General features: G+C 37.2%; 5 protein-coding genes across 8 annotated transcripts; 3 read left to right on the forward strand and 2 right to left on the reverse strand.

Moving 5' to 3' along the window:
• Positions 1-3,724: 3,724 nt before the first annotated feature.
• Positions 3,725-14,602, reverse strand: LOC123879680 (zinc finger protein 345-like). Of its 2 annotated transcripts, none has more exons than XM_045927551.1 (13): positions 14,082-14,602; positions 13,782-13,907; positions 13,172-13,340; positions 12,494-12,664; positions 11,956-12,125; positions 11,023-11,153; positions 10,231-10,305; positions 9,271-9,412; positions 7,921-8,057; positions 7,015-7,156; positions 6,212-6,325; positions 5,167-5,364; positions 3,725-3,911 (listed from the first exon to the last, which is right to left on the reverse strand). In XM_045927551.1, the coding sequence occupies exons 1-13, from the start codon at positions 14,217-14,219 to the stop codon at positions 3,747-3,749; spliced, it is 1,878 nt and encodes a 625-aa protein (XP_045783507.1). In that variant the 5' UTR covers positions 14,220-14,602; the 3' UTR covers positions 3,725-3,746. The 2 variants fall into 2 exon arrangements, with proteins under 2 accessions (XP_045783507.1, XP_045783506.1); XM_045927550.1 differs by having other exon boundaries at positions 13,172-13,334; positions 13,776-13,907.
• Positions 14,603-14,800: 198 nt separating this feature from the next.
• LOC123879689 lies at positions 14,801-18,091 on the forward strand. 3 transcript variants are annotated; one of them, XM_045927566.1, is made up of 3 exons: positions 14,801-15,026; positions 15,548-15,665; positions 16,631-18,091. In XM_045927566.1, the coding sequence occupies exons 1-3, from the start codon at positions 14,878-14,880 to the stop codon at positions 17,882-17,884; spliced, it is 1,521 nt and encodes a 506-aa protein (XP_045783522.1). In that variant the 5' UTR covers positions 14,801-14,877; the 3' UTR covers positions 17,885-18,091. The 3 variants fall into 3 exon arrangements, with proteins under 3 accessions (XP_045783522.1, XP_045783521.1, XP_045783523.1); XM_045927565.1 differs by having other exon boundaries at positions 14,801-15,021; positions 15,543-15,665; XM_045927567.1 differs by having other exon boundaries at positions 14,801-15,021; positions 15,543-15,665; positions 16,634-18,091.
• Positions 18,092-19,191: 1,100 nt separating this feature from the next.
• LOC123879675 (monocarboxylate transporter 12) lies at positions 19,192-46,840 on the forward strand. The gene is made up of 18 exons (XM_045927540.1): positions 19,192-19,705; positions 30,689-30,793; positions 30,967-31,089; positions 31,486-31,619; positions 33,541-33,734; positions 34,625-34,768; positions 35,136-35,202; positions 35,683-35,798; positions 36,301-36,426; positions 37,107-37,255; positions 37,714-37,792; positions 38,298-38,424; positions 39,181-39,336; positions 40,256-40,398; positions 41,976-42,081; positions 43,307-43,380; positions 44,299-44,445; positions 46,482-46,840. The coding sequence occupies exons 1-18, from the start codon at positions 19,673-19,675 to the stop codon at positions 46,616-46,618; spliced, it is 2,160 nt and encodes a 719-aa protein (XP_045783496.1). The 5' UTR covers positions 19,192-19,672; the 3' UTR covers positions 46,619-46,840.
• Positions 46,841-58,271: 11,431 nt separating this feature from the next.
• On the reverse strand, positions 58,272-92,592 carry LOC123879298 (titin-like). The gene is made up of 15 exons (XM_045926941.1): positions 92,491-92,592; positions 84,191-90,806; positions 83,117-83,468; positions 77,276-77,338; positions 75,913-76,043; positions 74,247-74,301; positions 73,833-74,101; positions 70,599-70,813; positions 69,788-69,941; positions 65,833-65,925; positions 64,533-64,644; positions 63,754-63,929; positions 61,102-61,257; positions 59,637-59,740; positions 58,272-58,482 (listed from the first exon to the last, which is right to left on the reverse strand). Exons 1-15 carry the CDS (start codon positions 92,517-92,519, stop codon positions 58,302-58,304), a joined length of 8,706 nt encoding a protein of 2,901 aa, XP_045782897.1. The 5' UTR covers positions 92,520-92,592; the 3' UTR covers positions 58,272-58,301.
• Positions 92,593-96,178: 3,586 nt separating this feature from the next.
• LOC123879715 lies at positions 96,179-101,506 on the forward strand. Its single transcript, XM_045927611.1, has 6 exons — positions 96,179-96,345; positions 96,962-97,071; positions 97,964-98,075; positions 99,326-99,470; positions 100,498-100,591; positions 101,331-101,506. The coding sequence occupies exons 1-6, from the start codon at positions 96,207-96,209 to the stop codon at positions 101,421-101,423; spliced, it is 693 nt and encodes a 230-aa protein (XP_045783567.1). The 5' UTR covers positions 96,179-96,206; the 3' UTR covers positions 101,424-101,506.
• The last annotated feature ends 1,834 nt before the right edge of the window (positions 101,507-103,340 follow it).

The following is a 103,340-nucleotide window of genomic DNA, read 5'->3' on the forward strand; positions in this document are numbered from 1 at the left end:
TTTTTTTAGATTATGGGATGTAACAGAGAGAGCGTTATACTAACCTCTTTCCTTGAATACGGTATAGTAGGTTTCGGTTTCAATCTTACGTTGATATGTCATTCAGTAAGTTTCTTTTAAAAGAAGGATTCTTTATATAAATATATAGATTAAGGTAAAACGAGGTTGTTTTTGTATAAAGACTTAATATTTTTCTAAAAAAAGAAGACTAATAATTATGTTTTTTTACTGATTTTTAAGGCTTATTCACAGAATTCTAAATAAATTTAAATTTAAATTGTGATTTTCCGGGACAAAAAATAGTTTGTTTTTCCTTGGGATGCAAGCTATCTCTCTACCTAATTTCATCGAAAGCGGTTGAACAGATGAGCCTTGAAAAGCTAACAGACAGACAGACACACTTTTGCGTTTATAAGTATGGATGTGCATCAAAGATCAACATATACCATTTCTATTAAATTATTTCGAATTCTGTGACCTGCGGACGCCTTCAAGGAATGTTTTTATTTTTTTACTGTGTCTTAAACAAATCATCATGATCAACCCAGTACCGGCCCACTACTGAGTACGGGTCTCCTCTCAGAATGAGAAGGTTTAGGCCATAGTCTGCCACGCTGGCCCAATGCGAATCGGCAGACTTCACACACCTTTGAGAACATGGAGAACTCTCCGGCGTGCAGGTTTCCTCACGATGTTTTCCTTCACGTTAAAAGCAAGTGATATTTAATTGCTTAAAACGCACATAACTGAAAAGTTAGTGGTGCGTGCCCGGGATCGAACCCCTGACCTCCGATTAGGAGGCGGACGTTCTAACCACTAGGCTACCACAGCTTTTTAAGCTTAAACAAATACAAGGAGGTAATAAACTAATACAAAATTTGTATGTATTGTGTAAAAAATAAAAATTATGCTCAAAGTGTATTTCTTATGTATATGAAAATGCACACTATGTGAAAATTTAAACTCTACCTGCTACAGTTCATGAGATACAATCGTCTGACAGACAGACTGACTAAAATCGTACTATTGGATAGAATCAGGCGTTACTTTGCGGAAGTTCATGTTTAGCAAGAAACAGTTAAAATTATTTTGCTATAATCCGCCAAAAAAAAAAAATCTGTATGGTCAAACATGCAGTTACAAGCTAAGCACCGCTTGCCTCCCCAACCAAGCAATAAAGCCAAGTTCCCAAGCAAGCACTGCCACCACCACTCACATGCACCACCACACAAGACTTTTCCACTACTCTCGACGCACGTTTCGCCCCGACACCGGAGCATCCTCAGGAGATTTCGACTTTACAATGCTGTATTGTCAATATAATATATAATATATAATTTGATTTTGATTTTGATTTTGATATATAATATATAATTTGATTTGCGCATTTGATTAGAACGTCACTTGACAATGCTTAGCTTGTAACTGCATGTTTGACCATACAGATTTTTTCTGTTGGCGGATTATAGCAAAATAATTTTAACTGTTTCTTGCTAAAATCGTACTATTGACATGGCATTTGACATATAAGGCTAAAAAGTTATTTTTTACGCATTATACTTAAGAGGGATCTCTCCGTCACTCGCTTCATACAATCGTTGTTCCAATTTCGTTTGAATATTAAGCAACCAAAGTCCATGAAATTTTGCAGACATACTCGTATTCTAGAAACTAATATCTACGTCTGTGGTTTTCCAGATTTCTGTTAAAATATTCGGTTTCAAAGTTACGCGATCTTAAAAATTCACATACAAATCTTTGAGCCCCTGTAATTTTAAAACTACATATTTTTAGAAAAATCTAAAACACCACTGAGAAATATAAGTTTCTAGAATATGTCTGCAAAATTTCATGGACTTTGGTTGCTTAATATTCAAATGAAATTGGAATTACGATTGTACGAAGCGAGTGACGGAGAGAGCCCTGTTAAACATTTTAGAATACATGTTTCAAATCATGGTGTTAAATTATGTAATGGGAGAGAATATACCATGTTTCAAAAATTGTGACTGCCTTTCAGAGAGTAGGAACTAGTACAATAACTATAATATTAGTTATAAAATAATAAGTTGCAAGTTAGAATTTTGTGTAGTTTATTTACTATGTAAATAATAAAAAGTATTTTTGCTATGTACCCTTTTGTTTCATTTTTTAACCCCCGACCCAAAAAGTTATAAGTGTTATAAGTTTGACGTGTGTATCTGTCTGTGGCATCGTAGCTCCTAAACTAATGAACCGATTTTAATTTAGTTTTTTTGTTTGAAAGGTGGCTTGATCGAGAGTGTTCTTAGCTATAATCCGAGAAAATCGGTTCAGCCGTTTGAAAGTTATCAGCTCTTTTCTAGTTACTGTAACCTTCACTTGTCGGGGGTGTTATACATTTTTAATTTACACTTGTATAACTCGCTAACTGATGGCCTTGACTTCATCCGCGTGGACACTGAAATAGCCACAGATCTCATTTGACATTATTTTTTAATCCATTGAAGGTTTTCTAGGAAGAAATATTTTAATATGACTAACTGAAGCAGCAATGTAGAACCAACCAATGTCAAAAATGAGTTATGGCTATTGTTGATTGCCGAGTTGGTAATCACCTCGCTGCTGAAGGTTGATCCGTGCATCGTTTGTGTCCAAAAGGAGCATTCGTATATTTGGGGATAGTTCTGATATTTCTCCTAAATTAAATTGAGAGTATTCGCATCTTTTTCTTTTTAATATCGCCAAAAAAGGACGTAAAATGAATTTTAAATTTAGCTACTCTACAAAAAACTACCACTAAGCAATTAAAGTCACGAGGTTTGACAGTTCTAAATTAGGTTTGTCTGTCCTTTTCTTATTACATTAGTTAGAAAAAGATGCGAATAGTCTAAAACAGAGGTTCTCACTTTTTTTCGCATAGACCACATTCATAGCTGGTGGACCCCTTGCAGTTGCATTTAAACCATAATATTCTCAAAACTCGACAAAACATGTGAAGATTAGATCTAACTATGGAAATTTGCGTTGCGGCTGAGTTCCAACCAGAATTAAGTTTTCAAAAAAAAACCGGCCAAGTGCGAGTCGGACACGCGCTCCGAGGGTTCCGTAGTCGGGTATTTTTTTCAACATTTTTCGAACATTCATCGATTCATCGATTCGAACCGAGATCGATTTTTAACCCCCGACCCAAAAAGAGGGGTGTTATAAGTTTGACGTGTGTATCTGTGTGTCTGTGTATCTGTCTGTGGCATCGTAGCGCCTAAACGAATGAACCGATTTTAATTTACTTTTTTTTGTTTAAAAGGTGGCTTAATCGAGAGTGTTCTTAGCTATAATCCGAAAAAATTGGTTCAGCCGTTTACAAGTTATCAGCTCTTTTCTAGTTTTCTTGTAGAAAAGAAGGTTAGATAACCGTTAGGTTCATAATATTATGTCAATTGACAATTGTCAAGCTGTCAAGATGGACGTTGCCTAGATACATGATTATTTATTTGAAAATCATAGACCTACGATTTTTCGCTATGTTGAAAATGATGTTTTGGAAAACTCAGATACTTTAGACTAGTTACAGATATAATACGATAAATCGAAAGCTTTTTATTTATAACAACAGATATTTATTTATCATGCAAAATGTCGGCAAAAACACCCAAGTACGGAATCCTCCGTCTGAATCGCACTTTGCCGGTTTTTCCTTTTGAGGTACGCAACCCTAAAAAGTAACAAATAAAACACATTTTGAAAATATTAATATTATTACTTTATTATAAAGCTGCTAAATTAGTTTTTTCAATGTGTTGGTCGCCATCTTTCTTCCTATTCGGCGGCTGTCGAAGATGCACCCTCTGTATGTGTTTCTTCATGGACGCGGATTGTGTGAACGTTTTGTTGCACAGGTGGCATTCGTAGGGCTTCGCCCCCGTGTGTACCTGGAATGAGTAAATATATGATAAAAAGCGAAAATGAATTTCCGTAAAGTGAAAATGACGACATGTGAAAATGACATGGTAAAATGAAAAAAAAAAGTGAAAATCATGACGTCATTGAAAATAGTAAATGTCGAATGCAGTGGACCCCCGGTAATCCGACAAACATTTTGCAGGCCAGTGTCGGACTATCGAATTTGTCGAATTATAGAGTACTGCCTAAGACCCCCTATAGTCCGGAAATGTTTACAAAAGAGTACCTTGTAATCCGACAAATTACAGATCCAATGATAAGATTCTATATGTTATATGTATATATTTACTCTGAAGTACTTCATTATGTATATCAAATTTAGTAAATTAAACAATATTAACGTCATTAATACTATAGAACTTACAAAAATAATAACTTTACATTAGGAAATAATTATGTACATACAAATGTACATATTAAAATAAGAAGATTGTCAAAAATATCCAATAATAGTACATGTCGCAATGTAACAGACATGTCGGATTACAGGGGGTGCCGGATTAGACAGGAGCCGGATTACCGGGGGTCCACTGTAGTCGAAATCGCGAAAATAATCACGTGTAAAATAACTACATATTTAAAAATCAAAAGGGGCAATAGAAATGTTAAAAGTAATGCTTGTTAAAATGTTACGAAATTCCAAAACGTCAAAAAGTCAAAATTAATCAACAAGGTGTTTATGATCTGCGAGCGTAGGAGCGCGAATTATTTTGTAAACGCATAAGCAGACAAAATAACAGTAATTAAGAGGGGTCTCTCCGTCACTCGCTCCATACAAACGTAGTTCCAATTTCATTTGAATATTACTCAACTAAAGTCCATGAAATTTTACAGTAAAATTCCACAGTCACTATTAGACTTGCCTTTACAAGTTAAAAGTTTAAAAAATCCATCAAAATTATGCTCCTAAATGATAAAAAAGCATGGATTTGACTCGCTCCAGCAATGCGCGGGTCTTCACTTGCTTGTATAGTACGGAATATTATTGTAAACTGAACAATTGAAAACGCGCAACCGCAGAGTTTCTAGCTGGTTCTTCTCGGTAGGAACGGCATTCCGAACCAGTGGTAAATTATTTTGACGATTCAAAAGCACTTGTAAAAGTTTACTTGAATAAAAATGTATATTCTATTCTATTCAAGACGATGGCGTGTGGGAGTCCTTACAAGACACCTGCGTCCGCCTGTGGAGTGTATGGGTTGATGTCAACGAAGTAGTACGTACTATGTAGTGTCTGTTGAGGGCAGGCTTCTGCGCGAAGCGGTGTCCACAAACGCCGCAGCTGTAGGGGCGCTCCCCGGAGTGGACGCGCTGGTGCAGCCGCCAGTGCTCGCGGCTAGTAAAGCGCGCCACACACAGAGAGCAAGAATAGGGCTTCTCGCCCGTGTGCAAGCGTTGGTGGTAGCGGAGCGTCGCGTTGGACTGGAAACATATTCAAAATCTATACTAATAAATAAAATTGGAGTGTCTGTCTGTAATTTCGAAATAACTACCGCATATTAAGGTCATATGGTTATTTGAACGATACTATAACTGAATCACACGTTTTTAAAATTTTTGTCTGTCTGTCTGTCTGTTTGAAAAGGCTAATCTTGGGAACGGCTGAACTGATTTTGACGGGATTTTCACAGACAAGTAGAGAATTGACCAGGGAGTAACATAGGCTACTTTTTTAACCGACTTTAAAAAAGGGAGTTGTGTTTTTCTACCTATGTACACCCAAATCTCCGAGATTTCTGAACCGATTTGCGTCATTTCTTTTTTAATCGATAGAGGAACTTTGCGACATTGTTTCATAAAAAATTTGGAGTCCAACTCCTCAATGTTGATGCTGCAGGGGATCTGACCAATCCACGCGGGCGAAGCTGCGGGCATCAGCTGGTCTATACTAATATTATAAAGAGGAAACTTTTGTATTTTTATATGTTTGTATTGAATAGGCTCAAAAACTACTGGACCGATTTCAAAATTTCTTTTACCATTACTTAGAGGGATTCTTCCGAATCCGTATGGCTATATTTTTATCCCGGAAAATAGAAAAAATAAATGTCCACCCGTGCGAAGCTGGGGCGGGTCGCTAGTTCAAAATATTTTTATTCAATTAGACTTTTACAAGTTCTGTTGAATCGTCAAAAGCATCTACCACTGGTTCGGAATGCCTTTCCTACCGAGAAGAACCAACAAGAAATTCGGCGGTTGCTCTTTTCAAAGATTTGATATACAATATTATGCCATATATAAAAGCAATTGAAGTGAAAATGACACTTACCGTACAATGCTTTCCGCATACTTCACAGACGACGTTCCTGTTGTACCTCTGTCCTAAATGCATGCGTTTGACATGCATATGCAGTTTGGATCTACTTGTAAAGGTCTTGTTGCACTGAAACAATAAGTAGAAGTTTTTTCTTTAATTTGTTACGTTGTGGTCGCTGGGAGGCTTCGGCCGTGGCTAGTTACCAACCTGCCGACAACGCTGCATCGGTAGCGTTCTGATACGATGGTGTGTAGAAACCAAAGGAGTATGGGTTTAATGAAAACTAACATACCCCTTTCAGTTTAGTCCGCAACCATCTTAAACTGCATCATCACTTACCACCAGGTGAGATTGCAGTCAAGAACTTACTAGTTAGAGCCTCGATAGCTAAACGGTTGAGGAGCGGACTGAATTCCGAAAGGTCGGCGGTTCAAACCTACCCGTTGCACTATTACCGTACCCACTCCTAGCACAAGCTTTACGCTTAATTGGAGGAGAAAGGGGAGTGTTAGTCATGATTAGCAAGGCTAATTTTTTGAAAAAAAAAAAAATCTTTTTTTCTCTCTCGTCTGGCTTTACAAAGATTAGCCAATGTCAAGTTTGTAGTTATTTGTAACAAGTTAGTTAAACTATACAAGTATGGACCCCGTCTGTGCCGGCGCTCGCCGACACACGCACGGCACCCCCTTAGAGCGCTTTCCAGTCAGTTTTAACAAAAAAACACTCCAAAAAGGTAGAGCACGCCCGCCAGCTAACACCAACACAGACGAAGTCCAAAAAAAAAAACTTGTATCTGAATAAAAAAATGATTTTACCTGGGTGCAAGGTATTTGCACGGTGGGCGGTGTGGCTTCAACGTCCTCCGTCACTTTGGACTTTAACTCCTTAAGGTGCATGCGTGCATGCTTCTCATGATCGTATGAACTGATTGAAGTATTGCATATTATACATTTTGACCTGGAAATATCACACTAACATTAGAAAGTCGAAAGTGTGTGTATGTGTGTGTATATTTGTTACACCTTCACGCAAAAACTACTGGACGGATTTAGCTGAAAGAAAAGGAGATAGATAATATCCTGGATTAGCACATAGGCTACTTTTTATCCCGGAAAAGCAAACCCCGTAAGAACTCCTACGGGGTTTTGAAAAATCTAACACCACGCGAACGAAGTCGCGGGCATCAGCTAGTCATAAATAAATACTTGAGAATCCAATGTATCTATCATCATACAAGGAGCAACGAATTTTAATTTTTTAGGGTTCCTTACTTCAAAAGGAAAACTGGAACCCTTTGTTATCTGTCCGTTGTCGTGTCTGTCAAGAAAACCTATAGGGTACTTCCCGTTGACCTAGAATCGTGAAAGGTAGGTAGGTAGGTCTTATAGCACAAGTACAGGAATAAATCCGAAAACCGCGAATTTGTGGTTACATCATTAAAAAAAATTAAAACGTGTTTCAATTTTCAAAGTAAGATAACTATACCAAGTGGGGTATCGTATGAAAGGGCTTTACTTTTACATTCTAAAACAGATTTTTATTTATTTTTATGGATAATAGTTTTTGATTTATAGTGCAAAATGTTGGAAAAAATATCCGAGTACGGAACCCTCGGTGCGCGTCACTTGGCCGGTTTTTTTCACTTACTTGGTAAGTACTTACTTACTTAGTCTGACTCGCACTTGGCCAGTTTTTTTCAATTCAATGTCTATGTCACTTACCCGTTTTCCTTCCAAACTGCGTGTTTATGTTTCTGTGAAGACAGTAGATGTAGATTGTATGCATCCAGTGTTAGAAACTGGATGCCACACTCCTTGCAGTAACTGTTAGATGTAGGATCCAGGACGATTTCTGATTCCTGCATTAAAACAAAAACCTCATCCATACTAATATTATAAACTAGCTGATGCCCGCGACTTCGTTCGCGTGGATGTAGGTTTTTAAAAATCCAGTGGGAACTTTGATTTTCCGGGATAAAAAGTAGCCTATGTGCTAATCCAGGGTATAATCTATCTCCATTCTAAATTTCAGCCCAATCCATCCAGTAGTTCTTGCGTGAAGGAGTAACAAACATACACACACACACACACACACACACACATACAAACTTTCGCCTTTATAATATTATAGTGTGATGCGAAAGTGTGTTTGTCTGTCTGTATGCTACGTTTTCACGGCTGACCCGCTTAACCGATTTTAATGAAAGGTACAGACATGGGATACATCCTGGGGAAGGACATAGGCTACTTTTTATCCCGGAAAATCCCTAAGAAGAGTCCCTATGGGATTTTAAAAACTGAAATCCACGCGGCCGAAGCCGCGGGCATCCTCTAGTTATTATTATAAATGCGATAGTGTGTCTGTCTGTCTGCTACCTTTTCACGGTCTAACAGTTTAACCGATTCTGACGAAATTTGGTACAGAATTAGCTTATATCCCTGGGACGGACATAGGCTACTTTTTATTCCGGAAAATCAAACAGTTCCCATGAGATTTCTAAAGACCCATCCGCTTAACCAATTTGTATAAAATTTAGTACCGAGGTGGCTTGCGTCCATGTAATTGACATAGGCAACTTTTTATCCCGGAAAATCAAACAGTTCCCACGGGACCTTTAAAAACCTAAATCCACGCGAAATCGCGGGCATCCTCTGGTAGTACTATAAATACGAAATGATGTCTGTCACAGTTAATTATCTATACTAATAAACATAAAATTGATATATCTGTCTGTCATTTCGAAATAACTACCTCTTATTATTAAGCTCATATGGTTATTTCAACTGTAGGACAGGTACCATAACTGGTATCGTCTATCGTCGTGTTTGTGTGACTTGCTCATGTGCATAAGTAGACCGTGCCTGCCTGCGAAACTTTCCCACATTTGTGGCACACGTGCTTCCTTGAGTAAGTACGCATTGCGCAAGTGTAATCTGACTCACCGTATATCGTCATGTTTGTGTGACTTGCTCATGTGCATAAGTAGACCGTGCCTGCCCGCGAAACTTTCTCCACATTTGTGGCACACGTGCTCACTTAAGTACGCATTGCGCAAGTGTAAGCAAACTCACCGTATCGTCGTGTTTGTGTGACTTGCTCATGTGCATAAGTAGACCGTGCCTGCCCGCGAAACTTTCCCCGCATTTGTGGCACACGTGCTCACTTAAGTTAGAGTGCGCTTTGCGCATGTGCGAGAGATAACTGGTCGGTTTACTGGAACCAAAGCGAAATAAGTAAATACTAAATAGGTATGTTTGTCAAAAGTTCATAAAACAATAACTCAACATTTTAAAAACCCCCGACACAAAAACTTCTATAAGAAAACTAGAAAAGAGCTGATAACTTTCAACTGATTTTCTTCGAATACTCTCGATCAAGTTACCTTTCAAACAAAACAAACTAAATTAAAATCGGTTCATTAGTTTAGGAGCTACGATGCCACAGACAGATACACGGGGGTTAAAAATATGTGTACTATCACTATCCATATTAAAAATGCGAAATTGTTTTTGTTTTTTGATTTGTCCTTCAATCACACCACAGAGAAGCGACGAATCGACGGAATTTGCTTGGATATAATTGGAAACTTAGAGTTAGATAAACTACTTTTTATTCCGGAAAACCAAAGGCTTGCCACAAGATTTTTAAGACCAAAATCCAGGCGTACGAAAGGTATGGATATACTAATATTATAAATGCGAAAGTGTGTCTGTCTGTCTGTCTGTCTGTCTGTCTGCTACCTTTTCACGGCCCAACAGTGTAACCGATTCTGACGAAATTTGGTACAGGCTTAGCTTATATCCCTTGGACGGACATAGGCTACTTTTTATCCCGAAAATCAAAGAATTCCCGCGGGATTCCTGAAGACCCATCCACTCAACCGATTTGTATAAAATTTGGTACTGAGGTAGCTTACGTCCCTGTTATCGAAATAGACAACTTTTTATCCCGGAAAATCAAACAGTTCCCACGGGATCTATGAAAATCTTAAATCCACGCGGACGAAGTCGCGGGCATTCTCTAGTACATACATGAATCGTTTATCACACAGCTTGCAAGGATATTGATGGCCGTTATGCCATCTCTCGTGGACCACAGCTTGATTCCTGAGACAAAGCAGAAAGATAGATCAGATATTATAAAAGCGTTAAAGATAATAATTCAACTTAACTCTGTTACCTAATCCAATACAAATGACGAAGACAAATATCTTCTTCTTCTTATTATTAGGGTTCCGTACCCCAAAAGGAAAAACGGAACCCTTATAGGATCACTTTGTTGTCTGTCTATCTGCCTGTCCGTCCGTCCGTTGTGTCTGTCAAGAAAACTTATAGGGTACCTGCTTCCCGTTGACCTAGAATCATGAAATTTGGTAGGTAGGTAGGTCTTATAGCACAAGTAAAGGAATAAATCCGCAAACCGTGAATTTGTGGTTACATCATTTAAAAAAAAAAAATTAAAATGTGTTTTCAAATTCAAATTATTTTTATTCAATTACACTTTTACAAGTTCTTTTGAATCGTCAAAAGCATTTACCACTGGTTCGGAATGCCTTCAATTTTTAACCGACTTCCAAAAAAGGAGGAGGTTCTCAATTCGTCGGAATCTTTTTTTTTTCAAAGACCTTACTATACTAAGTAACTAACTATAACAAGTGGGGTGTCATATGAAAGGACTGTATTTGTACATTCTAAAACCTATTTTTATTTATTTTTATGCATAATAGTTTTTGATTTATCGTGCAAAATGTCGGAAAAAATTCCCGAGTACGGAACCCTCGGCGCGCGAGTCTGACTCGCACTTGGCTGGTTTTTTTCACTTACTTGGTAAGGCTGATGTGTGAACACATAGTGCATATGAATCGTCTGGAATGCGCCGCTGCGGTGTGAGAGTTCAATGACTGTTTGGTGTTGTATCGTAGGTGACAGATTTTACATTCGAGCCGACCGCTTTTCTAGAAATCAAAGGGTTTTATTAATAACTAGCTGACGCCCGCGACTTCGTCCGCGTGGATTTAGGTTTTTCGAAATCCCGTGGGAACTCTTTGGTTTTCCGGGATAAAAAGTAGCCTATGTGCTAATCCAGGATATTATCTATCTCCATTCCGAATTTCAGCCAAATCTGTCCTGTAGTTTTTGCGTGAAGGAGTAACAAACATACATACACACACACACATACAAACTTTCGCCTTTATAATATTAGTGTGATGTGAAGTGTGAAGTGTGACTAGCGACCCGTTCCGGCTTTGCACGGGTAGTTTATTACAATTTTCGTAGGGACCTTTAATTTTTTTGAAAATATAATATAGCATAGGTACTAGAGGATAGCCGCGACTTCATCCATGCGGATTTAGGTTTTAAAAGATCCCGTGGGAACTGTTTGATTTTACGGGATAAAAAGTTGCCTATATCAATTACAGGGACGCAAGCTACCTCGGAACCTTTCATACAAATCGCTTAAGTGGATGGGTTTTTGAGAATCCCGTGGGAACTCTTTGATTTTCGTCAAACAGATGTCCGTCCCCGGGACATAAGCTAACCGTGTCCCAAATTTCGTCTGAATCGGTTAAACTGTTGGGCCGTGAAAAGGTAGCAGACAGACAGACAGACAGACATCGCCATCTACGATAAAATAAAGTTGTGCCATGGGCAGATGCGTATACTAACTTTGCTATAATTGTCTTTGTCATGGACATGTAAATTGTTGTTGTCTGTTAAAATTGTCAAAAAAAGCATCACAACTATCTACATACCTACCAAGTCGTGTTTATCCTTGTGTTTGCTGTACGCGCTGGGGTCTCGAAAGCCTCTGTAGCATAGATCACATTTGTACGGAGAGTTGAGGTAGTTGAGTGATTTGGAACGTTCTAGAAGTTCCGCCATTTGCTGTTTCTCATCTAGCAGTAGCTCTTTGGCTTCTAACTTTTCTATAAGATAGAAAAAACTTTTTAAACAAACTGTACATAAGTTATTAAGTTCATTACTTATCCATCACTAGCTATATTATTATAAATGCGAAAGTGTTTGTTTGTTGGTCTGTCCTTCAATCAAACAGCAACGGAGCAACGGATTGACGTGATTTTTTACCCGACAGCAGCAAAGCCAAAAGGAAGGGTTATGATTTTTGCAGTCTATGTATGCATGTGTGTATGTGTGCCGTACAGACAATTTTAACAGATTGTACAGACGGACAGACGGACAGACAGACAGACAGACAGACAAACAATGAAGTGATCCTATTTAATAGGGTTCCTTTTTTCTCTGAAGATATGGGAACCATATAAAAATCCTTTACCAATTGTAGTATTTTTCGTTTTCTTGATTCTGTCCCTGTTTATTTTGATCTTCTTTTTCACTTTCAACCGTATACTTCGAAGTGGTATATCATCTTCGGAATCAGTTTGAGATTCATTGTTTCGAGTTTCCAAATCTGATTTATTTTCCGTATCTGATTCCGAATTGCCATCTAAAATTAAAAAATACTGGTCACTCATTCATTTACCAATTTATGGCAACATTTATTTTGATATGTTTCTTTTACACGACTGCTGCAAAGCCCATAAGGGAAGTTCTGTGTGTGACCTGTATGTATGTATGTCCGTTCCTATGCCCACTCGTAACTACTCAACGGCTCAACCGATTTTGATAAATGATAAGTCGTTAGATTCGTCTTGATGGCGCTAGTGTCCTTGGTAGAATTAAAAAAAAAAAAGAAACAAAATGGCGGATTTAATGCGCTTTAATGCTGAAAAATATGCAGTACAAATTGCAGTTAGATTTCACCTACATAATATTATTGTGATCACACTAATATAATAAAGGAGAAAGTTTGTTTGTGTGTGCGTGTGTGTGTGTGTGTGTGTATGTGTGTGCGTGTTTATCCCGGAAAATCAGAGTTCCCACGGGTATTGTAAAAAACCCACATCCACGCGAACGAAGTCGCGGCCATCAGCTAGTATGATGATAAAAATACCTTGTTCTAGAACATTAAAATCCTGTTCATTCTTAATATCTTCTATTTTGAGATAATCTTCTTTTTCTTCCTGTTTTATTTCTATCGCTACACTCGGGTCTAGGCTTATGCTGATCACAGAGGATGTGGTTAGGCATTTCTGACTTTTAGTTATGCTGTTTAGCTGAATTAAAGAAAATATATTATTGTTTTGAAAAAACTGGCCAAGTCCATTCTCTGGTATTTTTCTGACATTTTGTATGATAAATTAAAGACTTTTATTCATAAAAATTAACAAAAATCTGTTTTAAAATGCACAGATAAAGCCCTTTTATAAAGCCTTACTTGGTAGAGTTATCTTACTATGAAATTTAAACACTTTTTAATTTTTGTGATGTAACCACAAATTCACAGTTTTCAGATTTCTCCCTTTACTACAGGAAGTACCCTATAGGTTTTCTTGACAGACACGAACAGACAGACAGACAGGCAACAAAGTGATCTTATAGGGATTCCATTTTCCTTTTGAGGTACGTACACCAAAAACTAAAAATTCTAGATATCCCAATGCAGATTTTTATTAGTTGCCTTATTTTTGTGAATTCCAATCTTTCTATTAACTTACCAAAATACCATGTACCGCAGCATCTTTCAACAGTTTCTCAGTCAGTACAGCTTGTTGTATCAAGTTGTAACATTGTCTAAGCCTTGCGTGACAGATGTAACAGACTAATTGTAGTTTAGGTATTGAGTTCAGCTGAAACAAGGGTAAATTTAAAATTTATAACAACCCCGACAAGTGAAGGTTACAGTAACTAAAAAAGAGCTGATTATCTTGCTGATGAGCTGATCTTGACAGACAGACAGATAACGAAGTGACCCTATATTATGGGGTAATTTTTTCTGGACATACAGAACCCTAAAAACTTACTTTAACATCAGCAATCTTCTCATAAACATTCTGTAACACTGTGTTTATGATTGACAAAGTACGTGTATCCCTTGCTAAACATAATCTACATATATCTTGACCAATTTCAAATCCTTCTCCGCTTTTATTAACATCCATTTTTTTTTAATTTGGATCTCTTTAAGCCGCAATAGGCAAATCTTTAATTGTTTAGGAAGAAGTATAGCAACTATCAAACACAGTTGATAAGTGTATCACTTTATTAGTCCATATTTATAGTTTTTTTAAGTTTTCTGTGAGAAAACAAAATATTACATTGAAGAATTACTATACAGTATACACTAAAAAAATTGTGCCGGTTGGGCAGGCAATGATAAGTTGCAAAATCCGTTTGAATACTAAATATTTTAATGCTGTTCTTATCTAAACTTATAAAACTCAGTAATTAAGTACTAGTATTTTTAATAAAATTATTCTTTCGTGGATTTTAGATAGTTTTTTTGTTTACATTTACAATGTTTACAAATTTGATCATAGAGAAATAGAACCTTTAGATCACAGATTAATAGAGGATACTTGTCATTAACGATTTTAACCATAGATTTTAACCTTTACTCTGGTTTGCCTTCAGCCCCATCTGTTGTTGGGTAGAACGAACTACCATTACAATGCTGCCAATATTCAGATATAAATCGCCACAGACCATAGTCATAGTTACAGCCACAGACGATTCACAAAAACGTCAATCAAACGTATGTTATGTAAATAAGATGTAAATAAATAATGTGAAGAAAAACAACAGAAGAATTAGTGAAAAATGTCTTCAACATTGAATATAGACGATTTGAGTGCAATAGATCTGTCTCTAATATGTCGCGGATGTTTAGCGACGTCTGGAGAAATGAAAAATATGGTCGAATGGGGCTTATTAGACGAATTTTATAAGCTTACAAATGTCCAGGTAAATATTCAAAGCATTCGTTTGTTCTTTTCAGCTATAAAAAACCAGCCAAGTGAGAGTCGGACCTCACTCTTTTAGGGTCCGTACATAATTTAACTGTATGTGCGAGTCAGACTCGCGCACTGAGGGTTCTGTACTCAGGTATTTTTAAAACATTTTGCACGATAAATCAAAAAGTATTATGCATAAAAATAAATAAAAATCTGTTTTAGAATGTACGATTAAAGTCCTTTCATATGATATCCCATTTGGTATAGTTTTCTTACTTTGAAAATTGAAATGCATTTTCACGGAAACAAATTCACGGTTTTCAGATTTATTCCTTTACTTGTGCTATAAGACACCTACCTGCCAAATTTCATGATTCTAGGTCAACGGGAAGTGCCCTATAGGTTTTCTTGATGTACACGACGGACGGACGGACGAACGGACAGACAGACAACAAAGTGATCCTATAAGGGTTCCGTTTTTCCTTTTGAGGTACAGGACCCTAAGAATTGTAGTATTCTGTGTTGTTCCAGGTCAGCACAGCAGATAATCCGTCTCTACTGCTTTGTGTGCAATGCGAGGATGTCATACACAAGTGTAGGAGCTTCAAAGCCACCTGCCAGAAAGCTGATGAGTTATTGAGGACTGCTTTAGAGGTATGCCACCATATTGAACTGGCTTTTTAACCCCCAACCCAAAAAGAGGGGTGTTATAAGTTTGATGTGTGTATCTGTGTATCTGTGGCATCGTAGCTCCTAAATTAATGAACCAATTTGGATTTAGTTTTTTTTGTTTGAAAGGTGGCTTGTCAAGAGTATTCTTAGCTATAATCCAAGAAAATCGGTTCAGCCGTTTGAAAGTTATCAGTTATTTTATAGTTACTGTAACCTTCACTTGTCAGGGGTGTTATACATTTTTAATTTACACTTGTCCCTCTATTTCTATTAAGGTGCAATACACGGATCTGTCCGCGTAATTCAAATTTAATTTGGTTTTTCGCAATTTGTTAACTAATACAACAAAGTAGGCTAATGGCATTCTAATTCCGACAATGGCAGTATCTTCTTCACAGGTTTATATAAAAATCTTTACTTGAAAGTGTTCAGTTTAAGAAATTAGTCAAAATAATGAGTTACTCACAAATTAGTTGATTCTCTGACTAATTTTTTAAACTCTTAAGTAAAGTATTTTTATATAACCCTGTGGAGATGATAATGCCATTGGCGCTAATAGAATGCCATAAGCCTACTTTGTCGTATTAGTTTACAAATTGCTAAAACCCAAATTAAATTTGAATTCGCGGGCAGACCCGTCCAGTGCACCTTAAGTGAGTAAAACTTACAGGTTTAATTGCGGCTTTAGTAAAATCGTAAGTTAATCATGTAAGCTACTTACACAAGTAAAACTTACAGGTGCTAAGACATAGTGAGCAAACTTACATGCCTGAAAGTACTCCAGAATGTTCTTATAAGTGTGTGAATTCTACCGATCCGCCCTTGGCCAGGGTGCAGAAATTTGACTAAACCCTTCTCATTCTAAGAGTAGACCCGTACTCAGTAGTGAACCGACGCGACGATAGGTTGATGAAGTTGATGACTGTAAGCAAAATTGTTTGTTTCAGAAGAAACTATCCAGCGATCTTCATAAACTTGGAGACTCCTCATCAACTTCACAAGAAAACTCAATACACACAGAGTTAACTGAAAATCAACTCATAATAAAAATAATAGCGCCTCACATGGACTCAAAAATAAATCTGCCTTGCCTCTATTGTAACTCTGAATTCCTAAAACGAACAGATTTGATGTACCACTTAGTTAAACAACATAAAGTAATTAAACGTTTTAATGTAGATTTAAAATATTATTGCCATATAAAAAACTGTTCATATCACATAAGCTCAGGCACAGAAAAACATTTCACAGGCAGAAAATACCTAAATCAACACATATTCAAAGTTCACAGAGACAAAATAATTTGTGACGCGTGCAATTTGGCCTTTTTCAATGATGTTGATTTCAAACGGCATTTGAAAACCTGTAATTCCATATTCATGTGTCAGGCTTGCGATAAACCGTTTAAGACGTATGAAAGTTTCTTAGTACATTTGTTAAGGAAGCATCCCGAATTGCATAAGCAATATATGGTTGAGAGGAAAGCTGAAAAACGTGGTTTAGACACTCGATTTGATGCAAAAAAGGTTAAAATTAAAAAAACGTGTTCCAATAAAACTGATTTATATTTAGATAAAGCTGAAAAATCTAATTCAGAAAGTAATGTTGATACAAAAAAGATTAAAACCGATAAAAATAAGACAGAATCGGATAAATTAGATAAATCGGAGTTTTTCTGCGACAGTCCAAAGCGTTCTTTTGCAACTCAGACGTTAGATTTCGAAAAACATATCAAAAATGATGTAACTCTACCATCTTGGCAGGCTGAAAAATCGGATGATACAAAAAAAGATGAAATGTCAACTCAAACCGTATTTGAAGACTTATTATCGTTAAAATCTAATATGAGTGAGGATGATGCAATGTTTTCTGACTCAGTATCGCTATCGGATATTCAGACTCAAACTCTACCGTTAGAGTTCGGTTTGAGTCGATCTAATAAAGAGACTATTACCTCCGAGACTCAGTCACCAGACTTGAGTATCAAAGAGACTCAAACTTGTCTATGTCTCTACGACTCTCCCAAACCCAATTTTAGATGTACAGAAAGCGTTTCCTCAAGCCCTAGTACATTTAATATGTTGACCTCAACTGAGACCCAAACTTTGGACCTTAGGGGTAGCTTTTATAATGATTTTTTGAGTTTTTCGTCAGCGGAGACTCAGACTTGTTTTGACGATGATGGTAATAAAGATTTATGATATTGGTTTTAATTGTTATTGCTTTGCAATTCGGGGGTTTTATGATATGGTTTTTTTATTTAGAGACTTGTAGAAACTAACACGCACAACGAATAATAAAAATAAGAATCACACTATCACATCACACTAATATTTTAAAGGCGAAAGTTTGTGTGTATGTTTGTGTGTGTGTGTATGTTTGTTACTCCTTCACGCAAAAACTACTGGACAGATTTGGCTGGAATTTGGAATGGAGATAGATAATATCCTGGATTAGCACATAGGCTACTTTTCCCGGAAAATCAAAGAGTTCCCACGGGATTTCAATAAACCTAAATCCACGCGGATGAAGTCGCGGGCGTCAGCTAGTATAAAATACCAGCTGATGGCCGCGTCTTCGTTCGCGTGGGAACTCTTTGATTTTTCCGGGATAAAAAGTTTCCATGTGCTAATCCATGGTATAATCTACCTCCATTCTCAGCCAAATCCGTCTAGTTAGTAGACTAAACTTCCGCCTTTATAATATTAGTGTGAAATGTGATATTGTAGTTAATTTATTAATCATTGCATAATATTCTATTTATTAAAAAAAAGTTTGACAACATTGATACTTTTTCCTGTGTATAATATTGGAGTAGTTTTACGCACAAATTTTATTTCTAAAGATTCCGCACGCACCGATAGTTACATCTTTCTTATAAAGAAAATTGTGTAAAATATGTATGTGGTTTTTGAATAAAGTGAATTGTAAAAAAATATGTTTTTTTTTCTTTAGAATTAAGAATATCTTATATCAGCTTATAATTATTATAATAGGGATTGCATTTGTAATGCGGATATCTCATAAGATTTGTTATGGGTTCTTAATTTTTGAAAAGTGCTGAACCAATTTTGATAAATTCGAGAATTGCGTGAATCGCAATAAAATTAAAAATTGGTAGGTTAATTCCCGAGGGCACGAAATAGAACTCGAAGAGAGCATTTCGAAATTTCCCCAATGGAGAATAAAACCTTTTTGTTTGTTTGGGTGAGTGACCTGACACAATTAATGGAAGAGAAATAGATACGTACTTCGTACAATTATGTAGATCTGCATTCTAGATTCTGGAATATAGGTAGCGGTATAAGAATTAATAGAAAAGGATAGCTTAATGCCTTTTCTACGAGAAAGACCGAGATAGATAATACTGTAATGTGTGTCAAGCTTTTTCTACATATGCAAATTTAATCTGTATCTCCGTCTAATATTATGTAGAGCATTGTAGAGCCAATGCAATTGTTTTTTTTATTGTACATATTCAAATTTCGAATTAAGAACATTCTTTTGTTTTTTTTAAATGGTAATTTAGTGGCTTTGGGTGGAAGGATGTTAAAAAAATAAAATAAAGGATAGTACACACATGTAGTATATCACTTTGTGCGAACATTTCCTATTATTGATTTTGTACAAAGCGCAAGCGCGATTCACCTTCCGTCATTAGTGAGTTTGACGTGCCATCACCCGATCGTACGGAAACGAAAGAAAAAAATATCATAATATTCTGATAGAGATAACGGAAGATGTTCTGTCTTTCACCATAAAATAGTCATCCTTTTGATACGTAAAATTGTTGTTTTTCGATTGAAAAGTGTAAGAAAAGACGTTACAACGGCTCCCCAAAGGATATATCCCGTGAAACCAATGCATTTAGCGGCGGATGCCGTTCGCCAAAGGAGGATTATCTTGAGACTTGAGTCCACGGAATCTGAAGACCATTTTAGTCGGTGTATCTGTATCTCCCTACCAGCTCCACCAGACATCGATATACCATGTCGTTGCCAAGAGAGTTTATTTTTAACCAGGTAAGTTTAGTTTAAATTTAAAAAAAACATTAACTAAAAAAACTACCCATGAGTCATGACGCATTTTATAATGTGCAAACATGCAGAATGTGTAAGCTATCCTTAACTAAATAATTACACAAAAAAAACTATAAAAAAAATGTTGACGTAGTTACGTATTTTTAAATTAAGAACGTTTTCAAATTTCGCACGGTGACGCAATTTGTAACCCGGCAGAATGATTAATGATCAAAGCGTTATTAAGGCTAATTAAAAAAAAACAAAATTAGCGATGGTGTCATTTAAATTAGGAATGTTTTAAACCATACACTACTTTTTTAAATGACGTAATTTCTACCTAATAATTACAGCTGTCCTTTTAATTCTTAATTACGTAAGAAAAAACTGTTTGTATCTTTATAATTTAGTTTTTATTTAAATCATAAACATAAGATTATATCTATACATATAATAAAATTGTAGAAAAGTGGTGTCTGTACAATGGAAATATATAAAAAAAAAGTAGCAGGGGTTGTTATTATATCGATGCTGAACCCGAAATTGTAATTAATTTTTTTTTGTCTGTTTGTCTGTGTGTTTGTGCACGCTAATATCAGAAACGGCTTATTCGATTTAGATACGGTTTTCACTAATATATTGTAGTAAGCTTCACTTAACATTTAGTGCTTATTTCATGTCAATCGGTTCATAAATAAAAAAGTTATGTCAATTTAAAGAATCACGGCGAACATTTTTAACGTACATGCTGCCCGAAAAGTCACTATTCCACGCGAACGAAGTCGCGGGCACAGCTAGTACGTATATATGTATGTACGAGGTAAGGTACGAGTATCTAGCTGTTCACATTTCTTTGGGATTTAAAAATAAGTTCTTTGACCTATCGCAAATTCGCTAGAACTAAAAGAAACCTTGACCTAGGTCAAATAACAAGAGAGTACCTAAGCGGTTTTTAAATTCTAAAGGCTTTCAAAATGCAAACGTTCTATTTCTACAGGTAAGATTTAGTATAAATTTTAATTTTTAATTAGGGGTCTCAAACTAGAAACAAAAATGCGTAGTTTATTATTACGTTTTCCAAAAAGAATGAAAAAGAGTAGGTATTAGAGGCTGAGAATGTTTGGGCTCTTCTCAAACCGGGGCGCGTTTGGAACCCTCATATAGCTTTAATTTTAAGTTTGCGTAAATAATTTATCACCATTACATAATTATCTTATAAACTCAACAATTGACAATCAAAAAGTGTACAATGGTAAGGTACCTACCTAATACCTTGAAAATGATTTGACTTTGACTTTGATTTCAGTATTAAGTTTTCAGTATTCAATACTCAGCACTCAGAATTCAGTTTTCAGTATTCAGCACTCAGAATTCAGTATTCAATCTTCAGTAGTAGTGATCCAGATTCTTCGATTAAAATTTTCAAAATCAACTAGAGGATGCCCGCGACTGCGTCCGCGTGGATTTAGATTTTTATAGATCCCGTGGGAACTGTTTGATTTTCTGGGATAAAAAGTTACCTATTTCGATAATAGGGATGCAAGCTACTTCGGTACCTTTCATACAAATCGGTTAAGTGGATGGGTCTTTAGGAATCCCTCGGGAACTCTTTGATTTTCCGGGATAAAAAGTAGCCTATGTCCGTCCCCGGGATATAAGCTAACCCTGTACCAAACGTCAGAATCGGCTACACTGTTGGGCCGTGACAAGGTAGCAGACAGACAAACAGACACAGACAGACACACTTTCGCATTTATAATATTATATGGATATATTCAAATTCAAATTCAAATTCAAATTATTTTTATTCAATTAAACTTTTACAAGTGCTTTTGAATCGTCAAAATAATCTACCACTGGTTCGGAATGCTGTTCCTACCGAGAAGAACCAGCAAGAAACTCGGCGGTTGCTCTTTTCAAATGTACAATTTACAATAATATGCCATACTGTATTGTATTGCAGCGCCGTGTATTGCTGGAGCGCATCAAATCCAAGCTTTTTTGTCATTTACATAATCTTCGATTGTATAATAAGCTTTTTTCAGGAGCATACTTTTAATAGATTTTTTAAACTTGTGTAAAGGCAAGTCTAAAATTGATTGTGGAATTTTATTATAAAATATTACACTCATTCCCACAAACGATTTTCCAACTTTCCTGAGGCGGAGCGTAGGATATGCGAGCCTATCACGGTTTCTAGTTTGCCGGTCGTGGAAATCACCGATTTTTTTGTAACTATGAATGTTTTGTCGTACAAAAATTATATTAGCGTAAATATATTGAGAAGCTACTGTAAGAATACCTATTTCCTTAAATTTCTCTCGTAGGGAATCGCGCGGTTTTAAATTATAGATTGCGCGTATTGCCCTTTTTTGTAATACGAAAATTTTTCCAATATCTGCCGCTTTACCCCATAGTAAGATTCCGTAAGACATAATACTGTGAAAATAGGCAAAATATACAATTTTTGCAGTTTCCACATCAGTTATCTGTCGAATCTTTAATATATGGATATAAGTGCTTATTATGTAATAATATACCTAATAATAATTGCATAAGACCACTCACAGTTTTATTATACTTAAGTGTATACAGTTATCATAGTTGCTTAACTATCCAAGGGATTGGATTAAAACTGTCGCAAATTTTAAAGGTTTGGGCAAACGAACTCGCCGATATCGCTCCTAGTAGTTGTAATACAACACAAGTCATCATCAACAAATGAATGAAAAATGAATATTATTGTAAATTGAACAATTGAAAAGAGCAACCGCCGAGTTTCTTGCTGGTTCTTCTCGATAGGAATCGGCATTCCGAACCAGTGTTAAATTATTTGACGATTAAAAGCACTTGTAAAAGTTTATTTGAATAAAAATCTAAAAAAAAAAGATGGACGTCCCCTGCTAGACATAGGTTTCTTGTTGGAACTTTCACACGCCGCTGTCCAGTTCCATCGCCATCCTGCGGCTCATAGGCTGCTTTTCCACCAGAGATGTGCTATGCTACGTTGCTATGGATGCGTTTGATATCCACCAATCATACTCATTGGTGCACGTAGCTTAGCACTGGTGGAAACGGATTCAACTAATATATGTTTTTTATATGGATGCGTGCTATGGGCCGTTGCTAGTGGTGTAGCTATGTGCAGGCACGGCAGGACGCGTGAGCGCCTCTCTCCTCACCGCGTCGCTCTCACCGCTTCCCTACTATCGATACATCGCATAGCTCGAGCTGCGCATCTTTTTCGCGCAGCTACTTTGCGGCGGCGCATCTTCATAGCGCATCCTCCTCGCACAGCTATAGCTTAGTATTGGTGGAAACGGTCACATATTTTCGTAGCGTAGATTTCACATCTTCGTAGCATAGCTGCATAGCACATCTTTGGTGAAAAGGCACCCTTATACTTCAGCATAGGAACCCATTGATCTATGACGGTTACTCAGGTTCTTCTAGAATCTTCTCATTTCCGATTTGATCACGTAGAGAAACTCCGACTTGTCTCTATCGTCCGCTAAGTGACTCTTATTTCTTGTTTATCTTGTAAGTTTTTTATCATTTTTTATAAAAAAGAACATTAGCCTTGCTAATCATGACTAATACTCCCCCTTTCCCCTCCAATTAAGCGTAAAGCTTGTGTCAGGAGTGGGTACGACAATAGTGCAACGGGTGGGGTATGAACCGCCGACCTATCGGAATTCAGTCCGCTCCTCAACCGTTGAGCTATCGAGGCTCTAATATCATCATGAACCATAGTCGGCTCACTACTAAGTATGGCTCGCCTATCAGAATGAGAAGGGGTTTGACACACCTTTGAGGACATAATGGAGAACTCTCGGGCATGTTAGGGGAGCACTGTACGGAAACTACGCTGCTACGATCGTAGCTTAGATGTACTACGGTGGTTGCTACGCAGGTCTACAAGAAATGCAAATCAGAAACAAAATCATTTATTCAATATACGGACTATTGTACATGTTTTGTTTGTCCGATTTTTTAGATTTGAATTCAATTCAATTTGATTGCAATTCAATGAGCATCTACCACTGGTTCGGAATGCCTTTCCTACCGAGAAGAACCAGCAAGAAACTCGGCGGTTGCTCTTTTCATAGATTTGATATGTCAATATTATGCCATGTATAAAAGTAATAAGTCCCGCGCAATACTTTCTGAATTAGTCCGAAACATTAATATTATTATTATCATTAGTTATATCAAGTATTAACCTCCGGAGCACTATTCAACACAGGTCTCCTATCAGAATAAGACAGGTTTAAGTCATAGTCCACCACGCTGGCCAAGTGAGGATTGGCAGACTTCACACACCTTTGAAAACATTATGGAGAGCTCTCAGGCATGCAGCGCTTCTCACGATGATTTCCTTCGCCGTTGAAGCAAGTGATTCCCAATTAATTAAAACGCTCAAAACCTGGAAAAGTTAAGGTGCGTGTCCGGGATCGAACCCCAGACCTCCTGATTAGGAGGACTACGCCTTGATGATGTGTATTGTTTGCTTTTCATGCTTCTTTAGTAGTGGGAGGGCGGTTGGTACATATCACATACCGCATGTTGTACCATACAGATTTGCCTGTTTTTCCGGATTATAGGGAATTAAACTTGTGGGTTTTGTATAAAATTTCAAGCTAGTAAGTTCTAACCCCAGTGGTTAAGTGGGGTCTCTCCGTCACTCGCTCCATACAAATGTAGTTCCAATTTTATTTGAATATTAAGCAACCAAAATCCACGAAATTTTGCAGACATATTCTAGAAACTAATATCTACGCCTGTGGTTTTACAGATTTGTGTTAAAATATTCGGTATCAAAGTTACGCGGTCTTAAAAATTCACATACAAATTTTTGAGCCCCTGGAATTTTAAAACTACATATTTTTAGAAAAATCTAAAACACCACAGGCACAGATATTAGTTTCTAGAATATGTCTGCAAAATTTCATGGACTTTGGTTGCTTAATATTCAAATGAAATTGGAACTACGATTGTATGAAGCGAGTGACGGAGAGAGCCCGTTGATAGATCAGTCTGTTTTGTGCAGCCACGCGTCATGTTTGTCTAGGCCTTAAACCCTAGGTCAATGTAATCGTGGCCTAGATTCGAAAGCCATTTTAGGTCACATACTCGTAGCAATGCAGTATCTCGAGCATTAAGGCGTTTTATCTACAACAAATATTGCATTTTACTTGAACTAGCTCTTACCTGCGGTTTCACTTTCACTCGCTTGTGTAGTGATGGATTAAATCAAACTAATATTATAAAGGCGAAAGTTTGTGTGTATGTCGTGTGTGTATGTTTGTTAATGTTTCACGCAAAAACTACCGAACGGGTTTGGCTGAAATTTGGAATGGAGATAGATTATACCTGGATTAATCCAGGCTAATTATTTATATGTTAACATATTCATATATGCTACTTTTTATCCCGGAAAATTAAAGAGTTCCCACGGGATTTTAAATCTAATATCAGCTTGTACCTAAATAAATAAATTAAAATATTTGTTATTCAATTAAACTTTTACAAGTACCTACTTTTGAATCGTCAAAACCATCTACCACTGGTTCGGAATGCCTTTCCTACCGAGAAGAACCAGCAAGCAACTCGGCGGTTGCTCTTTTTAAAGATTTGACAGAGAATATTAGGCCATGTATAAAAGTAATTGAAGTCCACGCATTGCTGGAGCGAGCTGCAGGTCAAATCCACGCTCTTTTATCATTTACATAATCTTCAACTGTGTAATATACTTTTTGCTTTTTGATTGATAGTGGTGATGGTGATATTATGTTTCGAATAAATTCATATAACATTGGGTTGCATTTCTTGTAGACCTGCGTAGCTGCCACCGTAGCTCATCTACGCAACGATCGTAGCTTTCGTAGCTCTGCGTATATTTTACCGTAGCACGATAGTAATGTATTTTATTTTACTCATATACATATACAAGTTAGCCCTTGACTGTAATCTCACCTGGTGGTAAGTGATGATGCTAAGGTGAATTAAGGCTAGCGCACTTCCCAAACCAGTGTAGTAGTAGAATCAGTGACGATTTAAAAGCATTTTTTTAAATTGAACATTTGAGGAACCGCCAAAGCGTTGCCGGTCGTTCAGGAATTGGTTGGTCCGCCCCTTGAATAACCCCATGTTGTAATCTAATGGGAACACCGCAGAAGGGAGTTAATTCCACAGTTTGCTTGTGCGTGGAAAAAAGGATCTGGCACAACGGATGGTCGAAATGCATCAGGCACACAGGTGGTGAGGGTAAAATGAAATGACTCTAGAACATTTTAACATGAAGAGAATACTCAGTAAAGGCGTGGATCCAGCCCTCAACAAGATAAAGTTGAAAACTAAAACCCAACTGCGATCGTCTTAATAAACACTGAAATATTATAGTAAACTAGATGATGCCCGCGGCTTCGCCCGCGTGGATTTGGATTTTGTAAAATCCCATAGGAACTCTTTGATTTTCCGGGATGAAAAGTAGCATATGTCCTTCCCCGGGATGTCTCCCATGTCTGTACCAAATGTCATTAAAATCGGTTCAGCGGTTGGGCCGTGAAAACGTAGCAGACAGACAGACAGACACACTTACGCATTTATAATATAAGTATGGATGTGTCTTTGTTTGCACATCACATATAGGCTCCTAAGACGTGCTAAACCGATTTTGATGAACTTTTTACAACTTTAAAGCCGACCGTGGAAGTATGACGTCCCAAGTGTAGGGTTGTGGGCGTGCCCATAGTGCCCACAACTGTGGATCTACGCTTGGCTCTATCAGTGCAGAGGTGAACACAGTGACGATGCAAAAGCATGACTCTAGAACATTTTAACATGAAGAGAATACTCCGTATCGATCACACTAGGTCGTTGCTCTGACTAGACTCGGAATCAATATCTAGTTACGATTGTGTAAGACACTGCACGGCATCTGCACATCCGTATATAGATAGTTTTATTATGTAAATTATATAAAACTAGAGAATGCCCGCGACTTCGTCCGCGTGGATTTAGGTTTTTAAAGATCCCGTGGGAACTGTTTGATTTTCCAGGATAAAAAGTTGCCTATGTCAATTACAGGGACGCAAGCTACCTTGGTACCTTTCATACAAATTGGTTAAGCGGATGGGTCTTAAGGAATCCCGTGGGAACTCTTTGATTTTCCGGGATAAAAAGTAGCCTATGTCCATCCCCGGGATATAAGCGAACCCTGTACCAAATTTCGTCCTGTAATCCCCTGTAATCGGTTAAACTGTTGGGCCGTGAAAAGGTAGCAGACAGACAGACAGACAGACACACTTTCGCATTTATAATATTAGTATGGATACTGGCAACTCGCTCCAGCAATGCGCAGGACAGCAATCAATAAATTTATACATCGCATAATTTTATATATTATGGCATTATATTTGTAAATAGAATCCTTTGAAAAGAGCGACCGCCGAGTTTATGGTGGTTCTTCTATGCATTTGACGATTCAAAATTTCTCAAGTAAAAGTTTATTTAGATAAAAAATATTACTGTTTCTAGTCGTTGATGTCGGCACTTCAAATCATACCCGCACGGAATGGTGCCAAGAATACTGGCTGCATTTCCACGCTGGTAGAACTCTTTTTTTTCGGGATAAAAAGTAGCCTATGTGCATCGATATAATTACGTCCATGTGTTTATCCAGGGTACAATCTATTTTCATTCTAAATTTCAGCCAAATCCGACCAGTAGTTTTTGCGCTAAAGACTAACAAACATACACACACACTCACACACACATACACACAAACTAAATCGCCTGATTATAATATTAAATAATGCGATACACTTATTATTTTTCTAGAGCAGCAAAGTCTTTATATTAATGAAATTTTGTTTAAAGGTTAACTACAGTTAAATTATGAAATCGACCTTCCTTTTATGGAAAATAGATAGCAGACGGCAAACCGAGTTTAAAGTAATCGATATGATGACATTGGACCATTGAATCGATATTGTGTTTTACCATTAGCTTACCATTACCTACAAATTATGGCTTATTACAAGCCACGTGACTAGGACGTCTGCCTCCCAATTGGAGGTCGGGGGTCCGATTCCGGGCACGCACCTCTAACTTTTCGGAGTTTTTAGGGTTCCGTACCTCAAAAGTAAAAACGGAACCCTTATAGGATCAGTTTGTTGTCTGTCTGTCCGTCCGTCCGTCCGTCCGTTCGTCGTGTCTGTCAAGAACACCTATAGGGTACTTCCCGTTGACCTAGAATCATGAAATTTGGCTGGCAGGTAGGTCTTATAGCACAAGTAAAGGAATAAATCCGAAAACCGTGAATTTGTGGTTACATTATTAAAAAAATATTTAAAATGTGTTTCAATTTTCAAAGTAAGATAACTATACCAAGTGGGGTATCATATAAAAGAACTTTACTTGTACATTCTAAAACACATTTTTATTTATTTTTAAGTTTTTGGTTTATCGTGCAAAATGTCGGAAAAATACCCGAGTACGGAACCCTTGGTGCGCGAGTCCGATTCGCACTTGGTCGGTTTTTTTATTCAGATAGAAGTTAGCCCTTGACTCCAATATCACCTGGTGGTAAGTGATAATGCACTCTAAGATGAAAGCGTGCTAAGCTGGAAGGGGTATGGCAGTTTTTATTAAACCCATATCTACCTATATCCTTTTGGTTTCTACATGGCATCGTACCGGAACGCTAAACCGCTTGGCTTTGCAGTACCTTTTTTTTTCTCTCGTCTGGCTTTACAAAGATTAGCCAATGTCAAGTTTGTAGTTATTTGTAACAAGTTAGTTAAACTATACAAGTATGGACCCCGTCTGTGCCGGCGCTCGCCGACACACGCACGGCACCCCCTTAGAGCGCTTTCCAGTCAGTTTTAACAAAAAAAAAAACGCTCCAAAAAGGCAGAGCACGCCCGCCAGCTAACACCAACACAGACGAAGTCCTTTATACCTACACCCTACAAGTGAAAACAATTGCACAACACCGATTCTATTATCTCTGAAGCCATGCAAAGTAATTATGTAATCGTAAAAACTTGAGGTAGAAAGGGGTGAAAAAATATATAGTTACACAATACATAAGTTTATTGACGCAATTCTGGGTAAACATTGCTTTATAGAAGTTGGTTTATCATAATTATCTCATTACTACAATATAATGTCTGCGACTTTGCCGCGTGTATTCAGTTTTTAGGGTTCCGTAGGCGGAGTACGAAATGAGGAGTAGATATTGTATACTGCCCGCCTTTTTTAGGGTTCTACTATACGGATTGGGCTGAAATTTAGAATGGAGATAGATTATACCCTGGATTAGCACATAGGCTACTTTTTATCCCGGAAAATCAAAGAGTTCCCACGGGAATTTTAAAAAACTTACATCCACGCGAACGAAGTCGCGGTTATCAGCTAGTTACTACAATATTATGATGCCTGCGACTTTGCGTCCGCGTGTATTCAGTTTTTAGGGTTCCGTAGGCGGATTCAAGATTCAAGATTTCATTTGCAGAGTACGAAATGTTGAGTAGTGGAAGGGCGGGCGGTACATATTGCATACTGCCTTCCTTTTCTGGGGTTCCGTACCTCAAAAGGATAAAAATAACCCTTATGCATAGTTGAACCGATTTGGCTGAAAGGAATGGAGATTAAACTTATGAATTAACAGATATCCTGGAAAATCAAGGAGTTCCTGCTGGAATTAAAAAAAAAATCGTTTCGTGCAGTTTGTTTTTTAATTCAACGGCTCTGGCAACTTTTTTTTTTTTTTTAAACCACAGCTCTCGTCGAAATATTCGCTCGTTCCCACTAGTTCAACTGATTAGTTCAACCGTTGAACTAGTGGGAATTATTTTATGTTATTCTAGCTAGTAGCTACGCGTGCTTTGAACTTTGGTCATATTGTGTGGTGTAGTGTTACAATAGGATTAGATTAAAATTTTGATATATTGCAATCTGTTTTGGTTGCCAAATAAATAAAATCAGTACACTTCACACTAATATTATAAAACAGAAAGTATGTGTGTAAAATTGTAACTGAAAATCGAAGTCTCGGAAGATCATACAAAGATGTGTTAATGAGACAGCCTGGTATCAACACAGAAAAGCAAGAATCCACAGATGAAGAGAGCCAATAAGAAAAAGATAGAACGAATACGAAGCAGCGTGTAAAACGAAATAAGAAGATTAGGAAACGAAATAAGAATAATACGAAAACAGGAAGCAGTGGTGAAGAGAAGAAAGAAAGTAATACAGATATGTCCATGGATGAGTGTGATGATGAAAACAAAGACAATGGGAAGAAAAAAATCGAGAGAGAAAAAGGTAGCATAAATTATATGAAATTAATTCAAAAATTGAAAGAGATATATTTGTCGGACTGTACTTTCGAAGAAAAGATTAAAGCATTCATTGGTTTTATTATTGAGGAGATTATGAAGTATATTTCGGTTTGGTTTGGGGATAATGACATCTGCACATGGCTGCAGCTTATTACTAAATCAAATTATGGGTAGTGAGAAAGACTTTGAATTTATTGCACTGTATTAAATGTAAATACATAGTTTGTTTATTTTGTTAGGTTAAGAATTTTGTTGTATTGTTATATTTAATTAGATTATAATAGGGCTGACATGTACATATAAAAGGTATAAAAGCCCTTAAATAAATAAAGAAAAAAAAAAAAAAGTATGTGTGTATGTTTGTTACTCTTTCACGCAAAAACTACAAGACGGATTTGGCTGAAATTTAGAACGGAGATACTTTTTACTTTTTACACCAGAAAATTACTGAGTTTCCACGGGATTTTTAAAAACCTATATCCACGTGAATGAAATCGCGGGGCAATCAGCTAGTAAAAAAATAAAATATTAGTTCGTTGCACAGGTTGGTAGAGCATCAGGCCAAGTTCCCAAGTTTAAAGTGCAAATATTTTATTGACAAAAAAAAATTGTTTTATAAAAATGTGAATTGTTTCAGGAGCTGTCGAAGTTGGACGGCCAGGTGCTCGGAACGTCCGCGCCGCCCACTTCCCAGGCGCCCGTCACCTGCTCCATCGAAATGGCGACCGACACCATTGCAGAGGTACGGTCGGCATCAGAATTCGTGTAGCAATTCCACGAAACTATTGCCCCAAAAATCTGTCGCACTTATGACCTTTTTCTATAACCACGTACCTAACGCATATGCATAACCGTGCCCCTCGAATATAATCATTAAGGTGCTAAACGACTTACGGTCTTTGACTGTATATATAGGTACTCTCTCCGGACAACGCGGGATCGCTGCTGTCGATACAGTCGGCACCACCGGAGCCAAGCGAGCGCATGGAGCCGCGAGAGCGTCCAGTCAGCCTGCTACTCGAGCTGCCGTTAGCCACTGTAAGTGAACTGGGGACCTCTTGCCGTAACAAATCTGCAATGAACTCCCTATCTTGCCGTTATCCCCGTTTGGTGAACTGCGGGCTTTATTCCGAAAAAAACTGGGTTTGGAGCGGACTCCCTAACTTAGTTGTAATCCAAATTTTAGGGCCAATTTGAGGGAATAAAATGAGCATATGCAGATGCAAAAGCTTTTAGTGAGCTTGCTATTGGAGCTACCGTTACAGGGAACTCCCTGTTTTGCCAATATGAGTATACTGATGATCTTTAGCTGTTATAGACTTTGAGAAGACTCCCAAACTTGGATGTAATAAAAATTGTTGCAAAATTCAAGGGATTATAACTTTTCTGAACCGTTCAAGGTATTGTTTTGACAATTATGTTTTTCTTCATCAGCAAGTCGGCGCATATTTATCAGCGATGTCGCCGACTGACCAAGAGGAGGACTCCCTGCTGACGCTGTCCTCAGTGACGGCGCGGCCTCTGCTGGCAGCGTCGAGGAAACTGAGGCCTCATGACAGTTCCACTGAGTGAGTGTTTGATTTGCTAGACCATTGGACCTTGAACCTTGAACCTTAAATATTTGGGTCGTACTGAGCAAATACTTTTCAGATGAAGACCTAGGAAGGCTACTTTGAAAAAATACGTTCCCTTTGTCAACAATATAGGTACAGTAGGTATTTGTTCTGAGAGTTTAACTCAATTGGTTTCTTTTTTGACCACAGTATCACTGGCAGTAACAAAATATGCATCCAGATTTTGGGGACAGGGGGCACAAAGTGGGTTATTATAACTAAGAAATAAGGTGGGGCCCAGAAAGCTGCCCTGGGGGCCACCGTATGTAATGTTAGAAAATTCACACATTAATATTAAATGACTCCGTTTTAAATTTAATATTATCACCACATCAAACAGCTCAAGTCTACTTTTGAATTCACTGCTGAGAAGGAAGATTAAGAGTTTTTTTGCTGTTCGTAATGTATTTAAATGATAAAAAAGCATGGATTTGACTCGCTCCAGCAATGCGCGGGTCTGCAATTGCTTGTATAGCAGTGGCGAAAGGTCCATGTAACCCGATTCCCATCGGCTTCCCTTTAAGAATTGGCATATTATGTACGCACTTACTACTTAGTGACAAATGTACGGCAAAAGTTCGATTATCATGCAGGCTACCAAAGTAAATGATACTACCGTACTGTGTACGTTTATTTGACGCCTAAAAATTTATAACAGTGTCAGGGAAAATTATCATCAATAGAAAAAAGCTTCGATAACCCATAAACATACCGGCTTGCTGCTTAGCATTCCATCTCTTTCATTTCCCTAGGAAGCGAGCAAAGTCTGTCTCGCTCTGCGGTGGCCAATATGGAACCACCAATTAAATGTGGCCCCGGAACGAATACGAATTCGCCTCTCTGACAGGTCAGATAAATATGGTTCATAAGCCGATGCAAACCGGCTTATCGTACCTTAAAATTAAATATTTTATTTACACTGCTATTTTAACAGGTACCTGCTACATACTACTTTTCTGTTTTTAAGGGTGATTTAATACAATCGTTTACCTACGTGAAACATACATGCGTGCTTGAATTTAAAGTTTAGTGATTGTTTGATTTTGATAATATAACAAATTGAAGTTAGCGATTTTTAATAACTAATAAGTGTAAGTTAACGGTAATTTAGTTTCAGTTTGTTTAGTGTATGTGTTAAACTAAAGACTAAAATTGTTATAGTTTTCAATTCCATATGGGTTAAGGGTGTATTTAATAAAGCAAGCAAGGATGTATATCACAGCTATATTAAAAGTTTTTTTTTCAAAGCGACCGAGGTTTTCAAAATATCAGTGCTTTTTTTTTTTTTTTTTCTTTAAATCTGGCTTTACTCTGATTAGCCAATGTCAAGTTTGTAGTTATTTTCAAGTTATTGAATCTATACAAGTATGGACTCCGTCTGCGCCGGCGCCCGCCGACATACGCGCGGCGCCCCTTTAGAGCGTTTCTCAGTCAGTTCCACCACCAAAAAACACCAACTAACACAAAAACCATCCACTCTTAACAAAATAAAACACTCCAAACAAGCATAGCACGCGCGCCAGCAAACGCCATCACAGACGAAGTCCCAGTGCTTTTTATATTGTTAATGGTAAAATTGGGTCTTTAATCACCATAGAAACATCAGTGACGGCGGTGCTGATATTCTGTTAGGTTAGAACTTTTTTTGCTCCGGCTTCCCTTTTTCAGATCTGCACCCTTCGCCACTGTTGTATAGTATAGAATATTATTGTAAATTGAACAATTGAAAAGAGCAACCGCCGAGTTTCTTGCTGGTTCTTCTCGGTAGGAACGGCATTCCGAACCAGTGGTAAATTATTTGACGATTCAAAAGCACTTGTAAAAGTTTATTTGAATAAAAATCTATTCTATTCTATTCTATTCTAATTGTTTCCAGCGTATCCTCTCCACCAGACGGTGGTTACGGCTGGGTGGTGGTTTTTGGTGCGTTTATGGTGCAGTTCTGGGTGGCTGGATTGTTCAAGTCGTATGGCGTTCTGTATGTGGAGATCATGGAAACCTTCCCCGATTCCTCGGAGAGCGTCGCTTCCTGGATCCCCGCTGCACTATCCACTCTGTGTTTGGCCCTGGGTAAGTGACGTCAGTTCTGGGTGTCATCAAGACCTGCAGACTATACAACCCTGATAGATTAGTATGCTTCTATCTTGAATGTCGTCATAACTTCATGTGATCAGGAAATCTTGCAGTCATGTACCATGAACAGTGAAGGCTGCTACATCTTTCGGAACTTGGCCTTGCATTATTGACATTGATTCAGGGTGTCACCATAACCTGCTGATTAGATCTGCCAACCCATCCAGATCGGGGTTTGAACAGCACTAAATATCAAGCAAGGAACAGTGTTACTAGTAAATTAAATTTTTCTCTTTCCAGCACTTTTATCAACAGCCCTCTGCGAAAAGTCCTGCTTTCGACTGGATTAATCACTTTCCGTATCTCTTTACCTACGAGATTAGAGGGGTCAGATGTCCAGTACTGGACTAATAGACCTTCTTCTCTTTCCAGTACCCCTAACATCAGCTTTGAGTCATAAATATTCCTGCCGTCTGAATCTAGTATAGCAGTTTCTGGTAACTACTACGCAGATACAGTATTTTTAACACCCAACCCAAAAAGAGGGGTGTTATAAGTTTGACGTGTGTATCTGTGTTTCTGTCTGTGGCACCGTAGCTCCTAAACTAATGAACCAATTTTAATTAAGTTTTTTTTTGTTTGAAAGGTGGCTTGATCGAGAGCGTTCTTAGCTATAATCCAAGAAAATCGGTTCAGCCATTTGAAAGTTATCAGCTCTTTTCTAGTTACTATAACCTTCACTTGTCAGGGGTGTTATAAATTTTTAATTTACATTTGTGTATATCTGCCTGAAGATCATGTCCAGTAGATTCCATCAGTTGAGATCACTCATGGAACCTACTGTTAATTATTTACTGCCAATAATATATCCTCCTTTTTCCTTCCAGCTCCTTTATCATCAGCTCTATGCGAGAAGTACTCTTGCAGACTAGTTGTGTTCATCGGAGGTCTATTCTGCGCTACTGGACTCGCTGTATCATACTTCAGCACGGGGCTGCTACATCTCCTGCTGAGTTTTGGAGTTATGACCGGTAAGAGTATGCAAATAGTACTTACCTAATACCCGACTGAGTTTGTTGTGGGTTCTTCTCAGATTAGGGCGCGTTTTGAACCCTCGCAGCTTTAGTTTTAAGTTTACGTACTTAGTTAATTATCTATCTATGTATCATCTTTCAAATTCAAATTCAAATTATTTTTATTCAATTAATTTTTTACAAGTGCTTTTGAATCGTCAAAAGCATCTACCACTGGTTCGGAATGCCTTTCCTACCGAGAAGAACCAGCAAGAAACTCGGCGGTTGCTCTTTTCAAATGTACAATTTACAATAATATGCCTAATCTAATCTAATTTCAAATCTAACAAATGTAACAAACAAAAATAATTCTTCTTATTTTTAGGCATTGGAGGAGGACTTTCAACAACACCGGGAATCGTCATTGTCTCTCAATATTTTGATAAGCACAGGTAAATTTACAAGTACTATAGGTCTAAGCATAGCTCAACGGATTATCCAGCTGAAGCGGCAGTGGGCAGGCCACGTCTGCCGCAGAACTGATGTCCGCTGGGGCAGACGTGTTCTGGAGTGGAGACCGCGTATCAGCAAGCGCAGTGTGAGACGACCTCCGACCCGCTGGACTGACGACCTTAAGAAGATAGCGGGAAGTGGGTGGATGAGGAAGGCGGAGGATCGAGTGTGGTGGCGCGCTCTTGGGAAGGCCTATGTCCAGCAGTGGACGCAAACAGGCTGATTGATTGATGGATTAAAGAATTTTACTGTTCGACTATGCAGGAACATCCATGAAGCTGAACAAAAACAAGAGTGAATAGGCACCTTCTAGGTAAACGCGTCCCATCTTAGACCACATCATCACTTTCCATCAGGTGTGATTGTGGTCAAGCGCTTACCTATAGTGAATTAAAAAAAAAGCTATTTGTCTCTTTCAGAGCTATGGCCAACGGCATCTGTGTAAGCGGGACGGCTGCTGGCAGCTTCGTATTTCCAATGCTGATCGAGAAATTGGTGGATACGTATGGATTACATGGAACAGTTTTGCTTTTAGGTAAGTTCTTCGTGAGACAAGAATTTCAGTTCAGACTCGCGAGTGACTTTTTCTGGTTTTTTTCAATTTTGTTCTCGTGGAGGTCAAATATTTTATGCTTTTTCTTTTCTGCGATATAAAATGGTTCGCATCTGTCTCCAGAGTACAAGATATCTTTGTAAAAAACAGCTTATCAGAATTGTTTTGTTGTTTAACCGTAAAAATATACAAACATTCGGTCTATTAGTTATATTTTCTGACATATTGTCATTAGAGATCGTTGTTCTTATATTTAAATAAATAAAAATTAACAAAAATAAATAAAATAAAATGGATAAATAAATTAAAATAAAATGTGGATTTAAAGAAAGAAAAACTTTGTAAGGAATTCTGCGTCCCTTGAAATTTGAGGGGCCTGCAACACGCACTGAAGCAGCTTGCTGGGTTTAATATTCTTCATATTCTCTTTCTAAGGGAGTGTTCGTTGTTCAGATTTGGTACAGTGACTTCCAAACTTTTCCAGGTGGTGGTATGCTTCATGTCTGCGTATCAGCTACTCTATACCGTCCGCCACCCACCCCACGCGCTGTCACTCCTGTTACTACCACTACCACAGAAAATACCACGCTACTGAACGATATTACTGAAGGTAGGTTGCGTCGTAAACAAGGAACCAAAGGCTTAATTTGCTATAATCCGCTAAACCCGACAAATCTGTATGGTGCAATATGCAGCATGCGATATGCACCGCCTGTCTCCCACTGCTAAACATGCAGGAAAAGCCAGCCACCAAGCAAGCCATACGCACCACCACCACGCAGCACCACACAAATTCCAAAACCACTCAATTGATTTAATTGAAGATTTGTCTGGTTTACTGGGTTATAGAAATAAAGGTTTTTGGTTCCTTGTATATCATGGACTTCCGCAAAATAACGCCTATACAAAATTTTGAAAACATTGTGACAAAACCTGCATGCCTGAGAGTTCTCACTTCTCAAGGGTTGGATGATGATGATGAAATGAAAATAGACGATTAAGTTAAGCAAGAAAAAAATAGACCCAAATATACCTTCTTGTGTGACACCATACTTTTGTAACATTTAAGCAGTTCGTTTTAAAATTATTCCACCCTCCCCCCTCTTCTTCACATACACAATGCTAAATGCATACACTAACTAAAACTAAAGACTAAACCATGCAGAGTTGTAAGTCACTGATGTAAATGAAGAAATGTAAAGGTCTCAAACGACTACCTTGTGGGACACCATTAAAATCTTGTGGGAAAAAATGATGCAATCAAAACCTTGATATAAACGCTTTTTCCAGGTAAAACAGCTGTGTCGAACAAAGACAACAAACTCCAAAACTTGTTCCAGACGGAAACTGAAATGACGTTGAATCAGAAGAACGCGATGTTGAGTGACGAGAAACGAACTAATTTACTCAGTGAAATCATACATCCCAGTCTGATCGAGGTATGTAATTGAGTAATATATTTTGATTTTAATATACATTGATAATATATTTTGAGTCAAATAGCTCACATGTTAGGGCAGGACCAGATTAATCGATGCAAACCTCAATAGATCAACGGTGTATGAGCGGAATGAATTCCGAAAGGTCAGCGGTTCAAATGCTACCCGTTGCACTATTGTCGTACCCACTCCTGGCACAAGCATAGCTCTTAATTGGAGAGGAAAGGGGAGTATTAGTCATGATTAGCATGGCTAATATTGTTTACAAAAAAAAAAAAACTAGTGGATTAATAAGCAATGCAGACCTTTGGAACCCTGATTTTCTCCGCTTTTCAATTCAAGTATATCATAGAATTAAAAACTACAAGCTTTGTAAACAGTATGTTGTAAGTTACACTTGTAGGTAGTTATTATACATATATATATTTTTTTTAATAAAATTGAAATGGTCTCACTAGGTGGCACGGCCTCCACTACCATCACAGAACATGTCAGACTCGGAAGATTCAGAAGGCATGGACGTTTTAGGAGTAGTAGGTAAGATTATAACATAACTTATCTGCCATGCTCTACCGTACATTTTTAGCACTTATCTGTGCTTTCCCATGCGTCTAGCAAAGAAAAGGTAAACAAACAAACCGACAAGGAAGCGAGTTCACAATAAATAAGATTTTGTAAAAAACTTAAAAACACCTCGCAATTTTTCTTGGCCATACAAAAAATACTTACCTGCTTACTGATACTGAACATTAAATGTTAAATAAACAACTATTTTTATCATTAAATGTTAAGTACTAAAATAATATTTTTTTGTATGGCTAAGAAAAATTGTGATAAGATGTTTTAAGTTTTTTTAAGAAGCAAACAGCTTGAGCATTGACGCAATTGGCTGGCGAATGGCGGGCGCACGCGATTGGTTGATCAGTCAGCGCGGGTGCACGCGATTGGTTGATACGTCAACTTTCGCTTTCCGGATTCGCCAACTTTCTCCCACGATGATGATGGTGCTGATGATGAAATTATTCAATTTAATTATTTTCAGGGTTACCGCGAGACGTGGCGCGTCTTAGACTCCGGCCGACTCGCTCATCTTCCATCCTCCATTCCGTTGAGGATCTGTCAACTGACAGCACCTGCGTTTATAAAGCCAGAGGCCGTCAGTTGAGTCGGTAAGTTCTATGTAAGAAACCGACCAAGTGCGAGTCAGACTCGCGCACTGAGGGTTCCGTACTCGGGTATTTTTTCCAACATTTTGCACGATAAATCAAAAACCATTATGCATAAAAATAAATAAAACTCTGTTTTAGAATGTGCAAGTCCCTTTCATATAATACCCCACTTGGTATAGTTATCTTACTTTGAAAATTGAAACACATTTTAATTTTTTTTAATGATGTAACCACAAATTCGCGGTTTTCCGATTTATTCCTGTACTTGTGCTATAAGACCTACTTACCTGCATTTCATGATTCTAGGTCAACGGGAAGTATCCTATAGGTTTCTTGACAGACAGACAGACAACAAAGTGATCCTTTATGGGTTCCGTTTTTCCTTTTGAGGTACGGAACCCTAAAAATATATTTTAAAGACAGATATGCACTGCCTGTCCGATTCCAAAAAAATCGTTTAGAAGACCGATTGGTCGTCTTAAAAACTAAATATATTTGTTACGCAGTTGTTAATGTGAACGATAAATGGTATGGGACCTAGGAAACTTCCTTGGAGTACACCCTCAATAAATATAACTTTGACTACGTATCCATTTAAGTAACTAGATTCCTATTGATTCTTTACCCTTAGTAATTGGCCTTTTGGCTTTGTTTAATAATAAAAATCGCAATTTTCATGCAATCAGAATCTTGAAATGGTGTCAAAAGCCTGAGAAAGAACCAAATGTTGTTTTTTATATAATGGAATTGTTTTAGATCCCTGTACATCAAGCCTCCATTACCAAGTAGAATTATCCAGAATAAGCTAACAGAGCCCGCCATTAACGCAAAGAAGATAGAAGAAGAAGAAGCTAAAGAAGAGAACCTAGAAGAAAAAGAGGAGAAGAGAGGGTGTATGGCGACTATTTCCAGGTTTGTAATTCTTTGTCATTTACTCTTGGTGATGGTCAAATTGGTAGAAGTATACCTACACACTACACTAGCTGATGCCCGCGACTTCGTCTGCGTGGATTTACTCTTTGATTTTCCGGGATAAAAGTAGTCTTCTTCTTCTCTCTGGGCTGGTTTCCGCACTTAAACGTTTCCGTCTGTTGTGCGTTATGTAAAGTAGTCTATGTCAGTTTCCAGGACGCAAGCTACCTTTGTACCCATATAAATCGGTTAAACGGCTGGACTTTTCCGAGTCCCGCGGGAACTCTTTGATTTTCCGGGATGAATTCTATGTCCTCCCCCGGGATGTAAGCTAATTCTGTAAGAAATTTCAACAAAATCGGTTAAAAGAGCAACCGCCGAGTTTCTTGCTGGTTCTTCTCGGTAGGAACAGCATTCCGAACCAGTGGTAGATTATTTTGACGATTCAAAAGCACCTAGAAAAAGTTTAATTGAATAAAAATAATTTGAATTTGAATTTGAATTTAAACTGTTGGGCGCTTAAAAGGTAGCAGAGAGACGGACAGATAGACAGACACACTTTCGCATTTATAATATTAGTATGGATGGATCGTGAATTTGTTTTTAGTTTTTTTTTTATTTTTTTATTCAGTCCACAAAACTGACTACAATTGGAAAGAAAAAATACAAGATGATACATGGACAAAGATGCATGTGCGCAATTGTGTCTTCTCGATGTGGACTCGGCATGCACCATTAAAGTATGTAGGTACAAAACTGCAGCGCAACACAAAATAAACTTAACAAACAAGGAACAAAAACTTAATCCAGAACATCTACTAACAAAATAGGAAAAACCTTATACAAACTACTTTCTAACAAATAAAAAAAAAAAAAAAAAAATTAAAAGTAGTTTAAATCAAATGTTTCTGCTTCGCAGGTACCTCGACGTATCTCTGCTAAAGTCCTGGCGCTTCGGTCTGCTGTGCGCTTCCGTAGCGCTGATGTCTTGTGGGTCACCTTACGCGCTGTACTATCTACCCGCGTATACTGTTGCTGCCGGACATAGCAAAGCGGCCGCTGGTAAGATGGGCCTGCCCGCGAAATTTAAATTTAATTTGGATTTTCGCAATTTGTAAACTAATACAACAACGTAGGCTTATGGTATTTTAATTGCGACAACATTGGCAGTAGCATCCTCACAGGTCTAAAATACTCTATAAAACTATACTATACAAGTGTAAATTAAAAATTTATAACACCCCCGACAAGTGAAGGTTACAGCAACTAGAAAATATCTGATAACCTTCAAACGGCTGAACCGATTTTCTAGGATTATAGCTAAGAACACTCTCGATCAAGCCACCTTTCAAACAAAAAAAACTAAATTAAAATCGGTTTATTCGTTTAGGCGCACAGATACACAGATACACACGTCAAACTTATAACACCCCTCTTTTTGGGTCGGGGGTTAAAAATAAAAATCTTTACTTGAAAGGGTCCAGTTTAAGAAATTTCAAATTCAAAATCGACTATTCTCACAAATTAGTCGATACTAGAGCTAATTTCGTATTAGTATACAAATTGCGAAAAACCAAATTAAATGTGAATTTCGCGGGTAGGCCCGTCGCTTCCAACTTAAACTGTCTGTGTAACTATACAACTGTGTAACGGTGAGACTGTGTAAAAAGGAAACTTTGTAAAAGCGATACTTTGTAAACTTGAGACTGTATGAAATACCTACCTAGTACATACTCTCGTGACGTCTAGTGTTTGTATAATTTGCATTTGTCACAATGAAGCTCTGTGTAAAAAACCGGCCAAGTGCGAGTCAGACTCGCGCACTGAGGGTTCCGTACTCGGGTATTTTTTTACAACACTTTGCATGATAAATCAAAAACTATTGTACATAAAAATAAATAAATATCTGTATTAGAATGTACAGGTAAAGCCCTTTCATATTATGATACCCCACTCGGTATAGTTATCTTACTTTGAATTTTTCTTTTAAATGATGTTACCACAAAATCGCGGGTACTTGTGCTATGAGATCTACCTACCTACCAAATTTCATGATTCTAGGTCAACGGGAAGTACCCTATAGATTTCTTGACAGACAGACCAGACAGACCGACAGACAGACGCGTTAATAATGCGAATATAAAAATGAAACATTTTAGTTGAAATTGTAACAATGGAACTTTGTCCCATTTAACTCGTATTTCTTGAAATACCTACACACTCCTCCTCCTATTATGCTAAATCTTTTACTGTTACCGCTATACTGCTCTGGAACTCTCTCCCCTTGGATATCAAACAGTCTCAATCTCTGTCTATTTTCAAAACGAAACGTCGTCTATTCCTATCCTTATTCCGTTCTTATTTACTGTAATATTATTATTATTAGGTATATACTTAATTATTTATTTTAAATTTTATATATACATTATGTTTATTTACTTTATTTTATTAGTACACCCCTTCCACTTGCTTTAATTTTTATTATCTCCTCACCCTAAGGTTGCCTGGAAGAGATCGCTATTTTAGCGATAAGGCCGCCTTTTGTACATAAATCTATAATGTTATTTATATATTACTGTCTTGTTGGTGTACAATAAAGAATATTTTACTTTACTTTACTTTACTTTCTTGGTTTCCAGGTCACCTGGTAGCAATCAGCGCTATCCTAGACTTATGCGGTCGCCTAGGCCTTGGATATCTTTGCGATTTACATCTATTTTGCAGAAGAAAGGCGTATATTCTCAGGTGAGTAACCTTACTTACAGTACCCGGCAGAAAATATTGCACATCGATCTTTAGAAAGAGATAACGGTTTCATAGAGCATTGTCTCTATCGTTGAGACCGACCAAACGTAACATAGGTATGAGCGATAGAGACGGCGCTCTACGAGAAGAAATCTCTTTCAAAAGCTCGATGTGCAATATTTACTGCCGGCACCTATACCCACTTACTTATACAAGTTACCCCTTGACTACCATCTCACCTGGTGGTAAGTGATGATGCAGTCTAAGATGGAAGCGGGCTAACCTGAAAGGGATATGACAGTTTTTTATTAAACCCATAGCCCTTTGGTTTCTACACGGTATCGTACCGGATCGCTAAATCGATTAGCGGCACGGCTTTGCCGGTAGGATGGTAACTAGCCACGGCCGAAGCCTCTCACCAGACCAGACCAGAGATTTAGAAATGAAATTCCAAACCCTTACCGGGAATCGAACCCGGAACTTCCCAATAATAAGACCACAGCGCTTACCACTGCGCGAGGGAGGCCGTCATAATCTTTTTTTTTTCTCTCTCGTCTGGCTTTTACAAAGATTAGCCAATGTCAAGTTTGTAGTTATTTGTAACAAGTTAGAAAAACTATACAAGTATGGACCCCGTCTGTGCCGGCGCTCGCCGACATACGCACGGCACCCCCTTAGAGCGCTTTCCAGTCAGTTTTAACAAAAAAAACACTCCAAAAAAGCAGAGCACGCCCGCCAGCTAACACCAACACAGACGAAGTCCCCGTCATAATCTATACATATAATAAAATTGTAGAAATAATCTATAAGTACATATAATAAAATTGTAGAAAAGTGGTGTCTGTACAATGGAAATATAAAAAAAAAAAAAAGTAGCAGGGTTGTTATTATGTCGATGCCGAACCCGAAATTGTAATAGTTTTTTTTTGTCTGTTTGTCTGTTTGTCTGTGTGTTTGTGCACGCTTATATCAGAAACGGCTTATTCGATTTAGATACGGTTTTCACTAATATATTGTAGTAAGCTTCACTTAACATTTAGTGTTTATTTCATGTCAATCGGTTCATAAATAAAAAAGTTATGTCAATTTAAAGAATCACGGCGAAAATTTTTAACGTACAGAGTACGTACTACACGCCTCGCGCCCCGAAAAGTCACTATTCCACGCGAACGAAGTCGCGGGCACAGCTAGTGATTATATAATACTGATATTAGTTATTTTGCAGCATCTTGATTGCTGGAATAGCCGTGCTATCTTTGCCAAGTTTGACGTCCTGGTGGAGTTTAGCCGTCGCTTCAGGTAACTGTGACTCTAGATTTAAGTTTAATGACTCTAGATTTAAGTTTAATCTGAATCTAGAGAATAATTTTTGATTTCTAGTTAGTATTTTTTACCCGACTACGGCAAAGTCAAAAGGAAGGGTTATGATTTTAACAGTCTACGTTATGTATGTATAATAGTGCCTATATAATTATGTAGGTTTGTATTTATTTCTGTTCCACCGTAGCGCCTAAATCACTGAGCCGATTTTGATGAATGTGTCAATTGATTCGTTGTAAAGGTTCGGTTGACATAAGCTATACCTATTTTATACGAAAAATACAACAAGTTAAGAAGGTTACAGTAACTAGAAAAGAGCTGATAACTTTCAAACGGATGAACCGATTTTCTTGGACTATTCCGCGCCTACGATCCAAAGTATCTGAGTTTTCCAAAACATCATTTTCAAATACTTAAATAATTATGTATCTAGGCAACGTCCATCTTGACAGCTTGATATTTGTCAATTGACACTTGAATATTATGAACCTAAGGGTTATCTAACCTTCTTTTCTACAAGAAAACTAGAAAAGAGCTGATAACTTTTAAACGAATGAACCAATTTTTTTGGATTATAGCTAAGAACACTCTTGATCAAGCCACCTTTCAAACAAAAAAAAAGTAAATTAAAATCGGTTCATTCGTTTAGGCGCTACGATGCCACAGACAGATACACAGATACACAGACACACAGATACACACGTCAAACTTATAACACCCCTCTTTTTGGGTCGGGGGTTAAAAGTATGTAATAATAAGTAGTTATAAATAATTTAAGTTAACTTAGCTATCGCATTAGGTTAGCCTGTAATGATAGTTTTAAGTGGACAAATAAATAAATAAATAATAAATATTTATATTGTAGGTATTTAAGCGATATAAATTTTATATTTCTAGGTGCCTACGGTCTGTGCCTTGGTTGTTGGTTCCTGCTCGTCCCAGTGTTACTGGCGGATGCCTTCGGTACTGCTCGCATCGCCTCCTCGTACGGTCTGGTACGAATGTTCCAGAGTCTAGCCGCCGTGTCCGTACCACCAACTGCTGGTACGATATTTTCTATCTATATCATCTTTTTACAATTTTCCTGTCTGTCTGACTGTCCGTCCGTCCGTTGTCTGTCAAGAAAATCTATAGGGTACTTCCCGTTGGCCTGGAATCAAGAAATTTTGTTGTTAGGTGGGTTAGGTGGGTGGCACAAGTAAAAGAATAAATCCGACAATAGAGAATTTGTGGTTACATCACAAAAAAATTTTACTAAATCACATATAGATGGCGCTGTTATCATTAACTTGGAGTTTGCACATAAAAATATGAAAACATCTTGTGTACGGAACCCTTCGTATGCGAGTCCGACTCGCACTTGACCAGTTTTTTTTAAATTCCATTACAAGTTAGCCCTTGACTGCAATCTCACCTAGTGGTAAGTGATGATGCAGTCTAAGATGGAAGCGGGCTAACCTGGAAGTGGTATGACAGACATTAAACCCATACTCCTGTCACACAACATCGTACCTTCCGGTAACTCGCTTGATAGCACGGCTTTGCCGGGTGGTAACTAGCCACGGCCAAAGTCTTCCACCAGACCAGAGATTTAGAAATTATAAAATTCCGAACCCCTGCTTGGCATCGAACCCAGGGCCAAAACCCAGGGAACAAATCACGTCGGGGTCACCAATTTGGTGTTGTTCGTGACTCCAATAAGCACCAAAGTTTACTTTTTTTGACGTGACAACGTCTTATAATTCGATAGAGCCGGCTGCACGCACGAAAAAACATGACTCATGCGGCGTTACCTCGCTCTGAGGCGTTCCATGTAAGGCTTGAAGTGCAAGCGAGAGCGCGGAACGAGCGACAAAGAAGCACAATCGGCCTTTGTTGTCACGTTCAACTATCGTCAGTAAACCGACTTTACAGCCAACCAATTTTTTGTAAGCTATTCAGATAATCATGACCATCTTCAAGCTGATTTAAATAGATTTACTATATATTGTTCACAAAATAAACTTAATCTAAGCTTAAATAAATGTAAGCATATTACTTTTACAAAAAAGAAATCCGCTAGCTACTATACATATTCGCTCTGTGGAGAGGCTCTAGAGAAGGTTAGTGATATTAAAGATCTAGGAATAACATTGGATAGTAAGTTACATTTAGACACGCATGTACAAAATATTGTGAATAAAGCATATAAAATGTATGGATTTATAATGCGGACCGGTACTAATTTCAAGAGAGTTGCTACCTAGCTACATTTGTATAAATCGCTTGTTCGCGCTCAACTGGAATATGCTGTTTGTATTTGGAATCCCTATTACGATAAATATGTTAAGAGATTAGAAACTATACAAAAAAATTTTTTACGGAGGATGCACTATAAATGCACAAGAGGATACCTTCCCTATGACCAACTTCTTTTAAAATATAATATACTAGACTTACAGTCGAGGCGCAAACAACTTGAAGCTATGCTCTTATTTGATCTGTGTCATAACAAATACGATTGTATTCCCTTAACTCGTAAACTCTGCTATAAAGTACCAGTTAGAAGTCATGTACGTAGTAATCAGACGCATAAACTTTTTGCTATTATAAAATGTCGTACAAATTCTGGCAAACGCTCACCACTATGGAGAATGACACAGTCATATAATGCATGCTTTGGTAATATTGATATCTTTTCGACTCGCGTGGGCTCTTTCAAGAAGCTGGTCATAGATTCTCTTAAAAATAATAATACTATATTAAACTAAGGCTGTAGGATAATTAGAATATAGACGATAAATTAACTAATATATTTTTAATTACAACACTAATATTAATTTATAGATGTAACTATGTAGTAAAGTATAATTAATAATATGTGGTTGACGTAGTGGGTAGCACATATAATATTACTATATCTATATTATTACTGTTTTTTACCGCTTGTGTGCTACCGTTTGTTAATCCAAAAATAAATAAATAAAAAAAAAATAAATAAATAAAAGCTATTTCTCGCTTCCAAAAACTCTGTCAGCTCATCTTTGTCCGCTCATTCCGCGGTCGAGCTCTGGTATCACGGCTTTGGTGTATCTTTACAGGTTTACTTCGTGATGTTACTGGCGGTTACTCCTGGTGCTTCTACGGCATGGGCTCCTGCATGGTGCTGGGCACCATACCCGTCATCGCCTTCCACCTCAGCACTAAGAACGAAGACTCCGAGTCCTCAGTCGATTGAAATATGTACCAGCATTGTCCGGGTTTTATGCTTTTAGGGCTGATTTTTCAGTGTTGTCAAATAAACTTTGAATGGCAAAATACTTTGTCAAAGGTTACCTGCTTTCTGTCTATTTAACTATGTAAAATTGATATTTTTACAGATTTCCAAAACACACCAAAACTCAGCCAAATCTACCAAAATTAAGCCCTAATTCGCACGAGCGTTAAAAAAGCGTTGCGTTAAAACTCTCCGTTGCGCTGACAATACAAATTGCGCGTTAAAAAAGCGTTGAAGTGTGAACAGATACTTGGACAGGCGTTTGTTCTATTTTGAACGCTTTTTTAACGGACGTTAAAAAAGCTCTCGTGCGAATGAGGCTTAAGGGCTGATTTTTCAATCGTCAAATAACTTTTATCTGAGGAATTGAAGTTTTTCCATTTTTATTATCGGAAATCTGTCAAAACGTCAAAATTCCTTAGATAAGAGTTATTTAACGATTGAAAAATCGGCCCTTAAACGTCAAATTTATTCCCCAGTAAAAAATTATTTGACCATTAAAAAATCGGCTCTTAGGGAATTACTAAGAGAAGTAATTTGCAAAGGTGTTACCTATTGCAAAATGAAGGTTGCTATTATAATTAGGTACCTACCTACACAAAACATCTTTATCCCTTAGTTAAAGATTATTTGACCATTGGAAAATCGGTTCTAAGTAAAAGTTACTGAGGGAAGTAATTTGAAAAGGTGTTATTCTAAATGATGGTTGCTGACCAAACCTACAGCTCAGCTACTTTCGCCAAAAAACCGGCCAAGTGCGAGTCAGACTCGCGCACCGAGGGTTCCGTACTCGGGTAATTTTTTAGGCACTATGCACGATAAATCAAAAACCATTATGCATAAAACTAAAAATAAATCAATTTTAGAATGTGCAGGTAAAGCCTTTCATATGATACCTCACTTGTATAATTATCTTACTTTGAAAATTAAACACATTTATACATTTTTTTAAATGATGTAACCACAAATTCACAGTTTTCGGATTTATTCCTTTACTTGTGCTAAAAGACCTACCTATCTGCCAATTTTCATGATTCTAGGTCAAAGGGAAGTTACCCCATAGGTTTTCTTGACAGATACGACGGACGGACAGACACACAGACAGACAGACAACAATGTGATCCTAGGGTTCCGTTTTTCCTTTTGAGGTACGGAACCCAAATAATATCTTGGGCCATCCCATAACATACAACTGTAGTAATTTCAATGACTTTTCATTCATTCATAGCCATAATACACGTTAAATTTAACATAATAATTTCTATAATACTCGTACCAACCAATTCTAGTCATACTAAGTAAATGTTTTAGGGCCTGCATTAATGAAATCAAATTAAAATCGATGTTATAAGTAAAAAAATAAATGAACGTCGTAATAGTGATCAATTGCATTCATTTAAAACTATAATACTTCCCACATTCATTCATTTTCATAAAATGTGATCATATTAATTGTAAAGTAGTTAGACATGCGTGAATAAAAAATTTAACAATGTAATAAATGTTCGATCACAAACTGTAGTTAGTAGAAAAAATTTAAATGAACCTTTGAGTTTCACAAAAAATGGTTGTTTATGTAACGATACATATTATTGTGTATAATAGTCATTGGCGCCGATTCTGTCCTTCTCTAAACTAAATTTAGAGTATCTGCATCTTTTTCTTTTTAATATTGCTAAAAAAGGACGGAACGTGCATTTTACATTTAAAGACTCTAAATTTTAGGCTCGCGACAGGCTGCTACAGTCACGAGGTTTGACAGCTCTAAATTAAATTTGAAACTGTCAAACTATATCTGTCGTTTTCATATTACATTAGTAAGAAGAGGATGGGAATACTCTAAAATTTAGTTGTGCTCAGAATCAGTACCAATGTAATATGTTAATAGTTTAGTGTGTAGGTACATTTTAATAGTAAAATGCATTCATTTGTGATTATGATACTTCCACAATTTTTGTAGTTGTCAAATTTCGTCATGATGGTGATAATTATATTGACTAGATATCCAATAAATTAAACATTAAGTATACTGTGTAGGTTCATTATTAAATTATTATTTATTGTTATGAATTTATACCTTGTGAAATTGCATTCATACGCAAATAATATTATATATCTATCGTTATCCATATATTGCCACAATTCATTTAAAAATGGAATATCAGTAATATGTATAGCATATAAATAAAAACATCTTTGAAAAAAAAAACCACAAAATATGAATTAATTTTCAGTTAAAAATACAATATTTAATTTATTTGAGTCGCAAAAAAAGCTTTAAAAATGAGCTTCGCTTAAAAGTATCTGTCAAACAGACATGAATCTGTTTGCGTAGCAGAAGTAAAAATGTAATTGGCATATTAAATATAGCCATTTTATGTTAAGAGGGGTCTCTCCGTCACTCGCTTCATACAAACGTAGTTCCAATTTCATTTGAATATTAAGCAACCAAAGTCCATGAAATTTTGCAGACATATTCTAGAAACTAATATCTATGTCTGTGGTTTTCCAGATTTCTGTTAAAATATTCGGTTTCAAAGTTACGCGGTTTTGATACATACAAATCTTTGAGCCCCTGTTATTTTAAAACTACATATTTTTAGAAAAATCTAAAACACCACAGACACAGATATAGTTTCTAGAATATGTTTGCAAAATTTCATGGACTTTGGTTGCTTAATATTCAAATTAAATTGGAACTAGGATTGTATGAAGCGAGTGACGGAGAGAGCCCTGTTTATTTTACCTAATAAAGTTACTTGTTTAACGAATTCGGTCTTAGAATTTGGCACTTTAATATGACACAAAATTATGAACAAATAAAAATAAACAGTAGATAATATGAGGTATATGAAATGAAATGTAGTTAATACCAATTGTATTATACCAAATGTATAATACCTTGATGCATAGGTACTGTCTTCTGTGAATTAGAATAAAATTTCTTATTCCACACACCATGAAAGTTGAAGAAATGTCATATTACCAAAAAGTTGAAAACTAAAACCCGACTGCGATGGTCTTAATAAACGCAGAAATAAGTATTAGAGTAAGATTGTATTTCTGTCGCTTGGTATATTTTAATGTTGTTGTTCATTTATATTCATAAGTTCAGAATTTTCTCCTCTTTCATTTGACATCCCGCTCGATACAAGCAAATAAAAATTTTTGGAGACCTCCACTTTTTTTTATATAGGTAACATCCGTTGGGTCAATTTTTTTCGTATAAAATGTAGCCCATGTCACCCGGACTTTTACAACGAACCAATTGACACCTTATTCATCAAAATCAGCCCAGTTGTTTAGGCGCTACGGTGGAACACACAGGATCTGGATACAAACATACATACATACATAGATTGCTAAAATCACTACCCTTCCTTTTGGCTTTGCCGCAGTCAGGTAAAAAGATTCTTCACTCGTATAAGGTTTGCTTGCCTTAACTGAACAATATCTTCTGCAGTGCGTCGAGGGAAGAGTAATCCATAAGTTTAACAACCTCTCTGGTACAGTGATCTTACAAGTAGAGGTACCGTGTTCGATTCCCGGTAGGGGCAATTCTTTCTGATCTGGTCTAGTGGGAGGCTTCGGCGGTGGCTAGTTACCACTCTACCGGCAAACATGTGCGGCCAAGCGATTTAGCCTGTCAGTGCGATGCCGCGTCGAAACCAATCAGGGGTACGGGTTTAATGAAATTTCCATACCAAGATAGCCCAGTTTCATCTCAGACTGCATCATCACTTACCACCAGGCGAGATTGCAGTCAAGGGCAAGTCAGATCAGAAAAATAGAAGTTCTCGGTTTTTTCAACTTTCATGGCGTGTGATTTACATAATTACCTACCTACATTTTTCATCGTATTCACGTAGGCCAAACAAAATTATACTAGTCTTCTAAATCTAAACTATTCGTAATGTGAAGTGTGTAACTAACTATAACATATTTTATCAATAAGTTCTAGAGATATTTTAATGTTAAAATCACAGATAGATGCCACTCTATAGATTTTCTATTGTCAAAAAAATGTGCTTATAATTTTACACAATAGTTGATATCTTTGCGTCTATCATATTTACCTATCTATGTTTATCTATTGTACCAATTATCACTTAAACTGGCAACTTTTTTGAGAAAAACTTTGAAATATCTTACTATCAAATAATTTATAAGAGTATTGAAATTTTACTAGCTTAAGTACCGATATAACTACCTAAACAAAATCATTAAAAAATACCAAAAAAAAAACTTAACTTTAAGAAATGTAATTTTTTTCTCTAAAAAGTTGTCAATATCAATATTTTCTAGGTCAATATGTCAATATTTTATGGTCGATACTAACTTACCAAAAGCAAACTAAACAATTCAAGTGCATGCATTTTTTTCTATTTTAGTAAAAGAATATATTAGAATTCACAATTTTTACTTCATCATTGTAGCCTTATCCGATGCATGTCCATTGCTGGATTAACTAGGTCTCTTTTAGGAAATTCTACCAGTGAATTCTACCCAGTCGCGTACACAGGTTTGAAAGCCAGGGTTAGTTGGGTAATTTACTGTCAGTTCATGTCAAAAATAAGCATTGAGCTATTTCAACTGAATAGGTATGCAGTGCTTTTATGCTTCTATGAGCTACCACCACTGACTCATACCTATCCATAATTTATTAGTTTTATTAAGAGCTACACACCATTGACTCATACCTATCCATAATTTATTAGTTTCATTAAGAGCTACACACCATTGACTCATACCTAACCATAATTTATTAGTTTCATTAAGAGCTACACACCATTGACTCATACCTATCCATAATTTATTAGTTTTATTAAGAGCTACACATCATTGACTCATACCTATCCATTATTTATTAGTTTTATTAAGAGCTACACACCATTGACTCATACCTATCCATAATTTATTAGTTTTATTAAGAGCTACACACCATTGACTCATACCTATCCATTATTTATTAGTTTTATTAAGAGCTACACACCATTGACTCATACTTATCTATAATAATTAATTAGTGTTATTAAGTTTTGTATATCGCGTACCTATTTACTATGTTTTTACTAAAATAGAAAAATGGATGTACTTATCTAAATATATTTTACCTACATATAAAATGACCATACTACTTAATATGTTAAATTATCTGGTAGGTACTGGCAAAGGTTAATTATTATGATTACTGCTTAATTTTATATGAATAAAGTAATCTCGTGATGTGTTCATGCCTACAGGTATTTACCCATCCCCCGTAAGAGTGGAATGTAAATGAAACAGTGATTGATATAAATGTTCTATTAGATGCGGCGCATCATAGTAAAACATGTATCGTATCCAACTATGAGTATCTAACAATAGGTATCTAAAGAAATGTAACTCTCATATAATGACGGCTTTCAAAATAAAATAAAATATTTTTTTTATTCAATTATTAACTTTGGTTAGTTTGGTTATTTTAATTTGGTTCTCAATGCAATGAGGAACTTTCCAGCGAACGTTCCAAAAAATTATCATAGATGTCTCTAAAGTCTAAATGCATAGCTCGCCGCGAAAGGCAGAAAAGCACTGTCTGTGCCCTTTAGATTGATTTTAAGTCATGTCAAGTAACTGGTTAGACTATGGACATAGTATTCCTACGTCAGCCATTCGCCAGTTTTTCGTTTTCGTTTTTATTCATCCAGGTGTCTCACCAGATCTTTATATGCAAGGAAATCCAATCCATAGTAGTGCAGTTCGATGTAAAGCAGAAGGAAACAGTAACTCGTCATATATATATATATATATATATATATATATATATATCATTGATTGACATGGCCTAAAAACAATCTAATGGACACAAACAGTATTAGTATTTTAGTGCAGTATATTAGTACAGGTCCATGAGCAAATACTGGCAGCGGACCAATTGTTAACATTAAGTAACTATAACATGGCTCGTTTGGAGTCATTAACAAATAGGTATGACTGTTTTCCAAATGTACCTATAATTTGCCAAAATAGCCCTACAGTGCTCCCTGTGAAAGCAGATACTTGCCCAGAGCAGTGTAGCATAGATGTCACAAAGGTTCCTTCATCAGACAATATAAATCCCTCAACTAAGCCAATAAAACAAACTGTAATTATTTCTGACAGCTTAGGTAGAGGGCTCGGCTCCATGATGAGCCATTACTTAAAGCATTCAGTGATTAATAGATGTTCCCCTGGTGCTACTTTTAACCATTTAATTAATAATTTAAGTGAAAAATCATTGGATAGCAATACAAATGTCATATTGTTGTTTGGGGACAGTTTACAAGTCAAAAAACAACAGATTGTAAAATGCATTCAAAAATTACTAATCTTACATGAGAAAACCAAATGTAAATTTGTTTTGTGTGCCTTTCCTTATTCTGGTACATTTAATAAACAACAAAATGAGAATATACATACATTAAATTTGAAAATGTATAATCTGACAAAATATTATAGCGAAGCTATTTCTTACTTTGATATTAATAGTTTTACTAATAAGTTTAGATTGACCGGTGACAGTATGCATCTTCCAAAGAGATGCAAGATGCATATTGCTTCACTATTAGCATATAATTTAAATGATTCAGTTACAAGTGTTGTAACAAAGTCTCTTGACTCTTTTACAAACCGTACGCCTAGTACTAATATTTTCTGTATTGACTCGAGTACTTCCAGTACTAATATTTCAATTATTGACTCAAGCAATAGTTTATGTACTATTAGGAACCCTATTGCTTGTTTAAACTAGATAGTAAGACAACGGAGGAGCTCTGTAAAATGAATACTGTACATCAAAACATACAGAGCCTCACCGGCAAGGATGGTAAAAATTTTAAATCAAGAAGTAACACAACAGACAAGCAATGTATGATTAATCTTGTACACCAAAATATACAAGGCTTGTCTGGAAAAGAATATGAAATTGAACTTTTTATAAAAAAATTAGATATCGATATTCTATGCCTTACTGAGCATTGGCTCAATAGTTATCAATTAATTGTCAATCTTGGAAATTATTCATTGTCAAGTGCGTTCACAAGAAAGAAGGCTATTCGCGGAGGATCTATGATAATAACCCGCAACAACATTAATTACAAGGAACGAAAAGACATTCTTAATCTTTCGGTTGAACGCACTATTGAGCTGTCCTGTGTTGAGCTGGAGCGATATATTATAGTTTGCGCATACCGACCTCCTTCGGGTGACTTTTCTCTGTTTGAGGACGTCATGGAGGAGGCACTGAGGCGGATATGTAGGTCATCAAAAAAATATTGATTTGTGGAGACTTTAATATTGATATTTTACTTCACACCTCCTTCACAGACAGATTACTTAACTTATTTAAAAGTTTTAATTTAGAAAACATTTTTGTTGAGCCCACACGTGTAACGGCAACTTCAGCTACTTGTATTGATAACATTTTTGGTGATTGTAAAATTGTTAAAAAATCCATTATCACCACTCTTAGATCCGATCACTGTGGACAAATGATATCTGTTCCCAGCTCTCAACAAAATATAACAAAAGTTATAAAGTATAGGCCAGTCACCACTAAAAAAGTAAGGCAATTCAAACTCAATATTTTATCTACTTTACCTACAATTGACCTTACACAGGGTGGTCCGGATGAACTCTATAAAGCTTTTTTTAACTGTATAAACTCCCAATTTAATTGTATTTTTAAAGTCATAGAAAAAAGATTGTTTAAAAATCTTAAATTTAGTGAGTGGGCTACTGCTGGCATTTATAAAAGTAGGAACAAGCTGTTTGACTTGTATGCAGAAAAGCAATATAATTATACTCCAACATTTGTTCAGTATGTAAGAAATTATTCAAAATTATTTAGAAATGTTTGCATACAAGCTAAGTCAATTTACATAAAACAGAAAATTATTAATTCTGATAATAAAATCAAAGCAGCTTGGGATATCATCACAGATGAAACTGGGAAACGTAAAGTGGAAAATAATAAATTGGAACTTAAAATTAACAACCATATTACTGACTCCGACTTAGAAATAGCAAACGTATTTGAGGACTTTTTTCGAAACATTCCAGTTACCACTACCAGTTCCCTTAACTCGTCGCCAGCGGAAGCCTACACTCTTCTAAGGAGCAATGTTTCTGAGTGCAGTGTATTATTTAAATTTGAACACGTTACCCCATATGATATTGTTAAAGTATTCAAATCGCTACAGTACAAAAAAACAGGAGACCTATGGGGAATTTCAGTAAAAGTAATCAGCAATATTATTGATATTGTTGCTCCATATCTTGCTCTAATCTTTAATGAGTCCGTAGATTCAGGATCCTTTCCAGATCTTATGAAATACAGTAAATTAATTCCTCTTTTTAAATCGGGTAGTAAAACTGACCCAAATAATTACAGGCCAATCTCAATTTTACCGACTTTTAGCAAGATATTTGAAAAAATTATGCTCAACCAACTGATCCAGCACTTTAATCTGAATAAATTACTTCATTCGGAGCAGTATGGTTTTACTAAAGGTCGATCAACAATCGATGCGGGCGCAATGCTTTTAAAGCATATATTCGATGCATGGGAGAACTCACAGAATGCTATTGGAATTTTCTGTGATTTGTCTAAAGCATTCGATTGCGTTGCGCATGAGACTCTCTTGGCTAAATTGAACCACTATGGAATCAAAGACTCTGCGCTTAGTCTCATTGCGTCCTACCTCAGTGATCGTATACAAACTGTATGTGTAAATGATGTGAAGTCATCCGGATCAGCCTCACTAATGGGTGTTCCACAAGGCTCTATCTTAGGTCCCTTCATGTTTTTGGTATATATAAACGATTTACCATATTTCGTCCAAAATACTTGCGATATTGTACTATTTGCTGATGATACGTCATTGATTTTTAAAGTCGATAGAAATTATAATAATTTTGACGATGTAAATAGAACCATATCGCAGGTTACTCATTGGTTTACTGTTAATAATTTGCTTTTAAATGCAAAGAAAACTAAGTGTGTCGAATTCGCATTGCCCAATACTAAGACGGCAAATGATTTTAATTTAATGGTAAATAATGATATGTTGAAAGTAGAAGAAACTACCGTGTTCCTGGGGATAACTTTAGATGCAAAGCTTCAATGGAACGCCCATATAACAACACTTGCTGGTAAACTCAGCTCTGCTGCTTACGCTGTTAGAAAGATTCGACAGATAACTGATGTGGAAACTGCAAAAATTGTATATTTTGCCTATTTTCACAGTATTATGTCTTACGGAATCTTGCTATGGGGTAAAGCGGCAGATATTGGAAAAATTTTCGTTTTACAAAAAAGGGCAATACGCGCAATCTATAATTTAAAACCGCGCGATTCCCTACGAGAGAAATTTAAGGAAATAGGTATTCTTACAGTAGCTTCTCAATATATTTACGCTAACATAATTTTTGTACGACAAAACATTCATAGTTACAAAAAAATCGGTGATTTCCACGACCGGCAAACTAGAAACCGTGATAGGCTCGCATATCCTACGCTCCGCCTCAGGAAAGTTGGAAAATCGTTTGTGGGAATGAGTGTAATATTTTATAATAAAATTCCACAATCAATTTTAGACTTGCCTTTACACAAGTTTAAAAAATCTATTAAAAGTATGCTCCTGAAAAAAGCTTATTATACAATCGAAGATTATGTAAATGACAAAAAAGCTTGGATTTGATGCGCTCCAGCAATACACGGCGCTGCAATTGCTTGTATACAGTATGGCATATTATTGTAAATTGTACATTTGAAAAGAGCAACCGCCGAGTTTCTTGCTGGTTCTTCTCGGTAGGAACAGCATTCCGAACCAGTGGTAGATTATTTTGACGATTCAAAAGCACTTGTAAAAGTTTAATTGAATAAAAATAATTTGAGTTTGAGTTTGAGTTTGAAAGACATCTATGATAATTTTATGAAACGTTCGCTGGAAAGTTCCTCATTGCATTGAAAACTTCCGTCGCTACATTATATTATTGGCTAAATTATTATTTTTACAAAAGATTACGATTGACCGGAGTCACCGATATTCGTTGGAACATGCTGTTACTTTCAAGCGCCGCATCTAGTTAGAGATTTATATCGTTGAATGTAAATGAAACTTGGAATGTAAATAAATGAATGCAGGCGGTATTAATAAATGTATTCTAAAAATAAATGTAAGCGCTGACTCTATGTGTACTGTGAACTTTATAATCATGACAAATATTAAAAACAACTGGTATGAGTTTTATTTTGAGTATTTTTTTTTTCTCTCCCGTCTGGCTTTACAAAGATTAGCCAATGTCAAGTTTGTAGTTTTTTTTTCTTTGTAAAAAATGGAAATATAGGCTTAACTTTTTTTTTTAATCTTAAAATCTTAAATTTTTTTTTTCTTTTTTGTCAGCCCTAGCACAGACTACGGTCTATTTGGGCTGCAAAATTCCAAACACCAGTCTGTTTTTTAACTAGTGCTTTGGTCTATAACAACTGGTGAAAAATGTTTCTCTTTAAATTAAGTCTATTACTAAATAAATAAATAAAAAAATAAAAATTTGTCTGTGCCCCCCGTCTGTGCCGGCGCTCGCCGACACACGCACGGCACCCCCTTAGGCCGCTTTCCAGTCAGTTTTAACAAAAAAATCACTCCAAAAAGACAGAGCACGCCCGCCAGCTAACACCAACACAGACGAAATCAGTATTTTTATTTCGTTTTATGTAATTTTTTTTTAAAGAATATTAGCCATGCTAATCATGACTAATACTCCCCTTTCCCCTCCAATAAAGCGTAAAGCTTGTGCCAGGAGTGGGTACGACAATAGTGTAACGGGTGGGGTTTGAACCGCCGACCTTTCGGAATTCAGTCCGCTCCTCAACCATTGAGCTATCGAAGCTATCGGTCTAATTTATAGATGTACCGTCGAAAAACTTTCCCTTTTTCAGTCCCATAATATTATTGAATTCTAAAAATCTTTTGCACACTGATAACAGGTGTATAAACGAGTAGTACACTTGACTCGTGTGTCTGTCTGTCCGTCTATCACAACCAATTTACAACGAATCTATTGAACCCATTAACACGTAATATTTGTCTGACCTGTGATTTAAACTAGGACGTTTGAGAAAAATAAATCAATTTTGAATATGGGGGTAACTTTTAAGGTGCAAAATTAGAAAATTAATTGTGGTGAGGGTCTCAAATATACATACCTAATATCTTAATTTTAAAGTTATTCAAGAATATATATCAAATAGACCATTCCTTCTCCCCCTAAATTCATAAAGTACTAAGCTTAAAATTTTGAAAAAATGCCAAAAAATAGTCCTTTTTCAAAAAAAAAAATCAAAATTCAAAATATTTTTGTTCAATTAAATTACCACTGGTTCGGAATTCCGTTCCTACCAAGAAGAACCAGCAAGAAACTCTTCACAAGTCAATGCTTTTGAAATAACATGGTAAATCTATCAATGTTGTGTGCACAAACTTACATATTCGTCATACGGAATCCCCTCAATGAGAGTTCAACTCGCATTTTGTTTGGGTTTTTTAACTATTTTGGTACGAAACCCCAAAAAGACAAAGACAAATAAAAATGATTAAATAATTTATTTAAATAACAATAATTAAACTTTACAACACATTTTAACATTCTCGTCTTTCTTCTCACAACATGGCTTCTCTCGCCGTCCCTTTCCCGCGAGCGGTTTGTCTCTCTCATCCCACACAACCACACCGTCGCATGCGCATATGCGTTTCGGATTTTGGAAAATTCCAGCTGACCTTGCGATTATACCGCATGCTACACTAGAAAAAAAAAATTGGTTAATCAACGTTAATTCAAGTCAGCGACTGGATGGGTGACTCTGTTTAGGTGACAGAAATCAAATTATCTAAATCACACTTATCACACTTCATACTAATATTATAAAGGGGAAAGTTTGTGTGTATGTTTGTTACTCCTTCACGCAAAAACTACAGAACGGATTGGGCTGAAATTTAGAATGGAGATAGATTATACCCTGGATTAGCACATAGGCTACTTTTTATCCCGGAAAATTAAAGAGTTCCCACGGGATTTTTAAAAACCTACATCCACGCGGACGAAGTCGCGGGCATCAGCTTTATAAAAGGAAAATCTGACTGACTGACTGGTCTATCAACACACAGCTCAAACTATTGGACGGATCGGGCTGAAATTTGACATGCAGATTGTTGTTATGACGTAAACATCAGCTAAGAAATGATTTTTAACCCCCGACCCAAAAAGAGGGGTGTTATAAGTTTGACGTGTGTATCTGTGTATCTGTCTGTGGCATCGTAGCTCCTAAACTACTGAACCGATTTTAATTTAGTTTTTCTTGTTTGAAAGGTGGCTTGATCGAGAGTGTTCTTAGCTATAATCCAAGAAAATCGGTTCAGCCGTTTGAAAATTATCAGCTCTTTTCTATTTACTTTAACCTTTACTTGTCGGGGTTACATAAATTTTTAATTTACACTTGTTGAAGATTCAACCCCTAAGCGGGTAAAATAGGGGGTTGAAAGTGTAGTACTTTCTTTAACTTTGGTAAGAAAAAGATGCAAATATTCTAAAACTTAGTTGCGTTCAGAATCAGTTCTATTTTGTGATTAATAGCATAAGTAACCACCCTCAGCAATGAGGAACCCTTTACAAAGGGTGTACAATCTGCTAAGATGTTTTTATAAATTCGTAATCACGTATATTTAGTTTCCGTAATCGCGGATAGATGGCGTTATCGCCTGATTGCGTCGCGCGGTCAGTTGTGGCCTGTGAAAGAATATATTATCGAATGCGGTACTGATCGTTGTTGTACTCAGTGGTATACGAGTTAAGAAATAAACAACCATATAACCAGTGACCTGAAGTATCATTTTACTGTACACACCTGAAGTTGTAGCGTGTACAAAGGGAGAGGGAGAAAGAAAAAGAGATAACTTACGGCATTCCAGAGTCTCCATCAATTTTGGAGGTCAGGCTCGAACCCCGACCAAGGTCGTCTCTTCGCTCTGTTACTGCGATCGACCTTCCCACTATTTCATGTATCTGTTAAGAATAACAACACACTATCACACTAATCACACTAATATTATAAAGGCGAAAGTTTGTGTGTATGTGTGTGTGTGTGTGTGTATGTTTGTTACTCCTTCACGCATAAACTACCGGACGGATTTGGCTGAAATTTATCATCGAGATAGATTATACCCTGGATTAACGCATAGGCGACTTTTTATCCCTGAAAAGCAATGAGTTTCCACGGGATTTTTAAGGACTTATATCCACGCGAACGAAGTTGCGGGCATCAGCTAGTAATAACCCATCTAACTACGCAACAGTCGTTGACATCTAGTGTCAGTCAGATGTTATATTTAACTTTTAGAAATACAGGTTTTAAAAATATACGTGTTTCTTTACCTGATTTATCTTACTAACTATTTGAATTCAGTGACAGTTACAGTGTTGGGCAGGAAATATCGTACATAGAACTTTAGAAAGAGATAATGGTTTCGTAGAGCGTTGTCTCTGTCATTGGGACTAAAGACTGATAAAACGTCTCATAGGTTTGAGTGACAGAGATAACGCTTTACAAAGCAGTAATCTATACTAATAAATAAAATTGAAGTGTCGTGTCTGTTTGCACGGGATAATCTTCGGAATGGCTAAACCTATTTTGACTGGACTTTCACAGACAAGTAGAGGATTAACCAAGGAGTAACATAGGCTATGCTTTTTTAACCGACTTTGAAAAATGGAGTTGTGTTTTTCTAACTATGTACACTGATATCTCCAAGATTTCTGAACCGATTTGCGTATTTTTTTTTAATTGTTAAGGTAACTTTGCGACAGTGTTCCATAAAAATTTGGATTCCAACTCCTCAGTCCTGATGCTGCAGGGGATCTGACCAATCCACGCGGACGAAGCTGCGCGCATCATCTAGTCGTACATAAAACTTTAGAAAGAGATAATGGTTTCGTAGAGCGTTGTCTCTGTCATTGGGACTCGAGACCGACAAAACGTCACATAGGTTTGAGTGACAGAGACAACGCTTTACGAAGCGTTAATCTCTTTCTAAAGTCCGATGTACAATATTTCCTGCAAGGCACTGCAGTAGGTATAAAAAAATAATTTGAATTACTTATTGAATTGACGTTGTGTGTGTATGTTTGTTACTCCTTCACGCAAAAACTACTGGACGGATTGGGCTGAAATTTAAAATGGAGATAGACCCTGGATTAGCACATAGGCTACTTTTTATCCCAGAAAATATAAGAGTTCCCACGGGAATTTTAAAAACCTACATCCACGCGAACGAAGTCGCGGGCATCAGCTAGTAATGTATATTCTCAAGAATAAATGACAATGACTATGACTATGACTATGACTATGACTATGACTAGGTACTTACTTGCAATAAGTCATCCACAATTCTGAAAGTAGCTCTGCCTTCTTCGTCAGCGATTATATTCCCGAGGTCTCCCGCATGACGCTTGTCTACGGGGTCGTTTGGACCCCCATGTGGAGAATTGTAGGGGTTATAATGTTCCCCTAGTGACTCGCAACCCTGAAAGTTTTACACTATAATATTATAAAGGCGAAAGTTTGTGTGTATGTGTGTGTGTATGTTTGTTACTCCTTCACGCATAAACTACTGGACGGATTTGGCTGAAATTTAGAATGGAGATAGATAATACCCTGGATTAGCACATAGGCTACTTTTTACCCCGGAAAATCAAAGAGTTTACACGGTAATTTTAAAAACCTACATCCACGCGAACGAAGTCGCGGGTATCAGCTAGTAATATTATAAAGGCGAAAGTTTGTGTGTATGTGTGTGTGTGTATGTTTGTTACTCCTTCACGCAAAAACTACTGGACGGATTTGCCTGAAATTTGGAATGGAGATAGATTATACCCTGGATTAGCACATAAGCTACTTTTTATCCCGGAAAATCAAAGAGTTCCCACGGGATTTCGAAAAACCTAAATCCACGCGGGCGAAGTCGCGGGCATCATCTAGTAATATTATAAAGGCAAAAGTTTGTGTGTGTGTGTGTGTGTGTTTGTTACTCCTTCACGCAAAAACTACTGGACGGATTGGGCTGAAATTTAGAATGGAGACAGATAATATCCTGGATTAGCACATAGGCTACTTTTTATACCGGAAAATCAAAGAGTTCCAACGGGATTTCGAAAAACCTAAACCCACGCGGGCGAAGTCGCGGGCATCGGCTAGTAAGAAATTAAAGTACTAGATGGTCAACTTTCATCTATTTTCATAAATAACATTAAACTATTCATTTAAACACCAGCCAAGTGCGAGTCAGACTCGCGCACCGAGGGTTCCGTACTCGGGTAATTTTTTCGACATTTTGCACGATAAATCAAAAACTAAGAAATTAGCTGTAGTATCGACTAATTTGCGAGATACTACGGCTAACTTTTCAAACTGGACCCTTTCAAGTGAAGATTTTTACATAAACCTGTGAGGATGATACTGCCATTGGCGCAATTAAAATACCATAAGCCTACGTTGTCGTATTAGTTTACAAATTGCGAAAAACCAAATTAAATTTGAATTTCGCGGGCAGGCCCGTCGCTTCCACCTTAAACCAGAGATAGACATTTTATATCATGAACTAGATGGCGCTAATGGTGGTATATAGCACGCTATCCATTTATAATACAAGTGTAAATTAAAAATTTTCAACACCCCCGACAAATCATTTTCAAATAAATAATTATGTATATCTAGGCAACGTCCATCTTGACAGCTTGACATTTGTCAATTGACACTTGAATATTATGAACCTAAGGGTTATCTAACCTTCTTTTCTACAAGAAAACTAGAAAATAGCTGATAACTTTTAAACGGCTGAACCAATTTTTTTGGATTATAGCTAAGAACACTCTCGATCAAGCCACCTTTCAAACAAAAAAAAACTAAATTAAAATCGGTTCATTCGTTTAGGCGCTACGATGCCACAGACAGATACACAGATACACAGACACACAGATACACAGATACACAGATACACAGACACACAGATACACAGATACACACGTCAAACTTATAACACCCCTCTTTTTGGGTCGGGGGTTAAAAATGGGTACAGTTATTAAGCTATAAGGCAACTAATATCCCCTATCACTAATCACATTTAGAGACATGTAACATCAATAATATTAGTATAATTGACGGCATACGATATGTCATACACTAATTTTTGAATAGTGGTACAAATTGTACCGCTTCTAGAAAGCTCGAATCTCAGTGCTAGTGAGAGAATATATTAAGGCCTCATTCGCACGAGAGCTTTTTTAACGTCCGTTAAAAAGCGATCAAATAGAACAAATGCATTCCCAAGTATCTGTTCACACGTCAACGCTTTTTTATCGCGCACTTTGTATTGTCAGCGCAACGCCGGGTTTGCACGCAACGCTTTTTTAACAGGGCTCTCTCCGTCACTTACTCCACACAATCGTAGTTCCAATTTCATTTGAATATTAAGCAACTAAGTCCATGAAATTTTGCAGACATATTCTAGAAACTAATATCTGTGCCTGTGGTGTTTTAGATTTTTTCTAAAAAAATGTAGTTTTAAAATTACAGGAGCTCAAAGATTTGTATGTGAATTTTTAAGACCGCGTAACTTTGAAACCGAATATTTTAACAGAAATCTGGAAAACCACAGGCATAGATATACGGGTCTAGATTGAAACTTGCATGTGAATTTGATTAATAAATTTTCATTTCATTTCATTACTTCTTCATGATCAACCCATTTCCGCCCCACTACTGAGTACGGGTCTCCTCTCAGGGTTTAGGCCATAGTCTGCCACGCTGGCCCAATGCGGATTGGCAGACTTCACACACCTTTGAGAACATGGAGAACTCTCAGGCATGCAGGTTTCCTCACGATGTTTTCCTTCACCGTTAAAGCAAGTGATATTTAATTGCTTAAAACGCACATAACTGAAAAGTTAGTGGTGCGTGCCCGGGATCGAACCCCCGACCTCCGATCAGGAGGCGGACGTTCTAACCACTAAGTACTTCTTACCATGCTCAAATCGCCAGTATGTCGCACATGCAAGCCATGCAGTCCAGGTGTTAGTCCATGCACACTACCGTCTCCCACTAGAGGTCCAGCGGTGGACTGCTGGAACCGGATGACTCCAAGGACCTGGGACTTGCAGCAGGACTGACTTGATATCATTGCCACCGCTGATTGACTCTCTAAAACATGTTATGTCAAATCACACTAATATTATAAAGGCGAAAGTTTGTGTGTATGTGTTTGTGTGTATGTTTGTTACTCCTTCGCGCAAAGACTACTTGACGAATTTGGCTGAAATTTGGAATGGAGATAGATAATATCCTGGATTAGCACATACGCTACTTTTTATCCCGGAAAATCAAAGAGTTCCCACGGGATTTCGAAAAACCTAAATCCACGCGAACGATGTCGCGGGCATCAGCTAGTAGTAAATACTTCTTTCTACCCGACTGCGGCAAAGCCAAAAGGAAGGGTTATGATTTTAGCAGTCTATGCATGTATGTATGTTTGTATCCAGATTTTGTGTTCCACTTTAGCGCCTAAACTACTGGACCGATTTTGATGAATGAGGTGTCAATTGATTCGTTGTAAAGGTCGTGTAAATATATTAGTTGAATCCGTTTCCACCAGTGCTAAGCTATGTGCACCAATGAGTATGATTGGTGGATATCAAACGCATCCATAGCAACGTAGCATAGCACATCTCTGGTGCAAAAGCAGCCTAAGTCCTCTTATCCGTTTTTATTCAGGTTTGGATCAGGCTAGTGCACTAGCGATCTTACCTCCAAAGCCCTGCAGGACAGCCCTCTTCCCAGAAGTCTTAGCTACCATATCCAGTACAACTGCACTTGGCAATGTGGTTTCTACCATCACTGCACCATCTTTGTATACTGCCTGGTGACAAAACAAGCTTATATACTAATATTACAAAGATGTAATACACAGGAGAGATGCATTGAATCCTGCCGGTTCCATAAGTTTAGATAATTATGTAGAATAGATTTTTATTCAAATAGACTTTTACAAGTGCTTTTGAATCATCAAATAATTTACCACTGGTTCGGAATGCCGTTCCTACCGAGAAGAACCAGCAAGAAACTCGGCGGTTGCTCTTTTCAATTCTTCAATTTACAATAATATTCCATCAGTAATAATCCATATGTATTCAATGATTATTTTAAAAAATCTTGAATTTTAGGTAAAAACACTTATCATAAAAATTAATAAGAGGTACCTAAGTAGATATTAGTGATAGTCTAATGGTTAGGATTATTTTATTTTATTTTACTCTGTTTAACGAAAACTCTTTATCTATATCCATACTAATATTATAAATGCGAAAGTGTGTCTGTCTGTCTGTCTGCTACCTCCTTCATGGGCCAACTGTTTAACCGATTCTGATGAAAGGTACAAAGTTAGCTTCCCAGGGATGGACATAGGCTACTTTTTATCCCGGAAAATCAAAGAATTCCCACAGGATTCCCAAAAACCCATCCGCTTAACAATTTGTATGAAATTTGGTGCCAAGGTAGCTTGCGTCCCTGTAACGTTGACGTCGCGGGCATCCTCTAGTAATACAATAAAACACCAGTCCTTTCAATTTCACTATATAGAGTTGACACTGTATAATATATTTTGCTAGCACTAGGGCTTTGTATCTTGGCCTTATGACCTGTTGGGATAATACTTGGAAGATTTTAATGCTGCCTTTTCATTTCCTCCATGCTTCTGTGAGCATATGAAGCCCTAATCATGGTTATTTGACTGTGGTAGTTTTAAGTGTTAGAATAAGATAGTATGGACCTACCAGAGCCACATGGTCATACTATACTGTGACCCAGATCTTTAAATGAGAAAAAAAAATTGGTTGTCTGTAAAGTCGGTTTACTGACGATAGTTGAACGTGACAACAAGGGCCGATTGTGCTTCTTTGTCGCTCGTTCCGCGCTCTCGCTTGCACTTCAAGCCTTACATGGAACGCCTCAGAGCGAGGTAACGCCGCATGAGTCATGTTTTTTGCATGTGCAGCCGGCTCTATCGAATTATAAGACGTTGTCACGTCAAAAAACCCTAAGTAGATACCTGAGTAACACCATCTTGTGCTTTAAGACTGTTGATAGTCTTTTCAATTACTTGTGTGTCTGCCTTAGGACCAAAGTCCACCAAGACTTCCAGCTGAAATTATACAAAGAAAAATGAGAGTCCACCTTTAAGTATATTAGGTTACTAGCCGATGCCCGCGACATCGCCCGCGGGGATTTAGATTTTTCAAAATCCAGTGGGAACTCTTTGTTTTTCCAGGATAAAAAGTAGCCTATGTGCTAATCCAGGATATTTCAGCCAGATCCGTCTAGTAGTTTTTGCGTGTAACAAATATACACACACACATACACACAAACTTTCGCCTTTATGATATTAGTGTGATATTAGCAGTGATTGGTTAGAACATCCACCTCCTAATCAGAGCTAGATATTAGTTTTTAGAATATGTCTGCAAAATTTCATGGACTTTAGTTGCTTAATATTCAAATGAAATTGGAACTACGTTTGTATGGAGCGAGGGACGGAGAGGCCCCTCTTAAGCTTAGGATAAATCTGTCATAAGTCTGACCAAAGTCAAAGTACTCTCTACTCAATAAAACCTTTAAGTATCTCTAAATTTATTTTGGATAACTTTTTCCCGTAAGATAAAGTCACGTAAAGCCGGGGCTAGCCTCTAGTATAATATGATACATCATACAAGTGATACAGCATTAAATAATTATCATTTCAAGTACTTTTTACTGCTTAATCATGTTTTTTTACGACCTTGACCTATGAAAGAATTTAGTAAACAATATAAAATAACTTTTAAAAGTACACTTACCTTTGAAGTGATCATAGTTTATTGATCGTAAACTCTGGAATGTTCCAAATAAGCCCTAAATCAATAATTATAATAATTATTATCAGGCAATTACTTGTAATTTTTGCGCGAAAATATAACCAAAACAAAGTAGCCAACTGCCAGTGCTGAAGTGAGCTTTGACACCACTGACACTGACAACTGACAACACAAATTGACAAATGTCAATTGTGTTTTTTTTTTTCATTTGGCTTTACGGCTCTTTTTTTTTTCTCTCTCGTCTGGCTTTACACAGATTACCCAATGTCAAGTTTATAGTTATTTACAAGTTAGGGAAACTATATAAATATGGACTTCGTCTGTGCCGGCGCTCGCCAACGCACACGCGGCGCCCCTTTAGAGCGCTTCCCAGTCAGTTCCACCACCAAAAAATACCAACTAACACGATAAACCAGCCACTTTTAACAAAAAAAAACACTCCACAAAGGTATAGCACGCGCGCCAACACAGACGAAGTCCTTTACGGCTCTTTTGAATTTAACGAAAAATACTAAAGTAACTAGCTACCATGCTACCTACCGCAAGTGGCATGATAGAGCCTTCTCTAATGCTTCTCTATAAATGTTAAACTTCCGAAACTGTACCTAGGTATAAAATGGCCGCGATTACCCGCGAAGCCGATTGTGATGAATTCGCAAATCCTACGCGTCTTGTTTGGCCGGTTTTGCTTTTGTACCACGTTAAGGTCCAAACTTTACATTTACGCCTCTGGAGTCCAAAGGCCGGAACGCAGATACAATAGATTACACACCGTCCACTCACGCCGTTTTCGCCCTTTGCCATCATCTAGCACCTATCCATACTAATCCATACTAATATTATAAATGCGAAAATGTGTCTGTCTGTCTGTCTGTCTGTCTGCTACGTTTTCACGGCCCAACCGCTGAACCAATTTTGATGAAATTTGGTACAGACATGGGCTACATCCCGGGGAAGGACATAGGCTACTTTTTATCCTGGAAAATCAAAGAGTTCCCGTGGGATTTAAAAAACCGAAATCCAGACGGGCGAAGCCGCGGGCATCCTCTAGTTATGAATAGTCATCTAGTATTATCAGTGGTATGAATTAAAAGACGCTTATCTCAATTTTCTGATTAAATTTATTACTCATCATTATTATAGTCTTACATCTAAATAAAAAATAATACATTTGCTTCATTTTTGTTTTTAACAATAAGTAAATAATTTGCTGTAATAAGTTATCAAAAAGCTACATATTAAAAAAAAATATATAATAACGTCAATAATTAGTATACAAAGTAATCCTGGGTCGATTGCAGTAAAAGTATGCCAGCGGCTCGATTGCGATAGAATGACAATGTCACGATCGCTGATTGGTTGATGCTCGCTCACTATTGGCTATAATGCATTGTCGCAACAAGAACAACTTTTTTAGCGAATAATAACAAATGTGATTATAATAATAAACTAACAATACTTATAATAAAACAAAATTATAATAGTTAATACAATAACCGTATAAACTTCAAAAATTTTGAATTTGCATTTAACATAATTGAGCATGATGAAAGAAACAATGCATTTATTATAGTTTATATTAATTTTATGTTAAATCGCTAGCAAACCTTTAAAATAAAAATAAAATAAATAATGATTTATGCAGATTTTACGGAATCCAGCTGCAGGATAAAGCAGAAGGCATAGAAGGCGATTGGAGTCATACATTTATATACAGGTGTAACCAGAACGCTCGCAAAAACTTCGGGTTTTTATTATACTAGTTACCTAACCACAATCCAATGCCAATAAATAATCATTTGCCTTATTTTGTAGTATTAGTGATTTAGTATTTTTCATCCAGATCCATCCCATCTAAGACGCACCATTGACCTAGTGGTCTATTTACGTTCGCTACAGGTCAACATTCGTTGACCTGTAGCGCCAGTCACATGTTTTATTTGCAATATATTGTGAACTCTTAAATATATAGGATTTATCAAATTATTTTTTGCGTTGTTTTGGTGGTACCGTATCAGTAATCCAGTCTTCGTTTTTGCGTTCTGGCTACGCCTTGTACAAATACGTGCACATTTTGCTGTCGTGACGCTTGGCCCAATAACACTCGAGATGTACTCTGATTGGTCGATTCTATCGTCACACCCAGAGACGTTGCAACACGTCAGCATCGCAGTTTGTTTCACCCCTACCGCGCTTCAGTTGGGTTGGCTGGCGACATTGATCTAAGTCTCTGAAACAAAAACACAAGATGAAGTTAAACAGCACTAAAAGTTACTAAACTCGAACTTCCGATAGATAGCAATAGATATAGTAAAAGCCCAATTTTTGATGGCAACTAGATCTGCGTTCATTGCTGTTATCTCTGCATCCATGTTTGTTAATGTTGCATGCCTATAGAGCTGCAAATCGTCTGCATATAGGTGGTAGTTAGACGTAAGAATTTTGGTGATTTCATTGATGAAAATTGAAAAAAGAAGAGGGGATAGTACACCCCCTTGAGGTACACCAGCAGACAGGCAAGCCCAGTCAGAATTAGCCTCTTCAGAGCGCACCCTCTGCAGGCGACCATGAAGATAAGAGTGAAACCAGTCAATCGCAGAGGAGGATATGTTAGGAGATCGGAGGAAACCAAACAGGATATCAAAATCAACAGAGTTAATGGCATTACTAAAATCCAACAAGTGTAAATTAAAAATTTATAACATCCCCCGACAAGTGAAGGTTACAGTAACTAGAAATGAGCTGATAACTTTCAAACGGCTGAACCGATTTTCTTGGATTATAGCTAAGAACACTCTCGATCAAGCCACCTTTCAAACAAAAAAAACTAAATTAAAATCGTTTCATTAGTTTAGGAGCTACGATGCCACAGACAGATACACAGATACACAGATACACACGTCAAACTTATAACACCCCTCTTTTTGGGTCGCGGGTTAAAAAGGCAATCTAATACTTGTTTGTTATCCATTGTATAACGAATGTCATCAGTGACTTTGATTAACGCTGTAACGGTGCTGTTAGAGGGTCAAAACCCTGATTGGAGGGGACTCAGAAATTGTTTAAAGAGATACGTGGATTTGAAAACAGCATTTTCTATTAACCCTAATCGAGATGGGACATTAATCATTATGTATTCAAGGCAAGCTTTACCTCCCGTATGTCTGACTCAGCGAAGGCCGTCGGTCTGAACATCTGCACCTTCTTCAGCGGTTCGTCCTCCAGGTTGTGGACAGCTCGGTACACCTCCGAATGTTTGAGGTGGTCCACACCAGGTGGTGGTTTCTCGAACTTCTTGAAATTCACTCTGGAATAAAAGCATTTTTTTTTCAAATTCCACCAATTTTTGAAATTAAAATTAAAAATAATTTATTCAAAGTAAGTACTAAATTGTACACCTTTTAAATGGTCAGAATTATTTAGATCTGTAAGATGATATAGTGGTGATAATATAATTAATTACGTAAACTTAAAACTAAAGCTACGAGGGTTCCAAACGCGCCCAGGTCTGAGAAGAGCCCACAACGAACTCAGCTAGGTATAAAATAGATAGAGAGAGGTAGATGGAGTATATCAATAGACTAGCCGATGCCCGCGACTTCGCCCGCGTGGAATTAGGTTTGTCGAAATTCCGTGGGAACTCTTTGATTTATGTGTGTGTGTGTGTATGAGAGCGAGTGTGTGTGTGTGTACGTTTGTTACTCCTTCACGCAAAAACTACTGGGCGGATTTGGCTGAAATTTGGAATGGAGATAGATAATATCCTGGCACATAGGTTACTTTATCCCGGAAAATCAAAGAGTTCCCACGGGATTTCGAAAAACCTAAATCCACGCGGGCGAAGTCGCGGGCATCGGCTAGTTAATAATAACGCTAAGTTTTTGCTAGCGTTCTGGTTACATTCTGTATAATAGGGACTACTTTTGAGAACCAGTTTAGGGTCTGGGAGGAAGGTTCTACGTACCCCATAGCCCTGCCCTTGATGACTTCCGCCTGCCCCACCAGGGTCTCCGTGATCTGGTCCTCATCGTACTCCGACATCTTCCACCTTCTTCCACCAGGGAGGTATATAGGCCTCTCCACAGGCCCAGGCCCGAAGGCAGGTTCTGGTTTTCCACTAGCAGCTCTCAGATCTTTTTTGGTTGTTTGGCATGCTTGATCCTTTGCCGGACTGACTGACTGAAATGAACAATCACACTAATATTATAAAGGCGAAAGTTTGTATGTGTGTGTGTGAGTGTGTGTGTGTGTGTGTGTGTGTGTGTGTGTGTGTGTGTGTGTGTGTGTGTGTGTGTGTGTGTGTGTGTGTGTGTATGTTTGTTACTCCTTCACGCAAAAACTACTGGACGGATTTGGCTGAAATTTGAAATGGAGATAGATAATATCCTGGATTAGTACATAGGCTACTTTTTACCCCGGAAAATCAAAGAGTTCCCACGGGATTTCGAAAGACCTAAATCCACGCGGGCGAAGTCGCGGGCATCGGCTAGTTATTTTTAAGTACTTTTTTAAATATTAGGGAGGCTGTGGACCTGCTATGGTGGTTTTCTCTGGGAAACCCTTTGTTGATGTTACGCTAAAAAACCGGTCAAGTGCGAGTTAGACTCGCGCACCGAGGGTTCCGTACTCGGGTAATTTTTCCGACATTTTGCACGATAAATTAAAAACTATTATGTTTGAAATAAATAAAAATCCGTGTTCGACAATTGTATATCATGCATACCATTCTACGATATCATGAGAACAACCCCTCTCCTATGTCACCGGAACATAAAAAAAGGAGAAAGACTCACATTGCTTTGCAATCCAATTTTGCCAGACGACAGTTTAACTATTTCTAGGGCCGTACTTGTATAGGTGTATTAACAAAAAAGTTAAAATCACCCATTTAAATAAACATGGTCTTAAAAAATGCCTAAAAAACTATCTAACTAAATATAATTACGAGGAAACAGAAAAACTACTAAATACATACATTGCGCAAAATATAATCTGATCAAAATCATAGACATATACGCACACACATACACACACACATACACACACACACACACACACACACACACACACACTCACACACACACTCACACACATACATACATACACACACACACACACACACACACACACACACACACACACACACACACACACACACACATCAACCTTTACTTAACAATTTATATTTATATTTTTAACTTATAATTAGATTTATTTCAATTAATTATAAACATTGTATGGGAAGGCACTGGCGCCTATAATACGGGCTGTCCTAGTTTAGGGGCCAGGACTCCATGAAATGCGTATATCTAAATTTGTGAAATAAATTTTCATTTCATTTCATTTCATTTCATTTCAGGATATATACAAGTAAAAGCCCTTTCATATACCGCACTTGGTATAGTTTTGTTAGTTTCAAAAAAACACATTTTAATTTTTTAAATTATTTAACCACAAATTCACGGTTTTCGGATTTATTCCTTTATAGACTACAGGCCCATGTTTAAAAATGGGTGGGTCATATGAACCACCAGGTGACGTATACAGGACGATATAAGAGCATAAAATAATAAGTTTCAGCACTATGCCGTCACTTGTAAGCTGTCCAACAGAGTGCTGGTGAGAATTGAAAAGTGCAGGTAGAGTGAGTACATTTTGGTCATATATTTTTGTACGGCATTTTTACCATCGATAGATCCATGAAAAATAATAAGAAAGCGCGCAGTGCCGTAAAAAAATGGTGCGCCACAAAGTCAGTAAATGTTTTGATTTTCTGACAATTTCCGGGGTAAATTTGGTCATTTAATTCTGTACGGCACTAGTTTCATACTGTTTCAATACAGCCTCTAATCCATTATTCCGCAACGCCGTACAAAAATCATGCGACAAGGGGAAAAAATTGAGGGTAGCAACCCCCTCTCTTTCCGTGGTCCGGGGGGTGATTTGACAAAGTACGGCTTTGGTTCCAAAACATTATCTAGCACTCAAAAGTACTATTAAAAATAATGCCGTAAAAAAATTAGTGTTCATTTGAATGTGTATCAATAATTATCTTAATTTCATGGTATACTTAATTATTAAAGCTGTAAAATCATTTGACTCTGTACGGCAACTTTTTTTTTAACATGATAGTGTAAAATACTATTGTTATATAGTATTGCCGTTCAAAAGAAACTGTTCTAAAAAAAATTATAGAGAAATACAAAAACTGAAATTTTTCAAATTATTGCAAAAGTTTAAATATTCATAGATTAATAAAATATAGCAATTTTCTACGCTTTTCCCTTGTTTTAAATAGTATTAAGATAAATAAATTAGGAAAAAATTATGCCGTACATTTTAATGCAGACCATATCTTTTAGGCTGATGAAAATGACGCTACCATTTTAAGGGTGTAGTACTTTATGGCCATCTGATACTGTACGGCATTAACATATTTTTGAAGAGAACAATTGATAATATGATAAAATCACTATGCCGTCTAACTGAAGTGAACGGGTGTGTATATAATATCCACATCCCCTACAAACCTTTGGACCAACGAAAATGTACGGCATGTAAAAAAATATTATCTATGCATAAAACACTTTCAAAATAAATTAATTTTATGTTGTTTCAAATCACCCCCCGGACCACGGAAAGAGAGGGGGTTGCTACCCTCAATTTTTTCCCCTTGTCGCATGATTTTTGTACGGCGTTGCGGAATAATGGATTAGAGGCTGTATTGAAACAGTATGAAACTAGTGCCGTACAGAATTAAATGACCAAATTTACCCCGGAAATTGTCAGAAAATCAAAACATTTACTGACTTTGTGGCGCACCATTTTTTTACGGCACTGCGCGCTTTCTTATTATTTTTCATGGATCTATCGATGGTAAAAATGCCGTACAAAAATATATGACCAAAATGTACTCACTCTACCTGCACTTTTCAATTCTCACCAGCACTCTGTTGGACAGCTTACAAGTGACGGCATAGTGCTGAAACTTATTATTTTATGCTCTTATATCGTCCTGTATACGTCACCTGGTGGTTCATATGACCCACCCATTTTTAAACATGGGCCTGTAGTCTATTACTTGTGCTATAAGACCTGCGTACCTGCCAAATTTCATGATTCTAGGTCAACGGGAAGTAATAGTTTAACAAGTTTAGTTACTTGTGTTTCTAATTACCAAAGGATCACATATTGTTACCTTTCTCATTCTCAAGTCTTCTAGCGATCTTCTCAGCTCTTCTCTCTTCTCAACATCCAATTCTTCTCCAGTGAGACTAGGCTTTGTCACCCGTATCTGTATGTTGTTTCTCACTTCTTCATCGGGTTCCAGTTCGGTTATTTCCACGGAATGCTTTGGATTTACGTTTTGGTCTTGGTTTTGTTGGAATTGCTGCTGGTCTTGTTTTGGTTGGAATTTTTCCCGGTGTTTCTGGAACTGTTGTTGGTAGTACTCATGAATTTGCTGCCCTAAAAATGGTGTGACTTATTTATTATTATCATAAAATTATGATATGAATATTGGTTATGGAATTCAATTAATTAAGTAGGTATTTATTTAGCTAAAATCGTGCAAAAAAGCAAATAAATATTAAATAGATTACTAGCTACTTACTTTCTTTGTGTTTTTTGACTTCAATGAATCGCTGTTCCTTTTTCGTGGTCTCCTGCTGGAAACAAAATTTTACAAAGTCAAAGTCAAAATCATTTATTCAAAGTAGGTACAATTTTACTCCTTTTGATGGTCGATGATAGATATGTACGATATAGTGGTGATAATGAATTACGTAACTTAAAACTAAAACTACGAGGGTTCCAAACGCGCCCAAGTCTGAGAAGAGCCCACAACAAACTCAGACGGGTAAAAGCATTTGTCGATTTTTAGGGTTCTGTACTTCAAAAGTCAAGTTCGAGCGAGAGGCAGGCGATGCCAGATGGGTAGACGAAATAGTAGCGATAGCGGGTCGAAGATGGCAAGACTCAGCTACAGACAGAGTAAAGTGGAATTCCTTGGAGGAGGCTTTTACCCAAAGGGGGTCCATAAATAACAACTTACATTGTAGACACACACCATCTATGTAAATAATTTGTACTAACTAGGTAACTAACCATAATTTAAGTTATAATCATCATCATCATCGTCAGCCTGTGGACATCCACTGTTGGACATAGGCCTTCTCTAAAGAGCGCCACCACACCCGGTCCTCGGCCTTCCTCATCCAGCCACTTCCCGCCAGCCGCTTTATATCGTCGGCCCATCGTGCTGGAGGGCGTCCCACACTACGCTTGCTTAAACGCGGTCTCCACTCAAGGACTTTCCGGCTCCAACGGCCATCGCCTCTGCGACAAGCATGGCCTGCCCACTGTTGCTAAGTTGTAATACTAAGTCATTAATCATAACTAAATATTCTTAAGTTGGTTCTCTTAATGTAGTATCAAATTTTATTTTTATTTTTATGGAATTAAATAAAGCAAAAGGAAACCCCTCTGTTTGTAAGTCTGTTTGTCCGTCCGTCCTACCTTTAAAAACCTGGATGCCCCAGTGCTGATCGACAGAATTCATCAAGTAAAGAACTCTCAAGCGTACAGGTTTCCTCACCATGTTTCCTTTCACTGCGAAAAGTTGGAGGAGAACGGAAATCTAGTAAATCACTGTAAGGTTATTTTTAAAAATTGATTTGAGTTGTCAAAAATAATATAAAATTATTAATTTATCTAATGCAGGTAGTTTGATAAAATCGATATTTGGCTCATTCGATGTCATACAATCTGTTACTAGGAGGCCGACAAGATTGAACTTGCATAAATACGGGTGTTTCGAAGGTTTTAATTCAGTCTCCTTCCGAGATTCGGAGCGATATCGCATATTTTCGGTATTTGGATTGTGAACTGAATAATTAGATGTTGTGATAGCAATCACGCTCTAATTAAATTATTTATTTTGGCATTAGTTTGTTTAGATTAAAACTCTCGGATAACCTCTACACATTGAACCTGATGTTTTTTGTGTTGGTTTGAGAGGACATTCCAATAATTCGATAAAAATATTTAAATAATACCTGCTTTTCTGAGTGACGCCAATATCACAGACACTAAATTTACATTTAATTGAGATTGATTGTTTAAATAAAACAGTTACTTTTATTCTAGTAAACCACAGACACTACATCTACATTTCATTGAGATTGATTGTTTAAATAAAACAGTTACTTTTATTCTAGTAAACCACAGACACTACATCTACATTTCATTGCGATTGATTGTTTAAATAAAATAGTTACTTTTATATTGAACTGGCTGAATTTTTTGTTGAGAGACTCCAGTTTTTGATTTATAACGTTTGGAAGTTCTGCCAAGGCTGCCATTTGTGCTCGCATCTGTTCTAACTGTTGTTCCACTGGTGCTTTCGGATCTGGAATGAAAAGAAGAGTAGAAGAGAGAGAGAGAGAGAGAGAGAGAAGAGGGAATAGAACCAAACAAGGTCTAGATCAGATAGATCTTTCAAAAGAAACAAACGCCTCTCTTATCGAGGGTTACATTTTTGTTCTGATTGCCTCGGAGACCCTGGAGTCATAGAGTCTTAGTACTACATAAAAAAATTTAGAAGGCATTTCATTGTGATTAATAGCCTCATACGTGTTCTGGAGTGGAGACCGCGTACCGCTAAGCGCAGTGTGGGACGACCTCCAGCCCGCTGGACCGATGACTTGGAGAAGGTGGCGGGGAGCGGGTGGATGAGGAAGGCGGAGGACCGTGTTTGGTGGCGCGCTCTTGGAAAGGCCTATGTCCAGCAGTGGACGCATACAGGCTGATGGAATGGAATGGAAAATAGCCTCATGTTATGACGATAGAAGGGCTGGCTCATTTTTTGCGCAACGGATCAGCCTGGCTGTCCAGCGAGGTAACGCAGCCAGTATTCTTGGCACCATTCCGCGCGGGAATGATTTGTGTAGCAATTAGATAAGTTTTAAGTTTTATATTACAATATAATATTTTCAGTAAAAAAAAAATTACAATCCGGGTATCTTTAAAACAAGAGTGAATAGGCACCTTCTAGGTAAACGCGTCCCATCTTAGACCACATCATCACTTTCCATCAGGTATGATTGTGGTCAAGCGCTTACCTATAGTGAATAAGGAAAAAATAAAAAATAAGTGCATGTCAGTTTTTTGGCGACAGAGGTGATGGATGACTAAGGATTAATTTTTAACCGCTTTTGGTACGGTACCTACCCTAAAAAAATGAAGTAGGTAGTAAGTTGGCACCCTAACGAGGTCGATATATCCAATCGGCTTGTACTTACGAAACATTTTTACCCGACTACGGCAAAGCCGAAAGGAAGGGTTATGATTTTAGCAGTCTATGTATGTATGTATGTATGTATGTGTGTATGTATGTTTGTATCCGAATTCTGTGTGTTCCAACTTCCACCGTAGCGCCTAAACTACGGGGCCGATTTTGATGATTGAGGTGTCAATTGATTCGTTGTAAAAGTCCGGGTGACATAGGCTATATTTTATACGAGAAAAATTGATCTAACGGATGTTACATCAAAAAAAGTGGAGGTCTCCAAAAATTGTTTTTTGCTATTGTTTACTAATCATGAATAGTGAAAAAGGACGATAGAATCTCTATCTACTTACCGACCATACTCTCTACATTTTTCAATAGTTCTTTTGCTATGCTGTTGGGCTCCATAGCTGATTCTTATAATCTCTTCACTTCTCTTTGAACTTTTCTGCTTTAGGATTTTAAATATCATGTGATGTAGTGATGAGTCCAATTGTTACCCTTAAAATAACATTTTTTTTTAAATAATGTTTACCATGTTAATCATGACTAATAAGTCCCCTTTCCACTCCAACTAAGCGTAAAACAAGCAAGGAGTAGATACGACAGTAGTGCAACGGTGGAGTTTGAACCGGATGACCTTTCGGATTTCAGTCCGTTGAGCTATTGAGGTTAATGCAATCGATATTTTATGATGAAGGTAAATATCGCGAGGAAATCCGAAACCAGCATGCTTTTTTAGGGTCCGTACCTCAAAAGGAAAAAAGGAAAAACGGAACCTTAATATAGGATCACTTTCTTGTCTGACTGTCAGTCATACTGTCTGTCCGTCCGTCCTTCCGTCCGTCGTGTCTGTCAAGTTTCCCGCTGACCTACAATCATGAAATTTGGCAGGTAGGTAGGTCTTATAGCACAAGTAAAGGAGTAAATCTGAAAACCGTGAATTTGTGGTTACATCACAGAAAAAAAAATTAAAATGTGTTTTAATTTTCAAAGTAAGATATAACTATACCAAATGGGGTATCATATGAAAGGGCTTTACCTGTAAATCTTAAAACAGATATTTATTTATTTTTATGTAGTTTTTGATTTATCGTGCAAAATGTTGGAAAAAATACCCGAGTACGGAACCCTCAATACGCGAGCCTGACTCGCACTTGGCCGGTTTTTTCTTCATTCCATTTCGAATTCCATTCTTGTGAATGTGGTGAGATACTCTATAATGTTCTTGAAGTTGATGCCAATGGACAATTAGCTTTTGTTACTTTGAGAAAATACCCGTATTCATCAGTGAGCCGGCGATGGGTTGTCAATGATTATGATGATTATAGTAATTAGATCTTTAACTTACCTAATTAAAACACTAAATATAACACAATAATTAAGTCTCGATCACGCTACTCATCAGTAGATCACGGTATACTGAAACTGTATACTGATCGGAACTATTCAGATATCTTGCCAAAAAACCGACGCCAAGCTATTTGAGCGTCTATAATCTATATGTGAATAGATTAACTACTTATTATGCAGCCGTGAAAGTCCAGTGGTAGTGGATAAGATTTCCATTATATTGGGGGAACGAAGGTTCGATCCCGGTTACGACGGCTCTCTCCGTCACTCGTTTCATACAATAGTAGTTCCAATTTCATTTGAATATCAAGCACCCAAAGTCCATGAAATTTTGCAGACATATTCTAGAAACTAATATCTACGTCTGTGGTTTTCCAGATTTCTGTTAAAATATTCGGTTTCAAAGTTACGCGGTCTTAAAAATTTTCATGCAAATCTTTGAGCCCTTGTAATTTTAAAATTACATATTTTTAGAAAAATCTAAAACACCACAGACACAGATATTAGTTTCTAGAATATGTCTGCAAAATTTCATGGACTTTGGTTGCTTAATTTCAAATGAATTTGGAACTACGATTGTATGAAGCGAGCGACGGAGAGAGCCCTGTTAACTACTAATTATGAAGCCATGATAGTCCAGTGGTAGTGGATGAGATTCCCATTATATTCGGGGAACGAAGGTTCGATCCCGGTTACGCACCTCTAACTTCTTAACCGTTAAGTACGACATAGGAAACCTGCATGCCTGAGAGTTCTTCGTAATGTTCTCAAAGGTCTGTCGAGGTCTCAAGTATTTCAAAATGTAAAGTAACAAGTGTAAATTAAAAATTTATAACACCCCCGGCAAGTGAAGGTTACAGTAACTAGAAAAGAGCTGATAACTTCCAAACGGCTGAACCGATTTTCTTGAATTATAGCTAAGAACACTCTCGATCGAGCCCCCTTTAAAACAAAAAAAAAAACTAAATTAAAATTGGTTCATTAGTTTAGGAGCTGCGATGCCACAGAGAGATACACAGATACACAGATACACACGTCAAACTTATAACACCCCTCTTTTTGGATCGGGGGTTAAAAAGAAAAATATTCTTTACTGTACAGTGTACACCAAATTGACATTTGACATTGACATTGACCCTGGATTAACACATAGGTTACTTTTTATCAAAGAGTTCCCGCGGGATTTTGAAAAACGTAAATCCACGCGGACGAAGTCGCGGGCATCAGCTAGTGTAATTATATAACAGAAAAGATTTTTGTACAATAGGCAGACATATCGCTAAAATAGCGATCTCTTCCAGGCAACCTTAGGGTATCATTACTGATTCAATAGAAGTTAGTAATTTCTAAGCAGCCCCAGATCTGGGTGGGAGGCTTCGGCCGCGGTCAGTTGCCACCCTACTACTTGTTAGCGTTAGGTAAGAAGGACTTATAGAGGGAACTCTGGAGCAGATGTGTCTGCGCTTGGTACTGGCCTACTGTTCCTAAAGCTCGGGAAGCGAAATATTGACTAACGGACCAATCATCATCATCATTATTATCGGCCGATAGACGTTCTCAGCTGCTCATAGGTTATTCTTTTATTCTTTCTTTATTTGCATTCATGTCTTCATCATAAAAAATATTATTACAACATGAAGCCCCGTCAGGGCGCTGCAAAGTATAACATTGGTGATTAAAACAATTACAATTCTATTGTTAACAATTATGAAAATTATGAAATGTAAATAACAATTTTGAGTTAATTTAATGGTAGGTAATTAATTAAAAAATACAATGTCACAAAAAAAATACAATAATTAAAAAATACAATAATTAAAAAATACAATGTCACGTATAAATAAATGTTCTTATCCATTGCTCAGAATACATCTATCGTAACAATATTCATTGGAGTACATAATTTATCGTGGAATTGAGGTCATATGCGTAAAAGTAGGTGCAGTTAGTTACGAGGAAAGTTCATTTATGTCATAAAAACAAGTTTCTACTCTCTTGTATAGGGGCTTCCATACTAGGGATTGCAATCCAGCGGTGTTTTTAATCCAGCTGGATTTTTGCTGAATTAAAGCAAATCCAGCTGGATCCAGCGCGGTTCCAGCATCTATCAATTTTTTAAAGAAATGCAATTTTTTTCATGTTTTAACTGCAGAAACTTTAATAATAATTTAACATTTAACCACCTATATTTGTTTGCAGTTATAGTATGAGGTCCTTACCTATAAAAGACGCATTATAACAATAACAACACACGCTTAGCGGATAACAAGCTCCAAACCCCAAGAAATTACACAAAATTCTACGGTAGGTCCTTTACTGTATATGCAGTACAACTGTGGAATGACCTCCCCAAGAATATTCGAAGTTCGAAATCCCTGCCCATTTTTAAAAATCGTTTGAAAGAATTCTACTTATCTATGCCATAATAGTTTAAATATTGTTTTTATTTATTATATTATTATTTTTTATATTATATGTATCCCTTTTATATTATATGCAAGTAACTATATTGTCATATATAGCATATACATATATATTTATATATTATATATATATAATTACTTTTTTATGTTTATTAGTATATATATAAATCTTTGTAAAAAAAATCCTTGCGACTTGGTACTATCCAACCTCCTTCCTAGAACTTCTCCTTTCAGCAAAGGTTGCCTGGTAGAGATTGCTCCAAGCAATAAGGCCGCCTTTGCACACAATTGTTTTTTTTCTGTTTTCTTCTTACTGTGTTGTTATCCTTATATGTGTTTTTGTGTGCAATAAAGAGTTTCTATCTATCTATCTATACATGAAAAAAGAAGAACTTTTTTTTAATTTGAATTAGATATATGTACTTTATCAATCGAAGTATGTACCATCATCTACACACTTTCGCCATTTTATAGGTAATTCATTGATTGAGGATCCGAACCGCTGGATCCAGCGTCAGTATTGGATCCAGCAAGCACCAAAAACGTGCTGGATCCAGCTGGATTACTGGATTGCGGATCCAGCAGCATTGCAATCCCTATTCCATACGCTACGGTTTTATGGTACCCGACATAGCTATGTCGGTTAAGCTCTACTTCTCCTATGGATCTCCGTTGATCACGTAGAATAGAATAGAATAGATTTTTATTCAAATAAACTTTTTACAAGTGCTTTTGAATCGTCAAAATAATCTACCACTGGTTCGGAATGCCGTTCCTATCGAGAAGAACCAGCAAGAAACGCAGCGGTTGCTCTTTTCAATTGTTCATTTACAATATAAATATATTCCATATTATACAAGCAAATAGGGCGCACATTGCTGGAGCGAGTCAAATCCATGCTTTTTTATCATTTACATAATCTTCGATTGTATAATATGCTTTTGCCAGGAGCAATACTTTTAATGGATTTTTAAACTTTTGATATTGACTTGGAATTTTATTTATAAAATAAAACTAGCTGATTGCCTATGAAAAATTACGCAAATCGGTTTAGAAATGTCGGAGATTTCGGTGTACATAGGTAGAAAAACACAACTCCCTTTTTGAAAGTCTTTTAAAAAAGTAGCCTATGTTACTCCCTGGTCAATCCTCTACTTGTCTGTGTAAGTCCCGTCAAAATCGGTTCAGCCGTTCCGAAGACTAGCCTTTTCAAACAGACAGACAAAAATTTTAAAAACGTGTGATTCAGTCATGGTATCGTTCAAATAACCCTATGAGCTTAATATGAGGTAGTTATTTTGAAATTACAGACAGACACTCCAATTTTATTTATTAGTATATTAGTATAGATATAGACTTATTCCCACAAATGACTTTCCCATTTTCCTGAGACGGAGCGTAGGATTTGCGAGCCTTAGTCGAGAACGAACCAATAGTGCGGCTTATCTTCTCCGTATCTTACCTTCCATGTTACAACTGCGTTGTCACATACCATCAGGTGAGATAGCTGTCAAACGGCTACCTACCTTATCATTGAAATAAAAATATCAAGGTTTGGCAATAACATGGCTTTAATTATAGACACGAATTGCAAGGTGATGATTGATTTGGCAATGAAATAAACTATTTAATTTTTTTTTTCTCACGTCTGGCTTTACACTGATTAGCCAATGTCATGTTTGTAGTTATTTACAATTTAGGGAAACTATATGTATAAGTATGGACTTCGGCTGTGCCGGCGCCCGCCGCCATACACGCGGCGCCCCTTTAGAGCGCTTCCCAGTCAGTTCCACCAGCAATAAACACCAGCAGAACACAAAAACTGGCCACTTCTAACAAAAAAACACTCCAAAAAGTCACAACACGTGCGCCAGCAAACGCCACCACAGACGAAGTCCCCTATTTAATTTAGATACCAAATTCCTGAAAGGCCGGCAACGCATCGGCGGTACCTCTGGTGCTGCAAATGTTCATGGGCGGCGGTAATCACTTAGCACCAAGTGACCCGTCTGCTCATTTGCTTGCTAGAGTGAGGGAACTTTTGGTTAGACCCTGAATCGACGATAGTTCAACATTAGGCTAGGGGTGACGTGAAATCAAAGACAAGTGCAAATTAAAAATTTATAACACCCCCGACGAGTGAAGGTTACAGTAACTAGAAAAGAGCTGATAACTTTCAAACGGCTCAACCGATTTTCTTGGATTATTGCTAAGAACACTTTCGATCAAGCCACCTTTCAAACAAAAAAAAAAAAAACTAAATTAAAATCGGTTCATTAGTTTAGGAGCTACGATGCCACAGACAGATACATAAATACACACGTCAAACTTATAACACCCCTCTTTTGGGGTCGGGGGTTAATAAAAGTACAGTAAATATGAAAATATCATATTTTATTTAATTAACTTATTTTCAAATTTGTGAAAACCTAGACAGCATACTTTTACGAGATTTAACATTTTCTTCTTTTCTAATATCTAACTCTGTTTTCGAATCTGCGTTTTGTTCTTCATGTTTTTCAGTTGAAATTTTTGCTTTTTTAGTATCAACAGACTTTCTCGGGTTTTCATCTTTTTCCAATTTTGCATTGTCAAGCGATTTTTTTGTAGTTTTTTCTTTTTCGTTAAGTCTTTCTTCTCCTTTCGTTTCAGTCATATCGGTTCTGGCACGGATTCCAACCGATTCCTTGTACTCTTCAATGCTTCTGATTGTTTTATCAATTTCTGAAGCAAGGAGAGCCGATTTTCGACCGATTTCGAGTATCTCCTCCTAAAAAAAAAATTAAAAAAACATACATTCGAATTGAGAATCTCCTCTTTTTTTTGAAATCGGTTAAAAACCATACAAAATTCTTGAGGAAATTCAGAAATCTATGCTCTGAATATTTAAATGTGTTTGTTCGTTTGTCTGTCTGTCTGTTTACTAACTTTTCAGAGCCCATCCGTTTAACCGAAATTGATGAAAGGCACAGAGATAGGTATAGTTAGAGATATTTCAGCACATGGTCTTACATATAGGTTACTTTTTGTCCCGGAAAATCAAAGTGTTCCCATGAGATTATTAACAAGTGTAAATTAAAAATTTATAACACCCCCGACAAGTGAAAGTTACAGTAACTAGAAAAGCGCTGATAACTTTCTAAACGGCTGAACCGATTTTCTTGGATTATAGCTAAGAACACTCTCGATCAAGCCACCTTTCAAACAAAATAACTAAATTAAAATCGGTTCATTAGTTTAGGAGCTACGATACCACGCACAGATACACAGATACACACGTCAAACTTATAACACCCCTCTTTTTTGGTCGGGGGTAAAAAAAGATTTTTATTTCTTTTTATGTATAATAGTTTTTGATTTATCGTGTCAAATGTTGGAAAAAATACCCAAGTACGGAACCCTCAGTGCGCGAGTCTGATTCGCACTTGGCCGGTTTTTTACTCTACATCTACGTCTATTATTTACAAAGGAAGTTTACTTTAAAAAAAATACCTTAGTAAATTTTGGAGTGCAAGAACCACTCTTCGACCCTGACTTTAAGACCTCAGGGGTCTCTGACCCACCTCTCAGTCCTGGCTTCGTAAAAACAGGTTCAACCTTCCTCACAGGAGATGTAGGCGGCGTTTCTAACGGTGGACTGTATAATACTCTAACTATTTTCGTATCTATATGAGGTACCATTCCGTTTACTATAATAAAATCATCCTCATGAATACTTTCAGGTGTGAACGAGCAATCACGGGGCACAAAGGTAGTTTCTTCTGGCGCAGGAGTTCGTAATCTAAATATGTATACATCTCTTAATGGAGTAGACGGTATGTCTTCTGGAGATGGTGATTTTACGCCATTTGTAACCTGAACTCCTTTCAAATCTGTCTGTAGTGATAGTTTTTGTCGTTCTTCAGTTGTTTCACTAGACATTTTCTGTCTTGCATCCATTTCTATTGATTTGCATGTTTTAGATTCTAGACTTGCCTGCTTTGATGAATACGCTTCTGAAATGGTGCTTGCTTCGAGATTAGCTTCTGTTGATGCGTAACTACCCTTAGAAATACTTCTTGATTGTAAACTAGCGTCCATATCTGCGTAGCTACCTTTAGAAACACCAGTCAATTCAAGTTTCCCTTCCATTGCTGAATAGCCTGCTTCCGAAACTTTGTTTGATTCAAGATTTGCTTCCATCGTTGCATAGCTTGCCTCAGCAATACTCCTTGATTTAACACTTTCTTCCATAGCTGCATAGCTTTTCTTAGCAGCAACTCTTGATTCAATACCTCCCTCCATTGCTGCAAAGCTTTCCTTAGAAACGCTCATTGATTCTACATTCATACCTGCTTCATAATCATAGCTTGCTTTTATGTCAGTTTCTGATGTTTTCAAAGCCATTGATTTTGTACCTTTTTTCACCATCCTTTTAGTTGACTTTGATGCAGTTTTAGATTCTAGTGAACTTTGTGCGTCTAATTCCATTGATTGCCCATCTACTACGATTTCGTTTTCTAGTGTCAAACCGTAAGATACATCTACACTTTGCGCAGAATACGCTTTAGCTGATTTCGATTTTATGTTAACTTTAGCTTGTGACTCTACGTCTTCTACAGTCTTAAAAGATCGTTCTGATTTTAAATCAATGGTGGCGACTGCTTCAACATTTGATATCTGAGTTTCTCTTGCTTCTGATTGTGCTAAAGACTGCAAGCTAAGCTCAAAATCTGCTGATGTGTCAAATGACTGAGATCTACTTTTGATTCCAACGGTAGAATCTTGAATAGTAACATACTTTTGACTAGCTTTGTGAGCTTCAGCACCCATAGTTATATCCACCAAATGTATTCTAGCGTCGGAAGATTCAATTGTCTCCACAGTTTTAACATCAGATATCCAAAACTGATTCTTCTTGACTACGTCACTGAATTCTTCCATATGTAATATCTCTTTTTCTTCCTCGTACGCTGCTTCGAAACATAATGTATAACTTGTATTAGCACTATCAACTCCGTACAAATCTTTAGCTGGTTGTACAATATGCAGTTCTGTTTCTTGCGGTGATTGAACTCTATATTCATGGCCAGTAGCAATACCAAATACATATTCCTGAATAAAAGGCGAAGAGGGGGCTGATGATATTGTAGAAGAGGCACTGCTCCAATCAATATCTTTAATATCAACTGTTATTTCTTTCTTTGTTTTCAAAAAAGCTTCTTTTTCCACGTGATCTTCAGCTAATTCAACTGTGTATTTACTGACATCGATAATTTCTTCTTTTGCAATATTAACATTAACAAATGTACTCTCAGCAATAGCGGTTGCAGTGTGCGCTTCGTATGTTAGTCTACCTTGTTTAGATAGTGATTTAGAAAATGCTGTAAGTTCCGTTTCTACTGGTGATGGTTCTTCTGAACAAAGTATGATTGTACTGGGTAATTTTAATCCTTTCAAATATATTGTCGCTTTTCGAGCAGTTGGTTTAATAGATTTTGGTAGTTCCTCTACTTTTTCCTCTAATATGACAGTAAAATTTTCAGCGGCAGTCAAAACGGGTCGTTCAACTAAGGTTTTAGGTGTTTTCTCAATAATTTCTTCTATAATCAAATCTTTGTCTCTTGAGTCTAGTGGGAACACGAGGTTAGCTTCAGCTGCTTTTTGTTCTATTACTTCAATGTGTGCTTGTTGGTTTGTTGTTTTTGCTACGTCAAAAGTTATTTTAGATTCTTCTGGCAATATCAGTGATGTTTCAGCAGCTGTTAAATGAACTGCCTCTAATACAGGTTGCTGTTGTTTCGCCTCAATTATTGGCAATTTTATATCTTCTTCTTTTGGTTCCTCAGAATATACGACAGTTATGCTGGTGCCTTTTAATTCTTTAATTTTTATATTGGCCTGCTCATTTGTTACTGAAACTACAGTAAAACTATCTTTAGGTTCATCAGGAACAATTGATGTGGCTTCAACGACTGGTAAAAATCGGTCTTCTATGATAAATTGCGGTTTGATATCTTTTACTTGGGGAACGTCCACTGATTTTTCCCGCGGTTCATTGGGAGTTACAAAACTTACTGTGAGAGGTTTAATTTCTTCAACAATTATATTTGCTTTACCATGAGGTATATCTGGTGTTTCTAATTTATCATACAGTGGTCCTTCCGGTACTATATCAAACTTTTCTGCTACATTAAACACAGGTTTTTCTAATAAAGATTCGGATTCTTTTTCTTTATATGAAAAAGTTTCTAAGCTTTCATTCTTAGGTTCTTCAACGGAAACAGAAGTTACTGATGCAGTTTTGAATTCTTCAATATCAATAACTGCTTTCACTGGTGCAGGTTTAGGTGTTATAAGAACGTCATCTTTAGGCCCTTCTAGTAAAACTTCTAATGTTGTAGCTACTGGTAACAAAGAATCTTGTAGGAAAGTTTGTGGTTGCTTTTCTAGCGACTGTAGTTGATCAAATTTCTCTTCTTTTGGTTCTTCCAAATGTACGAATGATGTTGTTATTGCTTTGGATTCTTCCATACTAATATTGGCTTGTTGATTTATTTTTTCAATGAGGTTGAAATCCCCTTCCGGGCTAGTAGGAGATACTAACATAGTTTCAGCTACAATCAAACCACCTTCTATCAACGTTTTGGGTCGCTTTGTTTCTAATTGTGGAATTTCCAAGTTTCCGTGGTGTGGTCCTTCCGGTAAAACTATTGTGTTTTCAGCGACAGTTAAAAGAGAAGCTTCCATATCTGTGTTTGCCTCTTTATTATTTACTTTATGTGTTTCTACAGTTTCTTGCTTTGGTTCCTCAACAGTGACAGACGAAACTGTTGCCGATTTTAATTCTTCGACTTCAACACGAGCTTGTTGTTTTAAGTGTTCGTTTATTTCAAAAGCTAATTTTGGTTCCTCAACTTGTATGAAAGTAGTTTCGGTTGCTTTTAACTCCTCGATCGCTATAGAAGCTTGCTGATTGGTTAATTTTTTTGTATCGAACATTTCTGTGGGTGGTTCAAAGGGCAAAACAGTTTGAGTTTCACCAACCGATAAAACTGACTCTTCTTTCCGTGCTCCAGGTTCCTTTGCAGTAATTTTCACTACGTCAAAAGTATCCTGTTCTTTTTCATTAAGAGACACTTCAGTTATTTCAGCTACAACCTTTGCATTTATATCAACTTTGGCTTCCTTGCTTAGGGCTTTAGATATGACCAATTCTTCACAAATGGGCTCTTCCACGGTAGTCAAAGTGATTTCAGGTAAAACTAAAAGAGATCTTTCTAAAAACACTTCACTCTCTCTCCTTTTCATTTCAGTTTGTATAACTTCTTCATATACAGGCTCTTCAGGGAAAACCTCGAAAACCTCACTTGCGATTATTTCATCCACTCCAACTTTAACTGTTTCTCCAGTAATTTTCATCGTATCTGTGTTTTCACTTTTCGGTTCTTCTATTATTGCAATCATCGTTTCTGCAATTGACCGTAGATTATCTGCAATTGTATATCTAGGTGTTGAACCTATGCCTTTTGAAACTTCCAATACATCTATATTGGCTTCATCGACGAATACCTCACTTGTTTCAGCGACTGATTTAATAGCCCTTTCAATCTTAACAGGTTGTGGTAATTGTGCAATGGGCTGAGCAATATCAAGCATTCCCACTGCTTCTTCCTCTATAAATATTTCAGTAGTTTCAGCAATGGCTTGGCTTGGTTCTAAAATTGGCCGTGGCTTCCGCTCTTCAATCTCCTGTATTTCAACAAATCCACTTCTTTCTTCTTCTTTTATTTCTGAAGTTTCAACCACAGATTTTACTGGCTTTTCGATTGAAATGAGGGATGTTTCAATTAATTTAGATTCCTGTAAAATATTTTCTTCTTTTTCCATAGTGACAGTTGTTTGTTCAGATATTAACTTGAGTGGCGTTTCAATAGCAGGATAAGCTTGTTTAATATTTACAGACTTAACTTCCTTTATCTTGAGTAAAGGCTCTATAATCTCTGATATTTTTTGAACTGCTAGCTTCTTTGCTGTGTCTTCATAACCAGTTTCACATGTTTGTAAAAGTTCTTGCTTTTCTTCCTCAAACACTTGTTCTGATGGAATCTCTTCAATGGATTCTATGACAACAGTAGGTGGTAATGATGGTTCTCTAAATTGTCTATAAAAGACCGACACTTCACATCTATAATAGATAATTCCCGATTCCGCGAGTTCAGTTTGTTTCATACTTTCAGACATTCGTCTCATTTGTTCTTCGAAAATGGCATTTTTATTCGTGTAAACATGAGCTTCTACTATAGCAATGTAAGTTAATGGTACACTAACATCGTCTCTTGTTGCTGTTTCAGTTTCATATGAATGCAGTTTTGAATCATATTTTGAAGTTTTGGACTCAGAGTAGCGTTTTTCTTCTTTCATTTCCCGCATTTCGTATGACCGGGTTTTAGTTTCATACATTTCTTCAAAGAGTTTCCTATTCCTGTCTGGAAATTCACCTCGTCTCTTACTTTTATCAAAAGTCTTTTCACTGAATGAAGAACTATACAAAAATTCATCTCCTGTATGACTCTCATCAAAAGTCCTTTCACTAAAAGAAGTATCATTCAAAAACTCATCTTGTGTTTCACTTTCGCTTTTCGAAGTTGATGTTTGACTACGATGCGATTCCTTTTTATCAAATTGTTCTTCCTTCCCCGATTTCCGCAGAAATTCCGAAATGACAATATTCATTCTATCAGTAAGTTCTGCTGGCTTAAGGCCCTCTATTTGTGCAATTTTAGCTCCCGAGAGTTTGGGCTTTTTAATTTCTTCAACAACACTGCTTCTGACTACTTCATCAGCAGAATCTATTTTATGAATATACTCGCGACTTTCTTTCTTTCCTTCATATATTCCTTTAGATTTTGTGAAATTATATCTTTTTTCTTTTGGAATAAATCTATATAACGTAATCATAACTTTAGTCATTTGTAAAAGAAATCTTTTCAATAGCATAGCACTTTGACGCGAAGATTGCACAGTAGCACGTATGCGTGGTATAATTTGTAATCCAATTTTATAAACCCTTTGCTTGGCTAACTCTAAATTAGTTTTGACGTCACTTTTAACCGTTTCAAATGTCTTTTGGTCAAGTTTACTTGCCATTATTTTATCAGTCCCTGTCTTAAACATTCCAGTCCTTTGCCGGACTGTGCCAGCCTCTATGGCTTCTTCAATATCTCGTTGCGTCAATAACTTCCTCTCTTCTACATTTAGTTTCGAATCCATTTGTATATCAAACGTCTCAAACTTCTTAACTTCATCCGCAACGCGCACTTCCCTTTTAGTAGCCTCATCTGATGATATTTTTTCTTCATGCACTTTAATGTAGTCATCTTCAAAAGACACTTTTTTTACTAATTTTCGTTTTTCTAAATTTGATCGTTGGCACGTTTCTTTTGAAAGTTTGTGTGTTTGCGATGAAATCTTATTTTCTTCATATGAAGACTCGCTTAGTTTGTAATCTGATTTACTTTTTAGTTGATTAGCCAAAGACACAGCTTTGTTTAAGCTGTCTTCTATAACCTGTTTAGCGGTTTGCTTTATTTTACGTAACTCGCTTTCTTCTAAAATATTCAAATGTTTAGTTTCTTGTTTAGAAACTTCCACTTTTTCCGTCTTCTCAAACAAACTCTTATCACATACTTCTTTTTTGAAAGATACATCTTTAGTTTGTTTTATATGTTGTCGTTCAGCAAGTTTCTTAATTTTCTCAAAATCGACTACAATATTTTTATCATAGACTGCTTTTTCTTTGATCCTCTTGCCTTCAGGGTCATATTGTTCGGAAACTGGTAGTTTATATTTAGTTTGTGGGGGTAGTTCGTCCAGACTGAGTTCAGGAAAGACATCTTTGTAATTAAGGTTTAAAATTATAGGTTCTTCTAAACCACCAGCCGAGAAAGGCCTATAGGGTGTAGAAGATTCTAGAATAGAATAATCAGTCTCTGTTTTCTCTTGTGATTCTTTTGTTTCTATTTGGACTTGTCTTAGTTCTTGAACGTTGATGCCTTGGTCTAAATCATCTGGTCCAATTGGTGCGTCGATATCTTCGGAATCATCGAGTATGGGGTCGTAGAGACCACTGAAAATAAAGATTAATTGATAAAAAATACAATGGTCAAAGTAAATAGTAATAAGTGTAAATTAAAAATTTGTAACACCCCCGACAAGTGAAGGTTACAGTAACTAGAAAAGAGCTGATAACTTTCAAACGGCTGAACCGATTTTCTTGGATTATAGCTAAGAACACTCTCGATCAAGCCACCTTTCAAACAAAAAAAACTAAATTAAAATCGGTTCATTAGTTAAGGCGCTATGGTGCCACAGACAGATACACAGATACACACGTCAAACTTATAACACCCCTCCTTTTAGGTCGGGGGTTAAAAATGTTTTTGTGTTAATTAATTAGCACACAAAAGTCATAACTCAAAACAGTAAGACAAGCTGATGCCCGCGACTTTGTCCGCGTGGATATTTTAAGTTTTTAAAAATCTCGTGGGAACTCTTTGATTTGCGCGATAAAAAGTAGCCTATGTTACTCTCCGTCCTTTCACCTATATCTATGCTAATAAAGTTGAAAACTAAAACCCGACCGCAATCGTCTTAAGAGGGGTCTCACCGTCACTCGCTCCATACAAACGTAGTTCCAATTTCATTTGAATATTAAGCAACCAAAGTCTATGAAGTTTTCCAGACATATTCTAGAAACTAATATCTATGCCTGTGATTTTCCAGATTTCCATTACAATATTCGGTTTCAAAGTTACGCGGTCTTAAAAATTCACATACAAATCTTTGAGCCCCTGTAATTTAAAAACTAAGTACATATTCTTAGAAAAATCTAAAACACCACAGACACAGATATGAGTTTTTAGAATATGTCTGCAAAATTTCATGGACTTTGGTTGCTTAATATTCAAATGAAATTGGAACTACGATTGTATGAAGCGAGTGACGGAGAGAGCCCTGTTAAAATTGGATACATATGAGAATATATAGCAAATAGGTATACACTGCCCTAAAACAATTGAAAAATAGTGCACACTGCAAGCGTTTCTTTCTACACAAAACACAAGACAAAAATCACTGCACACAGGTTAAAAAAAAAGTTAGAATTACTGATTCTTGTAGACCAAGTAGAACTTCATAATTAATAACCCACTAATACATACTAGCTGGTGCGGCCAATTACTGAATGAAAATCTTTAATAGCTAGCTGTGAGTGACCTATGTTGGCTTTAACTAAATTAAAATCGGTTCATTAGTTTAGGCGCTACGGTGCCACAGACAGATACACAAATACACACGTCAAACTTATAACACCCCTCTTTTTGGGTCGGGGGTTAATAATGTAATTTGTTTGTGGTATGGTATAGTATGGTATGAAGTCCATCCCTTAAAATTGGATACATATGAGAATATATAACGAATATAAACTGCCGGAAAACAATTGGAAAATAACTTAAAATTAAAAATTTAAAAACCCCCGACACAAAAACCTCTGATTTTCTTGGATTATAGCTAAGAACACTCTCGATCAAGCCACCTTTTAAACAAAAAAAAACTAAATTAATATCGGTTCATTAGTTTAGGAGCTACGATGCCACAGACAGATACATAGCTACACAGACACACACGTAAAACTTATAACACCCCTCTTTTTGGGTCGGGGGTTAATAATGCACACTGCAAGCGTTTCTTTCTACGCAAAACACATAACAAAAATCACTGCACACAGGTTAAAATAAAAAAGTTAGAATTACTGATTTTTGTAGACCAAGTAGAACTTCATAATTAATAACCCACTAATTCATTCTAGCTGGTACGGCCAATTACTGAATGAAAATCTTTAATAGCTAGCTGTGAGTGACCTATGTTGGCTATAAAGGGGTATTAGTCATTAGGGTTCCGTGGTTTGCCAATCAAAACCATTGTCTGTAACTAGCATTCCAAACTACAATCAAAATATTGTGGCAAGATAATCATTTTCCATACTTATCCATACTAATATTATAAATGCGAAAGTGTGTCTGTTTGTCCGTCTGCTAGCTTTTCACGGCCCTACAGTTTAACCGATTCTGACAAAATTAGGTACAGGGCCAACTTATATCCCGGGGACGGACATAGGCTACTTTTTATCTCGGAAAATCAAAGAGTTTTCACGGGATTCCTAAAAACCCATCCGCTTAACCGATTTGAATGTTTGGTACCTAGGTAGCTTACGTCCCTGTAATTGACATAGGCAACTTTTTATCCCAGAAAATCAAACAGTTTTTTTTCAACACCTTTTTGATATTTCCCTAAAAAGCCTTATAGCGCTAGGACCCCACGGACCAAGGGTCTCGACACCGAATGGGACAAAATCATATTCGGAGCCTAGACCCCTGTATTTGCAATCTTAGCGTTTTCAGCCCCTTCACAAGCCGCTGAAAACAACAAATAAGTACTAAGAACAACGATTTATCAAATAAGTAGTTTGAAAGTTGTGACCAAAACAGACAAAGATTTTTTGGGTTTTTCTTTCACGGTTTATTGCGATGTTCTAGCTTCGAAAAACAAAATTCATATACCTAAAATTTGATGTTTATAATTAGTATTTACGGAACCCTAAAATATCGAGACCCGACTCGCACTTGGCCGGTTTTTACAGTTTGTTAACAAGGGCAGACAACTTCTCTTCGTAAAGCACAAACCTACGGAACCATTCGTATTATAGAGCTCTCGACTTGGCCGTTCAATCAATAAAAATAGGAAATTGGCTTGATGTATGACAACCTGAATAAAACTGGGTTGCGCGAGGTGTTAAAAGGCTTTCCTTATTATTCTGTTGACTGGTGATTAACATTCATTAATTTTATCAATAACTAGAGGATGCCCGCGGCTTCGTTCGCGTGGATGTAGGTTTTTTAAAATTCCCGTGGGAACTCTTTGATTTTCCGGGATAAAAAGTAGCCTATGTGCTAATCCAGGGTATAATCTATCTCCATTCTAAATTTCAGGCCAATCCGTTCAGTAGTTTTTGCGTGAAGGAGTAACAAACATATACACACACACACAAACTTTCGCCTTTATAATATTAGTGTGACTAGAGGATGCCCGCGGCTTCGTCCGCGTGGATTTCGGTTTTTTAAATCCCTCCTCCTTTAGAAACTCTTTGATTTCCGGGATAAAAGTAGCCTATGTCGGGATGTATCCCAAATCTGTACCAAAGTTCATTAAAATCGGTTCAGCGGTTGGGCCGTGAAAACGTAGCAGACAGACAGACAGACGGACAGACAGACACACTTTCGCATTTATAATATCAGTATCGATATGATAATGCTCAGCGAGCTATGGAGAAGGCTATGTTAGGAGTTTACCTGAGATAAAAAGTTGCCGAGGGCGTACAAGCTACCTCTGTACCAAATCCATACTTACTTATTTAATATTATAAATGCGAACGTATGTCTGTCTGTCTACCTGTCTGTCTGTCTGCTACCTTTTCACGGCCCAACAGTTTAACCGATTCTGACGAAATTTGGTACAGGGTTAGCTTAGGTATATCCCGGAGACGGACAGGCTACTTTTTATCCCGGAAAATCAAAGACTTCCCACGGGATTCTAAAGACACATCCGCTCAACTGAGCGATTCAATTGATTTCTTAAACTGAACACTTTCAAGTAAAGATTTCTATATAATCCTGTGAAGATGATACTGCCATTGTCGGAATTAGAATACCATAAGCCTACTTTGTCGTATTAGTTTACAAATTGCGAAAAACCAAATTAAATTTGAATTTTGCGGGCAGGCCCGTCGCATGCACTTTAACCATTAGGGTATCACCGCTTGTATAATAGTTATTTTAAACTAGTGTTGTAACATTGACATTCGATCGATACAAAAATACAACAAACAAATCGATTGGCAGTTCGTCAACTAATGTTGGCACATATCAATAATTGGCTAAGGCGATGTACCGACATACCTTCAGTATTAATCGACATTGAGCCTACGATTCAACGAAAGGATTGTGGATGAGATCACGTATTTTATTGTTTACTAGCTGACGCCCGCGACTTCGTCCGCGTGGATTTAGATTTTCATAGATCCCGTGGGAACTGTTTGATTTTCCGGGATAAAAAGTTGCCTATTTCGATTACAGGGACACAAGCTACTTCGGTACCATATTTCATATAAATCGGTTAAGTGGATGGGTCTTTAGGAATCCCGCGGACTCTTTGATTTTCCGGGGTAAAAAATAGCCTATGTCCGTCCCCGGGATATTTTATTTTATTTTATTCGACTAACCTACAACTTTTATACATAAAATATTTACAAAAATATAATTGTTTATAGCTAAAAAGATATAGTATAAACGTTAATAAAAGGCTAGTACAGAAGATTTAGGTACAATGATATTATATAAGCTAACCCTGTACCAAACGTCAGAATCGGTTACACTGTTGGGCCGTGAAAAGGTAGCATACAGACAAACAGACAGATACACTTTCGCATTTATAATATTAGTAAGCTTTTGGTTCTTTGTATATTCCTTTGAAATAGAACAAAATAACGTCACTGACACCGCATAGTATCCATTTATTAGTAGTCCATTATTAGTGACGGATTAACCCATAATCAAATTAAGCAATTGCCTAGGGCATCACGTCTGAGGGGGCACCAGAGGAAACACAAAAAAAAATCCGTCCTTAGGGCATCACGTCTCACTCTCACGTCACCAAAAACCACACCAAAAAAAGTTTCTAGGACTAATTTGAAAATTCGCGCGTTTTAAGTTGACATAGTAGTCCGACCTAGAGTCATAACCCCACTCCCGCTTACCGACTCGCTGCCCGCTTGTGCATTCGAAATTCGAATGCCTCCGAAAGTCGCAAGGCGCATTTCAATAAATAAATAAATTATGCTTTGGTTTTTATTGTTGTCGCACCTACTCCACTTTTAAAGTACGTTACATCTCATCATCTTATTTTACAAAAAACTAATGTTTTTAGGCGGTAAAGATTTAAAGACCGATTCTAGTTGACATACGGATAGGGGGGCCCACAGGCATGGATTGCTTAGGGCATCATGTAGTCTTAATCCGTCACTGTCCATTATGGATGGATATTAGTATGGATTAGAATTAGGACTAAGCTTATTAAAGCTAACTTGTAAAGAAAAAACTTCAGTTAGTAATTCTCGATAGCCTCGATAGCTCAACGGTTGAGGAGCGGACCGAGTTCGTAAAGGTCGGCGGTTGAAACCCCACCCGTTGCACTATTGTCGTACCCACTCCTGGCACAAGCTTTACGCTTAATTGGAGGGGAAAGGGGAGTATTAGTCATGATTAGCATGGCTAATATTCTTTTTTTTTTAAGTTACTTAGGTTCTTTACTAGCTTGAAAAAATGATTCCGTTTTTCAATGGTTTTTCAATTTCATGAAGGGAACTCTAATAAATTTGAGTAAATCTATTTGGCCATGAAACAATAGATTGAATATGGTTACCAATACAAAAGGAATCAAAATGCGTTTAATAAAATCAATATTTTTACTGTGCCTGTTAAATTACGTTTCTTGTACATCTTTGACGGAATCTATGGGACAGGAGGTCATAGAAATCAGTGCACCTATTAAAGGTATTTAGGATTATACCATGAAAGTGATATGTAGTATTTTTTTTTTTAGGGTTCGGAACCTCAAAAGGAAAAACGGAACCCTTATAGGATCACTTAGTTGTCTATCTGTCTGTCTGTCAAGAAACCTAAAGGGTACTTCCCGTTGACTTAGAATCATGAAAGGTAGGTAGGTAGGTCTTATAGTACAAATGACACTAATATTAGCAAGAAACAGTTAAAAATTATTTTGCTATAATCCGCCAACAGAATAAATCTGTATCGGATTATAGCAAAATAATTTTTAACTGTTTCTTGCTAAACATGAACTTCCGCAAAGTAACGCCTGATTCTATCCAATATGACACTAATATTATAAAGGAGAAAGTTTGTATGTGTGTGTGTGTGTGTGTGTGTGTGTGTGTGTATGTTTGTTACTCCTTCACGCAAAAACTACTGGACGGATTGGGCTGAAATTTAGAATGGAGATAGATTATACCCTGGATTAGCACATAGGCTACTTTTTATTCCGGAAAATCAAAGAGTTCCCACGGGATTTTTAACAAACTACATCCACGCGAACGAAGTCGCGGGCATCAGCTAGTGCAAGTTATGTTTTAAATAACTCTTCTTTCCACAGAACTGCCCCAAGAGCTGGAGGAGGAGCCATCAGCAGAGAACGAGGATGAGAAGCATACCTCCACTACCATACAAGCCGCTACCAAGAAGGAGTTCACCAAGACTACTTTTGTAAGCTGTTCCACTCTGTGCAAACTCTGTGGTCTTATTAGTGGGAGGTACCGGGTTCGATACCGGGTTTGGAATTTCATAATTTCTAAATCTCTGGTCTAGTCTGGTGGGAGGCTTCGGCCGTGGCTAGTTACCACCCTACAAAGCTTTTTTTAGTTTAGCCGTGTCGAAACCAAAAAGGTTAGCCCGTTTCCATCTTAGACTAAATCATCACTTATCACCAGGTGAGATTGCCGTTAAGGGCTAACTTGTACCTGAATAAAAAAAACACCTTCAACTTCCCAACGGGTGCCACTGAGAATTGCTTGATGAAAAACCCCTTTTTGGCCTACATTATTAGGCCAAAAAGGGGTTTTACGTTAGACAAACGAAATAGAACTTTTTTTCATAAGTACTAATAAACTTTCAGAAGAAAGTCCTCTTTCCTAATTCGAACCGCTAGGATATGGAACGCCCTTCCGGCGTCAGTTTTCCCTTCCACCCATAATATGGGTACCTTCAAGTCAAGAGTGAATAGGCAACTTCTAGGCAAGCGCGCTCCATCTTAGGCTGCATCATCACTTGCTAGCAGGTCTGATTGCAGCCAAGCGCTAGTCTATATAATTAAAAAAAAAAAAAAAAAAATTAGTACTTATGAAAAAAAAATTGGTTGTCTGTAAAGTCGGTTTACTGACGATAGTTGAACGTGACAACAAAGGCCGATTGTGCTTCTTTGTCGCTCGTTCCGCGCTCTCGCTTGCGCTTCCAGCCTTACATGGAACGCCTCAGAGCGAGGTAACGCCGCATGAGTCATGTTTTTTCGTGCGTGCAGCCGGCTCTATCGAATTATAAGACGTTGTCACGTCAAAAAATGTTTCTGTTTGTGATGATTGATGAAACTGTATTCTCACAGATTGATTTTAGCAAGAAAGGCAAGGATATTGACAAAATCGACGGCCGACGGCAAGAAGACGACGAAGCAAGGATCGAGAAAGAACTGGCTGACATTTATAAAGATTCCATAGGTAATCAATACTGTCTCTGTGCAGTATTGATTGGCCATCACACTAATATTATAAATGAGAAATTTTGTATGTGTGTGTGTGTGTGTGTATGTTTGTTACTCCTTCACGCAAAAACTACTGGACGGATTGGGCTGAAATTTAGAATGGAGATAGATTATACCCTGGATTAGTACATAGGCTACTTTTTATCCCGGAAAATCAAAGAGTTCCCACGGGAATTTTAAAAACCTACATCCACGCGAACGAAGTCGCGGGTATCAGCTAGTATAATATTATAAAGGAGAAAGTTTGTACGTGTGTGTGTGTATTTGTTAGTCCTTCACGCAAAAACTACTGGACGGATTGGGCTGAAAAGAATGTAGATAGATTATACCTTGGATTAGCACATAGGCTACTTTTTATCTCGGAAAATCAAAGAGTTCCCACGGGAATTTTAAAAACCTACATCCACGCGAACGAAGTCGCGGGTATCAGCTAGTCAAGTTATAAGCCTAATTATTAGAACTTAAGCGCAGGCCACACAGGCCGCGTGTGCGTCGCGTAAGCGTAGACGTAGCGTGTACCATTGCGTTGAAATGTATGGAACTGTATGAGACATGGCATACCGCTTGCGTGGCGTGAACGTTCGCGTAGACGACGTATGCGTGCAGTTATGTCTACGGATTCACGCGCGTCACAAGCAAGTGTCACGTGTACGTGCGCGTGTGTCAATCGGCTTTTAGGTTTATAACTTGATTGATGGCGAATGTCGTACTTATTTTGACAGCTTCTTTTGGTTTGAAAAAGTCCTTCACTAAGTACAGTACGTTCTATCCACGTGGATTTCGGGTTTTGAAAATCCCATAGGAACTCCTTAATTTTTAGGATTCCGTACCTCAAAAGGAAAAACGGAACCCTTATAGAATCACTTTGTTGTCTGTCTGTCTGTCCGTCCGTCCGTCGTGTCTGTCAAGAAAACAAGGGTACTTCCCGTTGACCTAGAATCATGAAAGGCAGGTAGGTAGTTCTTACACCACAAGTAAAGGAAAAAATCGAAAACTGTAAAGTGGTTACACAACGAAAAAAAAACATTAAAATGTGTGTTACAATTCAAAGTAAGATAACTATACCAAGTGGGGTATCATCAGAGAGAGAGAGAGTTTTTGATTTATCGTGCGAAATATCGGAAAAATAGCCGAGTACGGAACCCTCGGTGCGCGAATCTGACTCGCACTTGGCCGGTTTTTACTTAATATATTTTCTAATCCTAGATTACAAAGCAGACAGCGCGGAAGTGATAAAAGAAGTCAAAGTGTCTACATCATCTAAAGCATCAGAAACCAGTTCTACCATTGACGCTGATGCTACTACGGCAGAACTAACTGGAAAACCTCTTGTAAGGGCCAGGATGCAGGAGTAAGTTTTGAACTATTCGAGTAGTATTAGACTAACTGTCTATTGTTTATCTTTTTTTAACCCCCGACCCAAAAAGAGGGGTGTTATAAGTTTGATGTGTGTATCTGTCTGTGGCATCGTAGCTCCTAAACTAATGAACCGATTTTAATTTAGGTTTTTTTTGTTTGAAAGGTGGCTTGATCGAGTGTTCTTAGCTATAATCCAAGAAAATCGGTTCAGACGTTTGAAAATTATCGGCTCTTTTCTAGTTACTGTAACCTTCACTTGTCGGGGGTGTTATAAATTTTTAATTTACACTTGTTCAAATATTTTGTTTCCTTGCCTGCATATTTTATTTTATAATATAGTAGTATTCTTTAAATTAAACTAACTGATGCCCGCGACTTCGTCCGCGTGGATTTACGTTTTTCAAAATCCCGCGGGAACTCTTTGATTTTCCGGGATAAAAAGTAGCCTATGTGTTAATCCAGGGTATAATGTACCTCCATTCCAAACAGCCAAATCCGTCCAGTAGTTTTTACGTGAAAGAGTAACAAACATCCATCCATCTATACCTACCTACATACATACAAACTTTCACGTTAATAATATTAGGATACGCGGCTGGGCCTAAGGTGATTGCGATCTTCATAAACTACCTAGCTATCAAACTGCAGTGCTAAGAAGAGCTAAAAGAGCAACCGCCGAGTTGCTTGCTGGTTCTTCTCGGTAGGAACGGCATTCCGAACCAGTGGTAAATTATTTTGACGATTCAAAAGCACTTGTAAAAGTTTATATAAAAATCTATTCTATTCTATACTAATTACTATTCTATTAAGCTTTAAGGTGCCCACGCACATGAACTGAACTGCAGCTGAACTGCGCGTCGCGTCAGCGCACCGCACGATATTCTCTCCAGCCGCGCCGCGGGGCAGTGACGTACGCGCGTCGCGCCTGGAGAGAATATCGTGCGGGGCGCTGACGCGACGCGCAGTTCAGTTCAAGTGCGTGGGCACCTTTAGTCTCTTAAAAAGGCGTTTATTTTCAGCTTCAAATTCCAACCGGATTCCAACAACCCTCGCGACGTAGCGCGCTTCAGGACATCGATCGATGAAATCAGCTGTGATAACAAATTGAGTGCTGTTAGCCATTTTTTACTTAACTAATTAAAACCGCCCCGGTTTTGCTTTTTTATTATCTATATACTATATACTATACTAATAATAAATAAAATTGGAGTGTCTGTCTGTAATTTCGAAATAACTACCGCATATTAAGGTCATATGGTTATTTGAACGATACCATAACTGAAGCGCACGTTTTCAAAATTTTTGTCTGTCTGTCTGTCTGTCTGTCTGTCTCTACCTATGTACACCGAAATCTCCGAGATTTCTGAACCGATTTGCGTCATTTCTTTTTTAATCGATAGAGGAACTTTGCGACATTGTTTCATAAAAAATTTGGATTCCAACTCCTCAATCCTGATGCTGCAGGGGATCTGACCAATCCATGCGGGCGAAGCTGCGGGCATCAGCTAGTTCAAATAATATAAGTTAGCCCTTGACTGCAATCTCACGTGGTGGTAAGTGATGATGCAGTCTAAGATGGAAGCGGGCTAACCTGGAAGGAGTATGACAGTTTTTATTAAACCCATACCCCTTTGGACCCTTTCAAGTAAAGATTTTTATGTAAGAGGATGATACTGCCATTGGCGCAATTAAAATGCCATAAGCCATATGTATGGTCGAATTAGTTTACAAATTTCGAAAAACAAAATTAAATTTGAATTTCGCGGGCAGACCCGTGTCTTCTGCGAAAAGTTAGAGATTCTCAAATTCTAGAATCCCACTTACTATGATAATAATGAACCTTTCTTTACAGACCAAGTCACCGAGCATCGCGACTAACGCATCAGACAGATTTGTCGCAGATTTTATCCTTTGGACCACACTTCTTTTTACAGTTTGCATATGAATTGTTTAAAAATATTTGGTGTATTGATTTTATTATTAAATTATTTGTTGAAATAAATAATGTACTTAAATTGTAACATTCTACTGCTTACTTTTACTTCACTATTTTCCTATTTTTTTAATCCCCGGCCCAAAAAGATGGGTGTTATAAGTTTCGCGTGTGTATCTGTCTGTGGCATCGTAGCTCCTAAACTAATTAACCGATTTTAATTTAGATTTTGTTCGTTTGAAAGGTGGCTTGATCGAGAGTGTTCTTAGCTATATCCAAGAAAATCGGTTCAGCCGTTTGAAAGTTATCAGCTCTTTTCTAGTTACTGTAACCTTCACTTGTTGGGGGTGTTATAAATTTTTAATTTACACTTGTTCGTTAGATGATACCACTTGGAAGGAAAAAGGGAAGGGTCCTTTTGCCAAAAAGAGACGAAATGGGCCCAAAAAGTTTATTTGAATACCAATGAACATACGAATTTCCAAAAACTGAAGTTTCTAAAAAGGCTAATTAATGGTTTTTAGGGTTTCGTACCTCAAAAGGAAAAACGGAACCCTTATAGGATCCCTTTTTGTCTATCTGTCTGTCTGTCAGTCTATCCGTCTGTGGTGTCTGTCAAGAAAACCTTTAGGGTACTTCCCGTTGACCTAGAATCATGAAATTAGACAGGTAGGGTAACTCTTATATAGCACAAGTAAAGGAAATAATTCGAAACCCGATTGTGGTTACATCACAGAAAAAAAATGTGTTTCAATTTTCAAAGTAACATAACTATACCAAGTGGGGTATCATATGAAAGGGCTTTACTTGTACATTCTTAAACAGATTTTTATTTATTTTTAAGCATAAGTTTTTGATTTATCATGCAAAATATCGGAAAAAATACCCGAGTATGGAACCCTCGGTGCGCGAGTCTGACGCGCACTTGGCCGGTTTTTTAAATTCTTTTGAGTCTCGAATCCTGGATACCTAGTTTTTTTCCCTCTCTCGTCTGGCTTTACAAAGATGAGCCAATGTCAAGTTTGTAGTTATTTGTAACAAGTTAGTTAAACTATACAAGTATGGACCTCGTCTGTGCCGGCGCTCGCCGACACACGCACGGCACCCCCTTAGAGCGCTTTCCAGTCAGTTTTAACAAAAAAAAACTCCAAAAAGAGCACGCCCGCTAGCTAACACCAACACAGACGAAGTCCGGATACCTAGTTTCTCATTAGGTAGGTAGGTACTTACTTATCTAACGGTAAAATTTTTCGGCAATAGTGTATTTTGGTTTGTCATCAAATCGATATTGTAATACTTATCGTCTAATGTGATTCATGGAGTGCCCGTATCATAAGATAACGCGATAACGTATGATTGCCGTTTTATACAGGGTGTTCTTGTAAAGATTCTTTTTTGACATCCTCGATGTCCCAGTGGTAAGTGTGGTCTTACAAGCAGGAGGTTCCAGGTTTGATCCCCGGCAGAGACAATTTAGAAATTTATATTTCCTAAACTAGCTGTGCCCGCGACTTCGTTCGCGTGGAATAGCTCTCAGCGCGCTTTATATAGCCACGGACGCTCAGGCGCGAGGCGTGTAGTACGTACTCTGTACGTTAAAAATGTTACCGTGATTCTTTAAATTGACATAACTTTTTTATTTATGAACCGATTGACATGAAATAAACACTAAATGTTAAGTGAAGCTTACTACAATATATTAGTGAAAACCGTATCTAAATCGAATAAGCCGTTTCTGATATTAGCGTGCACAAACACACAGACAAACAGACAAACAGACAAAAAAAAAATTAATTACAATTTCGGGTTCGGCATCGATATAATAACAACCCCTGCTACTTTTTTTTTTATATATTTCCATTGTACAGACACCACTTTTCTACAATTTTATTATACCTGTAGATTTTCTCTGGTCTGGTGGGATTGTTA

Source organism: Maniola jurtina, chromosome 28 (genome assembly GCF_905333055.1).
Source record: "Maniola jurtina chromosome 28, ilManJurt1.1, whole genome shotgun sequence".
Taxonomy (NCBI): domain Eukaryota; kingdom Metazoa; phylum Arthropoda; class Insecta; order Lepidoptera; family Nymphalidae; genus Maniola; species Maniola jurtina.

What these genes read in the sequence shown, in the direction of transcription:
- LOC123879715 (XM_045927611.1), top strand. Translation starts at nt 96,207, where the DNA reads ATGGTTACCAATACAAAAGGAATCAAAATGCGTTTAATAAAATCAATA. An exon ending in AATCAGTGCACCTATTAAAG is followed by an intron (nt 96,346 to 96,961) that starts GTATTTAGGATT and finishes TTCTTTCCACAG; the next exon opens with AACTGCCCCAAGAGCTGGAG. An exon ending in GTGATAACAAATTGAGTGCT is followed by an intron (nt 100,592 to 101,330) that starts GTTAGCCATTTT and finishes CTTTCTTTACAG; the next exon opens with ACCAAGTCACCGAGCATCGC.
- LOC123879680 (XM_045927551.1), bottom strand. Translation starts at nt 14,219, where the DNA reads ATGGATGTTAATAAAAGCGGAGAAGGATTTGAAATTGGTCAAGATATA. An exon ending in AGAAGATTGCTGATGTTAAA is followed by an intron (nt 13,908 to 14,081) that starts GTAAGTTTTTAG and finishes CCCTTGTTTCAG; the next exon opens with CTGAACTCAATACCTAAACT. An exon ending in CACACAAACACGACGATACG is followed by an intron (nt 8,058 to 9,270) that starts GTGAGTTTGCTT and finishes GTTTTAATGCAG; the next exon opens with GAATCAGAAATCGTCCTGGA.
- LOC123879298 (XM_045926941.1), bottom strand. Translation starts at nt 92,519, where the DNA reads ATGAAGTTCTACTTGGTCTACAAAAATCA. An exon ending in GCACTCCAAAATTTACTAAG is followed by an intron (nt 83,469 to 84,190) that starts GTATTTTTTTTA and finishes TTTTTTTTTTAG; the next exon opens with GAGGAGATACTCGAAATCGG. An exon ending in AAATGTAGAGAGTATGGTCG is followed by an intron (nt 76,044 to 77,275) that starts GTAAGTAGATAG and finishes TTTTCATTCCAG; the next exon opens with ATCCGAAAGCACCAGTGGAA.
- LOC123879675 (XM_045927540.1), top strand. Translation starts at nt 19,673, where the DNA reads ATGTCGTTGCCAAGAGAGTTTATTTTTAACCAG. An exon ending in CGACCGACACCATTGCAGAG is followed by an intron (nt 30,794 to 30,966) that starts GTACGGTCGGCA and finishes CTGTATATATAG; the next exon opens with GTACTCTCTCCGGACAACGC. An exon ending in GAGTTTAGCCGTCGCTTCAG is followed by an intron (nt 43,381 to 44,298) that starts GTAACTGTGACT and finishes TTATATTTCTAG; the next exon opens with GTGCCTACGGTCTGTGCCTT.
- LOC123879689 (XM_045927566.1), top strand. Translation starts at nt 14,878, where the DNA reads ATGTCTTCAACATTGAATATAGACGATTTGAGTGCAATAGATCTGTCT. An exon ending in CTTACAAATGTCCAGGTAAA is followed by an intron (nt 15,027 to 15,547) that starts TATTCAAAGCAT and finishes GTTCCAGGTCAG; the next exon opens with CACAGCAGATAATCCGTCTC. An exon ending in TATTGAGGACTGCTTTAGAG is followed by an intron (nt 15,666 to 16,630) that starts GTATGCCACCAT and finishes TGTTTGTTTCAG; the next exon opens with AAGAAACTATCCAGCGATCT.